The following is a 144179-nucleotide window of genomic DNA, read 5'->3' on the forward strand; positions in this document are numbered from 1 at the left end:
GTCTTTTTGTCGATCAAACAGCCTAAGAAAACCCTTAGGTTTGATCGAGTATTGCTGCTAAACTTGCTGCTGCATCTGTCTTCTGTTTCTGTCAAGTTTAACCTGACCCAAATAGGCCTGATCTGGGTCGACTTTGTTGCTGCAGTCTGCTTCTGCTTCAGTTTCTGGTTTCTGTTGTGATCAAAGAGGACCCAAACAGCCTCTTTTTGGGTCGTGCTTACCTACTGTGCTGCTGCTAATTTCTGTCAAACCTGAAACAGACCTAATTGGGTCGTGATTGTGCTGTTGGATTCTGGTTTCTGTTCAGCCCATAATCGTCATCTTGTTCTTGAACTTAATCTTCTAAGGTATATCTAGAACCCTAGTTGATTAACCTCTTAATTTGTTTTGGTTAATATAGTTATGATGTTAATATAAACTATGATTATGATTATTGTTTATCCAGATTGATTATTAAAAGGATAAGAGATTATCATTACGGGTAATAAGATTAAGTTGATGAATAACGATAATAATGGTTATGATCCAAGTTAAAAGTATCATATTAAGTATTAGTATGATCTTGATAAAGCATTATAATTTTTTTTTTTTTAAAAATTAAGGTTATGAGTAATAATTAAACTTATGATTTTATGTAGGTGAAAAAGTAAAGTAGATTATAACTATGAGTTGTTTATGATAAAAAGAAAGGGTTAGGGATAAAAGATGCATGATCATAATTGAACTAAAATGTTATATTGTTAATGAGATTAAGTAAGTTAAATTGTAAATGGTAGACTTAAGTTATGATCATGATCTTTGTTAGGGGGTTGATTAATTGATAAAGATATGAACAAGTAATATATTTATGTATGGATATAACTATGATCCTGAGTTTTGGATATGAAGTATTAAAAAGAAACTAGATAATAAGGTTAATAAGATTGGGACGTTGAATATAAATTATGGTTATAACCATTGTTATGAAGAAGTTATTTGGTTATGATTTTATGTGTTGATTAGGATAAGATTATGTTAAAAGTTATGATTTTTGTGGAGAGTTATTAACTAGTTAGTGAAGATAGATAAAGATAAAGATTATGGATTGATAAAAAGGTTACAAGTTAGTATGTTAAAAACTTATGATTTTATGTTTAGTAAAGAGTAATAATAATAAAGAATGTATATATATGTATGTATCACATAGATATAATTATATACGTAACATATAATAATAACTTACATAATAGTTGAATAATTGAAGTAATTAATAATACTATTATTAAGTATAACTTATACACTTAATTATATAGTAACACTTATAACACTAAGTATATTATCATTCATATAAATATAACTATTCTTGGAAATGGTCACTGTTAATATAGTTTACTATATTAATCAACAAGCTATATGTCTATTAGACATTACCTAATCGAATATTATATCTCTAGGTTGAGATCTCTGCTTACACACTCCATTAATACTACTTACGTGGATTTGCTTGCTTGCTATTAAGGTGAACTTCATAGCCCCTCTTTTAAAACTGTTTCTATTACTTATTTTGAACTTTGGGGTGAGACACATGCTTGCTTTCAAACTGTTTTACGCTTAGACACAAGTACATGAAAACTTTCTTTTGATTAGTTCAGACTGTGCTGCATGCTTTGATTCATGCTAAATCTCTGCCATGATATCGTTAATTACTGGAATTTGGTAAGCTTAGTTATTGTGAATAGCGCTATTGAGAGTGACGTCTCTAACCATTTGACCACTGGTCTTTGGTTACATAATAATGATTTAACGACACGAACGAATACAGTGATCACGGGGTAACTTTGTTTTGTCTCGATATCATACACCTCAGCACTACTACCGAACTGATTGAACCTTATTATTAAATCTTGTGGTCTAAAAACTTGTTATAACTATTAAACCTATGTTGTTCACTCAACCATTTTAGTTGACACTTTTAAGCATGTTTTGTCTCAGGTACTTAGATATATTGCTTCCGTTGTAGAACTCGGTTGTTACTTAGAAGTCAAGCCGAGCACTGGGACCAGAGTTAACATCCGCGTCAATGGATTTTGGCGGGGTGTTACAATTACATAATGGTTTACAATAATATTACACATCAACATAAGTCTTCGAATGCAGTTTTTAAACAATATTATACAAGCATGGACTCCAAATCTTGTCCTTAATTTAGTATGCAATAGCGGAAGCTCTTAATAATCACCTGAGAATAAACATGCTTAAAACGTCAACGAAATTGTTGGTGAGTTATAGGTTTAACCTACATATTATCAAATCATAATAATAGACCACAAGATTTCATTTTTATAACACATCTCATATCAGGCATTTCGCAAACTGCATAGAGATAAAAAATCATTCATATGTTAAACACCTGGTAACCGACCTTAACAAGATGCATATAGAATATCCCCATCATTCCGGGACTCTCATCAGATATGATAAATCAAAGTACTAAAGCAACCGTAACTCGGATGAGGCTTGTTGGGCCAAATAGATCTATCTTTAGGATTCGCGTCAATTAGGGGTCATTTCCCTAATTCTTAGGCTACCAAGCTAAAAAGAGGCATATTCGGTTCGATAATCCAACATAGAAAGTATTTTCGATTACTTGTGTCTATTTTGTAAAACATTTATAAAATCGCATGTATTCTCATCCCAAAAAAAAATATAATAGATTTTAAAAGTGGGTCTATAACTCACTTTCACAGATTTTTACTTCGTCGGGAAGTAAGACTTGGCCACTGGTCGATTCACGAACCTATAACAAATATGTACATATATATATCAAAGTATGTTCAAAATATATTTACAACATTTTTAATACGTTTTAATATTTTAAGTTTATTAAGTCAGCTGTCCTCGTTAGTAACCTACAACTAGTTGTCCATAGTTAGATGTCTAGAAATAAATCGATATATATTATCTTGGATCAATCCACGACCCAGTATATACACGTCTCAGGCTAGATCACAACTCAAAGTATATATATTTTTGGAATCAACCTCTACTCTGTATAGCTAACTCCAACATTACTGCATATGAGTGTCTATGGTTGTTCCAAATAATATATATACATGGGTCGATATGACATGTCAAAACATTTGCATACGTGTCTATGGTATCTCAAGATTACATAATATATTATAATACATGTAATACAATATAACTTAGCTAGGATATGATTAATATAGATTTGTTACCAATTTTCACGTAGCTACAACAAGAAAAATTATCCAATCTTGTTTTACCCATAACTTCTTTGTTTTAAATCCGTTTTGAGTGATTCAAGTTGATATGGTTTCATATTGAACTTAAGTTTATGAATCTAAACAGAAAAAGTATAAGTTTATAGTTGGAAATACAGGTAACAAGTCGTTTTTGTAAAGATAGTCATTTCAGTCGAAAGAACGACGTCTAGATGACCATTTTGAAAAACATACTTCTACTTTGAGTTTAACCATGATTTTTGGATATAGTTTCATGTTCATAAGAAAAATCATTTTTCCAGAAGAACAACTTTTAAATCAAAGTTTATCATATTTTTTAATTAACTAACCTAAAACAGCCCGCGGTGTTACTACGACGGCGTATATCCGGTTTTACGGTGTTGTTCGTGTTTCCCGGTTTTAGATCATTAAGTTAGCATATCATATATGAAAGGACCCGTTCATATACATTATAAACGATTCACAATAGTTGATTTTATTGTTAGGTACTTGACCTCTGTATGATACATTTTACAAACATTGCATTCGTTTTTAAATGACAAACTTTCTTTAGATCGAAAGTTGACGACATGCATACCATTTCATAATACATCCAACTATAGTTGACTTAATAATAATCTTGATGAACTCAACGACTCGAATGCAACGTCTTTTGAAATATGCCATGAATGACTCCAAGTAATGTCTCTAATATGAGCTAATGCACAGCGAAAGATTTCTTTCATACCTGAGAATAAACATGCTTTCAAGTGTCAACCAAAAGGTTGGTGAGTTCATAGGTTTATCATTAAAACAATAAAATTCATCATTTTGATAGACCATAAGATTCAAATACAGTACACCTATCTCGTGTACAAAACCATTTTCATAAATCTTAGTAATCGTACACATATCTCGTGTACAAAAATATCATACACATAACCTGTGTTTAAAATCATTTTCTCGATACATAACATTCACTTTTTCATTCATTGGTTGACTTGGTAACCGACCTTAACATATAATGCGCATAAATAATATCCCCAAAAACAGAACATCTCATCTGTATAATATATAAACCTCGAAGTACTAAACACCACGCCCACTAGCTCTTCCGTCTAGTGAACATTCTGGGTGGGGGTGTTAAACCCGGTAGCTACCTTTAGGATTCGCGTGAATTAGGGCCATATCCGATTCTAATTCTTAGGTTACAAAGCAATAATAATCAGGGGAAATATTCACAACAATTAGTGGCAATTATAACGTCCAACTAATTCAATAATAATCCACGGAACTTCCGTCTGCATAATAATTCATTCGAGGAATGTTTTGCTTGTGTCTATCGCGTCAAACATTTATTAAAGCATTTCATGTATTCGCAGTTCAAAAATATATTTCAAAAGCATTTAATAAAGCAGTTGTAAAAAAAGCGCATGTATTCTCAGTTCCAAAAATATAAAGAGTAAAAGGGAGCAAATGAACTCAAGCATATAAATATTGTAAAATAGTTAATAAAGCATTTACATGTATTCTCAGCCCAAAAACGTAAAGAGTAAAAGGGAGCAAATGAACTCACGCATATAAATATTGTAAAACAGTTAATAAAGCATTTACATGTATTATCAGCCCAAAAACGTAAAGAGTAAAAGGGAGCAAATGAACTCACAGTACGATATTTGACTGAACTGAACAATGCAGGGTTGGTCTTGGATTCACGAACCTATATCAAGTATATATATTAACATATTGTAATCGAACAAATTTATATACTATTATTAATGATATATTTGTTATTTTAATGAATTATATGTTTCATTAATTAACTAACTATATTTATTTTATAAATACGTAATATATAATATCAATGTAGTTAGGTTATATGTTTTAACTATATTTTTATCAAAATATTATTTCTTTGTTAAAATAATAATTATAGTAATACTACATTAATAATACTAATCATAATAATACTAAAAGTCATGATTTTTCTAATAATTATAATAATGGTAATAATAATAATAATGATATTCTTAATGATAATACTAATATTAATGTTAATAATAGTAATAATAATCTTACAATCATGTTAATAATAATAATAATAATAATAATAATAATAATAATAATAATAATAATAATAATAATAATAATAATAATAATAATAATAATAATAATAATAATATTAATATTAATATTAATAATAATAATAATAATAATAATAATAATAATAATAATAATAATAATAATAATAATAATAATAATAATAATAATAATAATAATAATAATAATAATAATAATAATAGTAATAATGATATCTACCTCTCAAGAAGAAAAAGTTCCAAAATAAACGCCTATGGCCGGGCTCGAACCCGCGACCTCTCGCTCACCAGCAACACCCTCTACCACTCTTCTGATTATGTTTTCTTTAATTTAATCGTAACCCAAACATACTAATTAAACCATTCCTTCGGTTTCTATTTCTCTTTCTTGAATTTAATCGTAACTGAAACATACTTAAACCATTCCTTCTGTTTCTATTTCTCTTTCTTCTTTTCAAAAAAGAATTATGCCCAGACCAGGATTGAACCTGGGACCTCTCGTTTCAACACAAACTCCTTTAACCATTGAGCTATCAGTTTTTTTCTGTAATTATATGTAACCTAAATATACTTAACCCTTATCTCAGACTTCTTTTTCTTCTTCCTAAATTCAAAACCCAGAACTATTCATCATTTTCTTCATATCTTCATGGTTATTATTTTCAATATCACGATTTTCTTTATCACCACTATCATAACATCATCTATATTTTCATCATCAAACATCATTAGGCATCGTTATCATCATCATATATCAACGTTTTTTTTTTCATCATCTTCGCCATCATTAGTGTATCATTATCTTAACTTTAACATCACTTGTAACATACCATAACTTAAAATAGGACAATCATGATGCCATCTTGTAACCTTTACAATTTGCAATTTACCACATAATATGCTACTGTACTACGCATATATGTGTATCACACTAAGTAGATATTTTTTTTATATTATTATAATACTTGATGCTAACCTTGCAAGTTGCAATATAGCATTTTAAAAATCTATATTTTTTTCGTTCGTAATACTATTTTGATCAGATGCAAAGTAGCACAGAACTGTATAGTTATGTCATCAAAACTCACCGTGACCTTTCCATTGTATTATCACGATATCCATTGACTTCATGCTTGCTTATTGTAGTGACCCGAACTTTTCCATGTTTATATATATATATTAAATGAAATTGTTATTTACATGATTAAGTGTTTCCAACATGTTAAGCAATAAAACTTGTTAAGACTTGATTAATTGAAATATGTTTCATATAGACAATTGACCACCCAAGTTGACCGGTGATTCACGAACGTTAAAACTTGTAAAAACTATATGATGACATATATATGGATATATATATAGTTAACATGATACTATGATAAGTAAACATATCATTAAGTATATTAACAATGAACTACATATGTAAAAACAAGACTACTAACTTAATGATTTTTAAACAAGACATATATGTAACGATTATCGTTGTAAAGACATTTAATGTATATATATCATATTAAGAGATATTCATACATGATAATATCATGATAATATAATAATTTAAAATCTCATTTGATATTATAAACATTGGGTTAACAACATTTAACAAGATCGTTAACCTAAAGGTTTCAAAACAACACTTACATGTAACGACTAACGATGACTTAACGACTCAGTTAAAATGTATATACATGTAGTGTTTTAATATGTATTTATACAATTTTGAAAGACTTCAATACACTTATCAAAATACTTCTACTTAATAAAAATGCTTACAATTACATCCTCGTTCAGTTTCATCAACAATTCTACTCCTATGCACCCGTATTTGTACTCGTACAATACACAGCTTTTAGATGTATGTACTATTGGTATATACACTCCAATGATCAGCTCTTAGCAGCCCATGTGAGTCACCTGACACATGTGGGAACCATCATTTGGCAACTAGCATGAAATATCTCATAAAATTACAAAAATATGAGTAATCATTCGTGACTTATTTACATGAAAACAAAATTACATATTCTTTATATCTAATCCATACACCAACGACCAAAAACACCTACAAACACTTTCATTCTTCAATTTTCTTCATCTAATTAATCTCTCTCAAGTTCTATCTTCAAGTTCTAAGTGTTCTTCATATATTCTACAAGTTCTAGTTACATAAAATCAAGAATACTTTCAAGTTTGCTAGCTCACTTCCAATCTTGTAAGGTGATCATCCAACCTCAAGAAATCTTTGTTTCTTACAGTAGGTTATCATTCTAATACAAGGTAATAATCATATTCAAACTTTGGTTCAATTTCTATAACTATAACAATCTTATTTCAAGTGATGATCTTACTTGAACTTGTTTTCGTGTCATGATTCTGCTTCAAGAACTTCGAGCCATCCAAGGATCCGTTGAAGCTAGATCTATTTTTCTATTTTCCAGTAGGTTTATCCAAGGAACTTAAGGTAGTAATGATGTTCATAACATCATTCGATTCATACATATAAAGCTATCTTATTCGAAGGTTTAAACTTGTAATCACTAGAACATAGTTTAGTTAATTCTAAACTTGTTCGCAAACAAAAGTTAATCCTTCTAACTTGACTTTTAAAATCAACTAAACACATGTTCTATATCTATATGATATGCTAACTTAATGATTTAAAACCTGGAAACACGAAAAACACCGTAAAACCGGATTTACGCCGTCGTAGTAACACCGCGGGCTGTTTTGGGTTAGTTAATTAAAAACTATGATAAACTTTGATTTAAAAGTTGTTATTCTGAGAAAATGATTTTTATTATGAACATGAAACTATATCCAAAAATTATAGTTAAACTCAAAGTGGAAGTATGTTTTCTAAAATGGTCATCTAGACGTCGTTCTTTCGACTGAAATGACTACCTTTACAAAAACGACTTGTAACTTATTTTTCCGACTATAAACCTATACTTTTTCTGTTTAGATTCATAAAATAGAGTTCAATATGAAACCATAGCGATTTGATTCACTCAAAACGGATTTAAAATGAAGAAGTTATGGGTAAAACAAGATTGGATAATTTTTCTCATTTTAGCTACGTGAAAATTGGTAACAAATCTATTCCAACCATAACTTAATCAACTTGTATTGTATATTATGTAATCTTGAGATACAATAGACACGTATACAATGTTTCGACCTATCATGTCGACATATCTATATATATTTCGGAACAACCATAGACACTCTATATGTGAATGTTGGAGTTAGCTATACAGGGTTGAGGTTGATTCCAAAATATATATAGTTTGAGTTGTGATCAATACTGAGATACGTATACACTGGGTCGTGGATTGATTCAAGATAATATTTATCGATTTATTTCTGTACATCTAACTGTGGACAACTAGTTGTAGGTTACTAACGAGGACAGCTGACTTAATAAAATTAAAACATCAAAATATATTAAAAGTGTTGTAAATATATTTTGAACATACTTTGATATATATGTATATATTGTTATAGGTTCGTGAATCAACCAGTGGCCAAGTCTTACTTCCCGACGAAGTAAAAATCTGTGAAAGTGAGTTATAGTCCCACTTTTAAAATCTAATATTTTTGGGATGAGAATACATGCAGGTTTTATAAATGATTTACAAAATAGACACAAGTACGTGAAACTACATTCTATGGTTGAATTATCGAAATCAAATATGCCCCTTTTTATTAAGTCTGGTAATCTAAGAATTAGGGAACAGACACCCTAATTGACGCGAATCCTAAAGATAGATCTATTGGGCCTAACAAACCTCATCCAAAGTACCTGATGCTTTAGTACTTTGAAATTTATATCATATCCGAAGGGTGTCCCGGAATGATGGGGATATTCTTATATATGCATCTTGTTAATGTCGGTTACCAGGTGTTCACCATATGAATGATTTTTATCTCTATGTATGGGATGTGTATTGAAATATGAAATCTTGTGGTCTATTATTATGATTTGATATATATAGGTTAAACCTATAACTCACCAACATTTGTGTTGACGTTTTAAGCATGTTTATTCTCAGGTGATTATTAAGAGCTTCTGCTGTTGCATACTTAAATAAGGACGAGATTTGGAGTCCATGCTTGTATGATATTGTGTAAAAACTGCATTCAAGAAACTTATTTTGTTGTAACATATTTGTATTGTAAACCATTATGTAATGGTCGTGTGTAAACATGATATTTTAGATTATCATTATTTGGTAATCTACGTAAAGCTTTTTAAACCTTTATTGATGAAATAAAGGTTATGGTTTGTTTTAAAATGAATGCAGTCTTTGAAAAATGTCTCATATAGAGGTCAAAACCTCGCAACGAAATCAATTAATATGGAACGTTTTTAATCAATAAAAACGGGACATTTAAGTTGGTATCATAGCGTTGGTCTTAGAGAACCAGAATTTTACATTAGTGTGTCTTATCGAGTTTGTTAGGATGCATTAGTGAGTCTGGACTTCGACCGTGTTTACTTGAAAAATGATTGCTTGATAAATTTTGTTGGAAACTATATATTTTTAACATGTGAATATTATGTGATATATTAATCTCTTAACGTGTTTGATATTATATGATAGATGTCTACCTCTAGAACAAGTCCCATTGACTCACCTAATAATAATGAAGAGTCAAATGTAAATTGGAATGATTCGTGGACTGATTCACAAGTTCCCGAAGAGGAACCGGAAGAAGAGTCGGAACCGGAAGAAGAATCAGAACCGGAAGAGGAGGAACCGGAGGAGGAAATAGAACCGGTGGGGGAAATAATAAAACGGTTAAGTAAAAGAAAATCCTCAACCAACCGACCAAGGTTAATTATGGTCAATGGTGTTTCCGCCAAGGAAGCAAAATATTGGGAGGATTACCAATTCTCCGATGAATCGGATTCCGACGAGAAATCCGATGATGTTATAGAAATTAACCAATAAGGCAAAAGAAGATAATAAGGGAAAGGGCATAAAAATAGAGAAATCTAATTCCAACCCCGATGAACTTTATATGTATCGTCAACCCCCGAAGCCCTTAAGTTGTAACAATGACCCGGGAACCTCTAAACCACCAGGTTTTTCTAAACTAATGTGGAAAACGACGGCTCGTATTAGGGGAACATCATATATCCCTAGAAACTTGGCAAAACAAACCAAAACCGAAGAAGAAGAAACGAGCGAGTCGGAATAAGATTGTTGTATTCGTGTGGTGTAATATATGTAATATAGTGTGCTTATGCTTTATGATATATGTAAAAATTGCTTGTATTAATAAGTAAATTTTTTTTATGAATCTAACTCTTGTCTATTTTACAGTTTAAAAACACAAAATGGATAGACAACCCAATATTTTAAGAGACCTACCCGGAGACATGATTGATGAAATCTTGTCTAGAGTCGGTCAGAATTCCTCGGCACAACTATTTAAGGCGAAATCAGTTTGTAAGACATTCGAAGAACGTTCTAAGAATGTCTTGATTTATAAGAGACTTTCGTTTGAAAGATGGGGGATATCACATTGGGAAACCCATAAGTTACGATGTGTTTACTTTGACGCATATATTGCGGGGAACCCAAATGATATTTTACACAACGGGTTAAGAAATTATTTTGACTCAATATATCCGAATATAGGACTTCATGATTTAGAAAAAAGCGGCTAACATGCAACATAAAGAAGCATGCTATGCTTACGGGTTAGTAATGTTCGCTTCTCACCAAAGTGAGAACAAGACCATCGGGCTACAACTATTAAACAAAACATTCCCACAAGTAACGGAGTCGGTAATTGGGGTAAGAAATGAGGTTTTTAGATTGTTACGGGACTGTTGGACATTACGTAACCCTTGTCCCTTTGACGACGTTACAACACGCTGTCTTATCAACGACCATAACGGTTATGTTCCACAAGACCAAGGATGGGAAGTAGTCCTAGTAAAACCATAATGCATGACTTGTTTCTGGACGTATGAATTACGTGTCTTTATTGCCTTTGCTAAACGACTTGTGTACTAGCTAGAATTATCTTCACAACTATCTTGTATCAAAGTTATTGTGTGCTATATTTCATGCTTTATGTAAAATAAGCGGTATTGTAAGTTTGTAAAATATTGTATAAAAGTTTGAACGCGAAATATTATTATAATCAGTTTTTCATATAGAATTGTAGTAGTTGAATTGTATATTAGCTACTAAGTATGAACTTAACGGGTAGGTACTACCCGAATTTAAACTTATAAAACGCTAATATGAAGAAAAAGCTTTTATAAATGAGTTCATATTATGCTACGAAATATTATTAACTACTCTTAATATTCTGTATGATTAACTTGTTCCATTTGACTATTTTGAAGGAAATGGCACTGACTACTCGACACACCGTGAATATGAATGAAGAGGAATTCCGTACTTTTCTAGCTTCAAATATAGCCGCAGTATAGGCTGCGCTACATACCAACAATAACCTTGGATCTAGCAGTATAGGAAATCGTGTAGGATGCACCTACAAAGAATTCACTGCCTGCAAACCTTTGGAATTTGATGGAACCGAAGGACCGATCGGATTGAAACGGTGGACCGAGAAGGTCGAATCAGTGTTTGCCATAAGTAAGTGTACTGAAGAGGAAAAAGTGAAGTACGCTACGTATACCTTCACAGGTTCTGCGTTAACATGGTGGAATACCTATCTAGAGCAAGTGGGACAAGATGATGCGTACGCACTACCGTGGTCAGCATTCAAGCACTTGATGAACGAGAAGTACCGTCCCAGAACCGAGGTCAATAAGCTCAAGACAGAACTTAGAGGGTTACGAACCCAAGGATTTGATATTACCACGTACGAAAGACGATTCACAAAATTGTGGCTATTGTGTCCGGGAGCGTTCGAAGATGAGGAAGAGAAGATCGACGCGTTTGTGAAAGGATTACCGGAAAGAATCCAAGAAGATATAAGTTCACACGAGCCCGCCTCCATACAACAGGCATGTAGAATGGCTCACAAACTAGTGAACCAGATTGAGGAAAGAATTAAAGAACAGACGGCTGAAGAGGCCAATGTGAAGCAAGTCAAAAGAAAGTGGGAGGAAAACGGTGATAAGAATCACCAATACAACAACAACATCAATTACAATAATAATCGCAACAATTATCCCAACAACCATAACATCAATCGCAACTACAACAAACGGCCCAACAACAACAACAACAACAACAACTACAACAATCATCCCAACAACAATAACAACCGCAACAACAACAACAATCAGAAGCAGCTATGCCAAAGGTGTGAAAAGTATCACTCGGGGTTCTGCACCAAATTTTGCAACAAGTGTAAAAGAAATGGTCATACGCGGCGAAGTGTGAGGTCTACGGACCAGGGGTTAACAGAACGAAAGGAACAAATGGTGTCGGAACGAGTAATGGCGGAGCAAGTAGTGTCGGAGCAAGTTATGCCAATGTAGTTTGTTATAAATGTGGAAAACCGGGCCACATTATTAGAAATTGCCCGAACCAGGAGAACACGAATGGACAAGGCCGCGGAAGAGTTTTCAATATTAATGCGGCAGAGGCACAGGAAGACCCGGAGCTTGTTACGGGTACGTTTCTTATTGACAATAAATCTGCTTACATTTTATTTGATTCGGGTGCGGATAGAAGCTATATGAGTAGAGATTTTTGTGCTAAATTAAGTTATCTATTGACGCCTTTGGATAGTAAATTTTTACTCGAATTAGCAAATGGTAAATTAATTTCAGCAGATAATATATGTCGGAATCGAGAAATTAAACTGGTTAACGAAACATTTAAGATTGATTTGATACCAGTAGAGTTAGGGAGTTTTGATGTGATAATCAGTATGGACTGGTTGAAAGAAGTGAAAGCATAGATCGTTTGTTACAAAAATGCAATTCACATTATACGAGAAAAAGGAAAACCCTTAATGGTGTACGGAGAAAAGGGCAACACGAAGCTACATCTTATTAGTAATTTGAAGGCACAAAAACTAATAAGAAAAGGTTGCTATGCTGTTCTAGCACACGTCGAGAAAGTACAAACTGAAGAAAAGAGCATCAATGATGTTCCCATTGCAAAAGAATTTCCCGATGTATTTTCGAAAGAATTACCGGGATTACCCCCACATCGATCCGTTGAATTTCAAATAGATCCTATACCAGGAGCTGCACCAATAGCTCGTGCTCCTTACAGACTCGCACCCAGCGAGATGAAAGAACTGCAAAGCCAATTACAAGAACTTTTAGAGCGTGGTTTCATTCGACCAAGCACATCACCGTGGGGAGCTCCTGTTTTGTTTGTCAAGAAGAAAGATGGTACATTCAGGTTGTGTATCAACTACCGAGAGTTGAACAAACTTACCATCAAGAACCGCTACCCACTACCGAGAATTGACGACTTATTTGATCACCTACAAGGTTCGTCTGTTTATTCAAAGATTGACTTACGTTCCGGGTATCATCAAATGCGGGTGAAAGAAGATGATATTCCAAAGACTGCTTTCAGAACACGTTACGGTCATTACGAGTTTATGGTCATGCCGTTTGGTTTAACTAATGCACCAGCTGTGTTCATGGACCTTATAAACCGAGTGTGTGGACCATACCTTGACAAGTTTGTCATTGTTTTCATTGATGACATACTTATTTACTCAAAGAATGACCAAGAACACGGTGAACATTTGAGAAAGGTGTTAGAAGTATTGAGGAAAGAAGAATTGTACGCTACGTTTTCAAAGTGTGCATTTTGGTTGGAAGAAGTTCAATTCCTCGGTCATATAGTGAACAAATAAGGTATTAAGGTGGATCCGGCAAAGATAGAAACTGTTGAAAAGTGGGAAACCCCGAAAACTCTGAAACACATACGCCAGTTTTTAGGACTAGCTGGTTACTACAGAAGGTTCATCCAAGACTTTTCCAGAATAGCAAAACCCTTGACTGCATTAACGCATAAAGGGAAGAAATTTGAATGGAATGATGAATAAGAGAAAGCGTTTCAGCTATTGAAGAAAAAGCTAACTACGGCACCTATATTGTCATTGCCTGAAGGGAATGATGATTTTGTGATTTATTATGGCGCATCAAAGCAAGGTCTCGGTTGTGTATTAATGCAACGAACGAAGGTGATTGCTTATGCGTCTAGACAATTGAAGATTCACGAACAAAATTATACGATGCATGATTTGGAATTAGGCACGGTTGTTTTTGCATTAAAGACTTGGAGGTACTACTTATATGGGGTCAAAAGTATTATATATACCGACGACAAAAGTCTTCAACACATATTTAATCAGAAACAACTGAATATGAGGCAGCGTAGGTGAATTAAATTATTGAATGATTACGACTTTGAGATTCGTTACCACCCGGGGAAGGCAAATGTGGTAGCCGATGCATTGAGCAGGAAGGACAGAGAACCCATTCGAGTAAAATCTATGAATATAATGATTCATAATAACCTTACTACTCAAATAAAGGAGGCGTAACAAGGAGTTTTAAAAGAGGGAAATTTAAAGGATGAAATACCCAAAGGATCGGAGAAGCATCTTAATATTCGGGAAGACGGAATCCGGTATAGGGCTGAAAGGATTTGGGTACCAAAATTTGGAGATATGAGAGAAATGGTACTTAGAGAAGCTCATAAAACCAGATACTTAATACATCCTGGAACGGGGAAGATGTACAAGGATCTCAAGAAACATTTTTGGTGGCCGGGTATGAAAGCCGATGTTGCTAAATACGTAGGAGAATGTTTGACTTGTTCTAAGGTCAAAGTTGAGCATCAGAAACCATCAGGTCTACTTCAACAACCCGAAATCCCGGAATGGAAATGGGAAAATATTACCATGGATTTCATCACTAAATTGCCAAGGACTGCAAGTGGTTTTGATACTATTTGGGTAATAGTTGATCGTCTCACCAAATCAGCACACTTCCTGCCAATAAGAGAAGATGACAAGATGGAGAAGTTAGCACGACTGTATTTGAAGGAAGTCGTCTCCAGACATGGAATACCAATCTCTATTATCACTGATAGGGATGGCAGATTTATTTCAAGATTCTGGCAGACATTACAGCAAGCATTAGGAACTCGTTTAGACATGAGTACTGCCTATCATCTACAAACTGATGGGCATAGCAAAAGGACGATACAAACGCTTGAAGACATGCTACGAGCATGTGTTATTGATTTCAGAAACAGTTGGGATCGACATCTACCGTTAGCAGAATTTTCCTACAACAACAGCTACCATTTAAGCATTGAGATGGCGCCGTTTGAAGCACTTTATGGTAGAAAGTGCAGGTCTCCGATTTGTAGGAGTGAAGTGGGGGATAGACAGATTACGGGTCCGGAGATAATACAAGAAACTACGGAGAAAATCATCCAAATTCAACAAAGATTGAAAACCTCCCAGAGTCGACAAAAGAGCTACGCGGATAGTAAAAGAAAAGATATAGAGTTTGAAATTGGAGAAATGGTCATACTTAAGGTTTCACCTTGGAAAGGCGTTGTTCGATTTGGTAAACGGGGGAAACTAAATCCAAGGTACATTGGACCATTCAAGATTATAGATCGTGTCAGACCAGTAGCTTACCAACTGGAGCTACCTCAACAACTAGCGGCTGTACATAACACTTTCCACGTCTCAAATTTGAAGAAATGTTTTGCTAAAGAAGATCGCACTATTCTGTTGGACGAAATCCAAATCAATGAAAAACTTCAATTCATTGAAGAACCCGTCGAAATAATGGATCGTGAGGTTAAGAGACTTAAACAAAACAAGATACTGGTTGTTAAGGTTCGATGGAATGCTCGTAGAGGACCTGAGTTCTCCTGGGAGCGAGAAGATCAGATGAAGAAGAAATACCCGCATTTATTTCCAGAAGATACGTCAACACCTCCAACTGCTTAAAATTTCGGGACAAAATTTATTTAACGAGTAGGTACTGTAGTGACCCGAACTTTTCCATGTTTATATATATATTAAATGAAATTGTTATTTACATGATTAAGTGTTTCCAACATGTTAAGCAATCAAACTTGTTAAGACTTGATTAATTGAAATATGTTTCATATAGACAATTGACCACCCAAGTTGACCGGTGATTCACGAACGTTAAAACTTGTAAAAACTATATGATGACATATATATGGATATATATATAGTTAACATGATACTATGATAAGTAAACATATCATTAAATATATTAACAATGAACTACATATGTAAAAACAAGACTACTAACTTAATGATTTTTAAACGAGACATATATGTAACGATTATCGTTGTAAAGACATTTAATGTATATATATCATATTAAGAGATATTCATACATGATAATATCATGATAATATAATAATTTAAAATCTCATTTGATATTATAAATATTGGGTTAACAACATTTAACAAGATCGTTAACCTAAAGGTTTCAAAACAACACTTACATGTAACGACTAACGATGACTTAACGACTCAGTTAAAATGTATATACATGTAGTGTTTTAATATGTATTTATAAACTTTTGAAAGACTTCAATACACTTAACAAAATACTTCTACTTAACAAAAATGCTTACAATTACATCCTCGTTCAGTTTCATTAACAATTCTACTCCTATGCACCCGTATTCGTACTCGTACAATACACAGCTTTTAGATGTATGTACTATTGGTATATACACTTCAATGATCAGCTCTTAGCAGCCCATGTGAGTCACCTAACACATGTGGGAACCATCATTTGGCAACTAGCATGAAATATCTCATAAAATTACAAAAATATGAGTAATCATTCATGACTTATTTACATGAAAACAAAATTACATATCCTTTATATCTAATCCATACACCAACGACCAAAAACACCTACAAACACTTTCATTCTTCAATTTTCTTCATCTAATTGATCTCTCTCAAGTTCTATCTTCAAGTTCTAAGTGTTCTTCATATATTCTACAAGTTCTAGTTACATAAAATCAAGAATACTTTCAAGTTTGCTAGCTCACTTCCAATCTTGTAAGGTGATCATCCAACCTCAAGAAATCTTTGTTTCTTACAGTAGGTTATCATTCTAATACAATGTAATAATCATATTCAAACTTTGGTTCAATTTCTATAACTATAACAATCTTATTTCAAGTGATGATCTTACTTGAACTTGTTTTCGTGTCATGATTCTGCTTCAAGAACTTCGATCCATCCAAGGATCCGTTGAAGCTAGATCTATTTTTCTATTTTCCAGTAGGTTTATCCAAGGAACTTAAGGTAGTAATGATGTTCATAACATCATTCGATTCATACATATAAAGCTATCTTATTCGAAGGTTTAAACTTGTAATCACTAGAACATAGTTTAGTTAATTCTAAACTTGTTCGCAAACAAAAGTTAATCCTTCTAAATTGACTTTTAAAATCAACTAAACACATGTTCTATATCTATATGATATGCTAACTTAATGATTTAAAACCTGGAAACACGAAAAACACCGTAAAACCGGATTTACGCCGTCGTAGTAACACCGCGGGCTGTTTTGGGTTAGTTAATTAAAAACTATGATAAACTTTGATTTAAAAGTTATTATTCTGAGAAAATGATTTTTATTATGAACATGAAACTATATCCAAAAATTATAGTTAAACTCAAAGTGGAAGTATGTTTTCTAAAATGGTCATCTAGACGTCGTTCTTTCGACTGAAATGACTACCTTTACAAAAAACGACTTGTAACTTATTTTTCCGACCATAAACCTATACTTTTTCTGTTTAGATTCATAAAATAGAGTTCAATATGAAACCAGAGCAATTTGATTCACTCAAAACGGATTTAAAATGAAGAAGTTATGGGTAAAACAAGATTGGATAATTTTTCTCATTTTAGCTACGTGAAAATTGGTAACAAATCTATTCCAACCATAACTTAATCAACTTGTATTGTATATTATATAATCTTGAGATACCATAGACACGTATACAATGTTTTGACCTATCATGTCGACACATCTATATATATTTCAGAACAACCATAGACACTCTATATGTGAATGTTGGAGTTAGCTATACAGGGTTGAGGTTGATTCCAAAATATATATAGTTTGAGTTGTGATCAATACTGAGATACGTATACACTGGGTCGTGGATTGATTCAAGATAATATTTATCGATTTATTTCTGTACATCTAGCTGTGGACAACTAGTTGTAGGTTACTAACGAGGACAGCTGACTTAATAAACTTAAAACATCAAAATATATTAAAAGTGTTGTAAATATATTTTGAACATACTTTGATATATATGTATATATTGTTATAGGTTCGTGAATCAACCAGTGGCCAAGTCTTACTTCCCGACTAAGTAAAAATCTGTGAAAGTGAGTTATAGTCCCACTTTTAAAATCTAATATTTTTGGGATGAGAATACATGCAGGTTTTATAAATGATTTACAAAATAGACACAAGTACGTGAAACTACATTCTATGGTTGAATTATCGAAATCAAATATGCCCCTTTTTATTAAGTCTGGTAATCTAAGAATTAGGGAACAGACACCCTAATTGACGCGAATCCTAAAGATAGATCTATTGGGCCTAACAAACCCCATCCAAAGTATCGGATGCTTTAGTACTTCGAAATTTATATCATATCCGAAGGGTGTCCCGGAATGATGGGGATATTCTTATATATGCATCTTGTTAATGTCGGTTACCAGGTGTTCACCATATGAATGATTTTTATCTCTATGTATGGGATGTGTATTAAAATATGAAATCTTGTGGTCTATTATTATGATTTGATATATATAGGTTAAACCTATAACTCACCAACATTTTTGTTGACGTTTTAAGCATGTTTATTCTCAGGTGATTATTAAGAGCTTCCGCTGTCGCATACTTAAATAAGGACGATATTTGGAGTCCATGCTTGTATGATATTGTGTAAAAACTGCATTCAAGAAACTTATTTTGTTGTAACATATTTGTATTGTAAACCATTATGTAATGGTCGTGCGTAAACAGGATATTTTAGATTGTCATTATTTGATAATCTACGTAAAGCTTTTTAAACCTTTATTGATGAAATAAAGGTTATGGTTTGTTTTAAAATGAATGCAGTCTTTGAAAAACGTCTCATATAGAGGTCAAAACCTCGCAACGAAATCAATTAATATGGAACTTTTTTAATCAATAAAAAAGGGACATTTCACTTATTGTTCATCATCTCTAACAAATGGGTTTTAATGTGAACCGTTTGAGAAAGGAGAGAAAAAAATGGTGTAGCAACCACCGTAATAGTAATAAAACAGACGAAAAAATGGCGGTTGAAGGTGGTAACAGGCTGCAAAAATGGTAGCAAAGTTGGAAAAGGGATGGCGGTTATGGGTGGTAGAAGAAGGTTGCAGAGGTGGTGATGTTAAATGGGTTTCCATAAAAAAAAATGGTGCGGGTGGTTTAATAGTGAACATAGTGGGTTGTTATTTGGTTTTGTTGGTCATGACGGTGATGACGGTTTTCTAATATCTCGAAGATAGAGAGAGATATATGAGAAAGAGGGTGTGGCGGTTTTTGACGGTTGTACATGGTGGTTGCTCCGGTGGGATGTGGTGGCCGGTAGATCATGGTTTCAAGTGATGGACGATGAAGAAATTTTATGATGGAGTTTGATAAATATTCAAGTAATTTGTCTGTGTATGAGTGATATATATATATAATTATATACTCATAACTTTGCAAGTTGTAAATGAAAAGAAACAGAATAATAGGTAGCACAGTAATTCCCAAATAGTAAAGCAGCCTCTTATTTATATTTATGTACCGACACTTTTAACGGATTGGTTATATCGTGTCCATTGCTAAACAGTTAACGTATAAAAGTGTTCCTAAAAATCCCAGATTTTTAAATTAAATAGCTTTATTTATTTTGGTCATTATGGTATAAAATTTGGTCCTAAATTGGTTAAATAAAAATTACATCAACTGTCCCTCTCATTTATGGGTGAAATACAAAAAGTGTTAAAACTTAACCAATAGTTCCTAAATACATTTTTAATAAGCCTAAAGTTTATTGAACTCATTTTCGGATCACCATTTATTTTAAAATAATATAAGTTCCTTTTTAATTCGTTTACTATCAATTGAATGACAAATGAGCATTTCCGCCGTTTACTAAATAACTTTGAAATTTCTTATAACATACTTCATATAATAAATTTTAATATATCTTATATTAATTTACATATTTATTTATAACAAATTGTATATTGTATATAGTAGTTTATTAATATTCTTATGCATAATTATTTATATTTACTTATTTATATATATTTATCTATTTACAAATAATGGTTCGTGAATCGTCGGAAATAGTCAAAGGTCAATTGCATACATGAAAACAGTTCAAACTTTTTGAGACTCAACATTACAGACTATGCTTATCGTATCGAAACCATATAAAGATTAAGTTTAAATTTGGTCAAAAATTTCTGGGTCGTTACAGTACCTACCCGTTAAAGAAATTTCGTCCCGAAATTTGAGTGAGGTTGTCATAATTAACAATAAACATATTTTTATGACGAATATGAGTTGATAAATAGAGTTTTTTTCATTATGGATTAATATAGATAAAACGATTCGATTATGTGAAGCGTACGAGTGGAGCTATCGCAAAAAAGTGAAATGGAGAAATAGAGATTCGTCTTACTTTTGACGGAGTCATGTTTGAATTCAGAAAAATAAGGTGCATCTTAATGTTTGACGTTGTATTGGTTGAATTCCGGAATTCAAGGGATTTAAAGAAAATCTTCTAAATCTAAAAGATTTGATTCTTCGGCCAGTAAGGAAATTAAGATCTCTATAATTAAATACGGTGATCTGCCTCGATTACTTTGTCTGATATTTCCATTATAAATTAAACTCTTCCGTTCCATTATTCTCACCATCTCATTACTTTCTTTTTTAGTTTCATACTTCCAAAAGATTTTGAAAATGCATAATCCAGTTCTAATCCTTGATATTTTTCCTAATTATCATTTCTGTCATCCTTCTTTTCAATCTTTCACCAAAAAAAATCTGTTTACTTCTACCATTACCTTGGGGTGATACTATTCTTAATTATACCGTATCTTTATATTGCTATTCATATTAATATCCACGGTCTGTAACCTCCGTGTTGTTATTGGGCTTTATATTTTCTCTTATATTTTGGAGCTCTTTGTCTTTTTATCCTCTTCTCGACCTCTAGTAAAATGAGTAACGGTCCAGAATTCGTAAGTATAAAGTTTCGAATGATCTTAATGTTCTAAATATGAAAGAACATAATAGCATGATTTGATTTGTTAAATTACCAGAATGACTGAGAATAAAACTATCAAGAATATACTTTCTTGATATGATCAGAAATTAGACAGAATGAAAGAGTTATGTAACATGGCACATGATGACGTTATGATCTGTGAATCATCACGTCCCATTAGAAACTCAGCATGACTTACTGTAATATAATCACGTTGATCAAGTGTCATTATATTATACTAACTCATGCTTCAGTTCCCAACACTACTTCAAAAACATTCATATTTTAAATTTGAATTTTTCAGAATTTAGAAACTAAAACAGTTTCCTTTCTGATGTAACACTGATATCGCGAAGAGATAAATGATTTCAGATACGAATAGTTATGAAAATATCTTCATAAATATCGAGGATATTTATAAAGAAAGATACGATGATATCTTAGAATTTCTAATAACAAAGGATGATGATGATGATTTGTCCGTAAAGGTTTAGAGTCAGAAGCAAGGTATTCGCTAAAGATTTCATCAGAAACAGAATCATCTGGATTCTTTGTGTACAAGTTTAGTCCTCGTGATTTGTTCAGAGAGATTTAAACCAAGGAGCAACGAGGTTGCTGGTACGTCTGCTGGTAATATGGTGGAAAAAAATTCTCCGATAACAAATAAAGTGCAAGCACATATATCAAGGTTGTAATAAGGTTAATTCGAAATGAACAATCGAAGTTGATTTGCTGGAGCTGTGACAAAATTGGCTAATTTGAAAAAGAATTGCAATGTTATTTACGGTAATAACAATGCCGAAGGAGCTAGCACAGATACGTGTTAAAAGTTTACTCAGGTTCCGAGTATTTTCAGGTGCATAAGTATATGCATTAATCTTTTCTTCCATAGATGAAGTGCGGTTGGTTCATCCTCTCGATTGAGGTGTTTTCATGAATTATTAAAGGTTTGAACGCAGATTGTAATCGTCAAGATACAAATGAGGTTTAAGATGAAATCAAGTGGCAAACTTGAAGAAATGTTTAGTTTCATATGTTATAATTAATATTTTAATTCATTTTAATTATCCAATATTATTAGTCCACAGTCGATAGTCCACAGTTAACAGTCCAATAATTCATATATAGTTTAATATATAATATTCGAATTAATTAATACGTATCGTGACCCGTGTACGTATCTCAGACTCGATCACAACTCAAAGTATATATATTATTGTAGAATCAACCTCAACCCTGTATAGCTAACTCCAGAATTACTGCATATAGAGTGTCTATGGTTATTCCAAATAATATATATAGATGCGTCGATATGATATGTCAAAACCTTGTATACGTGTCCCGATATTTAAAGTGCACCAAATAAATAACAGAAATTAAATGACGATAAATAAAGTGCGTAAAGTAAATAACAGAAATTAAATGACGATAAATAAAATTACGAGAATATAAATTACGATAAATAAAATGTAATCAGTTAGCTAGGAAGAGTTAGCTAGGATTTTGTTAGCGTGGATTCTTAACAAAAATTTTCTCGTAGTTAATTTGTTTGTTTCTACCAAATTTTATTTTGTGCAGTGTTTTCTTCATTATGCCACTTGTTGGATTCTGATAGGTCAAAATCCAAATATGAAATTGAATGAAAATGGTTATTCTGCAGTGAACGGATACGTATATCGGTGGTTGTAAGTAGGATAGTAAATGACTGTTGAATCAGATTCGAAGAATGTACAGTGTAACTTATTAATGTGAAATCTAAATATTTCTAGGGTATTACCTACCCGTTAAAATATTTTTACCATTAACAGTTTGTACAAAAGAATTTTTAATTACAATCTTTATGAAAATATACTTACATATATATTTTCCTCAGATGTAATCATGGATTTAATGTGTTAATATGATATTAATCTCATTTACTTTTCGGTTTGAGCTAGAATAAATAATCTCTAAGAATTTAGAGATTACATAATCGCCATGAAGAACGAAGGTAATTGATGTAGATCGATACGTAGAACGGTGATTATACTCGAGGTACAAAATGAGATGTTGAGGCGTGTGTTGATGATGGTATGGGTGCTATTACTGGTGGTCATGTTGATGTCGATGATGTTGCTGAAGCTGGTAAGTTTGCACCATATTTTCCAAAACTATTACTCGAGTACAAAGTTCGCTGACTTCTTGTATTACTCCGGGATGATTGTCTGTCAGAACGACGGATGAATAAGGTTTAGAATTGTGGATAGAATATAATTGTGATGAGATACTCTGGAAATGAGAGAGAAAATGGTGTCTCGAACAGGTTCGCCGATAAGTGCTTCAGGTTCATCGTCAAGAGAATTTGGTTGGTGGAAAGGATCTCTTCTACTTGACTCCATTGATTAAGTAGACTACAAACTCATCCCCAATTCATCTAGAATTGAAGATGACTAATTGGTTGATCCATTTCGTTTACACTGCTTTCGAAGCTTAGGTGAATATCCATGTCAGAATAGCTGTCGTAATAACTATCGGAATAGCTATCGGAATCTGAGGGACTCGAACTGGTTGAGGGTTTCATCTCGTACAATCAAATGAAGGATTTTTGATAAGAAATAGATTATAGGATGTAGATTAGTACCCCGCAATACATAATTTACATATGCATATATAATACTAAAATCCCATAAGTTACGGAGGAATCTACGGAATATGTCAGGCAAAGTTTACAGTAATAGATACGCTAAGATATGAATTTTTATCTATACACTATTCATGCAATCAATGCAGTAAGATGTGTCTAGACTAAGAATGATAAGCAAATAATTTTTGACACTAAATGATAAGCAAAACTTTTGACATGCAGACACGGTCGAAGTCCAGACTCACTAATGCATCCTAACGACATATCAGTTAGACACACTAATGCAGACCTGGTTCGCTAAGACCACCGCTCTAATACCAACTGAAAGGACCCATTCATATACATTATAAACGATTCACAATAGTTGATTTTATTGTGAGGTACTTGACCTCTGTATGATACATTTTACAAACATTGCATTCGTTTTTAAATGACAAACTTTCTTTAGATCGAAAGTTGATGACATGCATACCATTTCATAATACATCCAACTATAGTTGACTTAATAATAATCTTGATGAACTCAACGACTCGAATGCAACGTCTTTTGAAATATGCCATGAATGACTCCAAGTAATGTCTCTAATATGAGCTAATGCACAGCGGAAGATTTCTTTCATACCTGAGAATAAACATGCTTTCAAGTGTCAACCAAAAGGTTGGTGAGTTAATAGGTTTATCATTAAAACAATAAAATTCATCATTTTGATATACCACAAGATTCAAATACAGTACACCTATCTCGTGTACAAAACCATTTTCATAAATCTTAGTAACCGTACACATATCTCGTGTACAAAAATATCATACACATAACCTGTGTATAAAATCATTCTCTCGATACATAACATTCACTTTTTCATTCATTGGTTGACTTGGTAACCGATCTTAACATATAATGCGCATAAATAATATCCCAAAAAACAGAACATCTCGTCTGTATAATATATAAACCTCGAAGTACTAAACACCATGCCCACTAGCTCTTCCGTCTAGTGAACATTCTGAGTGGGGGTGTTTGAAATGTCCCGTTCTTATTAATTAAAAACGTTCCATATTAATTGATTTCGTTGCGAGGTTTTGACCTCTATATGAGACGTTTTTCAAAGACTGCATTCATTTTAAAACAAACCATAACCTTTATTTCATAAATAAAGGTTTAAAAAGCTTTACGTAGATTATCAAATAATGATATTCTAAAATATCCTGTTTACACACGACCATTACATAATGGTTTACAATACAAATATGTTACATCGAAATCAGTTTCTTGAATGCAGTTTTTACACAATATCATTCAAACATGGACTCCAAATCTTGTCCTTATTTTAGTATGCAACAGCGGAAGCTCTTAGTATTCACCTGAGAATAAACATGCTTTAAACGTCAACAAAAATGTTGGTGAGTTATAGGTTTAACCTATATATATCAAATCGTAACAATAGACCACAAGATTTCATATTTCAATACACATCCCATACATAGAGATAAAAGTCATTCATATAGTGAACATCTGGTAACCGACATTAACAAGATGCATATATAAGAATATCCCCATCATTCCGGGACACCCTTCGGATATGATATAAATTTCGAAGTACTAAAGCATCCGGTTCTTTGGATGGGGTTTGTTAGGCCCAATAGATCTATCTTTAGGATTCGCGTCAATTAGGGTGTCTGTTCCCTAATTCATAGATTACCAGACTTAATAAAAAGGGGCATATTCGATTTCGATAATTCAACCATAGAATGTAGTTTCACGTACTTGTGTCTATTTTGTAAATCATTTATAAAACCTGCATGTATTCTCATCCCAAAAATATTAGATTTTAAAAGTGGGACTATAACTCACTTTCACAGATTTTTACTTCGTCGGGAAGTAAGACTTGGCCACTGGTTGATTCACGAACCTATAACAATATATACATATATATCAAAGTATGTTCAAAATATTTACAACACTTTTAATATATTTTGATGTTTTAAGTTTATTAAGTCAGCTGTCCTCGTTAGTAACCTACAACTAGTTGTCCACAGTTAGATGTACAGAAATAAATCGATAAATATTATCTTGAATCAATCCACGACCCAGTGTATACATATCTCAGTATTGATCACAACTCAAACTATATATATTTTGGAATCAACCTCAACCCTGTATAGCTAACTCCAACATTCACATATAGAGTGTCTATGGTTGTTCCGAAATATATATAGATGTGTCGACATGATAGGTCGAAACATTGTATACGTGTCTATGGTATCTCAAGATTACATAATATACAATACAAGTTGATTAAGTTATGGTTGGAATAGATTTGTTACCAATTTTCACGTAGCTAAAATGAGAAAAATTATCCAATCTTGTTTTACCCATAACTTCTTCATTTTAAATCCGTTTTGAGTGAATCAAATTGCTATGGTTTCATATTGAACTCTATTTTATGAATCTAAACAGAAAAGTATAGGTTTATAGTCGGAAAAATAAGTTACAAGTCGTTTTTGTAAAGGTAGTCATTTCAGTCGAAAGAACGACGTCTAGATGACCATTTTAGAAAACATACTTCCACTTTGAGTTTAATCATAATTTTTGGATATAGTTTCATGTTCATAATAAAAATCATTTTCTCAGAATAACAACTTTAAAATCAAAGTTTATCATAGTTTTTAATTAACTAACCCAAAACAGCCCGCGGTGTTACTACGACGGCGTAAATCCGGTTTTACGGTGTTTTTCGTGTTTCCAGGTTTTAAATCATTAAGTTAGCATATCATATAGATATAGAACATGTGTGTAGTTAATTTTAAAAGTCAATTTAGAAGGATTAACTTTTGTTTGCGAACAAGTTTAGAATTAACTAAACTATGTTCTAGTGATTACGAGTTTAAACCTTCGAATAAGATAGCTTTATATGTATGAATTGAATGATGTTATGAACATCATTACTACCTTAAGTTCCTTGGAAAAACCTACTGGAAAAGAGAAAAATGGATCTAGCTTCAACGGATCCTTGGATGGCTTGAAGTTCTTGAAGCAGAATCATGACACGAAAACAAGTTCAAGTAAGATCATCACTTGAAATAAGATTGTTATAGTTATAGAAATTGAACCAAAGTTTGAATATGATTATTACCTTGTATTAGAATGATAACCTACTGTAAGAAACAAAGATTTCTTGAGGTTGGATGATCACCTTACAAGATTGGAAGTGAGCTAGCAAACTTGAAAGTATTCTTGATTTTATGTAACTAGAACTTGTAAAATATATGAAGAACACTTAGAACTTGAAGATAGAACATGAGAGAGATCAATTAGATGAAGAAAATTGAAGAATGAAAGTGTTTGTAGGTGTTTTTGGTCGTTGGTGTATGGATTAGATATAAAGGATATGTAATTTTGTTTTCATGTAAATAAGTCATGAATGATTACTCATATTTTTGTAATTTTATGAGATATTTCATGCTAGTTGCCAAATGATGGTTCCCACATGTGTTAGGTGACTCACATGGGCTGATAAGAGCTGATCATTGGAGTGTATATACCAATAGTACATACATCTAAAAGCTGTGTATTGTACGAGTACGAATACGGGTGCATACGAGTAGAATTGTTGATGAAACTGAACGAGGATGTAATTGTAAGCATTTTTGTTAAGTAGAAGTATTTTGATAAGTGTCTTGAAGTCTTTCAAAAGTGTATGAATACATATTAAAACACTACATGTATATACATTTTAACTGAGTCGTTAAGTCATCGTTAGTCGTTACATGTAAGTGTTGTTTTTAAACCTTTAGGTTAACGATCTTGTTAAATGTTGTTAACCCAATGTTTATAATATCAAATGAGATTTTAAATTATTATATTATCATGATATTATCATGTATGAATATCTCTTAATATGATATATATACATTAAATGTCTTTACAACGATAATCGTTACATATATGTCTCGTTTAAAAATCATTAAGTTAGTAGTCTTGTTTTTACATATGTAGTTCATTGTTAATATACTTAATGATATGTTTACTTATCATAGTATCATGTTAACTATATATATATCCATATATATGTCATCATATAGTTTTTACAAGTTTTAACGTTCGTGAATCACCGGTCAACTTGGGTGGTCAATTGTCTATATGAAACATATTTCAATTAATCAAGTCTTAACAAGTTTGATTGCTTAACATGTTGGAAACATTTAATCATGTAAATATCAATCTCAATTAATATATATAAACATGGAAAAGTTCGGGTCACTACAGTACCTACCCGTTAAATAAATTTCGTCCCGAAATTTTAAGCTGTTGAAGGTGTTGACGAATCTTCTGGAAATAGATGCGGGTATTTCTTCTTCATCTGATCTTCACGCTCCCAGGTGAACTCGGGTCCTCTACGAGCATTCCATCGAACCTTAACAATTGGTATCTTGTTTTGCTTTAGTCTTTTAACCTCACGATCCATTATTTCGACGGGTTCTTCGATGAATTGGAGTTTTTCGTTGATTTGGATTTCATCTAACGGAATAGTGAGATCTTCTTTAGCAAAACATTTCTTCAAATTCGAGACGTGGAAAGTGTTATGTACAGCCGCGAGTTGTTGAGGTAACTCAAGTCGGTAAGCTACTGGTCCGACACGATCAATAATCTTGAATGGTCCAATATACCTTGGATTTAATTTCGCTCGTTTACCAAATCGAACAACGCCTTTCCAAGGTGCAACTTTAAGCATGACCATCTCTCCAATTTCAAATTCTATATCTTTTCTTTTAATGTCAGCGTAGCTCTTTTGTCGACTTTGGGCGGTTTTCAACCGTTGTTGAATTTGGATGATCTTCTCGGTAGTTTCTTGTATAATCTCCGGACCCGTAATCTGTCTATCCCCCACTTCACTCCAACAAATCGGAGACCTGCACTTTCTACCATAAAGTGCTTCAAACGGCGCCATCTCAATGCTTGAATGGTAGCTGTTGTTGTAGGAAAATTCTGCTAATGGTAGATGTCAATCCCAACTGTTTCCGAAATCAATAACACATGCTCGTAGCATGTCTTCAAGCGTTTGTATCGTCCTTTCGCTCTGCCCATCAGTTTGTGGATGATAGGCAGTACTTATGTCTAGACGAGTTCCTAATGCTTGCTGTAATGTCTGCCAGAATCTTGAAATAAATCTGCCATCCCTATCAGAGATAATAGAGATTGGTATTCCATGTCTGGAGACGACTTCCTTCAAATACAGTCGTGCTAACTTCTCCATCTTGTCATCTTCTCTTATTGGCAGGAAGTGTGCTGATTTGGTGAGACGATCAACTATTACCCAAATAGTATCAAAACCACTTGCAGTCCTTGGCAATTTAGTGATGAAATCCATGGTAATGTTTTCCCATTTCCATTCCGGGATTTCGGGTTGTTGAAGTAGACCTGATGGTTTTTGATGCTCAGCTTTGACCTTAGAACACGTCAAACATTCTCCTACGTATTTAGCAACATCGGCTTTCATACCCGGCCACCAAAAATGTTTCTTGAGATCCTTGTACATCTTCCCCGTTCCAGGATGTATTGAGTATCTGGTTTTATGAGCTTCTCTAAGTACCATTTCTCTCATATCTCCAAATTTTGGTACCCAAATCCTTTCAGCCCTATACCGGGTTCCGTCTTCCCGAATATTAAGATGCTTCTCCGATCCTTTGGGTATTTCATCCTTTAAATTTCCCTCTTTTAAAACTCCTTGTTGCGCCTCCTTTATTTGAGTAGTAAGGTTATTATGAATCATTATATTCATAGATTTTACTCGAATGGGTTCTCTGTCCTTCCTGCTCAAGGCATCGGCTACCACATTTGCCTTCCCCGGGTGGTAACGAATCTCAAAGTCGTAATCATTCAATAATTCAATCCACCTACGCTGCCTCATATTCAGTTGTTTCTGATTAAATATGTGTTGAAGACTTTTGTGGTCGGTATATATAATACTTTTGACCCCATATAAGTAGTGCCTCCAAGTCTTTAATGCAAAATCAACCACGCCTAATTCCAAATCATGCGTTGTATAATTTTGTTCGTGAATCTTCAATTGTCTAGACGCATAAGCAATCACCTTCGTTCGTTGCATTAATACACAACCGAGACCTTGCTTTGATGCGTCACAATAAATCACAAAATCATCATTCCCTTCAGGCAATGACAATATAGGTGCCGTAGTTAGCTTTTTCTTCAATAACTGAAACGCTTTCTCTTGTTCATCATTCCATTCAAATTTCTTCCCTTTATGCGTTAATGCGGTCAAGGGTTTTGCTATTCTGGAAAAGTCTTGGATGAACCTTCTGTAGTAACCAGCTAGTCCTAAAAACTGGCGTATGTGTTTCGGAGTTTTCGGGGTTTCCCACTTTTCAACAGTTTCTATCTTTGCCGGATCCACCTTAATACCTTCTTTGTTCACTATGTGACCGAGGAATTGAACTTCTTCCAACCAAAATGCACACTTTGAAAACTTAGCGTACAATTCTTCCTTCCTCAATACTTCTAACACCTTTCTCAAATGTTCACCGTGTTCATGGTCATTCTTTGAGTAAATAAGTATGTCATCAATGAAAACAATGACAAACTTGTCAAGGTATGGTCCACACACTCGGTTCATAAGGTCCATGAACACAGCTGGTGCATTAGTTAAACCAAACGGCATGACCATAAACTCGTAATGACCGTAACGTGTTCTGAAAGCAGTCTTTGGAATATCATCTTCTTTCACCCTCATTTGATGATACCCGGAACGTAAGTCAATCTTTGAATAAACAGACGAGCCTTGTAGTTGATCAAATAAGTCGTCGATTCTCGGTAGTGGATAGCGGTTCTTGATGGTAAGTTTGTTCAACTCTCGGTAGTCGATACACAACCTGAAAGTACCATCTTTCTTGTTGACAAACAAAACAGGAGCTCCCCACGGTGATGTGCTTGGTCGAATGAAACCACGCTCTAAAAGTTCTTGTAATTGGCTTTGCAGTTCTTTCATCTTGCTGGGTGCGAGTCTGTAAGGAGCACGAGCTATTGGTGCAGCTCCTGGTACAAGATCTATTTGAAATTCAACGGATCGATGTGGGGGTAATCCCGGTAATTCTTTCGGAAATACATCGGGAAATTCTTTTGCAATGGGAACATCATTGATTCTCTTTTCTTCAGTTTGTACTTTCTCGACGTGTGCTAGAACAGCATAGCAGCCTTTTCTTATTAGTTTTTGTGCCTTCAAATTACTAATAAGATGTAGCTTCGTGTTGCCCTTTTCTCCGTACACCATTAAGGGTTTTCCTTTTTCTCGTATAATACGAATTGCATTTTTGTAACAAACGATCTCTGCTTTCACTTCTTTCAACCAGTCCATACCGATTATCACATCAAAACTCCCTAACTCTACTGGTATCAAATCAATCTTAAATGTTTCACTAACCAGTTTAATTTCTCGATTCCGACATATATTATCTGCTGAAATTAATTTACCATTTGCTAATTCGAGTAAAAATTTACTATCCAAAGGCGTCAATGGACAACTTAATTTAGCACAAAAATCTCTACTCATATAGCTTCTATCCGCACCCGAATCAAATAAAACGTAAGCAGATTTATTGTCAATAAGAAACGTACCCGTAACAAGCTCCGGGTCTTCCTGTGCCTCTGCCGCATTAATATTGAAAACTCTTCCGCGGCCTTGTCCATTCGTGTTCTCCTGGTTCGGGCAATTTCTAATAATGTGGCCCGGTTTTCCACATTTATAACAAACTACATTGGCATAACTTGCTCCGACACTACTTGCTCCGCCATTACTCGTTCCGACACCATTTCTTCCTTTCGTTCTATTAACCCCTGGTCCGTAGACATCACACTTCGCCGCGCTATGACCATTTCTTTTACACTTGTTGCAAAATTTGGTGCAGAACCCCGAGTGATACTTTTCACACCTTTGGCATAGCGGCTTCTGATTGTTGTTGTTGTTGTTGGGCCGTTTGTTGTAGTTGCGATTGATGTTGCGATTGTTAGGATAGTTGTTGCGATTATTGTTATAATTGCTGTTGTTGTTGTATTGGTGATTCTTATCACCGTTTTCCTCCCACTTTCTTTTGACTTGCTTCACATTGGCCTCTTCAGCAGTCTGTTCTTTAATTCTTTCTTCAATCTGGTTCACTAGTTTGTGAGCCATTCTACATGCCTGTTGTATGGAGGCGGGCTCGTGTGAACTTATATCTTCTTGGATTCTTTCCGGTAATCCTTTCACAAACGCGTCGATCTTCTCTTCCTCATCTTCGAATGCTCCCGGACACAATAGGCACAATTCTGTGAATCGTCTTTCGAACGTGGTAATATCAAATCCTTGGGTTCGTAACCCTCTAAGTTCTGTCTTGAGCTTATTGACCTCGGTTCTGGGACGGTACTTCTCGTTCATCAAGTGCTTGAATGCTGACCACGGTAGTGCGTACGCATCGTCTTGTCCCACTTGCTCTAGATAGGTATTCCACCATGTTAACGCAGAACCTGTGAAGGTATGCGTAGCGTACTTCACTTTGTCCTCTTCAGTACATTTACTTATGGCAAACACCGATTCGACCTTCTCGGTCCACCGTTTCAATCCGATCGGTCCTTCGGTTCCATCAAATTCCAAAGGTTTGCAGGCAGTGCATCCTACACGATTTCCTGTACTGCTAGATCCAAGGTTATTGTTGGTATGTAGCGCAGCCTGTACTGCGGCTATGTTTGAAGCTAAAAAAGTACGGAATTCCTCTTCATTCATATTCACGGTATGTCGAGTAGTCGGTGCCATTTCCTTCAAAATAGTCAAATGGAACAAGTTAATCATACAGAATATTAAGAGTAGTTAATAGTATTTCGTAGCATAATATGAACTCATTTATAAAAGCTTTTTCTTCATATTAGCGTTTTATAAGTTTAAATTCGGGTAGTACCTACCCGTTAAGTTCATACTTAGTAGCTAATATACAATTCAACTACTACAATTCTATATGAAAAACTGATTATAATAATATTTCACGTTCAAACTTTTATACAATATTTTACAAACTTACAATACCGCTTATTTTACATAAAGCTTGAAATATAGCACACAATAACTTTGATACAAGATAGTTGTGAAGATAATTCTAGCAAGTACACAAGTCGTTCAGCAAAGGCAATAAAGACACGTAATTCATACGTCCAGAAACAAGTCATGCATTCTGGTTTTACTAGGACTACTTCCCATCCTTGGTCTTGTGCAACATAACCGTTATGGCCGTTGATAAGACAGCGTGTTGTAACGTCGTCAAAGGGACGAGGGTTACGTAATGTCCAACAGTCCCGTAACAATCTAAAAACCTCATTTCTTACCCCAATTACCGACTCCGTCACTTGTGGGAACGTTTTGTTTAATAGCTGTAGCCCAATGTTCTTTTTCTCACTTTGGTGAGAAGCGAACATTACTAACCCATAAGCATAGCATGCTTCTTTATGTTGCATGTTAGCCGCTTTTTCTAAATCATGAAGTCCTATATTCGGATACATTGAGTCAAAATAATTTCTTAACCCGTTGCGTAAAATAGCATTTGAGTTCCCCGCAATATATGCATCAAAGTAAACACATCGTAACTTATGGGTTTCCCAATGTGATATCCCCCATCTTTCAAACGAAAGTCTCTTATAAACCAATGCATTCTTGGAACGTTCTTCGAATGTCTTACAAACTGATCTCGCCTTAACTAGTTGTGCCGAGGAATTCTGATCGACTCTAGACAAGATTTCATCAATCATGTCTCCGGGTAGGTCTCTTAAAATATTGGGTTGTCTATCCATTTTGTGTTTTTATACTGTAAAATAGACAAGAGTTAGATTCATAAAAAAAAAATACTTATTAATACAAGCAATTTTTACATATATCATAAAGCATAAGCACACTATATTACATATATTACACCACATGAATACAACTATCTTATTCCGACTCGCTTGTTTCTTCTTCTTCGGTTTTGGTTCGTTTTGCCAAGTTTCTAGGGATATAAGATTTTCCCCTAATACGAGCCGTCGTTATCCACATTGGTTTAGAAAAACCTGGTGGTTTAGAGGTTCCCGGGTCATTGTTACAACTTAAGGACTTCGGGGGTTGACGATACATATAAAGTTCATCGGGGTTGAAATTAGATTTCTCTATTTTTATGCCCTTTCCCTTATTATTTTGTTTTGCCTTTTTAAATTCAGTTGGGGTAATTTCTATAACATCATCGGAATTCTCGTCGGAATCCGATTCATCGGAGAATTGGTAATCCTCCCAATATTTTGCTTCCTTGGCGGAAACACCATTGACCATAATTAACCTTGGTCGGTTGGTTGAGGATTTTCTTTTACTTAACCATTTTATTATTTCCCCCACCGGTTCTATTTCTTCATCCGGTTCCGATTCTTCTTCCGGTTCCGATTCTTCTTCCGGTTCCGACTCTTCTTCCGGTTCCTCTTCGGGAACTTGTGAATCAGTCCACGAATCATTCCAATTTACATTTGACTCTTCATTATTATTAGGTGAGTCAATGGGACTTGTTCTAGAGGTAGACATCTATCACATAATATCAAACGCGTTAAGAGATTAATATATCACATAATATTCACATGTTAAAAATATATAGTTTCCAACAAAATTTGTTAAGCAATCATTTTTCAAGTAAACACGGTCGAAGTCCAGACTCACTAATGCATCCTAACAAACTCGATAAGACACACTAATGCAAAATTCTGGTTCTCTAAGACCAACGCTCGGATACCAACTGAAATGTTCCGTTCTTATTGATTAAAAACGTTCCATATTAACTGATTTCGTTGCGAGGTTTTGACCTCTATATGAGACGTTTTTCAAAGACTGCATTCATTTTAAAACAAACCATAACCTTTATTTCATAAATAAAGGTTTAAAAAGCTTTACGTAGATTATCAAATAATGATAATCTAAAATATCCTGTTTACACACGACCATTACATAATGGTTTACAATACAAATATGTTACATCGAAATCAGTTTCTTGAATGCAGTTTTTACACAATATCATTCAAACATGGACTCCAAATCTTGTCCTTATTTTAGTATGCAACAGCGGAAGCTCTTAGTATTCACCTGAGAATAAACATGCTTTAAACGTCAACAAAAATGTTGATGAGTTATAGGTTTAACCTATATATATCAAATCGTAACAATAGACCACAAGATTTCATATTTCAATACACATCCCATACATAGAGATAAAAGTCATTCATATAGTGAACATCTGGTAACCGACATTAACAAGATGCATATATAAGAATATCCCCATCATTCCGGGACACCCTTCGGATATGATATAAATTTCGAAGTACTAAAGCATCCGGTTCTTTGGATGGGGTTTGTTAGGCCCAATAGATCTATCTTTAGGATTCGCGTCAATTAGGGAGTCTGTTCCCTAATTCATAGATTACCAGACTTAATAAAAAGGGGCATATTCGATTTCGATAATTCAACCATAGAATGTAGTTTCACGTACTTGTGTCTATTTTGTAAATCATTTATAAAACCTGCATGTATTCTCATCCCAAAAATATTAGATTTTAAAAGTGGGACTATAACTCACTTTCACAGATTTTTACTTCGTCGGGAAGTAAGACTTGGCCACTGGTTGATTCACGAACCTATAACAATATATACATATATATCAAAGTATGTTCAAAATATATTTACAACACTTTTAATATATTTTGATGTTTTAAGTTTATTAAGTCAGCTGTCCTCGTTAGTAACCTACAACTAGTTGTCCACAGTTAGATGTACAGAAATAAATCGATAAATATTATATTGAATCAATCCACGACCCAGTGTATACATATCTCAGTATTGATCACAACTCAAACTATATATATTTTGGAATCAACCTCAACCCTGTATAGCTAACTCCAACATTCACATATAGAGTGTCTATGGTTGTTCCGAAATATATATAGATGTGTCGACATGATAGGTCGAAACATTGTATACGTGTCTATGGTATCTCAAGATTACATAATATACAATACAAGTTGATTAAGTTATGGTTGGAATAGATTTGTTACCAATTTTCACGTAGCTAAAATGAGAAAAATTATCCAATCTTGTTTTACCCATAACTTCTTCATTTTAAATCCGTTTTAAGTGAATCAAATTGCTATGGTTTCATATTGAACTCTATTTTATGAATCTAAACAGAAAAGTATAGGTTTATAGTCGGAAAAATAAGTTACAAGTCGTTTTTGTAAAGGTAGTCATTTCAGTCGAAAGAACGACGTCTAGATGACCATTTTAGAAAACATACTTCCACTTTGAGTTTAATCATAATTTTTGGATATAGTTTCATGTTCATAATAAAAATCATTTTCTCAGAATAACAACTTTAAAATCAAAGTTTATCATAGTTTTTAATTAACTAACCCAAAACAGCCCGCGGTGTTACTACGACGGCGTAAATCCGGTTTTACGGTGTTTTTCGTGTTTCCAGGTTTTAAATCATTAAGTTAGCATATCATATAGATATAGAACATGTGTGTAGTTAATTTTAAAAGTCAAGTTAGAAGGATTAACTTTTGTTTGCGAACAAGTTTAGAATTAACTAAACTATGTTCTAGTGATTACGAGTTTAAACCTTCGAATAAGATAGCTTTATATGTATGAATCGAATGATGTTATGAACATCATTACTACCTTAAGTTCCTTGGATAAACCTACTGGAAAAGAGAAAAATGGATCTAGCTTCAACGGATCCTTGGATGGCTCGAAGTTCTTGAAGCAGAATCATGACACGAAAACAAGTTCAAGTAAGATCATCACTTGAAATAAGATTGTTATAGTTATAGAAATTGAACCAAAGTTTGAATATGATTATTACCTTGTATTAGAATGATAACCTACTGTAAGAAACAAAGATTTCTTGAGGTTGGATGATCACCTTACAAGATTGGAAGTGAGCTAGCAAACTTGAAAGTATTCTTGATTTTATGTAACTAGAACTTGTAAAATATATGAAGAACACTTAGAACTTGAAGATAGAACATGAGAGAGATCAATTAGATGAAGAAAATTGAAGAATGAAAGTGTTTGTAGGTGTTTTTGGTCGTTGGTGTATGGATTAGATATAAAGGATATGTAATTTTGTTTTCATGTAAATAAGTCATGAATGATTACTCATATTTTTGTAATTTTATGAGATATTTCATGCTAGTTGCCAAATGATGGTTCCCACATGTGTTAGGTGACTCACATGGGCTGCTAAGAGCTGATCATTGGAGTGTATATACCAATAGTACATACATCTAAAAGCTGTGTATTGTATGAGTACGAATACGGGTGCATACGAGTAGAATTGTTGATGAAACTGAACGAGGATGTAATTGTAAGCATTTTTGTTAAGTAGAAGTATTTTGATAAGTGTCTTGAAGTCTTTCAAAAGTGTATGAATACATATTAAAACACTACATGTATATACATTTTAACTGAGTCGTTAAGTCATCGTTAGTCGTTACATGTAAGTGTTGTTTTTAAACCTTTAGGTTAACGATCTTGTTAAATGTTGTTAACCCAATGTTTATAATATCAAATGAGATTTTAAATTATTATATTATCATGATATTATCATGTATGAATATCTCTTAATATGATATATATACATTAAATGTCTTTACAACGATAATCGTTACATATATGTCTCGTTTAAAAATCATTAAGTTAGTAGTCTTGTTTTTACATATGTAGTTCATTGTTAATATACTTAATGATATGTTTACTTATCATAGTATCATGTTAACTATATATATATCCATATATATGTCATCATATAGTTTTTACAAGTTTTAACGTTCGTGAATCACCGGTCAACTTGGGTGGTCAATTGTCTATATGAAACATATTTCAATTAATCAAGTCTTAACAAGTTTGATTGCTTAACATGTTGGAAACATTTAATCATGTAAATATCAATCTCAATTAATATATATAAACATGGAAAAGTTCGGGTCACTACAGTGTTAAACCCGGTAGCTACCTTTAGGATTCGCGTGAATTAGGGCCATATCCGATTCTAATTCTTAGGTTACCAAGCAATAATAATCAGGGGAAATATTCACAACAATTAGTGGCAATTATAACGTCCAACTAAATCAATAATAATCCACGGAACTTCCGTCTGCATAATAATTCATTCGAAGAATGTTTTGCTTGTGTCTATCTCGTCAAACATTTATTAAAGCATTTCATGTATTCGCAGTTCAAAAATATATTTCAAAAGCATTTAATAAAGCAGCGCATGTATTCTCAGTTCCAAAAATATAAAGAGTAAAAGGAAGCAAACGAACTCACGCATATAAATATTGTAAAACAGTTAATAAAGCATTTACATGTATTCTCAGCCCAAAAACGTAAAGAGTAAAAGGGAGCAAATGAACTCACGCATATAAATATTGTAAAACAGTTAATAAAGCATTTACATGTATTCTCAGCCCAAAAACGTAAAGAGTAAAAGGGAGCAAATAAACTCACAGTACGATATTTTGTATTAAAATATGCATATGACTGAACTGAACAATGCAGGGTTGGTCTCGGATTCACGAACCTATATCAGTTATATATATTAACATATTGTAATCGAACAAATTTATATACTATTATTATTAATGATATATTTGTTATTTTAATGAATTATATGTTTCATTAATTAATTAACTATATTTATTTTATAAATACGTAATATATAATATCAATGTAGTTAGGTTATATGTTTTAACTATATTTTTATCAAAATATTATTTCTTTGTTAAAATAATAATTATAGTAATATTACATTAATGATACTAATCATAATAATACTAAAAGTCATGATTTTTCTAATAATTATAATAATGGTAATAATAATAATAATGATATTCTTAATGATAATACTAATATTAATGTTAATAATAGTAATAATAATCTTACAATCATGTTAATAATAATAATAATAATAATAATAATAATAATAATAATAATAATAATAATAATAATAATAATAATAATAATAAAAATAATAATAATAATAATAATAATAATAATAATAATAATAATAATAATAATAATAATAATAATAATAATAATAATAATAATAATAATAATAGTAATAATGATATCTACCTCTCAAGAAGAAAAAGTTCCAAAATAAACGCCTATGGCCGGGCTCGAACCCGCGACCTCTCGCTCACCAGCAACACCCTCTACCACTCGTCTCATTATGTTTTCTTTAATTTAATCGTAACCCAAACATACTAATTAAACCATTCCTTCTGTTTCTATTTCTCTTTCTTGAATTTAATCGTAACTCAAACATACTTAAACCATTCGTTCTGTTTCTATTTCTCTTTCTTCTTTTCAAAAATAATTATGCCCAGACCAGGATTGAACCTGGGACCTCTCGTTTCAACACAAACTCCTTTAACCATTGAGCTATCAGTTTTTTTCTGTAATTATATGTAACCTAAATATACTTAACCCTTATCTCAGACTTCTTTTTCTTCTTCCTAAATTCAAAACCCAGAACTATTCATCATTTTCTTCATATCTTCATGGTTATTATTTTCAATATCACGATTTTCTTTATCACCACTATCATAACATCATCTATATTTTCATCATCAAACATCATTAGGCATCGTTATCATCATCATATATCAACGTTTTTTTTTTATCATCTTCGCCATCATTAGTGTATCATTATCTTAACTGTAACATCACTTGTAACATACCATAACTTAAAATAGGACAATCATGATGCCATCTTGTAACCTTTACAATTTGCAATTTACCACATAATATGCTACTGTACTACGCATATATGTGTATCACACTAAGTAGATATTTTTTTTTTATATTATTATAATACTTGATGCTAACCTTGCAAGTTGCAATATAGTATTTTAAAAATCTATATTTTTTTCGTTCGTAATACTATTTGGATCAGATGCAAAGTAGCACAGAACTGTATAGTTATGTCATCAAAACTCACCGTGACCTTTCCATTGTATTATCACGATATCCATCGACTTCATGCTTGCTTATTGTTCATCATCTCTAACAAATGGGTTTTAATGTGAACCGTTTGAGAAAGGAGAGAAAAAAATGGTGTAGCAGCCACCGTAATAGTAATAAAACAGACGAAAAATTGGCGGTTGAAGGTGGTAACAGGCTGCAAAAATGGTAGCAAAGGTGGAAAAGGGATGGCGGTTATGGGTGGTAGAAGAAGGTTGCAGAGGTGGTGATGTTAAATAGGTTTCCATAAAAAAAAATGGTGCGGGTGGTTTAATAGTGAACATAGTGGGTTGTTATTTGGTTTTGTTGGTCATGACAGTGATGACGGTTTTCTAATATCTCGAAGATAGAGAGAGATATATGAGAAAGAGGTTGTGGCGGTTTTTGATGGTTGTACATGGTGGTTGCTCCGGTGGGATGTGGTGGCCGGTAGATCATGGTTTCAAGTGATGGACGATGAAGAAATTTTATGATGGAGTTTGATAAATATTCAAGTAATTTGTCTGTGTATGAGTGATATATATATAATTATATACTCATAACTTTGCAAGTTGTAAATGAAAAGAAACAGAATAATAGGTAGCACAGTAATTCCCAAATAGTAAAGCAGCCTCTTATTTAGATTTATGTACCGACACTTTTAACGGATTGGTTATATCGTGTCCATTGCTAAACAGTTAACGTATAAAAGTGTTCCTAAAAATCCCAGATTTTTAAATTAAATAGCTTTATTTATTTTGGTCATTATGGTATAAAATTTGGTCCTAAATTGGTTAAATGAAAATTACATCAACTGTCCCTCTCATTTATGGGTGAAATATAAAAAGTGTTAAAACTTAACCAATAGTTCCTAAATACATTTTTAATAAGCCTAAAGTTTATTGAACTCATTTTCGGATCACCGTTTATTTTAAAATAATATAAGTTCCTTTTTAATTCGTTTACTATCAATTGAATGACAAATGAGCGTTTCCGCCGTTTACTAAATAACTTTGAAATTTCTTATAACATACTTCATATATTCACTATTATAAAAATTTTTAATATATCTTATATTAATTTACATATTTATTTATAACAAAATGTATATTGTATATAGTAGTTTATTAATATTCTTATGCATAATTATTTATATTTACTTATTTATATATATTTATCTATTTACAAAAAATGGTTCGTGAATCGTCGGAAATAGTCAAAGGTCAATTGCATACATGAAAACAGTTCAAACTTTTTGAGACTCAACATTACAGACTATGCTTATCGTATCGAAACCATATAAAGATTAAGTTTAAATTTGGTCGAAAATTTCTGGGTCGTCACAATATAGATATAGAACATGTGTTTAGTTTATTTTAAAAGTCAAGTTAGAAGGATTAACTTTTGTTTGCGAACAAGTTTAGAATTAACTAAACTATGTTCTAGTGATTTCAAGTTTAAACCTTCGAATAAGGTAGTTTTATATATATGAATCGAATGATGTTATGAACATCATTACTACCTCAAGTTTAGTAGGTAAACCTACTAGAAGTGACAAGAAATGATCTAGCTTCAAAGGATCTTGGATGGTTTTAAAGTTCTTGAAGCAGAATCATGACACGAAAACAAGTTCAAGTAAGATTATCACTCGAATTAAGATAGTTATAGTTATAGGAATTGAATCAAAGTTTGTATATGAGTATTACCTTGATTTAGAATGATATCTTACTGTAAACAACAAGGATTTCTTGAGGTTGGATGATCACTTTACAAGATTGGAAGTGAGCTAGTAAACTTGGAAGTATTCTTGATTTTATGAAACTAGAACTTGTAGAATTTATGTAGAACACTTAGAACTTGAAGATAGAACTTGAGAGAGATAACTTAGATGAATAAAATTGAAGAATGAAAGTGTTTGTAGGTGTTTTTGGTCATTGGTATATTGATTAGATATAAAGGATGTGTAATTTTGTTTACATGTAAATAAGTCATGACTGATTACTAATATTTTTGTAATTTTATGAGATATTTCATGCTAGTTGCCAAATGATGGTTTCCACATGTGTTAGGTGACTCACATGGGCTGCTAAGAGCTGATCATTAGAGTGTATATACCAATAGTACATACATCTAAAAACTGTGTATTGTATGAGTACGAATACGGGTGCATACGAGTAGAATTGTTGATGAAACTAAACGAAGATGTAATTGTAAGCATTTTTGTTAAGTAGAAGTATTTTGATAAGTGTCTTGAAGTCTTCAAAAAGTGTATGAATACATATTAAAACACTACATGTATATACATTTTAACTGAGTCGTTAAGTCATCGTTAGTCGTTACATGTAAATGTTGTTTTGAAACCTTTAGGTTAACGATCTTGTTTAATGTTGTTAACCCATTGTTTATTATATCTAAAGAGATGTTAAATTATTACATTATCATGATATTATGATATATTAATATATATAAGTATGATATATATACAGTTAAATGTTGTTACAACGATAATCGTTACATATGTAGTCTTGTTTTACATATGTAGTTCATTGTTAACACACTTAATGATATACTTAATTATCATTTTATCATGTTAAACATAGTGTATCAATATCTTAATATGATTCATATGTATTTAGTAAGACGTTGTTATAACGATAATCGTTATATATATCGTTTCGAGTTTCTTAATTCAATAAACTCATTTTTATGTATATCACTCATTGTTAATATACTTAGTGAGATACTTACTTATCATAATCTCATGTTAACCATATATATATCCATATATATATCATCATGTAGTTTTTACAAATTTTCAACGTTCGTGAATCGCCGGTCAACTTGGGTGGTCAATTGTCTATATGAAGCACATTTCAAATAATCAAGTCTTAACAAGTTTGATTGCTTAACATTGTGAAAACATTTAATCATGTAAATATACCAATTTCATTTAATATATATAAACATGGAAAAGTTCGAGCCACTACAAGATCCCTTTGAAAGTTGGTGCGAGGAGCTCAACATTGTGCAAAAGTTTACTTCTGTGGCGCATCCGCAAGCCAATGGGTTATGCGAGGTAACTAATCGCGATATAGTTAGCGGCATTTAAAAGTGCTTAAATGAAAAGCGAACAGGATGGGTTGACGAACTATCCAATGTACTGTGGGCACATCGCACAACATTTAAGAAAAGCACTGGCGAAACACCTTTTAGTCTAATGTATGGCTCAGAAGCAATGATTCCCGCAGAAATTTTTGTGCCAACACATAGGGTTGTCAGTTTTGATGAAACGGCAAATAATGATGCTTTGTGCGAAAATTTGAATTTTGTGGAAGAACGCAGATTAATAAACAACAAATTGCCAAGTATTACAACAAGAAGGTGCGTGCTCTAGCCTTCAATGTTGGCAAGTGGGTTTTGTGCAATAATGAGGCAAGCCGCATAGAAATATTGGTAAATTGAGTCCCAATTGGGAAGGTCCCTACCAAATAATAGCTATCAATGCGGTTGGCTCTTACAAACTTGCAGACATCGATGTAAGAGTTATCCTTAATGCATGGCACGCTACACTGTTGAAACGATACTATGCATAAGTTGATTAGTTGCGCAATGATTAAAGCGCCAAAAAATTCAAAAGTGTTATCGAAATTCTGTAATCAGGAACTTATATGCAATTTTTGCAGATTTAATAATAAATGTTTGCTTTTAAAATGATACTTTGTTCTCGGTTTAGTCTTGTTTACAAAAATGGTTAGAGTCCATGTAAATACTCAAACGCATAAAAAATTTAAATATCGAAGGAAAAGCTCGCTAAAATGGAACATATTTTTAAGTGTTAGCAAAATGATGAGAACTTGTGTATATTAAATTCCTATGTTGTGAATCTGCCCAACTTAGATGCTTCGATATAACACATTTGGCATAATTTTAAATGCAACATTTTACCCAAGGATCGTTTCGGCAGACTTGGAAGATTCGTAAGGTATATTGATTATACAATTAAAAGATTATTTCGCAGAAGTAGATGTTTATTATGTGCACAATAATAAATGTTGAAAATGCAAAGGACAAGTCTAACGATTACGAATATAACTTGAAACAAAGCGCTATAAAAATAAACAATTGAAATTGATTATAATAAAAGGAATTTTATTAACATTACTAAAACGCAGAGACAGCTGCGTTACCCAGTTACAAAAATATATAGCATGGCAAATTATTGCGCCTGTTCGCTATCTTTTTTGCTAAGATCAAGTTTCATTATATCCTCAGCGGTTGCATCCCTGTTCTTGCTAATTGCAACAACCTTGGAGATAGGAATCTCAGTAATGTTCGCCTTGGCAAGCTCATAAATTTCATCAGCTTCTTTGCGGCTATAGAGCATGTTTGCTATATCTTCAGGCAATGGCTCTGGAAGCTCGCAAACCTCACCAAGGTCAGAGCAAAACTTAATGCCCTCACATTGCTGAAGTGCTGCAACATAAACGTCAAATCTCTCTGAGATAGGATGAGAATCCATCACTTTCTGTGCAAAAATTGGCAGATGTTGGCAGCCTTGTACATTCTAATTGAGTAGCAACCTTAGAAAATATTTCTTCATCGCGTTCTGAAGTGCGCTCTTCAATTGTTTTGTCCGCAGCTTTAAGCGCCGCCTTCAATTTGTCTTCTTCAGTTACCTTTTCAGACAACTGTTTCTTAAGATCTTCCACAGCCTCGTTTGCAATCTTGAGGTCTGTGGAAAGAGTGGAGCATTGTTGTTGCGCAAGGGTGACCTTCTTACGTTCTTCTTCAAGCTTAAGCATCTCGCTGTTTAAGAAGCTATAAAATTGCTCTTGACGATATCATGTCGGCTGCTGAATTGAAAGCCATATAAAAAATTCTGCATAAATGAATTATGTGCATTCACAGAAGTTAGTTTAGCAAATTCCTGACGCAGATCATCAGGAATTGCAAGCTTCATTTTTTCATATTACTCCTCTGCAGCCGCAGGAGAAGCGCAGAAGTAGCCCGACAACCCATCAATTTGCACAGAGCTAATTGGGTTGGGAGGAGTGCGAAAAGCTTCCTCATATTGAGCAAGGGAAAGTAACCCCGATACCGGAGGTGTGCTGGATTGCTCAGCTGCAAAAAATAATACATGATTAAATTAAATACAGAAAATACATGTAACAAGAGCTTGAGGAATAAATTGTGAGAATGCAAAAACAAATGCACTTACGAGGTGTTGTTTCCAACGAGTAATTGGAGACAATTGACGTCTCGGTCAAACCCTTGGTGTTTGACCTCGTTTGCATTGGTTCAGGAACGGTAGGAGTAGCATATTTAAGCTTTTTCTGGTATCAGCAGCAGAAGATGTCTTCGCGGGCTTTTTTGAAGAAGATTGAGCTTTCGCTTCAGGGCCTTTAAGCCTTGATGCAAAGAAGGATTTTGGATTATCCTTTTGACTCAGTTCTTGAATCTTCATATTGAAATACTTGAATGCGTTGCAAAGATGGTTTAAGAAAATTAAGGGAATTGGTGATTGAAGTGATGAGATTATAAGAATACGAGAGTTGGCAGTGTGAATTTTATGAAGTACAATTGGATTGATATTTATAGGTGAAATAAGGTTGCAACGGTTCACTTTAACGGATATAAAACGTATACAAAGTATTGGGAAGATATATATAGCCGTTGGCAGGTTGAAAAGTTTAACGGTAATATTGTTGCTACAAAAACACTCATTTCAGCATAAAAGATTGCGGACTATTTGAAGAACACATTTTCAACTACATTTTTTTAGAGTTTATTAGGTTATATTTTATGCAAAAATATAACACAATAAACTGGGGGGACTTGATCATACATATAGGTATATATATGTATATTATAACTGCAATAGGCAATTTAAATGCAAGAATAAACAGCACCGCGGACGTAAGTTAGCATTTCTGCACTACGCCTAGAAACATTGCGGAAGCCTGCAGAAAAAAAGTGTGCGAAGATGTCCCGCACAAACATTGCGGTATGCCGGTGCTGCGCAGTCATTAGATCCGCGGATATTCCAAACCTATAAATAGGGAGCTTGGCCTCTCATTTTAGGTTGTTGATTCTGTGCAATTGCTAAGATTTTTATGGTTCACTTGTGAGTACGCCCAAGCCTTAAAGATAATCAAGTCAAGGTAATGCAATCAAGACCGGGACATGGTGATTGATCACTGTAATCTAAGTGAAAGACGATCATAAGGTCTCAAAAATATTATCAAAACCATCATCCACCCATCATTGCACTCAATTCCTAAATTAGATCTCAACATCTAATTTAGGATTGATCATTACCTTGTCCGTAGATTCTTTAACTGACTTTCTAACTGGTTGATAAATTCATGTTGATGGTAATCAAGAACATATCCCTCTTCAGAAGCTCTGAGGTTCCGGGGGTCGGAGGGGCGTTGACATTTCTGTTGTCGTCCGCCATACCTCTTCTGTCACATCATCTCACAAAAACTTAGTGGATAATCAGTTAGTACTTATCTCTTAACATGAATTAATCTCTATATTCACTTAACCTTATCCCCACTCGTATGTTTGACATGAATATAATCAAGGTTTGGGAACATGACATCTAAGTGTACATGCAGCAAAATCTAAGCTCTGATACAAACTTGTAACACTGTGGGGTTTTTTAACACAGCGGAAAGCTATCCAACAAGTATTAATAATATACAATCGAAGTTTATTCCATTGTCACTATACATCAAGATTATAATTACAAAACATCAGAGTTTAAGCGTGTCAAACATAAAAAGACCAAAAGTTAACTTCTCCCATCTCGAGTGTAACACTCCTGACCTGGAGGGGAGGAGATGTGGGGGAATTAGCACGAAGCTAAGTGAATGAAACAATTCTAACATATATCAGTATATAGCATCAAGCTATAATACAACTGCATAAACACAGCAATTCACATAATCTCAAGGAGACCGACAGCCTGGCCTGACCATTAACTACTAGCTGATCGGGCTAGATTTTACCGATAGTTCTTTGTTACTGAATACTTAGTATAGAAATCAAGAGGTAATGAACGCATACATATGATAAAGGTATGTTATGATAAGTGTAAAGGGCCAAAAAAGGGTAAGGATTATGATATGACCATGGGAAACTTGAGATGGTTTCTTATATGGATCAAGGTTATGGTAGAGGACGCTGATTCTTTAATCACAATTTCAACAATTGATGGAATCATCAAGGTAACAATGGTGGTTGTACTCAACAAAGATCAGGTTATTACATGAAACCAGAGGAGAATACGGTTGAGTCTGTGGATATTTCACATTTCATTGCAGCTCAAGCAAAGGTTAATGAGACCAATGCTCAAATGCTTCGACATCAACAAGCATCAATTCAGAATATGGAGAATGAAATGCAAAATATTGGTCATCTGCTTGCTAATAAGAATGGGTCGTCATCAAGTAATACGTGCAAGATATCCATCAATGAAATGTGAAAGCGGCATCAACTTTCTTGAGGAAAAATGGTTTTGTAACCAATTGGAATGATGGGGAATATGGCCCGTGAATGTTTCAAAACCTAGTACCCTATACTGACCACCAGCATTAAAAAATGTTAATGGACAGGTATCAAAAGTTAATAAAATTAAACTTGTCCGTTTTTCTGATTTTTTTGCAGGTGTATACGAGTATGATGCTCAGTTATATGAGGAAGAGGTGGATGAATTCAAATAAGAGAGAGTCAAGGAATCTAGTGTAGGAGTGATTAAGAAGCAAGGAGGTTTGGAATCGAAAGTTGTTTTTTCATATCACCTAGCTAGGGGATCCGGGTGAGTTTTTGATTGTGCGTACTATGAATGATGGTGGTGTAAGGACCCAACCCGTCGATTACCCTTTTAATATACATTAAATAACACTTTAGGTCCCATTACACAATTTCCAAAACGTATTTGTTATCATATTACGTCTAACGACTTTAATAAAACGTACATTACATAATTAAATCATAAACTGGGTTATACTCATGACCCATTTGACTAAACCAATATACGTCACATGACTCGACTAATTACTTTTACACAAAACCGAGCATGGTGATTGGGACTACGCTACCCAATCCTAAATTGAGTCCAAAAGCAAGATCTTCTAAAGTAACCTAGCCAAGATCTCTAATCCCCATGCTTACCCGAGCCGCCATCACGTGAACCTATAAAAATATCAACAACGAGAGGGTAAGCTAATGCTTAGTGAATGTAAATGTACTATACACATAAATATGCATAAAATGGCTACGCATCACCAAGCACAAAAGTATACACATACCACTTCCGCATGGTAAGCAAGCTACAAAAGAGCACATACACAAAGTAGCTACACGCTACGTAATCACCAAGCTAACGCCACAAGATTAGTTACAACACCACAATAAGTATATACGCATATACGATAAATATAATTAACAACATCAATAAGATTAACCCCTTAACCTAAACCACATGAAGGTTGGCCGAACTACCCAGACCTTAGTGAATTTGCACTACCCGAGATTCACTCCCTTCTCCGCTTCAACAACTGAGGTTGGCCGAACTACCCGAGCCTTAGTGAATTCGCAGAACCCAAAATTCACCACCTCATCACCAAGATGACTGAACTACCCGAGTCATCATGAATCCGTACTACCCGAGATTCATCTCCTCAATATCAAATGCTAGCAAAACCCATCCCCAAACGGTTTATCCAATATGCTATCCCATCACAACACCAAGGGTAGTAACCCAAAACGCATAAGCGTATTACATAGACCCGAAGCACAAGAGGAGTCCATTCTCCCACACAAACATAGAGTAAACCTAAGCAAGGGTCACCCTACAAACACGCACCCATCCTATGCATACATACACATATAGTAAATTTACACTCACCTTAAATGCCTCGATGAAGTGCAATCCAATCTCGCAACTCGCCATTAGAATGTATCTATTCCAATTATCACATAATCATCAACACAAACTCATTTGGACTCTCGACCCGCCCGAATGAACAACAAGTGCAAATCACACCCTTTTGCACTTTTAAAGCTATTCGAAGGTGAAATGTCCCGTTCTTATTGATTAAAAACGTTCCATATTAATTGATTTCGTTGCGAGGTTTTGACCTCTATATGAGACGTTTTTCAAAGACTGCATTCATTTTAAAACAAACCATAACCTTTATTTCATCAATAAAGGTTTAAAAAGATTTACGTAGATTATCAAATAATGATAATCTAAAATACCCTGTTTACACACGCCCATTACATAATGGTTTACAATACAAATATGTTACAACAAAATAAGTTTCTTGAATGCAGTTTTTACACAATATCATACAAGCATGGACTCCAAATCTCGTCCTTATTTAAGTGTGCGACAGCGGAAGCTCTTAATAATCACCTGAGAATAAACATGCTTAAAACATCAACAAAAATGTTGGTGAGTTATAGGTTTAACCTATATACATCAAATCATAATAATAGACCACAAGATTTCATATTTCAATACACATCCCATACATAGAGATAAAAATCATTCATATGGTGAACACCTGGTAATCGACATTAACAAGATGCATATATAAGAATATCCCCATCATTCCGGGACACCCTTCGGATATGATTTAAATTTCGAAGTACTAAAGCATCCAGTACTTTGGATGGGGTTTGTTAGGCCCAATAGATCTATCTTTAGGATTCGCGTCAATTAGGGTGTCTATTCCCTAATTCTTAGATTACCAGACTTAATAAAAAGGGGCATATTCGATTTTGATAATTCAACCATAGAATGTAGTTTCACGTACTTGTGTCTATTTTGTAAATCATTTATAAAACTTGCATGTATTCTCATCCCAAAAATATTAGATTTTAAAAGTGGGACTATAACTCACTTTCACGGATTTTTACTTCGTCGGGAAGTAAGACTTGGCCACTGGTTGATTCACGAACCTATAACAATATATACATATATATCAAAGTATGTCAAAATATATTTACAACACTTTTAATATATTTTGATGTTTTAAGTTTATTAAGTCAGCTGTCCTCGTTAGTAACCTACAACTAGTTGTCCACAGTTAGATGTATAGAAATAAATCGATAAATATTATCTTGAAACAATCCACGACCCAGTGTATACGTATCTCAGTATTGATCACAACTCAAACTATATATATTTTGGAATCAACCTCAACCCTGTATAGCTAACTCCAACATTCACATATAGGGTGTCTATGGTTGTTCCGAAATATATATAGATGTGTCGACATGATAGGTTGAAACATTGTATACATGTCTATGGTATCTCAAGATTACATAATATACAATACAAGTTGATTAAGTTATGGTTGGAATAGATTTGTTACCAATTTTCACGTAGCTAAAATGAGAAAAATTATCCAATCTTGTTTTACCCATAACTTCTTCATTTTAAATCCGTTTTGAGTGAATCAAATTGCTATGGTTTCATATTGAACTCTATTTTATGAATCTAAACAGAAAAAGTATAGGTTTATAGTCGGAAAAATAAGTTACAAGTCGTTTTTGTAAAGGTAGTCATTTCAGTCGAAAGAACGACGTCTAGATGACCATTTTAGAAAACATACTTCCACTTTGAGTTTAACCATAATTTTTGGATATAGTTTCATGTTCATAATAAAAATCATTTTCTCAGAATAACAACTTTTAAATCAAAGTTTATCATAGTTTTTAATTAACTAACCAAAAACAGCCCGCGGTGTTACTACGACGGCGTAAATCCGGTTTTACGGTGTTTTTCGTGACTCCAGGTTTTAAATCATTAAGTTAGCATATCATATAGATATAGAACATGTGTTTAGTTGATTTTAAAAGTCAAGTTAGAAGGATTAACTTTTGTTTGCGAACAAGTTTAGAATTAACTAAACTATGTTCTAGTGATTACAATTTTAAACCTTCGAATAAGATAGCATTATATGTATGAATCGAATGATGTTATGAACATCATTACTACCTTAAGTTCCTTGGATAAATCTACTGGAAAAGTGAAAAATGGATCTAGCTTCAACGGATCCTTGGATGGCTCGAAGTTCTTGAAGCAGAATCATGACACGAAAACAAGTTCAAGTAAGATCATCACTTGAAATAAGATTGTTATAGTTATAGAAATTGAACCAAAGTTTGAATATGATTATTACCTTGTATTAGAATGATAACCTACTGTAAGAAACAAAGATTTCTTGAGGTTGGATGATCACCTTACAAGATTGGAAGTGAGCTAGCAAACTTGAAAGTATTCTTGATTTTATGTAACTAGAACTTGTAGAATATATGAAGAACACTTAGAACTTGAAGATAGAACTTGAGAGAGATCAATTAGATGAAGAAAATTGAAGAATTAAAGTGTTTGTAGGTGTTTTTGGTCGTTGGTGTATGGATTAGATATAAAGGATATGTAATTTTGTTTTCATGTAAATAAGTCATGAATGATTACTCATATTTTTGTAATTTTATGAGATATTTCATGCTAGTTGCCAAATGATGGTTCCAACATGTGTTAGGTGACTCACATGGGCTGCTAAGAGCTGATCATTGGAGTGTATATACCAATAGTACATACATCTAAAAGCTGTGTATTGTACGAGTACGAATACGGGTGCATACGGGTAGAATTGTTGATAAAACTGAACGAGAATGTAATTGTAAGCATTTTTGTTAAGTAGAAGTATTTTGATAATTGTATTGAAGTCTTTCAAAAGTGTATAAATAAATATTAAAACACTACATGTATATACATTTTAACTGAGTCGTTAAGTCATCGTTAGTCGTTACATGTAAGTGTTGTTTTGAAACCTTTAGGTTAACGATCTTGTTAAATGTTGTTAACCCAATGTTTATAATATCAAATGAGATTTTAAATTATTATATTATCATGATATTATCATGTATGTATATCTCTTAATATGATATATATACATTAAATGTCTTTACAACGATAATCGTTACATATATGTCTCGTTAAAAAATCATTAAGTTAGTAGTCTTGTTTTTACATATGTAGTTCATTGTTAATATACTTAATGATATGTTTACTTATCATAGTATCATGTTAACTATATATATATATCCATATATATGTCGTCATATAGTTTTTACAAGTTTTAACGTTCGTGAATCACCGGTCAACTTGGGTGGTCAATTGTCTATATGAAACATATTTCAATTAATCAAGTCTTAACAAGTTTGATTGCTTAACATGTTGGAAACATTTAATCATGTAAATATCAATCTCAATTAATATATATAAACATGGAAAAGTTCGGGTCACTACAGTACCTACCCGTTAAATAAATTTCGTCCCGAAATTTTAAGCTGTTGAAGGTGTTGACGAATCTTCTGGAAATAGATGCGGGTATTTCTTCTTCATCTGATCTTCACGCTCCCAGGTGAACTCGGGTCCTCTACGAGCATTCCATCGAACCTTAACAATTGGTATCTTGTTTTGCTTAAGTCTTTTAACCTCACGATCCATTATTTCGAAGGGTTCTTCGATGAATTGAAGTTTTTCGTTGATTTGGATTTCATCTAACGGAATAGTGAGATCTTCTTTAGCAAAACATTTCTTCAAATTCGAGACGTGGAAAGTGTTATGTACAGCCGCGAGTTGTTGAGGTAACTCAAGTCGGTAAGCTACTGGTCCGACACGATCAATAATCTTGAATGGTCCAATATACCTTGGATTTAATTTCCCTCGTTTACCAAATCGAACAACGCCTTTCCAAGGTGCAACTTTAAGCATGACAATCTCTCCAATTTCAAATTCTATATCTTTTCTTTTAATGTCTGCGTAGCTCTTTTGTCGACTTTGGGCGGTTTTCAACCGTTGTTGAATTTGGATGATCTTCTTGGTAGTTTCTTGTATAATCTCCGGACCCGTAATCTGTCTATCCCCCACTTCACTCCAACAAATCGGAGACCTGCACTTTCTACCATAAAGTGCTTCAAACGGCGCCATCTCAATGCTTGAATGGTAGCTGTTGTTGTAGGAAAATTATGCTAACGGTAGATGTCGATCCCAACTGTTTCCGAAATCAATAACACATGCTCGTAGCATGTCTTCAAGCGTTTGTATCGTCCTTTCACTCTGCCCATCAGTTTGTGGATGATAGGCAGTACTCATGTCTAGACGAGTTCCTAATGCTTGCTGTAATGTCTGCCAGAATCTTGAAATAAATCTACCATCCCTATTAGAGATAATAGAGATTGGTATTCCATGTCTGGAGATGACTTCCTTCAAATACAGTTGTGCTAACTTCTCCATCTTATCATCTTCTCTTATTGGCAAGAAGTGTGCTGATTTGGTGAGACGATCAACTATTACCCAAATAGTATCAAAACCACTTGCAGTCCTTGGCAATTTAGTGATGAAATCCATGGTAATGTTTTCCCATTTCCATTCCGGGATTTCGGGTTGTTGAAGTAGACCTGATGGTTTCTGATGCTCAGCTTTGACCTTAGAACACGTCAAACATTCTCCTACGTATTTAGCAACATTGGCTTTCATACCCGGCCACCAAAAATGTTTCTTGAGATCCTTGTACATCTTCCCTGTTCCAGGATGTATTGAGTATCTGGTTTTATGAGCTTCTCTAAGTACCATTTCTCTCATATCTCCAAATTTTGGTACCCAAATCCTTTCAGCCCTATACCGGGTTCTGTCTTCCCGAATATTAAGATGCTTCTCCGATCCTTTGGGTATTTCATCCTTTAAATTTCCCTCTTTTAAAACTCCTTGTTGCGCCTCCTTTATTTGAGTAGTAAGGTTATTATGAATCATTATATTCATAGATTTTACTCGAATGGGTTCTCTGTCCTTCCTGCTCAAGGCATCGGCTACCACATTTGCCTTCCCCAGGTGGTAACGAATCTCAAAGTCGTAATCATTCAATAATTCAATCCACCTACGCTGCCTCATATTCAGTTGTTTCTGATTAAATATGTGTTGAAGACTTTTGTGGTCGGTATATATAATACTTTTGACCCCATATAAGTAGTGCCTCCAAGTCTTTAATGCAAAAACAACCGCGCCTAATTCCAAATCATGCGTCATATAATTTTGTTCGTGAATCTTCAATTATCGAGACCTTGCTTTGATGCGTCACAATAAATCACAAAATCATCATTCCCTTCAGGCAATGACAATATAGGTGCCGTAGTTAGCTTTTTCTTCAATAACTGAAACGCTTTCTCTTGTTCATCATTCCATTCAAATTTCTTCCCTTTATGCGTTAATGCAGTCAAGGGTTTTGCTATTCTTGAAAAGTCTTGGATGAACCTTCTGTAGTAACCAGCTAGTCCTAAAAACTGGCGTATGTGTTTCGGAGTTTTTGGGTTTCCCACTTTTCAACAGTTTCTATCTTTGCCGGATCCACCTTAATACCTTCTTTGTTCACTATGTGACTGAAGAATTGAACTTCTTCCAACCAAAATGCACACTTTGAAAACTTAGCGTACAATTCTTCCTTCCTCAATACTTCTAACACCTTTCTCAAATGTTCACCGTGTTCTTGGTCATTCTTTGAGTAAATAAGTATGTCATCAATGAAAACAATGACAAACTTGTCAAGGTATGGTCCACACACTCGGTTCATAAGGTCCATGAACACAGCTGGTGTATTAGTTAAACCAAACGGCATGACCATAAACTCGTAATGACCGTAACGTGTTCTGAAAGCAATCTTTGGAATATCATCTTCTTTCACCCGCATTTGATGATACCCGGAACGTAAGTCAATCATTGAATAAAAAGACGAGCCTTGTAGTTGATCAAATAAGTCGTCGATTCTCGGTAGTGGGTAGCGGTTCTTGATGGTAAGTTTGTTCAACTCTCGGTAGTCGATACACAACCTGAATGTACCATCTTTCTTCTTGACAAACAAAACAGGAGCTCCCCACGGTGATGTGCTTGGTCGAATGAAACCACGCTCTAAAAGTTCTTGTAATTGGCTTTGCAGTTCTTTCATCTCGCTGGGTGCGAGTCTGTAAGGAGCACGAGCTATTGGTGCAGCTCCTGGTACAAGATCTATTTGAAATTCAACGGATCGATGTGGGGGTAATCCCGGTAATTCTTTCAGAAATACATCGGGAAATTCTTTTGCAATGGGAATATCATTGATGCTCTTTTCTTCAGTTTATAATTTATCGATGTGTGCTAGAACAGCATAGCAACCTTTTCTTATTAGTTTTTGTGCCTTCAAATTACTAATAAGATGTAGCTTCGTGTTGCCCTTTTCTCCGTACACCATTAAGGGTTTTCCTTTTTCTCGTATAATGCGAATTGCATTTTTGTAACAAACGATCTCTGCTTTCACTTCTTTCAACTAGTCCATACCGATTATCACATCAAAACTCCCTAACTCTACTGGTATCAAATCAATCTTAAATGTTTCGCTGACCAGTTTAATTTCTCGATTCCAACATATATTATCTGCTGAAATTAATTTACCATTTGCTAATTCGAGTAAAAATTTACTATCCAAAGGCGTCAATGGACAACTTAATTTAGCACAAAAATCTCTACTCATATAGCTTCTATCCGCACCCGAATCAAATAAAACGTAAGCAGATTTATTTTCAATAAGAAACGTACCCGTAACAAGCTCCGGGTCTTCCTGTGCCTCTGCCGCATTAATATTGAAAACTATTCCGCGGCCTTGTCCATTCGTGTTCTCCTGGTTCAGGCAATTTCTAATAATGTGGCCCAGTTTTCCACATTTATAACAAACTACATTGGCATAACTTGCTCCGACACTACTTGCTCCTGCATTACTCATTCCGACACCATTTGTTCCTTTCGTTCTATTAACCCCTGGTCCGTAGACCTCACACTTCGCCGCGCTATGACCATTTCTTTTACACTTGTTGCAAAATTTGGTGCAGAACCCCGAGTGATACTTTTCACACCTTTGGCATAGCTGCTTCTGATTGTTGTTGTTGTTGCGGTTATTATTGTTGTTGGGATGATTGTTGTAGTTGCTGTTGTTGTTGTTGTTGTTGTTGTTGTTGTTGTTGTTGTTGTTGTTGTTGTTGTTGGGCCGTTTGTTGTAGTTGCGATTGATGTTGCGATTGTTGGGATAATTGTTGCGATTATTGTTGTAATTGCTGTTGTTGTTGTATTGGTGATTCTTATCACCGTTTTCATCTCACTTTCTTTTGACTTGCTTCACATTGGCCTCTTCAGCAGTCTGTTCTTTAATTCTTTCTTCAATCTGGTTCACTAGTTTGTGAGCCATTCTACATGCCTGTTGTATGGAGGCGGGCTCGTGTGAACTTATATCTTCTTGGATTCTTTCCGGTAATCCTTTCACAAACGCGTCGATCTTCTCTTCCTCATCTTCGAATGCTCCCGGACACAATAGGCACAATTCTGTGAATCGTCTTTCGTACGTGGTAATATCAAATCCTTGGGTTCGCAACCCTCTAAGTTCTGTCTTGAGCTTATTGACCTCGGTTCTGGGACGGTACTTCTCGTTCATCAAGTGCTTGAATGCTGACCACGGTAGTGCGTACGCATCGTCTTGTCCCACTTGCTCTAGATAGGTATTCCACCATGTTAACGCAGAACCTGTGAAGGTATGCGTAGCGTACTTCACTTTGTCCTCTTCAGTACACTTACTTATGGCAAACACCGATTCGACCTTCTCGGTCCACCGTTTCAATCCGATCGGTCCTTCGGTTCCATCAAATTCCAAAGGTTTGCAGGCAGTGAATTCTTTGTAGGTGCATCCTACACGATTTCTTGTACTGCTAGATCCAAGGTTATTGTTGGTATGTAGCGCAGCCTGTACTGCGGCTATGTTTGAAGCTAGAAAAGTACGGAATTCCTCTTCATTCATATTCACGGTGTGTCGAGTAGTCGGTGCCATTTCGTTCAAAATAGTCAAATGGAACAAGTTAATCATACAGAATATTAAGAGTAGTTAATAGTATTTCGTAGCATAATATGAACTCATTTATAAAAGCTTTTTCTTCATATTAGCGTTTTATAAGTTTAAATTCGGGTAGTACCTACCCGTTAAGTTCATACTTAGTACTACTACAATTCTATATGAAAAACTGATTATAATAATATTTCGCGTTCAAACTTTTACACAATATTTTACAAACTTACAATACCGCTTATTTTAAATATAGCATGAAATATAGCACACAATAAATTTGATACAAGATGGTTGTGAAGATAATTCTAGCTAGTACACAAGTCGTTCAGCAAAGGCAATAAAGACACGTAATTCATACGTCCAGAAACAAGTTATGCATTCTGGTTTTACTAGGATTACTTCCCATCCTTGGTCTTGTGGAACATAACCGTTATGGCCGTTGATAAGACAGCGTGTTGTAACGTCGTCAAAGGGACGAGGGTTACGTAATGTCCAACAGTCCCGTAACAATCTAAAAACCTCATTTCTTACCCCAATTACCGACTCCGTTACTTGTGGGAACGTTTTGTTTAAAAGTTGTAGCCCGATGTTCTTGTTCTCACTTTGGTGAGAAGCGAACATTACTAATCCGTAAGCATAACATGCTTCTTTATGTTGCATGTTAGCCGCTTTTTCTAAATCACGAAGTCCAATATTCGGATATATTGAGTCAAAATAATTTCTAAACCCATTGCGTAAAATTGCATTTGGGTTCCCCGCAATATATGCGTCAAAGTAAACACATCGTAACTTATGGATTTCCCAATGTGATATCTCCCATCTTTCGAACGAAAGCCTTTTATAAACCAAGGCATTCTTGGAACGTTCTTCGAATGTCTTACAAACTGATCTCGCCTTAAATAGTTGTGCCGAAGAATTCTGACCGACTCTAGACAAGATTTCATCAATCATGTCTCCGGGTAGGTCTCTTAAAATATTGGGTTGTCTATCCATTTTGTGTTTTTATACTGTAAAATAGACAAGAGTTAGATTCATAAAAAAAATACTTATTAATACAAGCAATTTTTACATATATCATAAAGCATAAGCACACTATATTACATATATTACACCACACGAATACAACTATCTTATTCCGACTCGCTTGTTTCTTCTTCTTCGGTTTTGGTTCGTTTTGCCAAGTTTCTAGGGATATATGATGTTTCCCTAATACGAGCCGTCGTTTTCTACATTGGTTTAGAAAAACCTGGTGGTTTAGAGGTTCCCGGGTCATTGTTACAACTTAAGGACTTCGGGGGTTGACGATACATATAAAGTTCATCGGGGTTGGAATTAGATTTCTCTATTTTTATGCCCTTTCCCTTATTATTTTCTTTTACCTTTTTAAATTCAGTTGGGGTAATTTCTATAACATCATCGGAATTCTCGTCGGAATCCGATTCATCGGAGAATTGGTAATCCTCCCAATATTTTGCTTCCTTGGTGGAAATACCATTGACCATAATTAACCTTGGTCAGTTGGTTAAGGATTTTCTTTTACTTAACCGTTTTATTATTTCCCCCACCGGTTCTATTTCTTCATCCGGTTCCGATTCTTCTTCCAGTTTCGATTCTTCTTCCGATTCCGACTCTTCTTCCGGTTCCTCTTCGGGAACTTGTGAATCAGTCCACGAATCATTCCAATTTACATTTGACTCTTCATTATTATTAGGTGAGTCAATGGGACTTGTTCTAGAGGTAGACATCTATCACATAATATCAAACGCGTTAAGAGATTAATACATCACATAATATTCACATGTTAAAAATATATAGTTTCCAACAAAATTTGTTAAGCAATCATTTTTCAAGTAAACACGGTCGAAGTCCAGACTTACTAATGCATCCTAACAAACTCGATAAGACACACTAATGGAAAATTCTAGTTCTCTAAGACCAACGCTCGGATACCAACTGAAATGTCCCATTCTTATTGATTAAAAACGTTCCATATTAATTGATTTCGTTGCGAGGTTTTGACCTCTATATGAGACGTTTTTCAAAGACTGCATTCATTTTAAAACAAACCATAACCTTTATTTCATCAATAAAGGTTTAAAAAGCTTTATGTAGATTATAAAATATTGATAATCTAAAATATCCTGTTTACACACGACCATTACATAATGGTTTACAATACAAATATGTTACAACAAAATAAGTTTCTTGAATGCAGTTTTTACACAATATCATACAAGCATGGACTCCAAATCTCGTCCTTATTTAAGTATGCGACAGCGGAAGCTCTTAATAATCACCTGAGAATAAACATGCTTAAAACGTCAACAAAAATGTTGATGAGTTATATGTTTAACCTATATATATCAAATCATAATAATAAACCACAAGATTTCATATTTCAATACACATCCCATACATAGAGATAAAAATCATTCATATGGTGAACACCTGGTAACCGACATTAACAAGATGCATATATAAGAATATCCCCATCATTCCGGGACACCCTTCGAATATGATATAAATTTCGAAGTACTAAAGCTTCCGGTACTTTGGATGGGGTTTGTTAGGCCCAATAGATCTATCTTTAGGATTCGCGTCAATTAGGGTGTCTGTTCCCTAATTCTTAGATTACCAGACTTAATAAAAAGGGGCATATTCGATTTCGATAATTCAACCATAGAATGTAGTTTCACGTACTTGTGTCTATTTTGTAAATCATTTATAAAACCTGCATGTATTCTCATCCCAAAAATATTAGATTTTAAAAGTGGGACTATAACTCACTTTCACAGATTTTTACTTCGTCGGGAAGTAAGACTTGGCCACTGGTTGATTCACGAACCTATAACAATATATACATATATATCAAAGTATGTTCAAAATATATTTACAACACTTTTAATATATTTTGATGTTTTAAGTTTATTAAGTCAGCTGTCCTCGTTAGTAACCTACAACTAGTTGTCCACAGTTAGATGTACAGAAATAAATCGATAAATATTATCTTGAATCAATCCACGACCCAGTGTATACGTATCTCAGTATTGATCACAACTCAAACTATATATATTTTGGAATCAACCTCAACCCTGTATAGCTAACTCCAACATTCACATATAGAGTGTCTATGGTTGTTCCGAAATATATATAGATGTGTCGACATGATAGGTCGAAACATTGTATACGTGTCTATGGTATCTCAAGATTACATAATATACAATATAAGTTAATTAAGTTATGGTTGGAATAGATTTGTTACCAATTTTCACGTAGCTAAAATGAGAAAAATTATCCAATCTTGTTTTACCCATAACTTCTTCATTTTAAATCCGTTTTGAGTGAATCAAATTGCTATGGTTTCATATTGAACTCTATTTTATGAATCTAAATAGAAAAAGTATAGGTTTATAGTCGGAAAAATAAGTTACAAGTCGTTTTTGTAAAGGTAGTCATTTCAGTCGAAAGAAAGACGTCTAGATGACCATTTTAGAAAACATACTTTCACTTTGAGTTTAACCATAATTTTTGGATATAGTTTCATGTTCATAATAAAAATCATTTTCTCAGAATAACAACTTTTAAATCAAAGTTTATCATAGTTTTTAATTAACTAACCCAAAACAGCCCGCGGTGTTACTACGACGGAGTAAATCCGGTTTTACGGTGTTTTTCGTGTCTCCAGGTTTTAAATCATTAAGTTAGCATATCATATAGATATAGAACATGTGTTTAGTTGATTTTAAAAGTCAAGTTAGAAGGATTAACTTTTGTTTGCGAACAAGTTTAGAATTAACTAAACTATGTTCTAGTGATTACAAGTTAAACCTTCGAATAAGATAGCATTATATGTAGGAATCGAATGAAGTTTTGAACATCATTACTACCTTAAGTTCCTTGGAAAAACCTACTGGAAAAGAGAAAAATGGATCTAGCTTCAACGGATCCTTGGATGGCTCGAAGTTCTTGAAGCAGAATCATGACACGAAAACAAGTTCAAGTAAGATCATCACTTGAAATAAGATTGTTATAGTTATAGAAATTGAACCAAAGTTTGAATATGATTATTACCTTGTATTAGAATGATAACCTACTGTAAGAAACAAAGATTTCTTGAGGTTGGATGATCACCTTACAAGATTGGAAGTGAGCTAGCAAACTTGAAAGTATTCTTGATTTTATGTAACTAGAACTTGTAGAATATATGAAGAACACTTAGAACTTGAAGATAGAACTTGAGAGAGATCAATTAGATGAAGAAAATTGAAGAATGAAAGTGTTTTTAGGTGTTTTTGGTCGTTGGTGTATGGATTAGATATAAAGGATATGTAATTTTGTTTTCATGTAAATAAGTCATGAATGATTACTCATATTTTTGTAATTTTATGAGATATTTCATGCTAGTTGCCAAATGATGGTTCCTACATGTGTTAGGTGACTCAAATGGGCTGCTAAGAGATGATCATTAGAGTGTATATACCAATAGTACATACATCTAAAAGCTGTGTATTGTACGAGTATGAATACGGGTGCATACAAGTAGAATTGTTGATGAAACTGAACAAGGATGTAATTGTAAGCATTTTTGTTAAGTAGAAGTATTTTGATAAGTGTATTGAAGTCTTTCAAAAGTGTATAAATACATATTAAAACACTACATGTATATACATTTTAACTGAGTCGTTAAGTCATCGTTAGTCGTTACATGTAAGTGTTGTTTTGAAACCTTTAGGTTAACGATCTTGTTAAATGTTGTTAACCCAATGTTTATAATATCAAATGAGATTTTAAATTATTATATTATCATGATATTATCATATATGTATATCTCTTAATATGATATATATATACATTAAATGTCTTTACAACAATAATCGTTACATATATGTCTCGTTTAAAAATCATTAAGTTAGTAGTCTTGTTTTTACATATGTAGTTCATTGTTAATATACTTAATGATATGTTTACTTATCATAGTATCATGTTAACTATATATATATATCCATATATATGTCATCATATAGTTTTTACAAGTTTTAACGTTCGTGAATCACCGGTCAACTTGGGTGGTCAATTGTCTATATGAAACATATTTCAATTAATCAAGTCTTAACAAGTTTGATTGCTTAACATGTTGGAAACATTTAATCATGTAAATATCAATCTCAATTAATATATATAAACATGGAAAAGTTCGGGTCACTACAGAAGGTCCGAAACCAACAAGACCAATTCCCTCGTAACCGAAATACCTAAATGTACCAACTTTAGCACTCAAACGCATTTTAACTCGTGTTTCGCTTGAAAACCCATTTTGACCCTTTACATTGTCAAATTCTCACATTTACAAGTTTGGACTCCAAAACGCCACCAACACAAGTTTATACTCTAATTAACTCATTTTAAGTTTATAAACCTCACACAATCGACAATCGGTCCATTATCCCCAACAAACCCTAATTTTGACTCTATTCAAAATTAGTCAATTAAATGAGCACAAAAGGCTTCCATCACTTCAATAATCACTAAATACTAGTGATTACACTCATTTGCAAGTCTCACATGAGTTAAACTTGCTCACCAAACCTGAAACCCGCCTACAACACCAATACACCCGAATCCTAGTTATCATCTTCCATTAACAACTAGTGGGGTTCCATTTATGAACATACAATCAAAAACCCCTAAATATGAAAATGAAACACAAGAACGAATTTCGGATAGAAGACTTACCACTAGTATCAATTTGTAGCTAAGAATGAAGAGAACAAGATTGTCTCTTGCACCAAAGATCAAATCACGAATCTTCACACCCGATTTGCACTTTGAATCTAGGAAGGTTTTATGTTTTGGGAGAGAAATTAGAAAGAAAAGAGAAAATAAAATGATAAATGGAGTGAGTGGACCAGAAATGAGCACATAAACTGATCCACACATTAAATGACCATAATACCCTAGTCAAACCCTTAAAATTACAAAAATTCGGAACCAACACCCAGAAGCGCCGCGCCGCGGCCTTCTTTCTCTCGCGCCGCGACCACAAGCGTGGTCTGAAGTCATTTTTTCGGGCTCCTGATCCTGGATTGCTTGATTATCCGCGCTGCGAACCCACTGGGCCGCGCCACGACCTAGTGTGGGTTTTGACCAATACATGAACCCCAACACACTAACACGTCTCGTACCCTTCATACACTAGACGTACATACTCTCTAGAACATGTATAACAACCCTTCGATCACTTTCGTACTCTTCTTACATACATGCCACATATATACTTACTCGAAATACCTATATATATATATATATATATATATATATATATATATATATATATATATATATATTCTTGAACGCTTCCATAAACTCGCCATGCATACACACATTCATAACTTCACGTCACAACTCGAATAATATCTCGTTAAGTCCATCCTACGCCCTATATATATATATATATATATATATATATATATATATATATATATATATATATATATATATATATATATATATATATATATATATATTCGTTATACGTCATACGTGCTCTTCATATATACATCGTACGAATAAACGGGTCTTACAACTCTCCTCCACTTATTTCGATCACGTCCTCATGATCCTAGTCACTTAACCAATCCGAACCTACACGCTATGGTTCTCAAACAATCATTCTAATCCGACTTCCACCACATTTCTCATTAACCCGAAGATTAATCCATTAACTAAATACACCACACATTCTGAGATGTGCAATACACACAACATCCGAAGTCTATAACGATCACTTAGAATACACGGAATCGCCACGTATTCTTCCAACTCCTCTAGGCAATTCTTCTCAAAGAGTCACCTTTAACAACTAAATTGTCACACGTGATTTATTAAAATCCACAAACCCGAGCATAAGAACTTGCTCAATCCCTCACATGGGGAAAACTCAACCAATCTCGTATCGAGATATCAACTCCTAGCGTACCCATACCAAGTACATTGCTAGTAACAACCATATACCAAAATAAAGTCAACCGTCTAACCGATGAAGACCGAATAAAAGCGAATCCTTACGGCTAATGCGCAACTACTGCAAATACGTGAATAAAACACGACTATTGCATCATAATTCTACACCAAAATGGCCGAAACAACCCGAGCCTACATATGGATTACTTTTGTTTATATATTAAAACATTTCATTAAGTATGTAGGTTACTTAACTTGATCCCCGAATGCTTTTACGACCGTTGGTGTCACTTGACGTTTGAAACGAGCTATGTACTTGGTACACGTTTAACTTTGGTCATAATCGGAATATTATGACTATGTAATACTAATTGTTATTTTATAATAACAATTACTTGGGTTTTTAGATGCTTAATTATGCTTGGTAATTTACTAGAACACACTAGTTAGTCTTGTTGGACTTTCTACCTTGTTGGAATTTAGCCCACCCTACTCTAGCTAATGGACTATTTAATTTTAACAATTTTAATAAGTTTATGACCCATATAAATGCAAGACAAAAACCCATTTATTAGAGGGAACATACTAGCATTTTTGTTAACCATAATCACAATTTTTGCATGGGATCCCAACATAAGCACCAACTTTAGACAACCATTAACCAAAAAGCAAAAGTTATCTCCCTCCTTGTTTCCCTAAACCCACGGCTAAGCACCCCTTTTTCCCTAATACCACTCAAACCTCACCCATTTTACACTTGATCTCATTCACAAATTACACACACTTACTCTCTAATTCTCTCTCTAGTCTTTCTCACTCTAAAAAGTGTAAGTTTTAAATTTTCTTCTTCTTCTTCTCTTCTAAATGTCGACATCATCATCATCATCATGCAAGGATCTAGCTTTTTAGCTTTTTGATCTTGTTATGTCTTGTAGATTCAAACTTGAGTTTGAATCCTTCAAGAACATGAAAGATTCAAGCTTTCTAGCTTTGAATCTTCATTTACTTTTTAGATCTAGGTTTTCTAGCTTATGATTCTTTTATTTTATTATAAAGATAAAAAATTTGATGGAATTTAACAAGTTTCCTTAACAACATGTTCTTATAGTTAACTTGATCATTAAACCAATTTAATGTAGTTAAAACAAACGGAAGCATAATGTAAAGTTCATGTTAACATGTTAAGCAATAAGGTTAAATTCCATATTAATATCAAGTCATGGATAAATACTTACATATATAACAAGTAAAAGAAGAAGATTTTACCTCCTTTCTATGTTGAGTAGTGGGCTGAATTTGGACAGCTGAATGCTCCAAGGAATGATGGTGAATGAAAGCTCCAAAACTATGAAACCTCAAGAGATAATACCCCAAACTTTACCCAACACCTAATACTATGGTTAAGATTTATTGACACTTGAAGATAAGCATTCAAACAAACCCAAGAACTCCCTCTTCTCACCAAAACTTTCGGCCAGAATGCAGTAAGTAAGGAAAGAGAGTGTTTTTGCATGTATATTACTTGAACTTTGAATGCATGTCCTCTTTATTTGGTCAAGCATTAAAACCAAAGGACTTATGGCATATATTGGAAGTAACATCAAGCATGGGGTGGTCATCTTGGGCCTCCCAAAACCGTCCCCCATGAGGGATTAATAAAAAAAATGTAACTTCCAATTTTTTTATAAAACTTGTTACAAATAATGCCATGCATTTGTTACTTACATTTTATAAATCCTTTTATAAAATGTATCACAACATAACTATTTAATCTTATAAATAATTAAATCCTTATCATATAAATTATCCAAATAATTTATCTCAAGTAATAATATTTTAGAAAATCGATTTTCTAAAGTCCAAGTGTCACGTATTTATTTAACGACCCAATCGTTAAGATTAAATACATATAAGGTGTTGGTAAGATTGTTATTGGGTATGACCCGACTTGGATCATAACATAGTGGCCACGTTAATTTAATATGTCTCTCGGGCATACAAAATACCTTCAATCTCCCACTTGTACGAGAAACATAAGAAATTAATGCAAGTGATGGATACCACCTAACGACCGTCCATCACCCCCAATATGTTATGACTTTGTGCCATTCATTTACATCATCCTTTTCGAGTTCCCATCTCGAATATGAATAGGTGAATCTTTTCATTATATCCTTTCGTCCTAGATGTCATGTTAAATCCAAGAGATACAGAGTGATCACTCTCTTTTAGATTTAACTTTATTAGGCCTTAGACATCTGACTCTCAACGAATAAGAGGGACAAATTCCATCTTGACTACATGCGACCTAAATATATACTTTGTATTATACCCGAGCTCTTCCTTATGAACTACCATATTTCAGAATAGCGAAGGAAAGAATCAAGGTACAATACTTGGTAAATATCCGAATCCAATATGTATATCAGTTTAGAGGATACAATGATATTCGCCTTTACTCAAGATTACATGTGATCAACCACAAAGGCTCCATTTAGTAAGTCTTGAGGGCGGGTCTTCCAATATTTGTATCCCACAACTATCTACGAACCTTGGTAGCAACCTTGCCCCACATTTATCCCGTGAATGTATACCAATCTAAGTTCGTAATAGTCTAAACCTCACACTTGTTCCTACAAATGTGATCGACTACGGAATTTAGAATAATTACTTATTCATGGATAAAATATGCAAAATAGGAACATAACTCAAAATAAATTAATGCCATAATTATATTAATGAGTTTGAACAATTTCGTTCCGTTACAATACTTAAAATAGATCATAACCAATCACTAGAATATCGAAGCCCTAATGCACTAACAGGCCCTTGATGTTTTGTACCATGTAAGAGCTTCGTGAGTGGATCCGCTATATTAAGATCTGTGTGAACTTTGCGAATACATATCTTTCCCTTTTCAACTTCATCCCTTATGTAGTTGAATCTTCGCTCAATGTGACGGGTCTTTTGGTGAGTACGAGGTTCCTTGATTTGAGCAATCGCACCCTCGTTGTCACAAAAGATCTCAAGAGGGTCCTGAATGGAAGGGACTACTCCTAAGTCGTCGATGAATTTCTTCCTCCATGCAGCTTCCTGAACTGCCAATGAGGCAGTAATATACTCCGACTCTGTAGTGGATGATTCAGCAACATCCTATTTTGAACTCTTCCAAGAGACCGCACCTCCATTTAATACGAAGACATAACCGGATTGTGATCGAGAATCATCTCGATCAGTTTGGAAACTCGCATTCACGTAACCTTTTACAGCGAGTTCCTCCTCACCAGACCCATATATTAGAAACATATCCTTAGTCCTGATAAGGTATTTCAATATACTTTTGACAGCAATCCAATGACTGTTTCCTGGGTTATTCTAGTATCTACTTGTTAGGCTAAGAGCGCATGACACATCCGGTCTAGTGCATATCATTGCATACATGATTGACCCAATAGCAGATGCGTACGGGACTTTCTTCATTCTCTCTTGTTCATCTTTTGTGGTAGGGCACTGAGATGAACTAAGAAGCGTTCCCTTTTGAATAGGTACCAAACCTTTCTTAGAGTTCACCATCTTGAACCTTTTCAAGATCTTTTCAATGTATGCACTTTGATTCAAACCTATCAGTTTCTTGGATCTATCCCAGTAGATCCCAATCCCCAAAACGTATTGTGCTTCTCCAAGATCCTTAATGAAGAAGCATTTATTTAGCCAAGTTTTAACACCTTGCATTACCGGGATATCATTTCCAAATAACAATATATCATCCACATATAGTACAAGGAACATGATAGTGCTCCCACTAGATTTCTTATATACACAAGCTTCATCACCATTTTTAATGAAGCCAAATTTCTTGGCCTCCTTATTAAAACAATGATTCCACATTCTAGATGCTTGTTTCAATCCGTAGATTAACTTCTTTAACTTGCATACCTTTTTAGGATATTTCGGATCAACAAAACCTTCAGGCTGAACCATATAGACATCTTCCTCAAGATGTCCATTTAGGAAAGCGGTCTTGACATCCATTTGCCATATTTCATAATCATAATGAGTAGCAATGGCAAGTAATATCCTAATATACTTTAGCATTGCCACTGGCGAAAAAGTTTCATCATAGTCAACCCCTTGAGTTTGAGTCAAACCTTTTGCTACAAGTCTAGCTTTATATGTATCCAAGTTTCCATGTATGTGGGTTTTTATTTTGAAAAGCCATTTGCAATCAACTAGCCTTGAGATAGTTGGTTGTTCAACAAGTTCCCAAACTTGATTGTCATACATGGATTGCATCTCAGCGTTCATGGCTTCCTGCCATTTATCTTTATCAATACTTGATAAAGCATCTTGGTTTTGTTGGTTCATCCAAATCAACCACATAGCAACCATCCATGAGAAACCCATATCTCTCAGGTGGATTACTAATCCTACCAGATCTGTAAACGTCTTGTGTATTTTGATCATCCATTTGATCACTCTCAACATTTTCATGTTGAGTGCTAGTGTCAACCAATTGTATATCATCTACTTGATCTTGAACCTCTTCAAGATCTATCTTCCTTTCACTATTTCCTTCCATTAGGAACTTAGTTTCATGGAATTCAGCCTTTCGAGCAACAAATACATTTTGCTCGGTTGGATCATAGAAATAGTATCCCATATCATCCTTGGGATATCCTACGAAGATACACTTCATGGATCGAGCATTCAACTTATTAGGGACGTAACGCTTAGGTTAAGCTTCACATCCCCATACCTTTAAGTATGATAGAGATGGAGGTTTTCCAAACCACATCTCATGAGGAGTTCGTTCCACTTTCTTGGTTGGGGCCATATTTAGAATATGAGCCGCGGAGCATAGATAATAACCGCAAAATGATAGAGGCAATGAGCTTCTAGCCATCATAGATTGAACCATATCCATTAGGGTTCGGTTCCTCCTTTCGAAAACTCCATTAAGTTGGGGTGTTCCAGGAGGAGTGAGTTGCGATGTAGTGACCCGAACTTTTCCATGTTTATATATATATTAAATGAAATTGTTATTTTACATGATTAAGTGTTTCCAACATGTTAAGCAATCAAACTTGTTAAGACTTGATTAATTGAAATAGGTTTCATATAGACAATTGACCACCCAAGTTGATAGGTGATTCACGAACGTTAAAACTTGTAAAAACTATATGATGACATATATATGGTTATATATATAGTTAACATGATATTATGATAAGTAAACATATCATTAAGTATATTAACAATGAACTACATGAAATGTCCCGTTCTTATTGATTAAAAACGTTCCATATTAATTGATTTCGTTGCGAGGTTTTGACCTCTATATGAGACGTTTTTCAAAGACTGCATTCATTTTTAAACAAACCATAACCTTTATTTCATCAATAAAGGTTTAAAAAGCTTTACGTAGATTATCAAATAATGATAATCTAAAATATCCGGTTTACACACGACCATTACATAATGGTTTACAATACAAATATGTTACAACAAAATAAGTTTCTTGAATGCAGTTTTTACACAATATCATACAAGCATGGACTCCAAATCTTGTCCTTATTTAAGTATGCGATAGCGGAAGCTCTTAATAATCACCTGAGAATAAACATGCTTAAAACGTCAACAAAAATGTTGGTGAGTTATAGGTTTAACCTATATATATCAAATCGTAACAATAGACCACAAGATTTCATATTTCAATACACATCCCATACATAGAGATAAAAAATCATTCATATGGTGAACACCTGGTAACCGACAATAACAAGATGCATATATAAGAATATCCCCATCATTCCGGGACACCCTTCGGATATGATATAAATTTCGAAGTACTAAAGCATCCGGTACTTTGGATGGGGTTTGTTAGGCCCAATAGATCTATCTTTAGGATTCGCGTCAATTAGGGTGTCTGTTCCCTAATTCTTAGATTACCAGACTTAATAAAAAGGGGCATATTCGATTTCGATAATTCAACCATAGAATGTAGTTTCACGTACTTGTGTCTATTTTGTAAATCATTTATAAAGCCTGCATGTATTCTCATCCCAAAAATATTAGATTTTAAAAGTGGGACTATAACTCACTTTCACAGATTTTTACTTCGTCGGGAAGTAAGACTTGGCCACTGGTTGATTCACGAACCTATAACAATATATACATATATATCAAAGTATGTTCAAAATATATTTACAACACTTTTAATATATTTTGATGTTTTAAGTTTATTAAGTCAGCTGTCCTCATTAGTAACCTACAACTAGTTGTCCACAGTTAGATGTACAGAAATAAATCGATAAATATTATCTTGAATCAATCCACGTCCCAGTGTATACGTATCTCAGTATTGATCACAACTCAAACTATATATATTTTGGAATCAACCTCAACCCTGTATAGCTAACTCCAACATTCACATATAGAGTGTCTATGGTTGTTCCGAAATATATATAGATGTGTCGACATGATAGGTCGAAACATTGTATACGTGTCTATGGTATCTCAAGATTACATAATATACCATACAAGTTGATTAAGTTATGGTTGGAATAGATTTGTTACCAATTTTTACGTAGCTAAAATGAGAAAAATTATCCAATCTTGTTTTACCCATAACTTCTTCATTTTAAATCCGTTTTGAGTGAATCAAATTGCTATGGTTTCATATTGAACTCTATTTTATGAATCTAAACAAAAAAAGTATAGGTTTCTAGTCGGAAAAATAAGTTACAAGTCGTTTTTGTAAAGGTAGTCATTTCAGTCGAAAGAACGACGTCTAGATGACCATTTTAGAAAACATACTTCCACTTTGAGTTTAACCATAATTTTTGGATATAGTTTCATGTTCATAATAAAAATCATTTTCTCAGAATAACAACTTTTAAATCAAAGTTTATCATAGTTTTTAATTAACTAACCCAAAACAGCCCGCGGTGTTACTACGACGGCGTAAATCCGGTTTTACGGTGTTTTTCGTGTTTCCAGGTTTTAAATCATTAAGTTAGCATATCATATAGATATAGAACATGTGTTTAGTTGATTTTAAAAGTCAAGTTAGAAGGATTAACTTTTGTTTGCGAACAAGTTTAGAATTAACTAAACTATGTTCTAGTGATTACAAGTTTAAACCTCCGAATAAGATAGCTTTATATGTATGAATCGAATGATGTTATGAACATCATTACTACCTTAAGTTCCTTGGATGAACCTACTGGAAAAGAGAAAAATGGATCTAGCTTCAATGGATCCTTGGATGGCTCAAAGTTCTTGAAGCAAAATCATGACACGAAAACAAGTTCAAGTAAGATCATCACTTGAAATAAGATTGTTATAGTTATAGAAATTGAACCAAAGTTTGAATATGATTATTACCTTGTATTAGAATGATAACCTACTGTAAGAAACAAAGATTTCTTGAGGTTGGATGATCACCTTACAAGATTGGAAGTGAGCTAGCAAACTTGAAAGTATTCTTGATTTTATGAAACTAGAACTTTTGGAATTTATGAAGAACACTTAGAACTTGAAGATAGAACTTGAGAGAGTTCAATTAGATGAAGAAAATTGAAGAATGAAAGTGTTTGTAGGTGTTTTTGGTCGTTGGTGTATGGATTAGATATAAAGGATATGTAATTTTGTTTTCATGTAAATAAGTCATGAATGATTACTCATATTTTTGTAATCTTATGAGATATTTCATGCTAGTTGCCAAATGATGGTTCCCACATGTGTTAGGTGACTCACATGGGCTGCTAAGAGCTGATCATTGGAGTGTATATACCAATAGTACATACATCTAAAAGCTGTGTATTGTACGAGTACGAATACGGGTGCATACTAGTAGAATTGTTGATGAAACTGAACGAGGATGTAATTGTAAGCATTTTTGTTAAGTAGAAGTATTTTGATAAGTGTATTGAAGTCTTTCAAAAGTGTATAAATACATATTAAAACACTACATGTATATACATTTTAACTGAGTCGTTAAGTCATCGTTAGTCGTTACATGTAAGTGTTGTTTTGAAACCTTTAGGTTAACGATCTTGTTAAATGTTGTTAACCCAATGTTTATAATATCAAATGAGATTTTAAATTATTATATTATCATGATATTATCATGTATGAATATCTCTTAATATGATATATATATACATTAAATGTCTTTACAACGATAATCGTTACATATATGTCTCGTTTAAAAATCATTAAGTTAGTAGTCATGTTTTTACATATGTAGTTCATTGTTAATATACTTTATGATATGTTTACTTATCATAATATCATGTTAACTATATATATAACCATATATATGTCATCATATAGTTTTTTTTTTTACAAGTTTTAACGTTCGTGAATCACCGGTCAACTTGGGTGGTCAATTGTCTATATGAAACCTATTTCAATTAATCAAGTCTTAACAAGTTTGATTGCTTAACATGTTGGAAACATTTAATCATGTAAATATCAATCTCAATTAATATATATAAACATGGAAAAGTTCGGGTCACTACAGTACCTACCCGTTAAATAAATTTCGTCCCGAAATTTTAAGCTGTTGAAGGTCTTGACGAATCTTCTGGAAATAGATGCGGGTATTTCTTCTTCATCTGATCTTCATGCTCCCAGGTGAACTCGGGTCCTCTACGAGCATTCCATCGAACCTTAACAATTGGTATCTTGTTTTGCTTAAGTCTTTTAACCTCACGATCCATTATTTCGACGGGTTCTTCGATGAATTGAAGTTTTTCGTTGATTTGGATTTCATCTAACGGAATAGTGAGATCTTCTTTAGCAAAACATTTCTTCAAATTCGAGACGTGGAAAGTGTTATGTACAGCCGCGAGTTGTTGAGGTAACTCAAGTCGGTAAGCTACTGGTCCGACACGATCAATAATCTTGAATGGTCCAATATACCTTGGATTTAATTTCCCTCGTTTACCAAATCGAACAACGCCTTTCCAAGGTGAAACTTTAAGCATGACCATCTCTCCAATTTCAAATTCTATATCTTTTCTTTTAATGTCAGCGTAGCTCTTTTGTCGACTTTGGGCGGTTTTCAACCGTTGTTGAATTTGGATGATCTTCTCGGTAGTTTCTTGTATAATCTCCGGACCCGTAATCTGTCTATCCCCCACTTCACTCCAACAAATCGGAGACCTGCACTTTCTACCATAAAGTGCTTCAAACGGCGCCATCTCAATGCTTGAATGGTAGCTGTTGTTGTAGGAAAATTCTGCTAACGGTAGATGTCGATCCCAACTGTTTCCGAAATCAATAACACATGCTCGTAGCATGTCTTCAAGCGTTTGTATCGTCCTTTAGCTCTGCCCATCAGTTTGTGGATGATAGGCAGTACTCATGTCTAGACGAGTTCCTAATGCTTGCTGTAATGTCTGCCAGAATCTTGAAATAAATCTGCCATCCCTATCAGAGATAATAGAGATTGGTATTCCATGTCTGGAGACGACTTCCTTCAAATACAGTCGTGCTAACTTCTCCATCTTGTCATCTTCTCTTATTGGTAGGAAGTGTGCTGATTTGGTGAGACGATCAACTATTACCCAAATAGTATCAAAACCACTTGCAGTCCTTGGCAATTTAGTGATGAAATCCATGGTAATGTTTTCCCATTTCCATTCCGGGATTTCGGGTTGTTGAAGTAGACCTGATGGTTTCTGATGCTCAGCTTTGACCTTAGAACACGTCAAACATTCTCCTACGTATTTAGCAACATCGGCTTTCATACCCGGCCACCAAAAATGTTTCTTGAGATCCTTGTACATCTTCCCCGTTCCAGGATGTATTGAGTATCTGGTTTTATGAGCTTCTCTAAGTACCATTTCTCTCATATCTCCAAATTTTGGTACCCAAATCCTTTCAGCCCTATACCGGGTTCCGTCTTCCCGAATATTAAGATGCTTCTCCGATCCTTTGGGTATTTCATCCTTTAAATTTCCCTCTTTTAAAAATCCTTGTTGCGCCTCCTTTATTTGAGTAGTAATGTTATTATGAATCATTATATTCATAGATTTTACTCGAATGGGTTCTCTATCCTTCCTGCTCAAGGCATCGGCTACCACATTTGCCTTCCCCGGGTGGTAACGAATCTCAAAATCGTAATCATTCAATAATTCAATCCACCTACGCTGCCTCATATTCAGTTGTTTCTGATTAAATATGTGTTGAAGACTTTTGTGGTCGGTATATATAATACTTTTGACCCCATATAAGTAGTGCCTCCAAGTCTTTAATGCAAAAACAACCGCGCCTAATTCCAAATCATGCGTCGTATAATTTTGTTCATGAATCTTCAATTGTCTAGACGCATAAGCAATCACCTTCGTTCGTTGCATTAATACACAACCGAGACCTTGCTTTGATGCATCACAATAAATCACAAAATCATCATTCCCTTCAGGCAATGACAATATAGGTGCCGTAGTTAGCTTTTTCTTCAATAACTGAAACGCTTTCTCTTGTTCATCATTCCATTCAAATTTCTTCCCTTTATGCGTTAATGCAGTCAAGGGTTTTGCTATTCTGGAAAAGTCTTGGATGAACCTTCTGTAGTAACCAGCTAGTCCTAAAAACTGGCGTATGTGTTTCGGAGTTTTCGGGGTTTCCCACTTTTCAACAGTTTCTATCTTTGCCGGATCCACCTTAATACCTTCTTTGTTCACTATGTGACCGAGGAATTGAACTTCTTCCAACCAAAATGCACACTTTGAAAACTTAGCGTACAATTCTTCCTTCCTCAATACTTCTAACACCTTTCTCAAATGTTCACCGTGTTCTTGGTCATTCTTTGAGTAAATAAGTATGTCATCAATGAAAACAATGACAAACTTGTCAAGGTATGGTCCACACACTCGGTTCATAAGGTCCATGAACACAGCTGGTGCATTAGTTAAACCAAACGGCATGACCATAAACTCGTAATGACCGTAACGTGTTCTGAAAGCAGTCTTTGGAATATCATCTTCTTTCACCCGCATTTGATGATACCCGGAACGTAAGTCAATCTTTGAATAAACAGACGAGCCTTGTAGTTGATCAAATAAGTCATCGATTCTCGGTAGTGGGTAGCGGTTCTTGATGGTAAGTTTGTTCAACTCTCGGTAGTCGATACACAACCTGAATGTACCATCTTTCTTCTTGACAAACAAAACAGGAGCTCCCCACGGTGATGTGCTTGGTCGAATGAAACCACGCTCTAAAAGTTCTTGTAATTGGCTTTGCAGTTCTTTCATCTCGCTGGGTGCGAGTCTGTAAGGAGCACGAGCTATTGGTGCAGCTCCTGGTACAAGATCTATTTGAAATTCAACGGATCGATGTGGGGGTAATCCCGGTAATTCTTTCGGAAATACATCGGGAAATTCTTTTGCAATGGGAACATCATTGATGCTCTTTTCTTCAGTTTGTACTTTCTCGACGTGTGCTAGAACAGCATAGCAACCTTTTCTTATTAGTTTTTGTGCCTTCAAATTACTAATAAGATGTAGCTTCGTGTTGCCCTTTTCTCCGTACACCATTAAGGGTTTTCCTTTTTCTCGTATAATGCGAATTGCATTTTTGTAACAAACGATCTCCGCTTTCACTTCTTTCAACCAGTCCATACCGATTATCACATCAAAACTCCCTAACTCTACTGGTATCAAATCAATCTTAAATGTTTCGCTAACCAGTTTAATTTCTCGATTCCGACATATATTATCTGCTGAAATTAATTTACCATTTGCTAATTCGAGTAAAAATTTACTATCCAAAGGCGTCAATGGACAACTTAATTTAGCACAAAAATCTCTACTCATATAGCTTCTATCCGCACCCGAATCAAATAAAACGTAAGCAGATTTATTGTCAATAAGAAACGTACCCGTAACAAGCTCCGGGTCTTCCTGTGCCTCTACCGCATTAATATTGAAAACTCTTCCACGGCCTTGTCCATTCGTGTTCTCCTGGTTCGGGCAATTTCTAATAATGTGGCCTGGTTTTCCACATTTATAACAAACTACATTGGCATAACTTGCTCCGACACTACTTGCTCCGCCATTACTCGTTCCGACACCATTTGTTCCTTTCGTTCTATTAACCCCTGGTCCGTAGACCTCACACTTCGCCGCGCTATGACCATTTCTTTTACACTTGTTGCAAAATTTGGTGCAGAACCCCGAGTGATTCTTTTCACACCTTTGGCATAGTTGCTTCTGATTGTTGTTGTTGTTGCGGTTATTATTGTTGTTGGGATGATTGTTGTAGTTGCTGTTGTTGTTGTTGTTGTTGTTGTTGTTGTTGGGCCGTTTGTTGTAGTTGCGATTGATGTTGCGATTGTTGGGATAATTGTTGCGATTATTGTTGTAATTGCTGTTGTTGTTGTATTGGTGATTCTTATCACCGTTTTCCTCCCACTTTCTTTTGACTTGCTTCACATTGGCCTCTTCAGCAGTCTGTTCTTTAATTCTTTCTTCAATCTGGTTCACTAGTTTGTGAGCCATTCTACATGCCTGTTGTATGGAGGCGGGCTCGTGTGAACTTATATCTTCTTGGATTCTTTCCGGTAATCCTTTCACAAACGCGTCGATCTTCTCTTCCTCATCTTCGAATGCTCCCGGACACAATAGGCACAATTCTGTGAATCGTCTTTCGTACGTGGTAATATCAAATCCTTGGGTTCGTAACCCTCTAAGTTCTGTCTTGAGCTTATTGACCTCGGTTCTGGGACGGTACTTCTCGTTCATCAAATGCTTGAATGCTGACCACGGTAGTGCGTACGCATCATCTTGTCCCACTTGCTCTAGATAGGTATTCCACCATGTTAACGCAGAACCTGTGAAGGTATGCGTAGCGTACTTCACTTTGTCCTCTTCAGTACACTTACTTATGGCAAACACCGATTCAACCTTCTCGGTCCACCGTTTCAATCCGATCGGTCCTTCGGTTCCATCAAATTCCAAAGGTTTGCAGGCAGTGAATTCTTTGTAGGTGCATCCTACACGATTTCCTGTACTGCTAGATCCAAGGTTATTGTTGGTATGTAGCGCAGCCTGTACTGCGGCTATGTTTGAAGCTAGAAAAGTACGGAATTCCTCTTCATTCATATTCACGGTGTGTCGAGTAGTCGGTGCCATTTCCTTCAAAATAGTTAAATGGAACAAGTTAATCATACAAAATATTAAGAGTAGTTAATAGTATTTCGTAGCATAATATGAACTCATTTATAAAAGCTTTTTCTTCATATTAGCGTTTTATAAGTTTAAATTCGGGTAGTACCTACCCGTTAAGTTCATACTTAGTAGCTAATATACAATTCAACTACTACAATTCTATATGAAAAACTGATTGTAATAATATTTCGCGTTCAAACTTTTATACAATATTTTACAAACTTACAATACCGCTTATTTTACATAAAGCATGAAATATAGCACACAATAACTTTGATACAAGATAGTTGTGAAGACAATTCTAGCTAGTACACAAGTCGTTCAGCAAAGGCAATAAAGACACGTAATTCATACGTCCAGAAACAAGTCATGCATTCTGGTTTTACTAGGACTACTTCCCATCCTTGGTCTTGTGCAACATAACCGTTATGGCCGTTGATAAGACAGCGTGTTGTAACGTCATCAAAGGGACGAGGGTTACGTAATGTCCAACAGTCCAGTAATAATCTAAAAACCTCATTTCTTACCCCAATTACCGACTCCGTCACTTGTGGAAACGTTTTGTTTAATAGTTGTAGCCCGATGTTCTTGTTCTCACTTCGGTGAGAAGCGAACATTACTAATCCGTAAGCATAACATGCTTCTTTATGTTGCATGTTAGCCACTTTTTCTAAATCACGAAGTCCAATATTCGGATATATTGAGTCAAAATAATTTCTTAACCCGTTGCGTAAAATAGCATTTGGGTTCCCCGCAATATATGCGTCAAAGTAAACACATCGTAACTTATGGGTTTCCCAATGTGATATCCCCCATCTTTCAAACGAAAGTCTCTTATAAACCAAGACATTCTTGGAACGTTCTTCGAATTTCTTACAAACTGATCTCGCCTTAAATAGTTGTGTCGAAGAATTCTGGCCGACTCTAGACAAGATTTCATCAATCATGTCTCCGGGTAGGTCTCTTAAAATATTGGGTTGTCTATCCATTTTGTGTTTTTAAACTGTAAAATAGACAAGAGTTAGATTCATAAAAAAATACTTATTAATACAAGCAATTTTTACATATATCATAAAGCATAAGAACACTATATTCCATATATTACACCACACGAATACAACTATCTTATTCCGACTCGCTCGTTTCTTCTTCTTCGGTTTTGGTTCGTTTTGCCAAGTTTCTAGGGATATATGATGTTCCCCTAATACGAGCCGTCGTTGTCCACATTGGTTTAGAAAAACCTGGTGGTTTAGAGGTTCCCGGGTCATTGTTACAACTTAAGGACTTCGGGGGTTGACGATACATATAAAGTTCATCGGGGTTGGAATTAGATTTCTCTATTTTTATGCCCTTTCCCTTATTATTTTCTTTTGCCTTTTTAAATTCAGTTGGGGTAATTTCTATAACATCATCGGAATTCTCGTCGGAATCCAATTCATCGGAGAATTGGTAATCCTCCCAATATTTTGCTTCCTTGGCGGAAACACCATTGACCATAATTAACTTTGGTCGGTTGGTTGAGGATTTTCTTTTACTTAACCGTTTTATTATTTCCCCCACCGGTTCTATTTCTTCATCCGGTTCCGATTCTTCTTCCGGTTCCGATTCTTCTTCCGGTTCCGACTCTTCTTCCGGTTCCTCTTCGGGAACTTGTGAATCAGTCCACAAATCATTCCAATTTACATTTGACTCTTCATTATTATTAGGTGAGTCAATGGGACTTGTTCTAGAGGTAGACATCTATCACATAATATCAAACACGTTAAGAGATTAATATATCACATAATATTCATATGTTAAAAATATATAGTTTCCAACAAAAATGTTAAGCAATCATTTTTAAAGAAAACACGGTCGAAGTCCAGACTCACTAATGCATCCTAACAAACTCGATAAGACACACTAATGCAAATTTTCTGGTTCTCTAAGACCAACGCTCTGATACCAACTGAAATGTCCCGTTCTTATTGATTAAAAACGTTCCATATTAATTGATTTCGTTGCGAGGTTTTGACCTCTATATGAGACGTTTTTCAAAGACTGCATTCATTTTTAAACAAACCATAACCTTTATTTCATCAATAAAGGTTTAAAAAGCTTTACGTAGATTATCAAATAATGATAATCTAAAATATCCTGTTTACACACGACCATTACATAATGGTTTACAATACAAATATGCTACAACAAAATAAGTTTCTTGAATGCAGTTTTTACACAATATCATACAAGCATGGACTCCAAATCTTGTCCTTATTTAAGTATGCGATAGCGGAAGCTCTTAATAATCACCTGAGAATAAACATGCTTAAAACGTCAACAAAAATGTTGGTGAGTTATAGGTTTAACCTATATATATCAAATCGTAACAATAGACCACAAGATTTCATATTTCAATACACATCCCATACATAGAGATAAAAAATCATTCATATGGTGAACACCTGGTAACCGACAATAACAAGATGCATACATAAGAATATCCCCATCATTCCGGGACACCCTTCGGATATGATATAAATTTCGAAGTACTAAAGCATCTGGTACTTTGGATGGGGTTTGTTAGGCCCAATAGATCTATCTTTAGGATTCGCGTCAATTAGGGTGTCTGTTCCCTAATTCTTAGATTACCAGACTTAATAAAAAGGGGCATATTCGATTTCGATAATTCAACCATAGAATGTAGTTTCACGTACTTGTGTCTATTTTGTAAATCATTTATAAAGCCTGCATGTATTCTCATCCCAAAAATATTAGATTTTAAAAGTGGGACTATAACTCACTTTCACAGATTTTTACTTCGTCGGGAAGTAAGACTTGGCCACTGGTTGATTCACGAACCTATAACAATATATACATATATATCAAAGTATGTTCAAAATATATTTACAACACTTTTAATATATTTTGATGTTTTAAGTTTATTAAGTCAGCTGTCCTCATTAGTAACCTACAACTAGTTGTCCACAGTTAGATGTACAGAAATAAATCGATAAATATTATCTTGAATCAATCCACGACCCAGTGTATACGTATCTCAGTATTGATCACAACTCAAACTATATATATTTTGGAATCAACCTCAACCCTGTATAGCTAACTCCAACATTCACATATAGAGTGTCTATGGTTGTTCCGAAATATATATAGATGTGTCGACATGATAGGTCGAAACATTGTATACGTGTCTATGGTATCTCAAGATTACATAATATACCATACAAGTTGATTAAGTTATGGTTGAAATAGATTTGTTACCAATTTTTACGTAGCTAAAATGAGAAAAATTATCCAATCTTGTTTTACCCATAACTTCTTCATTTTAAATCCGTTTTGAGTGAATCAAATTGCTATGGTTTCATATTGAACTCTATTTTATGAATCTAAACAAAAAAAGTATAGGTTTCTAGTCGGAAAAATAAGTTACAAGTCGTTTTTGTAAAGGTAGTCATTTCAGTCGAAAGAACGACGTCTAGATGACCATTTTAGAAAACATACTTCCACTTTGAGTTTAACCATAATTTTTGGATATAGTTTCATGTTCATAATAAAAATCATTTTCTCAGAATAACAACTTTTAAATCAAAGTTTATCATAGTTTTTAATTAACTAACCCAAAACAGCCCGCGGTGTTACTACGACGGCGTAAATCCGGTTTTACGGTGTTTTTCGTGTTTCCAGGTTTTAAATCATTAAGTTAGCATATCATATAGATATAGAACATGTGTTTAGTTGATTTTAAAAGTCAAGTTAGAAGGATTAACTTTTTTTTGCGAACAAGTTTAGAATTAACTAAACTATGTTCTAGTGATTACAAGTTTAAACCTTCGAATAAGATAGCTTTATATGTATGAATCGAATGATGTTATGAACATCATTACTACCTTAAGTTCCTTGGATGAACCTACTGGAAAAGAGAAAAATGGATCTAGCTTCAATGGATCCTTGGATGGCTCAAAGTTCTTGAAGCAAAATCATGACACGAAAACAAGTTCAAGTAAGATCATCACTTGAAATAAGATTGTTATAGTTATAGAAATTGAACCAAAGTTTGAATATGATTATTACCTTGTATTAGAATGATAACCTACTGTAAGAAACAAAGATTTCTTGAGGTTGGATGATCACCTTACAAGATTGGAAGTGAGCTAGCAAACTTGAAAGTATTCTTGATTTTATGAAACTAGAACTTTTGGAATTTATGAAGAACACTTAGAACTTGAAGATAGAACTTGAGAGAGTTCAATTAGATGAAGAAAATTGAAGAATGAAAGTGTTTGTAGGTGTTTTTGGTCGTTGGTGTATGGATTAGATATAAAGGATATGTAATTTTGTTTTCATGTAAATAAGTCATGAATGATTACTCATATTTTTGTAATCTTATGAGATATTTCATGCTAGTTGCCAAATGATGGTTCCCACATGTGTTAGGTGACTCACATGGGCTGCTAAGAGCTGATCATTGGAGTGTATATACCAATAGTACATACATCTAAAAGCTGTGTATTGTACGAGTACGAATACGGGTGCATACTAGTAGAATTGTTGATGAAACTGAACGAGGATGTAATTGTAAGCATTTTTGTTAAGTAGAAGTATTTTGATAAGTGTATTGAAGTCTTTCAAAAGTGTATAAATACATATTAAAACACTACATGTATATACATTTTAACTGAGTCGTTAAGTCATCGTTAGTCGTTACATGTAAGTGTTGTTTTGAAACCTTTAGGTTAACGATCTTGTTAAATGTTGTTAACCCAATGTTTATAATATCAAATGAGATTTTAAATTATTATATTATCATGATATTATCATGTATGAATATCTCTTAATATGATATATATACATTAAATGTCTTTACAACGATAATCGTTACATATATGTCTCGTTTAAAAATCATTAAGTTAGTAGTCTTGTTTTTACATATGTAGTTCATTGTTAATATACTTTATGATATGTTTACTTATCATAATATCATGTTAACTATATATATAACCATATATATGTCATCATATAGTTTTTTTTTTTTTACAAGTTTTAACGTTCGTGAATCACCGGTCAACTTGGGTGGTCAATTGTCTATATGAAACCTATTTCAATTAATCAAGTCTTAACAAGTTTGATTGCTTAACATGTTGGAAACATTTAATCATGTAAATATCAATCTCAATTAATATATATAAACATGGAAAAGTTCGGGTCACTACACTACATATGTAAAAACAAGACTACTAACTTAATGATTTTGAAACGAGACATATATGTAACGATTATCGTTGTAACGACATTTAATGTATATATATCATATTAAGAGATATTCGTACATAATAATATCATGATAATATAATAATTTAAAATCTCTTTTGATATTATAAACATTGGGTTAACAACATTTAACAAGATCGTTAACCTAAAGGTTTCAAAACAACACTTACATGTAACGACTAACGATGACTTAACGACTCAGTTAAAATGTATATACATGTAGTGTTTTAATATGTATTCATACACTTTTGAAAGACTTCAAGACACTTATCAAAATACTTCTACTTAACAAAAATGCTTACAATTACATCCTCGTTCAGTTTCATCAATAATTCTACTCGTATGCACCCGTATTTGTACTCGTACAATACACAGCTTTTAGATGTATGTACTATTGGTATATACACTCCAATGATCAGCTCTTAGCAGCCCATGTGAGTCACCTAACACATGTGGGAACCATCATTTGGCAACTAGCATGAAATATCTCATAAAATTACAAAAATATGAGTAATCATTCATGACTTATTTACATGAAAACAAAATTACATATCCTTTATATCTAATCCATACACCAATGACCAAAAACACCTACAAACACTTTCATTCTTCAATTTTATTCATCTAATTGATCTCTCTCAAGTTCTATCTTTAAGTTCTAAGTGTTCTTCATAAATTCCAAAAGTTCTAGTTTCATAAAATCAAGAATACTTCCAAGATTGCAAGTTTACTTCCAAGTTTTCTAAATCCATTCCAAGTAATCATCCAAGATCAATAAACCTTTGTTACTTATAGTAGGTTATCTTTCTAATACAAGGTAATAATCATATTCAAACTTTAATTCAATTTCTATAACTATAACAATCTTATTTCGAGTGGAAATCTTACTTGAAATTGTTTTCGTGTCATGATTCTGCTTCAAGAACTTTCAAGCCATCCAAGGATCCTTTGAAGCTAGATCTATTTTTTTCATTTCCAGTAGGTTTATCCAAGGAACTTGAGGTAGTTATGATGTTCATAACATCATTCGATTCATACATATAAAGCTATCTTATTCGAAGGTTTAAACTTGTAATCACTAGAACATAGTTTAGTTAATTCTAAACTTGTTCGCAAATAAAATTTAATCCTTCTAACTTGACTTTTAAAATCAACTAAACACATGTTCTATATCTAGATGATATGCTAACTTAATGATTTAAAACCTGGAAACACGAAAAACACCGTAAAATCGGATTTATGCCGTCGTAGTAACACCGCGGGCTGTTTTGGGTTAGTTAATTAAAAAATATGATAAACTTTAATTTAAAAGTTTTTATTCTGGGAAAATGATTTTTATTATGAACATGAAACTATATCCAAAAATTATGGTTAAACTCAAAGTGGAAGTATGTTTTCTAAAATGGTCATCTAGACGTCGTTCTTTCGACTGAAATGACTACCTTTACAAAAATGACTTGTAACTTATTTTTCTGACTATAAACCTATACTTTTTCTGTTTAGATTCATAAAATAGAGTTCAATATGAAACCATATCAATTTGATTCACTCAAAATGGATTTAAAATGAAGAAGTTATGGGTAAAACAAGATTGGATAATTTTTCTCATTTTAGCTACGTGAAAATTGGTAACAAATCTATTCCAACCATAACTTAATCAACTTGTATTGTATATTATGTAATCTTGAGATACCATAGATACGTATACAATGTTTCGACCTATCATGTCGACACATCTATATATATTTCGGAACAACCATAGACACTTTATATGTGAATGTTGGAGTTAGCTATACGGGGTTGAGGTTGATTCCAAAATATATATAGTTTGAGTTGTGATCAATACTGAGATACGTATACACTGGGTCGTGGATTGATTCAAGATAATATTTATCGATTTATTTCTGTACATCTAACTGTGGACAACTAGTTGTAGGTTACTAACGAGGACAGCTGACTTAATAAACTTAAAATATCAAAATATATTAAAAGTGTTGTAAATATATTTTGAACATACTTTGATATATATGTATATATTGTTATAGGTTCGTAAATCAACCAGTGGCCAAGTCTTACTTCCCGACGAAGTAAAAATCTGTGAAAGTGAGTTATAGTCCCACTTTTAAAATCTAATATTTTTGGGATGAGAATACATGCAGGTTTTATAAATGATTTACAAAATAGACACAAGTACGTGAAACTACATTCTTTGGTTGAATTATCGAAATCGAATATGCCCCTTTTTATTAAGTCTGGTAATCTAAGAATTAGGGAACAGACACCCTAATTGACGTGAATCCTAAAGATAGATCTATTGGGCCCAACAAGCCCCATCCAAAGTACCGGATGCTTTAGTACTTCGAAATTTATATCATATCCGAAGGGTGACCTGGAATGATGGGGATATTCTTATATATGCATCTTGTTAATGTCGGTTACCAGGTGTTCACCATATGAATGATTTTTATCTCTATGTATGGGATGTGTATTGAAATATGAAATCTTGTGGTCTATTGTTACGATTTGATATATATAGGTTAAACCTATAACTCACCAACATTTTTGTTGACGTTTAAAGCATGTTTATTCTCAGGTGAATACTAAGAGCTTCCGCTGTTGCATACTAAAATAAGGACAAGATTTGGAGTCCATGTTTGTATGATATTGTGTAAAAACTGCATTCAAGAAACTGAGTTCGATGTAACATATTTGTATTGTAAACCATTATGTAATGGTCGTGTGTAAACAAGATATTTTAGATTACCATTATTTGATAATCTACGTAAAGCTTTGTAAACCTTTATTTATGAAATAAAGGTTATGGTTTGTTTTAAAAATGAATGCAGTCTTTGAAAAACGTCTCATATAGAGGTCAAAATCTCGCAACGAAATCAATTAATATGGAACGTTTTTAATCAATAAGAATTGGACATTTCAGTTGGTATCCGAGCGTTGGTCTTAGAGAACCAAAAAAATTTGCATTAGTGTGTCTTATCGAGTTTGTTAGGATGCATTAGTGAGTCTGGACTTCGACCGTGTTTTCTTTAAAAATGATTGCTTAACATTTTTGTTGGAAACTATATATTATTAACATGTAAATATTATGTGAATTATTAATCTCTTAACGTGTTTGATATTATGTGATAGATGTCTACCTCTAGAACAAGTCCCATTGACTCACCTAATAATAACGAAGAGTCAAATGTAAATTGGAATAATTCGTGGACTGATTCACAAGTTCCCGAAGAGGAACCGGAAGAAGAGTCGGAACCAGAAGAAGAATCGGAACCGGAAGAAGAATCGGAACCGGAAGAAGAAATAGAACCAGTGGGGGAAATAATAAAACGGTTAAGTAGAAGAAAATCCTCAACCAACCGACCAAATTTAATTATGGTCAATGGTGTTTCCACCAAGGAAGCAAAGTATTGGGAGGATTATCAATTCTCCGATGAATCGGATCCCGACAAGGAATCCGATGATGTTATAGAAATTACCCCAACACAATTTAATAAGGCAAAAGAGAACAATAAGAGAAAGGGCATAAAAATAGAGAAATCTGATTCCAACCCCGATGAACTTTATATGTATCGTCAACACCCGTATTTCTTAAGTTGTAACAATAACCCGGGAACCCCTAAACCACCAGGTTTTTCTAAACCAATGTGGAAAATGACGGCTCGTATTAGGGGAACAACATATATCTCTAGAAACTTGTCAAAACGAACCAAAACCGAAGAAGAAGAAACGAGCGAGTCGGAATAAGATAGTTGTATTCGTGTGGTGTAATATATGTAATATAGTGTGCTTATGCTTTATGATATATGTAAAAATTTCCTGTATTAATAAGTACTTTTTTTTATGAATCTAACTCTTGTCTATTTTATAGTATAAAAACACAAAATGGATAGACAACCCAATATTTTAAGAGACCTACCCGGAGACATGATTGATGAAATCTTGTCTAGAGTCGGTCAGAATTCCTCGGCACAACTATTTCAGGCGAGATCAGTTTGTAAGACATTCGAAGAACGTTCCAAGAATTCCTTGGTTTATAAAAGGCTTTCGTTCGAAAGATGGGGGATATCACATTGGGAAATCCATAAGTTACGATGTGTTTACTTTGACGCATATATTGCGGGGAACCCAAATGCTATTTTACGCAACGGGTTAAGAAATTATTTTGACTCAATATATCCGAATATAGGACTTCGTGATTTAGAAAAAGTGGCTAACATGCAACATAAAGAAGCATGTTATGCTTACGGCTTAGTAATGTTCGCTTCTCTCCAAAGTGAGAACAAGAATATCGGGCTAAAACTATTAAACAAAATGTTCCCACAAGTGACGGAGTCGGTAATTGGGGTAAGAAATGAGGTTTTTAGATTGTTAAGGGACTGTTGGATATTACGTAACCCTCGTCCCTTTGACGACATTACAACAAGCAGTCTTATCAACTGCCATAACGGTTATGTTCCACAAGACCAAGGATGGGAAGTAGTCCTAGTAAAACCAGAATGCATGACTTGTTTCTGGACGTATGAATTACGTGTCTTTATTGCCTTTACTGAACAACTTGTGTACTAGCTAGAATTATCTTCACAACTATATTGTATCAAAGTTATTGTGTGCTATATTTCATGCTATATGTAAAATAAGCGGCATTGTAAGTTTGTAAAATATTGTGTAAAAGTTTGAACGCGAAATATTATTATAATCAGTTTTTCATATAGAATTGTAGTAGTTGAATTGTATATTAGCTACTAAGTATGAACTTAACGGGTAGGTACTACCCGAATTTAAACTTATAAAACGCTAATATGAAGAAAAAGCTTTTATAAATGAGTTCATATTATGCTACGAGATACTATTGACTACTCTTAATATTCTGTATGATTAACTTGTTTCATTTGACTATTTGAAGGAAATGGCACCGACTACTCGACAAACCTTGAATATGAGCGAAGAGGAATTTCGTGCCTTTCTTGCTTCAAACATAGCCGCAGTACAGGCTGCGCTACATACCAACAACAACCTTGGATCTAGCAGTACAGGAAATCGTGTAGGATGCACCTACAAAGAATTCACTGCCTGCAAACCTTTGGAATTTGATGGAACCGAAGGACCGAACGGATTGAAACGGTGGACCGAGAAGGTCGAATCGGTGTTTGCCATAAGTTAGTGTACTGAAGAGGACAAAGTGAAGTACGCTACGCATACCTTCACAGGTTCTGCGTTAACATAGTGGAATACCTATCTAGAGCAAGTGGGACAAGATGATGCTTATGCACTACCGTGGTCAGCATTCAAGCACTTGATGAACGAGAAGTACCGTCCCCGAACCGAGGTCAATAAGCTCAAGACAAAACTTAGAGGGTTACGAACCCAAGGATTTGATATTACCACGTACGAAAGACGATTCACAAAATTGTGCCTATTGTGTCCGGGAGCGTTAGAAGATGAGGAAGAGAAGATCGACACGTTTGTGAAAGGATTACCGGAAAGAATCCAAGAAGATATAAGTTCACACGAGCCCACCTCCATACAACAGGCATGTAGAATGGCTCACAAACTAGTGAACCAGATTGAAGAAAGAATTAAAGAATAGACTACTGAAGAGGCCAATGTGAAGCAAGTCAAAAGAAAGTGGGAGGAAAACGGTGATAAGAATCACCAATATAACAACAACAGCAATTACAACAATAACCGCAACAACTATCCCAACAATCGCAACATCAATCGCAACTACAACAAACGGCCCAACAACAACAACGACAACAACAACAACAACAACAACTACAACAATCATCCCAACAACAATAATAACCGCAACAACAACAACAACAACAATCAGAAGCAGCTATGCCAAAGGTGTGAAAAGTATCACTCGGGGTTCTGCACCAAATTTTGCAACAAGTGTAAAAGAAATGGTCATAGCGCGGTGAAGTGTGAGGTCTATGGACCAGGGGTTAACAGAACGAAAGGAACAAATGGTGTCGGAACGAGTAATGGCAGAGCAAGTAGTGTCAGAGCAAGTTATGCCAATGTAGTTTGTTATAAATGTGGAAAACCGGGCCACATTATTAGAAATTGCCCTAACCAGGAGAACACAAATGGACAAGGTCGTGGAAGAGTTTTCAATATTAATGCGGCAGAGGCACAGGAAGACCCGGAGCTTGTTACGGGTACGTTTCTTATTGACAATAAATCTTCTTACGTTTTATTTGATTCGGGTGCGGATAGAAGCTATATGAGTAGATATTTTTGTGCTAAATTAAGTTGTCCATTGATGCCTTTGGATAGCAAATTTTTACTCGAATTAGCAAATGGTAAATTAATTTCAGCAGATAATATATGTCGGAATCGAGAAATTAAACTGGTTAGCGAAACATTTAAGATTGACTTGATACCAGTAGAGTTAGGGAGTTTTGATGTGATAATCGGTATGGACTGGTTGAAAGAAGTGAAAGCAAAGATCGTTTGTTACAAAAATGCAATTCGCATTGTACGAGAAGTAGGAGAACCCTTAATGGTGTACGGAGAAAAGGGCAACGTGAAGCTACATCTTATTAGTAATTTGAAGGCACAAAAACTAATAAGAAAAGGTTGCTATGCTGTTCTAGCACACGTTGAGAAAGTACAAACTGAAGAAAAGAGCATCAATGATGTTCCCGTCGCAAAAGAATTTTCCGATGTATTTTCGAAAGAATTACCGGGACTACCTCCACATCGATCTGTTGAATTTCAAATAGATCTTGTACCAGGAGCTGCACCAATAGCTCGTGCTCCTTATAGACTCGCACCCAGCGAGATGAAAGAACCGCAAAGCTAACTGCAAGAACTATTAGAACGTGGTTTCATTCGACCAAGCACATCATCATGGGGAGCTCTTGTTTTGTTTGTCAAGAAGAAGGATGGTACATTTAGTTTGTGTATTGACTACAGAGAGTTGAACAAACTTACCATCAAAAACCGTTATCCACTACCGAGAATTGACGACTTATTTGATCAACTACAAGGCTCGTCGGTTTATTCGAAGATCGATTTACGTTCTACATATCATCAAATGCGAGTAAAGGAGGATGATATTCCAAAAACTGCTTTTAGGACGCGTTATGTGTAGTGACCCGAACTTTTCCATGTTTATATATATTAATTGAGATTGATATTTACATGATTAAATGTTTCCAACATGTTAAGCAATCAAACTTGTTAAGACTTGATTAATTGAAATATGTTTCATATAGACAATTGACCACCCAAGTTGACCGGTGATTCACGAACGTTAAAACTTGTAAAAACTATATGATGACATATATATGGATATATATATAGTTAACATGATACTATGATAAGTAAACATATCATTAAGTATATTAACAATGAACTACATATGTAAAAACAAGACTACTAATTTAATGATTTTTAAACGAGACATATATGTAACGATTATCGTTGTAAAGACATTTAATGTATATATATCATATTAAGAGATATTAATACATGATAATATCATGATAATATAATAATTTAAAATCTCATTTGATATTATAAACATTGGGTTAACAACATTTAACAAGATCGTTAACCTAAAGGTTTCAAAACAACACTTACATGTAACGACTAACGATGACTTAACGACTCAGTTAAAATGTATATACATGTAGTGTTTTAATATGTATTTATACACGTTTGAAAGACTTCAATACACTTATCAAAATACTTCTACTTAACAAAAATGCTTACAATTACATCCTCGTTCAGTTTCATCAACAATTCTACTCGTATGCACCCGTATTCGTACTCGTACAATACACAGCTTTTAGATGTATGTACTATTGGTATATACACTTCAATGATCAGCTCTTAGCAGCCCATGTGAGTCACCTAACACATGTGGGAACCATCATTTGGCAACTAGCATGAAATATCTCATAAAATTACAAAAATATGAGTAATCATTCATGACTTATTTACATGAAAACAAAATTACATATCCTTTATATCTAATCCATACACCAACGACCAAAAACACCTACAAACACTTTCATTCTTCAATTTTCGTCATCTAATTGATCTCTCTAAAGTTCTATCTTCAAGTTCTAAGTGTTCTTCATATATTCTACAAGTTCTAGTTACATAAAATCAAGAATACTTTCAAGTTTGCTAGCTCACTTCCAATCTTGTAAGGTGATCATCCAACCTCAAGAAATCTTTGTTTCTTACAGTAGGTTATCATTCTAATACAAGGTAATAATCATATTCAAACTTTGGTTCAATTTCTATAACTATAACAATCTTATTTCAAGTGATGATCTTACTTGAACTTGTTTTCGTGTCATGATTCTGCTTCAAGAACTTCGAGCCATCCAAGGATCCGTTGAAGCTAGATCCATTTTTCTCTTTTCCAGTAGGTTTATCCAAGGAACTTAAGGTAGTAATGATGTTCATAACATCATTCGATTCATACATATAAAGCTATCTTATTCGAAGGTTTAAACTTGTAATCACTAGAAAATAGTTTAGTTAATTCTAAACTTGTTCGCAAACAAAAGTTAATCCTTCTAACTTGACTTTTAAAATCAACTAAACACATGTTCTATATCTATATGATATGATAACATAATGATTTAAAACCTGGAAACACGAAAAACACCGTAAAACTGGATTTACGCCGTCGTAGTAACACCGCGGGCTGTTTTGGATTACTTAATTAAAAACTATGATAAACTTTGATTTAAAAGTTGTTATTCTGAGAAAATGATTTTTATTATGAACATGAAACTATATCCAAAAATTATGGTTAAACTCAAAGTGGAAGTATGTTTTCTAAAATGGTCATCTAGACGTCGTTCTTTCGACTGAAATGACTACCTTTACAAAAACGACTTGTAACTTATTTTTCTGACGATAAACCTATACTTTTTCTGTTTAGATTCATAAAATAGAGTTCAATATGAAACCATAGCAATTTGATTCACTCAAAACGGATTTAAAATGAAGAAGTTATGGGTAAAACAAGATTGGATAATTTTTCTCATTTTAGCTACGTGAAAATTGGTAACAAATCTATTTCAACCATAACTTAATCAACTTATATTGTATATTATGTAATCTTGAGATACCATAGACACGTATACAATGTTTCGACCTATCATGTCGACACATCTATATATATCGGAACAACCATAGACACTCTATATGTGAATGTTGGAGTTAGCTATACAGAGTTGAGGTTGATTCCAAAATATATATAGTTTGAGTTGTGATCAATACTGAGATACGTATACACTGGGTCGTGGATTGATTCAAGATAATATTTATCGATTTATTTCTGTACATCGAACTGTGGACAACTAGTTGTAGGTTACTAACGAGGACAGTTGACTTAATAAACTTAAAACATCAAAATATATTAAAAGTGTTGTAAATATATTTTGAACATACTTTGATATATATGTATATATTGTTATAGGTTCATGAATCAACCAGTGGCCAAGTCTTACTTCCCGACGAAGTAAAAAATCTGTGAAAGTGAGTTATAGTCCCATCTAATATTTTTGGGATGAGAATACATGCAGGTTATATAAATGATTTACAAAATAGACACAAGTACATGAAACTACATTCTATGGTTGAATTATCGAAATCGAATATGCCCCTTTTTATTAAGTCTGGTAATCTAAGAATTAGGGAACAGACACCCTAATTGACGCGAATCCTAAAGATAGATCTATTGGGCCTAACAAACCCCATCCAAAGTACCGGATGCTTTAGTACTTCGAAATTTATATCATATCCGAAGGGTGTCCCGGAATGATGGGGATATTCTTATATATGCATCTTGTTAATGTCGGTTACCAGGTGTTCACCATATGAATGATTTTTATCTCTATGTATGGGATGTGTATTGAAATATGAAATCTTGTGGTCTATTATTATGATTTGATATATATAGGTTAAACCTATAACTCACCAACATTTTTGTTGACGTTTTAAGCATGTTTATTCTCAGGTGATTATTAAGAGCTTCCGCTGTCGCATACTTAAATAAGGACGAGATTTGGAGTCCATGCTTGTATGATATTGTGTTAAAACTGCATTCAAGAAACTTATTTTGTTGTAACATATTTGTATTGTAAACCATTATGTAATGGTCGTGTGTAAACAGGATATTTTAGATTATCATTATTTGATAATCTACGTAAAGCTTTTTAAAACCTTTATCTATGAAATAAAGGTTATGGTTTGTTTTAAAAATGAATGCAGTCTTTGAAAAACGTCTCATATAGAGGTCAAAACCTCGCAACAAAATCAATTAATATGGAACGTTTTTAATCAATAAGAACGGGACATTTCAGTTGGTATCCAAGCGTTGGTCTTAGAGAACCAGAATTTTGCATTAGTGTGTCTTATCCAGTTTGTTAGGATGCATTAGTGAGTCTGGACTTCGACCGTGTTTACTTGAAAAATGATTGCTTAACAAATTTTGTTGGAAACTATATATTTTTAACATGTGAATATTATGTGATATATTAATCTCTTAACACGTTTGATATTATGTGATAGATGTCTACCTCTAGAACAAGTCCCATTGACTCACCTAATAATAATGAAGAGTCAAATGTAAATTGGAATGATTCGTGGACTGATTCACAAGTTCCCGAAGAGGAACCGGAAGAAGAGTCGGAACCGGAAGAAGAATCGGAACCGGAAGAAGAATCGGAACCGGATGAAGAAATAGAACCGGTGGGGGAAATAATAAAACGGTTAAGTAAAAGAAAATCCTCAACCAACCGACCAAGGTTAATTATGGTCAATGGTGTTTCCGCCAAGGAAGCAAAATATTGGGAGGATTACCAATTCTCCGATGAATCGGATTCCGACGAGAATTCCGATGATGTTATAGAAATTACCCCAACTGAATTTAAAAAGGCAAAAGAAAATAATAAGGGAAAGGGCATAAAAATAGAGAAATCTAATTCCAACCCCGATGAACTTTATATGTATCGTCAACCCCCGAAGTCCTTAAGTTGCAACAATTACCCGGGAACCTCTAAACCACCAGGTTTTTCTAAACCAATGTGGAAAACGATGGCTCGTATTAGGGGAACATCATATATCCCTAGAAACTTGGCAAAACGAACCAAAACCGAAGAAGAAGAAACAAGCGAGTCGGAATAAGATAGTTGTATTCGTGTGGTGTAATATATGTAATATAGTGTGCTTATGCTTTATGATATATGTAAAAATTGCTTGTATTAATAAGTATTTTTTTTATAAATCTAACTCTTGTCTATTTTACAGTATAAAAACACAAAATGGATAGACAACCCAATATTTTAAAAGACCTACCCGGAGACATGATTGATGAAATCTTGTCTAGAGTCGGTCAGAATTCTTCAGCACAACTATTTAAGGCGAGATCAGTTTGTAAGACATTCGAAGAATGTTCCAAGAATGCCTTGGTTTATAAAAGGCTTTCGTTCGAAAGATGGGGGATATCACATTGGGAAATCCATAAGTTACGATGTGTTTACTTTGACGCATATATTGCGGGGAACCCAAATGCTATTTTACGCAATGGGTTAAGAAATTATTTTGATTCAATATATCCGAATATTGGACTTCGTGATTTAGAAAAAGCGGCTAACATGCAACATAAAGAAGCATGTTATGGTTACGGATTAGTAATGTTCGCTTCTCACCAAAGTGAGAACAAGAACATCGGGCTACAACTATTAAACAAAACGTTTCCACAAGTGACGGAGTCGGTAATTGGGGTAAGAAATGAGGTTTTTAGATTGTTACGGGACTGTTGGACATTACGTAACCCTCGTCCCTTTGATGACGTTACAATACGCTGTCTTATCAACGGCCATAACGGTTATGTTCCACAAGACCAAGGATGGGAAGTAATCCTAGTAAAACCAGAATGCATGACTTGTTTCTGGACGTATGAATTACGTGTCTTTATTGGCTTTGCTGAACGACTTGTGTACTAGCTAGAATTATCTTCACAACCATCTTGTATCAAATTTATTGTGTGCTATATTTCATGCTATATGTAAAATAAGCGGTATTGTAAGTTTGTAAAATACTGTGTAAAATTTTGAACGCGAAATATTATTATAATCAGTTTTTCATATAGAATTGTAGTAGTTGAATTGTATATTAGCTACTAAGTATGAACTTAACGGGTAGGTACTACCCGAATTTAAACTTATAAAATGCTAATATGAAGAAAAAGCTTTTATAAATGAGTTCATATTATGCTACGAAATAATATTAACTACTCTTAATATTCCGTATGATTAACTTGTTCCATTTGACTATTTTGAAGGAAATGGCACCGACTACTCGACACACCGTGAATATGAATGAAGAGGAATTCCGTACTTTTCTAGCTTCAAACATAGCCGCTGTACAGGCTGCGCTACATACCAACAATAACCTTGGATCTAGCAGTACAGGAAATCGTGTAGGATGCACCTACAAAGAATTCACTGCCTGCAAACCTTTGGAATTTGATGAAACCGAAGGACCGATCGGATTGAAACGGTGGACCGAGAAGGTCGAATCGGTGTTTGCCATAAGTAAGTGTACTGAAGAGGACAAAGTGAAGTACGCTATGCATACCTTCACAGGTTCTGCGTTAACATGGTGGAATACCTATCTAGAGCAAGTGGGACAAGACGATGCGTACGCACTACCGTGGTCAGCATTCAAGCACTTGATGAACGAGAAGTACCGTCCCAGAACCGAGGTCAATAAGCTTAAGACAGAACTTAGAGGGTTACAAACCCAAGGATTTGATATTACCACGTACGAAAGACGATTCACAGAATTGTGCCTATTGTGTCCGGGAGCATTCGAAGATGAGGAAGAGAAGATTGACGCGTTTGTGAAAGGATTACCGGAAAGAATCCAAGAAGATATAAGTTCACACGAGCCCGCCTTCATACAACAGGCATGTAGAATGGCTCACAAACTAGTGAACCAGATTGAAGAAAGAATTAAAGAACAGACTGCTGAAGAGGCCAATGTGAAGCAAGTCAAAAGAAAGTGGGAGGAAAACGGTGATAAGAATCACCAATACAACAACAACAGCAATTACAACAATAATCGCAACAATTATCCCAACAATCGCAACATCAATCGCAATTACAACAAACGGCCCAACAACAAAAACAACAACAACAACAGCAACTACAACAATCATCCCAACAACAATAATAACTGCAACAACAACAACAATCAGAAGAAGCTATGCCAAAGGTGTGAAAAGTATCACTCGGGGTTCGGCACCAAATTTTGCAACAAGTGTAAAAGAAATGGTCATAGCGCGACTAAGTGTGAGGTCTACAGACCAGGGGTTAATAGAACGAAAGGAACAAATGGTGTCAGAACGAGTAATGGCAGAGCAAGTAGTGTCGGAGCAAGTTATGCCAATGTAGTTTGTTATAAATGTGGAAAACCGGGCCACATTATTAGAAATTGCCTGAACCAGGAAAACACGAATGGACAAGGCCGCGGAAGAGTTTTCAATATTAATGCGGCAGAGGCACAGGAAGACCCGAAGCTTGTTACGGGTATGTTTCTTATTAACAATAAATCTGCTTACGTTTTATTTGATTCGGGTGCGGATAGAAGCTATATGAGTAGAGATTTTTGTGCTAAATTAAGTTGTCCATTGACGCCTTTGGATAGTAAATTTTTACTCGAATTAGCAAATGGTAAATTAATTTCAGCAGATAATATATGTCGGAATCGAGAAATTAAACTGGTTAGCAAAACATTTAAGATTGATTTGATACCAGTAGAGTTAGGGAGTTTTGATGTGATAATCGGTATGGACTGGTTGAAAGAAGTGAAAGCAGAGATCGTTTGTTACAAAAATGCAATTCGCATTATACGAGAAAAAGGAAAACCCTTAATGGTGTATGGAGAAAAGGGCAACACGAAGCTACATCTTATTAGTAATTTGAAGGCACAAAAACTAATAAGAAAAGGTTGCTATGCTGTTCTAGCACACATCGAGAAAGTACAAACTGAAGAAAAGAGCATCAATGATGTTCCCATTGCAAAAGAATTTCCCGATGTATTTCCGAAAGAATTACTGGGATTACCCTCACATCGATCCATTGAATTTCAAATAGATCTTGTACCAGGAGCTGCACCAATAGCTCGTGCTCCTTACAGACTCGCACCCAGCGAGATGAAAGAACTGCAAAGCCAATTACAAGAACTTTTAGAGCATGGTTTCATTCGACCAAGCACATCACCGTGGGGAGCTCCTGTTTTGTTTGTCAAGAAGAAAGATGGTACATTCAGGTTGTGTATCGACTACCGAGAGTTGAACAAACTTTTAATCAAGAACCGCTACCCACTACCGAGAATCGACGACTTATTTGATCAACTACAAGGCTCGTCTGTTTATTCAAAGATTGACTTACGTTCCGGGTATCATCAAATGCGGGTGAAAGAAGATGATATTCCAAAGACTGCTTTCAGAACACGTTACGGTCATTACGAGTTTATGGTCATGCCGTTTGGTTTAACTAATGCACCAGCTGTGTTCATGGACCTTATGAACCGAGTGTGTGGACCATACCTTGACAAGTTTGTCATTGTTTTCATTGATGACATACTTATTTACTCAAAGAATGACCAAGAACACGGTGAACATTTGAGAAAGGTGTTAGAAGTATTGAGGAAGGAAGAATTGTATGCTAAGTTTTCAAAGTGTGCATTTTGGTTGGAAGAAGTTCAATTCCTCGGTCACATAGTGAACAAAGAAGGTATTAAGGTGGATCCGGCAAAGATAGAAATTGTTGAAAAGTGGGAAACCCCAAAAACTCCGAAACACATATGCCAGTTTTTAGGACTAGCTGGTTACTACAGAAGGTTCATCCAAGACTTTTCCAGAATAGCAAAACCCTTGACTGCATTAACGCATAAAGGGAAGAAATTTGAATGGAATGATGAACAAGAGAAAGCGTTTCAGTTATTGAAGAAAAAGCTAACTACGGCACCTATATTGTCATTGCCTTAAGGGAATGATGATTTTGTGATTTATTGTGATGCATCAAAGCAAGGTCTCGGTTGTGTATTAATGCAACGAACGAAGGTGATTGCTTATGCATCTAGACAATTGAAGATTCACGAACAAAATTATACGACGCATGATTTGGAATTAGGCGCGGTTATTTTTGCATTAAAGACTTGGAGGCACTATTATATGGGGTCAAAAGTATTATATATACCGACCACAAAAGTCTTCAACACATATTTAATCAAAAACAACTGAATATGAGGCAGCGTAGGTGGATTGAATTATTGAATGATTACGACTTTGAGATTCGTTACCATCCGGGGAAGGCAAATGTGGTAGCCGATGCCTTGAGCAGGAAGGACAGAGAACCCATTCGAGTAAAATCTATGTATATAATGATTCATAATAACCTTACTACTCAAATAAAGGAGGCGCAACAAGGAGTTTTAAAAAAGGGAAATTTAAAGGATGAAATACCCAAAGGATCGGAGAAGCATATTAATATTCGGGAAGACGGAACCCGGTATAGGGCTGAAAGGATTTGGGTACCAAAATTTGGAGATATGAGAGAAATGGTACTTAGAGAAGCTCATAAAACCAGATACTCAATACATCCTGGAACGGGGAAGATGTACAAGGATCTCAAGAAACATTTTTGGTGGCCGGGTATGAAAGCCGATGTTGCTAAATACGTAGGAGAATGTTTGACGTGTTCTAAGGTCAAAGCTGAGCATCAGAAACCATCAGGTCTACTGCAACAACCCGAAATCCCGGAATGGAAATGGGAAAACATTACCATGGATTTCATCACTAAATTGCCAAGGACTGCAAGTGATTTTGATACTATTTAGGTAATAGTTGATCGTCTCACCAAATCAGCACACTTCCTGCCAATAAGAGAAGATGACAAGATGGAGAAGTTAGCACGACTGTATTTGAAGGAAGTCGTCTCCAGACATGGAATATCAATCTATTATCTCTGATAGGGATGACAGATTTATTTCAAGATTCTGGCAGACATTACAGCAAGCATTAGGAACTCGTCTAGACATGAGTACTGCCTATCATCCACAAACTGATGGGCAGAGCGAAAGGACGATACAAACGCTTGAAGACATGCTACGAGCATGTGTTATTGATTTCGGAAACAGTTGGGATCGACATCTACCGTTAGCAGAATTTTCCTACAACAACAGCTACCATTTAAGCATTGAGATGGTGCCGTTTGAAGCACTTTATGGTAGAAAGTGCAGGTCTCCGATTTGTTGGAGTGAAGTGGGGGATAGACAGATTACGGGTCCGAAGATTATACAAGAAACTACCGAGAAGATCATCCAAATTCAACAACGGTTGAAAACCGCCCAAAGTCGACAAAAGAGCTACGCTGACATTAAAAGAAAAGATATAGAATTTGAAATTGGAGAGATGGTCATGCTTAAAGTTACACCTTGGAAAGGCATTGTTCGATTTGGTAAACGAGGGAAATTAAATCCAAGGTATATTGGACCATTCAAGATTATTGATCGTGTCGGACCAGTAGCTTACCGACTTGAGTTACCTCAATAACTCGCAGCTATACATAACACTTTCCACGTCTCGAATTTGAAGAAATGTTTTGCTAAAGAAGATCTCACTATTCCGTTAGATGAAATCCAAATCAACAAAAAACTTCAATTCATCGAAGAACCCGTCGAAATAATGGATCGTGAGGTTAAAAGACTTAAGCAAAACAAGATACCAATTGTTAAGGTTCGATGGAATGCTTGTAGAGGACCCGAGTTCACCTGGGAGCATGAAGATCAGATGAAGAAGAAATACCCACATCTATTTCCAGAAGATTCGTCAACACCTTCAACAGCTTAAAATTTCGGGACGAAATTTATTTAACGGGTAGGTACTGTAGTGACCCGAACTTTTCCATGTTTATATATATTAATTGAGATTGATATTTACATGATTAAATGTTTTCGACATGTTAAGCAATCAAACTTGTTAAGACTTGATTAATTGAAATATGTTTCATATAGACAATTGACCACCCAAGTTGACCGGTGATTCACGAACGTTAAAACTTGTACAAACTATATGATGACATATATATGGATATATATATAGTTAACATGATACTATGATAAGTAAACATATCATTAAGTATATTAACAATGAACTACATATGTAAAAACAAGACTACTAACTTAATGATTTTTAAACGAGACATATATGTAACGATTATCGTTGTAAAGACATTTAATGTATTTATATCATATTAAGAGATATTCATACATGATAATATCATGATAATATAATAATTTAAAATCTCATTTGATATTATAAACATTGTGTTAACAACATTTAACAAGATCGTTAACCTAAAGGTTTCAAAACAACACTTACATGTAACGACTAACGATGACTTAACGACTCAGTTAAAATGTATATACATGTAGTGTTTTAATATGTATTTATACACTTTTGAAAGACTTTAATACACTTATCAAAATACTTCTACTTAACAAAAATTCTTACAATTACATCCTCGTTCAGTTTCATCAACAATTCTACTTGTATGCACCCGTATTCGTACTCGTACAATACACAGCTTTTAGATGTATGTACTATTGGTATATACACTCCAATGATTAGCTCTTAGCAGCCCATGTGAGTCACCTAACACATGTGGGAACCATCATTTGGCAACTAGCATGAAATATCTCATAAAATTACAAAAATATGAGTAATCATTCATGACTTATTTACATGAAAACAAAATTACATATCCTTTATGTCTAATCCATACACCAACGACCAAAAACACCTACAAACACTTTCATTCTTCAATTTTATTCATCTAATTGATCTCTCTCAAGTTCTATCTTCAAGTTCTAAGTGTTCTTCATATATTCTACAAGTTCTAGTTACATAAAATCAAGAATACTTTCAAGTTTGCTAGCTCACTTCCAATCTTGTAAGGTAATCATCCAACCTCAAGAAATCTTTGTTTCTTACAGTAGGTTATCATTCTAATACAAGTTAATAATCATATTCAAACTTTGGTTCAATTTCTATAACTATAACAATCTTATTTCAAGTGATGATCTTACTTGAACTTGTTTTCGTGTCATGATTCTGCTTCAAGAACTTCGAGCCATCCAAGGATCCGTTGAAGCTAGATCCATTTTTCTCTTTTCCAGTAGGTTTATCCAAGGAACTTAAGGTAGTAATGATGTTCATAACATCATTCGATTCATACATATAAAGCTATCTTATTCGAAGGTTTAAACTTGTAATCACTAGAACATAGTTTAGTTAATTCTAAACTTGTTCGCAAACAAAAGTTAATCCTTCTAACTTGACTTTTAAAATCAACTAAACACATGTTCTATATCTATATGATATGCTAACTTAATGATTTAAAACCTGGAAACACCGAAAAACACCGTAAAACTGGATTTACGCCGTCGTAGTAACACCGCGGGCTGTTTTGGGTTAGTTAATTAAAAACTATGATAAACTTTGATTTAAAAGTTGTTATTCTGAGAAAATGATTTTTATTATGAACATGAAACTATATCCAAAAATTATGGTTAAACTCAAAGTGGAAGTATGTTTTCTAAAATGGTCATCTAGACGTCGTTCTTTCGACTGAAATGACTACCTTTACAAAAACGAATTGTAACTTATTTTTTTGACCATAAACCTATACTTTTTCTGTTCAGATTCATAAAATAGAGTTCAATATGAAACCATAACAATTTGATTCACTCAAAACGGATTTAAAATGAAGAAGTTATGGGTAAAACAAGATTGGATAATTTTTCTCATTTTAGCTACGTGAAAATTGGTAACAAATCTATTCCAACAATAACTTAATCAACTTGTATTGTATATTATGTAATCTTGAGATACCATAGACACGTATACAATGTTTCGACCTATCATGTCAACACATCTATATATATTTCGGAACAACCATAGACAATCTATATGTGAATGTTGGAGTTTGCTATACAGGGTTGAGGTTGATTCCAAAATATATATAGTTTGAGTTGTGATCAATACTGAGATACGTATACACTGGGTCGTGGATTGATTCAAGATAATATTTATCGATTTATTTCTGTACATCTAACTGTGGACAACTAGTTGTAGGTTACTAACGAGGACAGCTGACTTAATAAACTTAAAACATCAAAATATATTAAAAGTGTTGTAAATATATTTTGAACATACTTTGATATATATGTATATATTGTTATAGGTTCGTGAATCAACCAGTGGCCAAGTCTTACTTCCCGACGAAGTAAAAATCTGTGAAAGTGAGTTATAGTCCCACTTTTAAAATCTAATATTTTTGGGATGAGAATACATGCAGGTTTTATAAATGATTTACAAAATAGACACAAGTACGTGAAACTATATTCTATGGTTGAATTATCGATATCGAATATGCCCCTTTTTATTAAGTCTGGTAATCTAAGAATTAGGGAACAGACACCCTAATTGACGCGAATCCTAAAGATAGATCTATTGGGCCTAACAAACCCCATCCAAAGTACCGGATGCGTTAGTACTTCGAAATTTATATCATATCTGAAGGGTGTCCCAGAATGATGGGGATATTCTTATATATGCATCTTGTTAATGTCGGTTACCAGGTGTTCACCATATGAATGATTTTTATCTCTATGTATGGGATGTGTATTGAAATATGAAATCTTGTGGTCTATTATTATGATTTGATATATATAGGTTAAACCTATAACTCACCAACATTTTTATTGACGTTTTAAGCATGTTTATTCTCAGGTGATTATTAAGAGCTTCCGCTGTCGCATACTTAAATAAGGACGAGATTTCGAGTCCATGCTTGTATGATATTGTGTAAAAACTGCATTCAAGAAACTTATTTTGTTGTAACATATTTGTATTGTAAACCATTATGTAATGGTCGTGTGTAAACAGGATATTTTAGATTATCATTATTTGATAATCTACGTAAAGCTTTTTAAAACCTTTATCTATGAAATAAAGGTTATGGTTTGTTTTAAAAATGAATGCAGTCTTTGAAAAATGTCTCATATAGAGGTCAAAACCTCGCAACGAAATCAATTAATATGGAACGTTTTTAGTCAATAAGAACGGGAACGGGACATTTCATTATGGTCATTACGAGTTTATGGTTATGCCGTTTGGATTGACTAATGCACCAGCTGTTTTCATGGACCTTATGAACCGAGTGTGTGGGCCATATCTTGACAAGTTTGTCATTGTTTTCATCGATGACATACTTATTTACTCAAAGAATGATCAAGAGCACGAAGAACATTTGAGAAAAGTGCTAGAAGTATTGAGGAAAGAAAAACTGTACGCTAAGTTTTCAAAGTGTGCATTTTGGTTGGAAGAAGTTCAATTCCTCGGTCACATAGTGAACAAAGAAGGTATCCAGGTGGATCCGGCAAAAATAGAAACTGTTGAAAAGTGGGAAACCCCGAAAACTCCGAAACACATACGTCAGTTTTTAGGACTAGCTGGTTACTACAGAAGGTTCATCCAAGACTTTTCCAGAATAGCAAAACCCTTGACTGCATTAACGCATAAAGGGAAGAAATTTGAATGGAAGGATGAACAAGAGAAAGCGTTTCAGTTATTGAAGAAAAAGCTAACTACGACACCTATATTGTCATTGCCTGAAGGGAATGATGATTTTGTGATTTATTGTGATGCATCAAAGCAAGGTCTCGGTTGTGTATTAATGCAACGAACGAAGGTGATTGCTTATGCGTCTAGACAATTGAAGATTCACGAACAAAATTATACGACGCATGATTTGGAATTAGGCGCGGTTGTTTTTGCATTAAAGACTTGGAGGCACTACTTATATGGGGTCAAAAGTATTATATATACCGACCACAAAAGTCTTCAGCACATATTTAATCAGAAACAACTGAATATGAGGCAGCGTAGGTGGATTGAATTGTTGAATGATTACGACTTTGAGATTCGTTACCACCCGGGGAAGGCAAATGTGGTAGCCGACGCCTTGAGCAGAAAGGACAGAGAACCCATTCGAGTAAAATCTATGAATATAATGATTCACACTAACCTTACTACTCAAATAAAGGAGGCGCAACAAGGAGTTTTAAAAGAGGGAAATTTAAAGGATGAAATACCCAAAGGATCGGAGAAGCATCTTAATATTCGGGAAGACGGAACCCGGTATAGGGCTGAAAGAATTTGGGTACCAAAATTTGGAGATATGAGAGAAATGGTACTTAGAGACGCTCATAAAACCAGATACTCAATACATCCTCGAACGGGGAAGATGTACAAGGATCTTAAGAAACATTTTTGGTGGCCAGGTATGAAAGCCGATGTTGCTAAATACGTAGGAGAATGTTTGACGTGTTCTAAGGTCAAAGCAGAGCATCAGAAACCATCAGGTCTACTTCAACAACCCGAAATCCCGAAATGGAAATGGGAAAACATTACCATGGATTTCATCATTAAATTGCCAAGGACTGCAAGTGGTTTTGATACTATTTGGGTAATAGTTGATCGTCTCACCAAATCAGCACACTTCCTGCCAATAAGAGAAGATGACAAGATGGAGAAGTTGGCACGACTGTATTTGAAGGAAGTCGTCTCCAGACATGGAATACCAATCTCTATTATCTCTGATAGGGATGGCAGATTTATTTCAAGATTCTGGCAGATATTACAGCAAGCATTGGGAACTCGTCTAGACATGAGTACTGCCTATCATCCACAAACTGATGGGCAGAGCGAAAGGACGATACAAACGCTTGAAGACATGCTACGAGCATGTGTTATTGATTTCGGAAACAGTTGGGATCGACATCTACCGTTAGCAGAATTTTCCTACAACAACAGCTATCATTCAAGTATTGAGATGGCACCATTTGAAGCACTTTATGGTAGAAAGTGCAGGTCTCCAATTTGTTGGAGTGAAGTGGGGGATAGACAGATTACGGGTCCAGAGATAATACAAGAAACTACCGAGAAGATCATCCAAATTTAACAACGGTTGAAAACCACCCAAAGTCGACAAAAGAGGTACGCCGACATTAAAAGAAAAGATATAGAATTTGAAATTGGAGAGATGGTCATGCTTAAGGTTGCACCTTGGAAAGGCGTTGTTCGATTTGGTAAACGAGGCAAATTAAATCCAAGGTATATTGGACCATTCAAGATTATTGATCGTGTCGGACCAGTAGCTTACCGACTTGAGTTACCTCAACAACTCGCGGCTATACATAACACTTTCCACGTCTCAAATTTGAAGAAATGTTTTGCTAAAGAAAATCTCACTATTCCGTTAGACGAAATTCAAATCAACGAAAAACTTCAATTCATCGAAAAACCCGTTGAAATAATGGATCGTGAGGTTAAAAGACTTAAACAAAACAAGATACCAATTGTTAAGGTTCGATGGAATGCTCATAGAGGACCCGAGTTCACCTGGGAACGAGAAGATCAGATGAAGAAGAAATACCCGCACTTATTTCCAGAAGATACGTCAACACCTCCAACTGCTTAAAATTTCGGGACGAAATTTATTTAACGGGTAGGTACTGTAGTGACCCGAACTTTTCCATGTTTATATATATATTAAATGAAATTGTTATTTTACATGATTAAGTGTTTCCAACATGTTAAGCAATCAAACTTGTTAAGACTTGATTAATTGAAATAGGTTTCATATAGAAAATTGACCACCCAAGTTGACCGGTGATTCACGAACGTTAAAACTTGTAAAAACTATATGATGACATATATATGGATATATATATATATATATATATATATATATATATATATATATAGTTAACATGATATTATGATAAGTAAACATATCATTAAGTATATTAACAATGAACTACATATGTAAAAACAAGACTACTAACTTAATGATTTTGAAACGAGACATATATGTAACGATTATCGTTGTAACGACATTTAATGTATATATATCATATTAAGATATATTAATACATCATGATATCATGATAATGTAACAATTTAACATCTCACTTGATTTAATAAACAATGGGTTAACAACATTTAACAAGATCGTTAACCTAAAGGTTTCAAAACAACACTTACATGTAACGACTAACGATGACTTAACGACTCAGTTAAAATGTATATACATGTAGTGTTTTAATATGTATTCATACACTTTTGAAAGACTTCAAGACACTTATCAAAATACTTATACTTAACAAAAATGCTTACAATTACATCCTCGTTCAGTTTCATCAACAATTCTACTCGTATGCACCCGTATTTGTACTCGTACAATACACAGCTTTTAGATGTATGTACTATTGGTATATACACTCCAATGATCAGCTCTTAGCAGCCCATGTGAGTCACCTAACACATGTGGGAACCATCATTTGGTAACTAGCATGAAATATCTCATAAAATTACAAAAATATGAGTAATCATTCATGACTTATTTACATGAAAACAAAATTACATATCCTTTATATCTAATCCATGCACCAACGACCAAAAACACCTAAAAACACTTTCATTCGTCAATTTTCTTCATCTAATTGATCTCTCTCAAGTTCTAACTTCAAGTTCTAAGTGTTCTTCATAAATTCCAAAAGTTCTAGTTTCATAAAATCAAGAATACTTCCAAGATTGCAAGTTTACTTCCAAGTTTTCTAAATCCATTCCAAATAATCATCCAAGATCAAGAAACCTTTGTTACTTACAGTAGGTTATCTTTCTAATACAAGGTAATAATCATATTCAAACTTTAATTCAATTTCTATAACTATAACAATCTTATTTCGAGTGGAAATCTTACTTGAAATTGTTTTCGTGTCATGATTCTGCTTCAAGAACTTTCAAGCCATCCAAGGATCCTTTGAAGCTAGATCTATTTTTCTCATTTCCAGTAGGTTTATCCAAGGAACTTTAGGTAGTAATGATGTTCATAACATCATTCGATTCATACATATAAAGCTATCTTATTCGAAGGTTTAAACTTGTAATCACTAGAACATAGTTTAGTTAATTCTAAGCTTGTTCGCAAATAAGAGTTAATCTTTTTAACTTGACTTTTAAAATCAACTAAACACATGTTCTATATCTATATGATATGCTAACTTAATGATTTAAAACCCGGAAACACGAAAAACACCGTAATACCGGATTTACGCCGTCGTAGTAACACCGCGGGCTGTTTTGGGTTAGTTAATTAAAAACTATGATAAACTTTGATTTAAAAGTTGTTATTCTGGGAAAATGATTTTTATTATGAACATGAAACTATATCCAAAAATTATGGTTAAACTCAAAGTGGAAGTATGTTTTCTAAAATGGTCATCTAGACGTCGTTCTTTCGACTAAAATGACTACCTTTACAAAAAAGACTTGTAACTTATTTTTCTGACTATAAACCTATACTTTTTCTGTTTAGATTCATAAAATAGAGTTCAATATGAAACCATAGCAACTTTTATTGTATATTATGTAATCTTGAGATACCATAGACACGTATACAATGTTTCGACCTATCATGTCGACACATCTATATATATTTCAGAACAACCATAGACACTCTATATGTGAATGTTGGAGTTAGCTATACAGGGTTGAGGTTGATTCCAAAATATATATAGTTTAAGTTGTGATCAATACTGAGATACGTATACACTGGGTCGTGGATTGATTCAAGATAATATTTATCGATTTATTTCTGTACATCTAACTGTGGACAACTAGTTGTAGGTTATTAACGATGACAGCTGACTTAATAAACTTAAAACATCAAAATATATTAAAAGTGTTGTAAATATATTTTGAACATACTTTGATATATATGTATATATTATTATAGGTTCGTGAATCAACCAGTGGCCAAGTCTTACTTCCCGACGAAGTAAAAATCTGTGAAAGTGAGTTATAGTCCCACTTTTGAAATCTAATATTTTTGGGATGAGAATACATGCAGGTTTTATAAATGATTTACAAAATAGACACAAGTACGTGAAACTACATTCTATGGTTGAATTATCGAAATCGAATATGCCCCTTTTTATTAAGTCTGGTAATCTAAGAATTAGGGAACAGACACCCTAATTGACGCGAATCCTAAAGATAGATCTATTGGGCCCAACAAGCCCCATCCAAAGTACTGGATGCTTTAGTACTTTGAAATTTATATCATATCCGAAGGGTGTCCCGGAATGATGGGGATATTCTTATATATGCATCTTGTTAATGTTGATTACCAGGTGTTCACCATATGAATGATTTTTATCTCTATGTATGGGATGTGTATTGAAATATGAAATCTTGTGGTCTATTGTTACGATTTGATATATATAGGTTAAACCTATAACTCACCAACATTTTTGTTGACGTTTAAAGCATGTTTATTCTCAGGTGAATACTAAGAGCTTCCGCTGTTGCATACTAAAAGAAGGACAAGATTTGGAGTCCATGTTTGTATGATATTTTGTAAAAACTGCATTCAAGAAACTGATTTCGATGTAACATATTTGTATTGTAAACCATTATGTAATGGTCGTGTGTAAACAGGATATTTTAGATTATCATTTTTTGATAATCTACGTAAAGCTTTTTAAACCTTTATTTATGAAATAAAGGTTATGGTTTGTTTTAAAAATGAATGCAGTCTTTGAAAAACGTCTCATATAGAGTTCAAAACCTCGCAACGAAATCAATTAATATGGAACGTTTTTAATCAATAAGAACGGGACATTTCATGCGAGATAATCCCACAACTTTTTGATGGAATACCACATGTAAACAAGTCACAAAACCAATTTGTATGTATACATATTTCGGCCATATATATATGGAACAAGGGGAAGCATTTTACAATTGTTTAATGTGTATTTTAACCTTTCAAAATGTATTCCATGTATGGATCTAGTCTTGTACAATATACTAAAATGTAAATAGAGCCAGTAAGAGGTTATTATACCTTCTCCAAGTTAGGAGGTTAATTTTGTTCCAAGAAAGATGAATATGAAGATGAAAACACCAAGCTTTGTTCTTCAACACTACCCTTAAGTATGGCTAGACTTTAGAACCTTAATAACCTTTCTAGTCAAGTTTAAAACCAACCCTTTTAGACCCAATAAAATCGGCCAGCAGCAAGGTGAAAAGATGATTATGAATGCTAGCTTCTAATGGTGAAATCTCAAGGGATTATACCGCAAGCTATGCACCAACACCCTTTGCTATAGTTAGGATTTATTTGACACTTGTAATAGATATGCAAATGAACAAAATGACCTTCTTATTCCAGCTGAAACTCACGACATTCACAGCAACATTGGGATAGAATTTCCAGCAGATTATTCTATGTATATATTCAAATGCATGTCCTTAATAATATATTACTTGAGAGAAGAGAATGAGTCTTTCTTGGTATATGAATAACCCATGCTCATAAGGACTTGTGTAGACATTGAAAGCAACAAAACATGGCATGGAATGTCTCTCTTGGACTCCAAAAAAACCGTCCACCATGAGGACTATAAACAAGTTTCACTTTGATTTAATTTTATAAAACTTGTTTACAAAAGATTCTATATATTTGTTACTTTCATCTATTTTATAAACCCTTATATAAAATATAACACACATTAATTATTTAAACCCTTAAACAATTAATTCCTTAATACATATAAATTATCCAAATAATTTATCTCAAGTGATTATATTTTAGAAAACCCATTTTCTAAAATTTAAGTGTCGCGTATTCATTTAACGATCCATTCGTTAAGAATAAATACTCATAAGGTGTCGGTAAGCTTGTTATTGGGTATGACCCGACTTGGATCATAACACATTAGCCACATTAATTTAATATGTCTCTCGGGCATACGAAAAACCTACAATCTCCCACTTGCACGAGAAACATAAGAAATTAATGCAAGTGATGGACTCTACGTAACTATCGTCCATCACCCCCAATATGTTATAACTTTGTGCCATTCAATAACATCATCCCTTTCGAGTACCCAACTCGAATTGATATACAGGTGAATCTTTTCATTATATCCTTTCATCCTAGATGTCATGTCAAATCCAAGAGATACAGAGTGACCACTCTCTTATAAATTTAACTTTATCAGGCCTTAGACATCTGACTCTCAACGAATAAGAGGGACAAATTCCATCTTGACTACATATGTCCTAGATACACACTTGTATTATACCTGAGCTCTTCCCTGTGAACTACCATATTTCAGAATAGCGAAGGAAAGAATCAAGGCATAATACTCGGTGAATATCCGAACCCAATATGTATCTCAGGTCAGAGGATACAATGATATTCGCCTTTACTCAAGATTACATGTGATCAACCACAAAGGCTCCATACAGTAAGTCTTGAGAGCGGGTCTTCCAATATTTGTATCCCACAAATATCTATGAACCTTGGTAGCAACCTTGCCCTACATTCGGTCCACGAATGTAAACCAATCCAAGTTTATAATAGTCTAAACCTCACACTTGTTCCCACAAATGTGATCGACTATGGAATTTAGAATAAAATTTATTCATGGATAAAATATGCAAAATAGGAACTTAACTCAAAATAAATTAAACCATAATTATATTAATGAGTTTGAACAAATTAGTTCCGTTACAATACTTAAAACAGATCATAACCAATCACTAGAATATCGAAGCCCCATTGCACTAACATGTCTTTCATGCTTTGGATTATGTAGGAGCTTCGTGAGTGGATCCGAAATATTTAGATCTGTGTGAACTTTGCGAATACATATCATTCCATTCTCAACTTAATCCCTTATGTAGTTGAATCGCCGTTTAATGTGACGTGTCTTTTGGTGATCATGAGGTTCTTTGATTTGAGCTATTGCTCCCTCGTTGTCACAAAAAATCTCAAGAGGGTCTTGAATGGTAGGGACCACTCCTAAGTCGTCAATGAATTTCTTTATCCATGCAGCTTCTTGAGCTGCCAATGAGGCGGCAATGTATTCCGACTCTGTAGTGGATAATGCAACAACTCCCTGTTTCGAACTCTTCCAAGAGACCGCACCTCCATTTAACATGAAGACATAACCGGATTGTGATCGAGAATCATCTCGATCAGTTTGGAAACTCGCATCTACGTAACCTTTTACAACGAGTTCATCCTCACCAGATCCGTATATTAGAAACATGTCCTTAGTCCTCCTAAGGTATTTCAATATACTTTTAACCGCAATCCAATGACTGTTCCCTGTGTTATTCTGGTATCTACTTGTCAAGCTTAGAGCGCATGACACATCCGGTCTAGTACATATCATTGCATACATGATTGACCCAATAGCAGACGCGTATGGGACTTTCTTCATTCTCTCTTGTTCATCTTTCGTGGTAGGACACTGAGATGTACAGAGAATGGTTCCTCTTTGAATAGGTACCAAACCTTTCTTAGAGTACTCCATCTTGAACCTTTTCAAGACTTTGTCAATGTATGTACTTTGACTTAAACCTATCAATTTCTTAGATCTATCTCTATATATCCCAATCCCCAATATGTGTTGCGCTTCTCCAAGATCCTTAATGGAGAAGCAGCTTCTTAGCCATGTCTTGACTCCTTCCATTATGGGAATATCATTTCCAAATAATAATATATCATCCATATATAGTACAAGGAACATGACTATGCTCCCACTAGCCCTTTTGTATACACAAGCTTCATCACCATTTTTAATGAAGCCAAATTTCTTGGCCTCCTCATTAAAACGATGATTCCACATTCTAGATGCTTGTTTTAGTCCGTAGATAGACCTTTTTAATTTACATACTTTGTCAGGATGTTTTGGATCGAAAAAACCTTCAGGCTGAACCATATAGATATCTTCCTCAAGATATCCATTTAGGAAAGCGGTTTTGACATCCATTTGCCATATTTCATAATCATAATGAGCAGCAATGGCAAATAATATCCTGATAGACTTTAGCATTGCTACAGGTGAAAAAGTTTCATCATAATCAACCCCTTGAGTTTGAGTGAAACCTCTTGCTACAAGTCTAGCTTTGTATGTATCCAAGTTTCCATATTTGTCTGTTTTCTTCTTGAAAATCCATTTACAATCAACTAACTTGGAGCCAGTAGGTTGTATAACCAATTCCCAAACTTGGTTGCCATACATGGATTGCATTTCTGCTTTCATGGCTTCCTGCCATTTATCTTTATCTGTCCTTGATAAAGCATCCAGGTAGTTTGTTGGTTCATCCAAATCAACCGTATAGCAACCATCTATGAGATACCCATATCTCTCAGGAGGGTTACTAATTCTACCAGATCTACGAACGTTTTGTATACTTTGATCACCCATGTGATCAATCTCGACATTTTCATGTTGAGTGGTAGTGTCAACCAATTGTGTATCATCTACTTGATCTTGAACCTCTTCAAGATCTATCTTCCTTTCACTATTTCCTTCCAGAAGGAACTTAGTTTCAAGGAATTCAGCCTTCCGAGCAACAAATACATTTTGTTCGGATGGATCATAGAAATAGTATCCCATATCATCCTTGGGATATCCTATGAAGATACACTTCGTGGATTGAGCATTCAACTTATTGGGGACGTAACGCTTAGGGTAAGCTTCACATCCCCATACCTTTAAGTATGATAGAGATGGAGGTTTTCCAAACCACATCTCATGAGGTGTTCGTTCCACTTTCTTGGTTGGGGCCATATTTAAAATACGAGCCGCAGAGCATAGACAATAACCCCAAAATGATAGAGGTAACGAGCTTCTTGCCATCATAGATCAAACCATATCTATTAAGGTTCGGTTCCTCCTTTCAGAAACTCCATTAAGTTGGGGTGTTCCTGGTGGAGTAAGTTGTGAGATAATCCCACAACTCCTAAGATGATCTTGGAAAGCATCGCTTAGGTATTCACCTCCTCTATCAGTACGAAGTACCTTGATTGTCTTGTTGAGTTGATTTTGTACTTCGTTTTGATATTCTTTGAATGCTTCAAAAGTTTTACCCTTATGTCTTAACAAGTAGACATATCTGAAACGACTGAAGTCATCAATGAATGTAACAAAGTATCTTTCACCATTCCTAGTCATGGGCTTAAAGGGTCCACATACATCCGAATGTATTAATCCCAATAAGTCCTTAGCCCTTTCATAGGTCCCTTTGAAAGGTGCTTTGGTCATTTTGCCTTGTAAACAAGACTCACATACATCAAATGGTTCTAATTCATTTGATTTCAACATACCATTCTTTTGAAGTATATGCATTCGATTCTTGTTTATGTGACCAAGGCGACAATGCCATAAGTAGGAATCACTCAAATCCTTTTTGAGTTTCTTGGTGCTAGTATGGTATATAGAGCTAGATGATGCGTCATCATGAACCAATTCATCAATTCCATTTGAAGGCGCGGCCTTGAAATAGAATACATTATCTAAATAAACTTGGACATCATCATTAATAAAATTAATACAAAAACCATATTGTTTTAAACGGGAAACAGAAATAATGTTTCTACATAAATCGGGTGCGTACAAAACATCATTCAAAATAAGTTCCAAACCACTTGGAAGCTTTAACACAAAGTCTCCTTGAGCCTTCACTTGTACCTTGGCTCCATTACCCATAAAGAGACTTGATTTTCCCGTTTGCTTGTTACTTCTTTTGAACCCCTGCAAAGAATTGCAAATGTGAGTTCCACATCCAGTGTCTAATACCCATGTATTAGAAGAAGTAATACTAAGCTCTATATATACCATATATATATATATTACCTGAGGATTGCCCCGCATCCCTCTTTTCCTTCAACTCCTTGAGGTAGACCGGGCAGTTTCGTTTCTAGTGACCCATTTCACCGCAACCGAAACATGGGTCTTCCTTGGGGTTTGCCTTTTCCGCAACCTTTTGCTTCTTATTCTTGTTCTTGGTTGGGGTAACCATCTTCCCCTTTCCCTTGCCTTGATAGGCGGGTCCTTTCCTTTTAGCCACCTTAGGCTTAGAGGTGTTACTACCTTTAGACCCACCATCATTGATCATTAGCACGGGTGAAGCCCTTTTACCCATGCTAGTTTCGGCCGTCCTCAACATGCCATGAAGCTCGCCAATGGTCTTATCCATCCCATTCATATTGTAATTAATTACAAATTGGTCAAACCTCTTTGACAAGGAGTTAAGGATAAGATCGGTGGCAAGCTCATTTGAAATGTTGAGATTAAGACGGTTAGCTCGATCAATGAGGCTTTTCATCTTAAGGACATAAGAAGAAACAGATTGGGTGTCATCCATACGACATGCATGTAGCGCTCGAACCGTTTCGAAGCGCTCGGCACGTGCTTGTTGAAGGAACATCTCCTTCAATTGCGTAATCATGTCATATGCACTATGATGTTCGAAATCCTTTTGGAGTTCGGGTATCATAGTCCCAAGCATTAGGCATGAGACTTGCACCGAATCGGTGACATACTTGTCCCATATAGCCATGTTCTCCGTATCATTCTCGTCCGGTTGATCGGGAATGGGGTCCTCTAACACATACGCTTTATCCTCAAGTTTGAGGACAATTCTAAGATTACGGAACCAATCCATAAAGTTCGTATGGTTAAGTTTGTCTTTCTCGAGGAGAGACCTTAATGATAGGTTATGTAGGTTAATTGGTGCATTAGGCATGTTGCTGTTGTTGTTGGCGGCCATCTACAAAATTTAACAAAGTTCATTTTAAGTATTGATTTTAAATTTAATAAACAACACCCTTTTATATTTTAATTGTCTTATTAAATATTAGAATCCAACGGTAAATCAAATTTCGGTTAGGTGACCTTTATCCCGTTATTTGATTTAGCTAGGTAGTCATAATGACAATTGCAATCCTTTTGCAACTTCTAAATTATGGGATCATGCAATCCTTTTACATGGCATATTTATCCCATCAACGCCTATTTGTTCATCATGCTTCGGTGACCCTAAGTTCATGATTCCCAAATCAAGTCGTCCTACTTGTGTAAACATGTAGACTTAACATACAAGTGGTTAGGTGACCTTTATCCCACATGTATGCGAAGTGTACCTTATTCATATTAGTTCGCTCATGACGGTTAGGTGACCTTTATCCCATCAAGAGTTTCCTAATATGTCTAAGTGTTCATACAAAAGGATGGCGTTTAACTTGTTTTAGTTAAAGGGATTTTAAGTTTTCTACATTCTAGTTTTAGAAAACAAATAGCTATACACCAAAATGCATTTGGTGTGTAGCACTTTATGAAAAGCCTATTTTCATGTTCTTTTAGTAAACCAATTATTAGATATAAACCAATTTATTATCATTTTAAAATAAACCATTTTATTTAGTCCTAATAACCAATAATTAGTGTCATTTTGTTATGTTTTATTATAACCATTTATAATTGTATTATGCAAGTTGTTAACATGTGATAATCTTGTAGCAACCAATCATACAAACACACACAAACATGCATAACAAAATATGTTCACAATCGGGAGCCATTTTGGTGGACATTTGTTTAGCTAAAAAACAAATGTCACCGGTAAGGGTTAACAAAGTAAGAGATTTTAAACAAAATCTCCCACTTAATCTTGTAATCTTCAAAAGCTCCATCTTGTAATCTTCATCATGAATCTTCATTTTCTCTTTACAAAATTATATCCTAATACAATCTTTCTAGAAAATGAAATAAAACCTATTCTATTTTTACAAACCAAATAGAATAAATTACATCAAAATTACAAGAATAATTACAACTTATTACAAACCAAAATGAATAGATTACAACATGAAAGATAACCAAATCAATCAACCAAACAAACACACGGTCTAGGCTCGATTGTGAACAATAACATAACAATAAAACTTGGCCAAACTTGAAGTCCCAAACCCATTTTTTTATTTTTTTTATTTTTTGGGGTCCAATATTTCGGCCAAAACCAAAACCCCACCAAAACTCATGATTTTTACATTCTACTTTCATGCATGTTAGTAGATTGTAAAATAAATGAGTTTTCTAGCCAAAAACAAGAAGTATATTAACAAGACTTTGGCTCAAGATACCATTGATGGAATACCACATGTAAACAAGTCACAAAACCAATTTGTATGTATACATATTTCGGCCATATATATATGGAACAAGCGGAAGCATTTTACAATTGTTTAATGTGTATTTTAACCTTTCAAAATGTATTCCATGTATGGATCTAGTCTTGTATAATATACTAAAATGTAAATAGAGCTAGTAAGAGGTTATTATACCTTCTCCAAATTAGGAGGTTAATTTTGTTCCAAGAAAGATGAATATGAAGATGAAAACACCAAGCTTTGTTCTTCAACACTACCCTTAAGTATGGCTAGACTTTAGAACCTTAATAACCTTGCTAGTCAAGTTTAAAACCAACCCTTTTAGACCCAATAAAATCGGCCAGCAGCAAGGTGAAAAGATGATTATGAATGCTAGCTTCTAATGGTGAAATCTCAAGGGATTATACCCCAAGCTATGCACCAACACCCTTTGCTATAGGTAGGATTTATTTGACACTTGTAATAGACATGAAAATGAACAAAATGACCTTCTTATTCCAGCTGAAACTCACGACATTCACAGCAACATTGGGCTGGAATTTCCAGCAGATTATTCTATGTATATATTCAAATGCATGTCCTTAATAATATATTACTTGAGAGAAGAGAATGAGTCTTTCTTTGTATATGAATAACCCATGCTCATAAGTACTTGTGTAGACATTGAAAGCAACAAAACATGGCATGGAATGTCTCTCTTGGACTCCAAAAAAACCGTCCACCATGAGGACTATAAACAAGTTTCACTTTGATTTAATTTTATAAAACTTGTTTACAAAAGATTCTATATATTTGTTACTTTCATCTATTTTATAAACCCTTATATAAAATATAACACACATTAATTATTTAAACCCTTAAACAATTAATTCCTTAATACATATAAATTATCCAAATAATTTATCTCAAGTGATTATATTTTAGAAAACCCATTTTCTAAAATTTAAGTGTCGCGTATTCATTTAACGATCCATTCGTTAAGAATAAATACTCATAAGGTGTCGGTAAGCTTGTTATTGGGTATGACCCGACTTGGATCATAACACATTAGCCACATTAATTTAATACGTCTCTCGGGCATACGAAAAACCTACACTTTTAAGATGAACTTGGAAAGCATCGCTTAGGTATTCACCTCCTCTATCGGTACGAATTACCTTGATTGTCTTATTGAGTTGATTTTGTACTTCGTTTTGATATTCCTTGAATGCTTCAAAAGTTTAGTCCTTGTGTCTTAATAAGTAGACATATCCGAAATGACGGAAGACATCAATGAAAGTAACGAAGAATCTTTCACCATTCCTAGCCATGGGCTTAAAGGGTCCACATACATCCGAATGTATTAATCCCAATAAGTCCTTAGCCCTTTCATAGGTCCCTTTGAAAGGTGCTTTAGTCATTTTGCCTTGTAAACAAGATTCACATACATCAAACGAGTCTAGTTCATTTGATTTCAAAAGTCCATTCTTTTGAAGTGTATGCATTCGATTCTTTTTTATGTGACCAAGGCGACAATGCCATAAGTAGGAATCACTCAAATCCCTTTTGAGTTTCTTGGTGTTTGCATGGAATATTGAGCTATTGAATGATGTGTCATCATGAACCAATTCATAAATACCATTCAAAGGCGAAGCCTTAAAATAGAACACATTATCTAAATAAACATGGATATCATCATTAATGAAATTAAGATTAAAACCATATTGTTTCAAATGGGATACAGAAATAATGTTTCGTGATAAATCGGGTGCATACAAAACATTTTTCAAAGTAAGCTCCAAACCACTTGGAAGCTTTAAAACAAAGTCTCCTTGAGCTTTCACTTGCACCCTTGCTCTATTTCCCATGAATAGAATTGTTGTTCCCGCATCTTGATTACTTCTTTTGAACCCCTGCAAAGAATTGCAAATATGAGTTCCACATCCTGTGTCTAATACCCATGTATTAGAAGAAGTAATACTAAGCTCAACGTATACCATATATACATTACCTGAGGTTTGCCCTGCATCCCTCTTTTCTTTCAACTCCTTTAGGTAGACCGAGCAGTTGCGTTTCCAGTGACCCATTTCACCGCAACCAAAGCACGGATCTTCCTTGGGGTTAGCTTTACCGGCAACCTTTTGCTTCTTGTTATTGTTGTTGGTTGGGGTAACCATCTTCCCTTTTCCCTTGCCATTGCCTTGGTAGGCGAGTCCTTTCCTCTTAGCCGCCTTCGGCTTAGAAGTGTCATTGCTTTTGGACCCGCCTTCATTGATCATAAACATCGGTGAAGCCCTTTTACCCATGCTCGCTTCGGCCGTCTTTAGCATGGCATGTAATTCACCAATGCTCTTATCCCATCCATTCATGTTGTAATTCATTACAAATGTGTCAAACCTCTTTGACAAGGAATTAAGGATAAGGTCCGTGGCTAATTCATTAGACAGGTTGCAGTTTAGACTGTTCGCTCTATCAATTACTCTTTTCATCTTAAGGACATAAGATGAAACAGATTGGGAGTCGTCCATCCGACATGCATGAAGCGCTCGGACTGTTTCAAAGCGCTCGATATGAGCTTTTTGAAGGAACATCTCCTTCAACTGTGTGATCATGTCATATGCACTATGATGCTCGAAATCCTTTTGGAGTTCTGGTATCATAGTCCCAAGCATGAGCCATGCCTTCCGTATCATCCTCGTCCGGTTGAACGGGAATGGGGTCTTCCAACACATACGCCCTATCCTCTAGTTTGAGGATAATTCTTAGATCGCGGAACCAATCCATGAAGTTCGTATGGTTGAGTTTTTTCCTTTTCGAGGATTGATCTCTGATCAATCCTTAATTAATGATGTTGCTTAATTACGGATTGAGTGCAATAAGATTATAATGGAGGATGGGATGTTCGATGATTATTTTGGGCCCCGATGATCGTTTTTCACTTTAACTATCAAGTGATCAACCACCCCGACCCGGTCTTCGTTATCGATTAGCATGATTCACCTTAACTCAATGTAAGAAGTCCTTGGGCAAAGTCACAAGTGAAATCTACAAAGGCTTGGGCAAATGGCAGAGAATCAACAACCTATAAATGACAGGCCAAGCTCCCTATTTATAGTATCCGTGATATCCGAGGTCTGCGAGATGCTCGGCTCTCCCCGGAAAGTCAGCGGATCAAACCGCAGTTTGGCATTTCAGCGAATACATAACCACAGTATTTATTTTCAGCGAATATTGCATAACTGTGCCTTATAATCCGCGTAGTTCTATCCTTAGCTTTTTAGAAAATAAAATATACATATACAATGCTATGTATATGATCAAGTCCCCCCAGTTTATTATGATGCATTTTCGTGAAGCAAATGCATCATGATAAACTCTAAAAATAAAGAAGTGCATCTTAAAATATCTCGCGAACTTTATTATATATTTTTTACTGTCCATTTATTACCGTTGTTTTAATTAGGCGAAACGCGTAATTACAACGGTAACTTTCGCTATTCTGTCAAATCAGCTTATTTTAACGGCTAGATTTTTACCGTTTTACGCGTCACAGTAATTACAGCCGTTAAAATTCAAATGATTACCTTTTCAACTTGCTCGCCCTAATCCCAATTATAAATAGCAGACAACGCCGCACAAAAACTTTACGCTTTCCTTTCCCAATTTCGCATTCAATTTGCAATCTTACAACCGCAATCGTAATTGACAATTAGCCAATTCAGCCTTTGATTTTCTCAATTCGACCTTCAATTTCATCACTTCCATACTCAATTTTTCCTTGCATATTATTAATGGCTGCTTCTGCATCGATGCATACTCCCGGCGGTTTTGTATCATATATGACAGAGGCCAAACTACAAACCCTTAAAGAGTGGTATCCGCCACTTGGGCATTTTGTTCCAACCGTGCCCCTTCACGAGGACCGAGCCGATACTCCCCCTAAGGGGATGATTACGGTATATGAGGCTGCCATTTCGCAGGGTAACCTCCGTTTTCCTTTAACCGAATTTGTTCGCAGTGTATGCGAACACTACAGGGTTGCGTTAGCACAGCTTCACCCAAATGCGATGAACAAAATTGTGCTTTTTGAAATGTATTACCACACCAACAACAAGCAGCCGTTGTTAACCGTGTTCCGCACTCTTAACAGCTTAATTTTATATGATGTGGGATGGTTCTCATTCCGCAGCAAGTTGGGCAATATGGTTTCTCCTAAAGATTCCATCGGCAATTGGCGCGGTTCATTTTTCTATATTAACGATACCGCGTATGTCAATAGCAACATTCTGAGGAAGTGGAGCGAGGAGATTAATTCGGAAGTCAATGAGAAGCCGGTGTTGGATGATCTTGAGAACGATGATCTCAATATTTTTAGGAAGGCGGGCATCATTGTGAGGCCATATTCCAATGTACCGCTGTACATTGGACACGTATCAATCCAGTGGCTATGGAGCGACCATGACGCACTTTTAGTTGATCAAGCCAAGAATGGTATTTCACTTGTCTTTTTTCGCATAACATATTGCACAGTATACATTTTGCCTTGTATAACATTTCGCATTGTTTTTTCGCAGAGATTCCTCTTGACCTTGTTATGAGGACCACTGATGTTAGCAGAATCAGCCCTGCTCGCCGCCCGAAGGAGGGCGAGGGCGATATTATTCTGATTGATGAACCAATCATCAACGAGCTTTTCATCGCCGGCGGCGAGGACCGGGGCAAAAGGAAAATGGTGGAGAGTTCACCGGCTTCACGCAAGAAACGACTGCATACTCTTGCAGAACAAGAGACAACTGCGTAATTTTAATTTTACGACTTCTAATCATATATGTGCATATTATGCATAAATTAGCGATATTTATTAATCTTGTTTCAGTTGTGATTTCAGAGTCTCCCGCTGAAACCAATCCGCGCTACAACATCAGGAGTCGCACTCCCGCAGATGTGGTAGGAGAGCCTGAGCAAGACCCATCCCTTCCTTCTGACGCAGAGGCGTCCAATCAGGAAGAAGGAGAGGGTGCTGATGAAGAAGAGGCTGTAGCTGATGAGGAAGCCAACAGACTGTATCAGAAACTGCATAAATTTCTTCCTGAGCAAACAAAGGCAAAGTACCGCAGTCTAACTTTGGCTGAATCTGCAAGACAGCAGTTAAATAATTGCTATAACTCGCTCTATCTTACTATGGATAGCATAGAACGGTTCACTGATTTATCAGATGAACGTGAACATGCTGTCAAGGTGGCCAACGCTCAGTACTTGAGAGCGGAAAAATTAAAAACGCAGCTGAGGAAAGCGAAGGAAGCAATCGCCCAGCTTAATAGGAGAGCGAACACTGCAGAACATGATTTCGCTCAATTTGTTAAGTATCTTCCCGAGTTCGCAGATAAAGTGATGGACTCAAAACCCGTCACTGAAAAATTTCAAGCTTATTCTCAAGCTGCCAAACTTGCCACTCGCTGCGAGTGGTATGACTTACTATGCAAGCTCGGCGATCTCTCTAAACCCCTTCCATCAGACTTAGCCGACGAAATATGTTCAAGGGATGATGCTCACGAAGCATTAAAAGTGGCTAAGAAAGAGGTGGAGAAGGTGAGCATTCCAGCTTTGGAAGAGTTATGTCAGCGTGAAGGCGTGACATTCGCTGACATTAAAGCGCTGAAGGTTTATTTTATAGTTGGTTTATTTTAATGTATGCGTGCAATTTATGAATTGCTTTTTTGTAACTATCTGCGACTTGTTTGCTTTGTTAATATAACATTATTCGCACTTTATTTATCATTCGCAGTTGCAACTTCTTTTATTTATATAGAGCTTTTACTTTAATTATTCATAATTCAGACTTGTCCATTGCAATTTCTGCATTCGTTATTGTGCACATAACAAAGCGTACTTTGTGCGAAACAATCTTTTAACATTATGAATCTTCTAAGTCCAACAAAACGATCCTTAGGTAAAATCTAGCATTGCGAAGCATCTAAGTGTTGGCAAGATCAAACACTTAGGAAAATTTATCCTTTCGCAATTTTTATTAACATAAGTGGGCAATTTCATCACTTGGCTTTTCTGCAAAGTATTTCGCAATACAGTTATGTATTGATATATTATTTTAAGCAGGTCATGTTTAGCGAAAACAATGCCACCTTACTTAAAGCATCCGCAGAGCAAACATTAACTTAGTGTTTCAAAAAGATAAGTATTTGTATTCTGCGAAATAAACACTACGCGTGGCCACACGCAGTGTTTTCGCAGTTTAAAGAAACAAGTACTAACACTGAAATTAACTTCGCTTTATTCTTTATTAATTCGCATTACACTATTCAAATCATGAACATAACATGTCTCGCATTAATGGAATTTCAATACAATATTTTGTTAATCATTTTCGCACTAAGCAGGGTTAACTGAATGCCCTTCAACACACATACCCGCACTTGTCATAACCATAGCACATGAAGGCTCCATTTCCGCAGAAATCAGCGTGCCAATACCCTTATTAGCAGAAAACTTTAGTATACCATGTATTGTAGATGGTATAGCGCCAAACATGCGCAAAGCTGTGCGGCCAAGTATCATATTGAACCACGATTGATTCCGCATAATGTACAAATTCAATAAGGCTTGACGCCTTAGTGACTCATCGCTATCATCAACCAATTCCATTTGTAATTCCAATTGGCCAACAGGCCATGATGATTCTCCAGAAAAACCAGCCAATGAAACCGCAGTAGGTTTCATCAAAGCCTGAATTTGTGCGGCCAGCTTGAGAAAACATTGCTCGTACATGATATCTACACTGCTACCAGTGTCAACATGTACCTTCATGATTATAATGCTGGTATTAGCAACACGACATGAAATAACCACGGGCTTATCAACATCCGCATTCAAACGCGCTGAGGGAAATGTAATAGAGGGACATTTCCAGCTAACAATTTGCGCCGAAATTTGCAGCACTGACATTTCACCGTGCACTTCCACCACATTAATCACTTGTACCCCGCGCTGATTTTCTTTCTTATTTACCATCCGTACTCCCAAATTTTTCACCGCAGGAGCTTTCCGCTCAACCGCGTTTGGGGCACTCGAACCATTAGCTTCAGCTGGAATAATGATCGCATTCGCAGTGCTGGATGAGTTCTGCGCCAACAAATGGTCCAACTTACCCTGTCCATACGCTTCCACAATAAATTCCGCTAAATCTCTGCAGCGATTGGTGTCATGACCGTAATCGTCGTGAAAGACACTAAACTTTGATCTATCATGCCTGCTGTTTTCTCCCAATGGCTGCGGATCAGGGAAAGACTTAGCAACTCACTCTTGCAATAAGATTTCTTTGGGCATTTTTGTTAGCATCTGAATGATATTGAATGACTCACTATTCCACTTGCGCGTAGAATAGCGGTTATTACGGCCATATGAATGGTTATCGTTCTGACCTTGAAACCTGTCATTATGCTGATATCCGCCGCCACCATTTCTTCGCGAAAAGCCTGGACCACGATAGCTATCGCTGTTACTATCTCTGAAAGAGTCATTGTCATCTCGCCAGCTTTTATCTCTACCCCAGCCACATGCAGGGGTAATACTGCTATCTTCTCCTCCGCGGATATAATCATAAGTTTCCTGTTGCACTTTTGCGAATGTCTGCAGGACATCTCTTCTTAATCGCCGCACAAGCGTAGGGTGTCGCTGTGGGTTGATAGTATGCAAGAAACCAGAAATTTTCTGATCTTCATTCAACCGCGGAATTTTCTGGCACTCATAAATATACCGCGTAAGTAGCGCACTTAGAGTCTCTTTGTTGCCTTGTTTAATATCGTGACACTCTATATGTGTCTTTTTCTGCGGTAATAAATTTTGAAACTGCAGCAAAAACTTTTCTCGCAGATCCACAAAGCCAACGATACTGCGAGATGGCAAGCTGTGAAACCATTCCCTTGCTGACCCCTGCAAGGCCATAGGAAACACTCTACATGCGACTGATTCATCCCAGTTGTAAGTGCTTACGATGCCCTCAAAGCATTGTAGAAAATCCAAGGGATCAGTGAGGCCTGAGTAAACTCCCAACGTCTCCGGCATAATCGGCAGAGAAACAATTGGATAGTCAGAAATGTGCTGGACAAATTTATCTGCGGCAGTGGTAATTTCTGTTGCCTTTTTTGCGCGAATGTCTGTGTTATCCGCACAGAATTTGGTAAGCATTTCTTGCAGAAAATTTGGCTGATCGAACTTATGCTGCATTGATTTCGGCGCAATGCTTCTGAAAGCATCCGCTAAAAAATTTTGGGCGTTTTCTCTGCGCGCAGCTTAAGACGCTTCACCTTCCTCCCCATAGCGAGGAAAAGGTGTTGGTGGTCGCTTTCGCTTGACGTATGGATTTTTAACAAACTCTTCTGCGCTGTCTGAGTCATCAGAAAATTCATCTTCCTGCCTTGGCGCTTTCGCCAATCTGGACTTGTGTGCGGAGCGCGCGTGGATTTGATCATCCGCGTTATCACTATCGCTGTCATTGTGCTCAAGAACCAACCGATCACTTTGTGATCCTGAACCACTTAATGGCCATAAGTGTGTGCGCGGTATGCGAGATTCACAATTATGCTTAGCGTCTCTTTTGGCTTGCTCAATAGCAGTATTAACAATTTTCTCAGTGCGTAAACTGGATTTTCCAGATAAGATTTTCGCTCGCTTTCCTTCAGCTATTGATTCTTCGCGATTTTGCAATAACGTTCTGCGTGCGATCATTTTTTCAGCGGCAGCTTCAGGCTGCGAATCGTTAGCATTGTTTGCATTAGATTTTTTAGCATTCGTTTCCTGAACCGATTTTCCCGCAGTAACACTTGCATCTGTTTGCATTGGAAATACGATAACGTTCTGCGAATCGCTAGGCAATGCATCAGCATTCGCAGAGACGCCAGTTTGTTTTGCATTCGACGTCATGATTGTTAAGCAGATTAACAATTTGCGTATTGGAAAAAACACCTGCAAATCATCACAACAAAAACACGATTTGAAATTAAACCGTTGAATTAATTGTTTAATCGGCGTAAAACAAAAAATTTTCAGTTTAATTTGTGAAACGTGTCCCACGGATGGTTCCAATTGATCAATCGTTAATTAATGATGTTGCTTGATTTCGGATTGAGTGCAATAGGATTATAATGGAGGATGGGATGTTCGATGATTATTTTGGGCCCCGATGATCGTTTTTCACTTTAACTATCAAGTGATCAACCACCCCGACCCGGTCTTCGTTATCGATTAGCATGATTCACCTTAACTCAATGTAAGAATTCCTAGGGCAAAGTCACAAGTGAAATCTACAAAGGCTTGGGCAAATGGCAGAGAATCAACAACCTATAAATGAGAGGCCAAGCTCCCTATTTATTGTATCAGTGATATCCGCGGTCTGCGAGTGCTCGGCTCTCCACGGAAAGTCAGCGGATCAAACCGCAGTTTGGCATTTCAGCGAATACATAACCGCAGTATTTATTTTCAGCGAATATTGCATAACTGTGCCTTATAATCCGCGTAGTTCTGTCCTTAGCTTTTTAGAAAATAAAATATACATATACAATGCTATGTATATGATCAATCTCAAAGATAGGTTGTTAAAGTTGATTGGTGCGTTTGGAATGTTGTTGTTATTGGCGGCCATCTACAAAATTTAACAAAGTTGTTTAAGATTTAATTTTAATTTAACAATCAATACTCTTTAAATCCAATTGATATTTATTAAATTTTAGAATCCAACGGTAAACCAAATTTAGGTTAGGTGACCTTTATCCCGTCATTTGATTTAGCTAGGTAGTCATTATATGACAATTGCAATCCTTTTGCAACTTCTAAGTTATAGGATCATGCAATCCTTTTGCATGACATATTTATCCCATCAATGCTTATTTGTTCCTCATGCTTCGGTGACCCTAAGTTCATGATTCCCAAATCAAGTCGTCCTACTTGTGTAAACGTGTAAATTTAACATACAAGTGGTTAGGTGACCTTTATCCCACAAGTGTGCGAAAGTTACCTCAATCATATTAGTTTGCTTATAACGGTTAGGTGACCTTTATCCCATTACGAGTTCCCTAATGTTTTTAAGTGTTGCACAAAAGGATGGCGTTTAACTTGTTTACCTTGTTAATTGAAGGGATTTTAAGTTTCCATTATTTCTAGTTTAAGAAAACTTTTATGCCATACACCAACATGCATTTAGTGTATGGTACTTATGAAAAACCATTCACATGTCTTGTAATTTAGTCAATTACTTGATATAAACCATTTTATATATGTGATTCAATAACCCTTTATTATAAGCCTTTTAGTGTTCTTAATAACCATTTATTAATGTCCTTTTGCCATTTTTAATTTAACCAATTAAATCGCCGTTTTGCATGTCATTAATAATGTCTAATTTAACCAATTATATTGTCATTTTGCTTGTTTTTAACTTGTGATTAACTTGTAGTAACCAAACATATAAACACAATATACAACCATGCATGCAAAACTAATGTGTTCACAATCAAGCCATTTTGGTAGACATTTGTTTAGCCGAAAACAAATGTCACCGGTTAAGGGGTTATAACATAAAGTAGGAGATTTTAAATCTCCCACTTATTCTTGCATCCAAATGCTCCTTCTTGTGTTCTTCAAGTCATCATCTTGCATCTTCATTTTTACAAAATATATCCTAATACATTTTTCTAAAAAATGAAAATACAACCTAATCTATTTTACATAGCAAATATAAAATAAATTACATAACCAAAATTAATATTACATACCAAATGAATAATTAATTTTACAAACCAAATTGAATAAATATAAATCATTCAAACATCGAATAAATATAAATCATTCAAACATCCAACCAAACACAAGGTCAAGGGTATGATTGTGAACATGAACATGCCACCAAATATGACCAAAATGGAAGAACCAAAACCCATTTTGGAACGCCTAATATTTCGGCCAAATCTCCATACCCACCCAAACCCGACAATTTTTGTATTCCATTTTCATGCATGTACTTGGAATGCAAACATAGTGGGTTTAAAGACAATATAAGAAGCATAATCCATAGACCACGGCTCTAGATACCATTGATGGAATTTAACAAGTTTCTTTAACAACATATTCTTATAGTGAACTTGATCATTAAACCAATTTAATGTAGTTAAAACAAGCGGAAGCATAATGTAAAATTCATGTTAACATGTTAAGCAATAAGGTTAAATTCCATATTAATATCAAGTCATGGATAAATACTTACATATAGAACAAGTAAAAGAAGAAGATTTTACCTCCTTTCTATGTTGAGTAGTGGGCTGAATTTGGACAGCTGAATGCTCCAAGGAATGATGGTGAATGAAAGCTCCAAAACTATGAAACCTCAAAAGATAATACCCCAAACTTTACCCATCACCTAATACTATGGTTAGGATTTATTGACACTTGAAGATAAGCATTCAAACAAACCCAAGAACTCCCTCTTCTCACCAAAACTTTCAGCCAGAATGCAGTAAGTAGGGAAAGAGAGTGTTTTTGCATGTATATTACTTGACCTTTGAATGCATGTCCTCTTTATTTGGTCAAGCATCAAAACCTAAGGACTTATGGCATATATTGGAAGTAACATCAAGCATGGGGTGGTCATCTTGGGCCTCCCAAAACCATCCCCCATGAGGGATTAATAAAAAAAAAATGTAACTTCCAATTTTTTTATAAAACTTGTTACAAATAATGCCATGCATTTGTTACTTACATTTTATAAATCCTTTTATAAAATGTATCACAACATAACTATTTAATCTTATAAATAATTAAATCCTTATCATATAAATTATCCAAATAATTTATCTCAAGTAATAATATTTTAGAAAACCGATTTTCTAAAGTCCAAGTGTCACGTATTTATTCAACGACCCAATCGTTAAGATTAAATACATATAAGGTGTTGGTAAGATTGTTATTGGGTATGACCCGACTTGGATCATAACATAGTCGCCACGTTAATTTAATATGTTTCTCGGGCATACGAAATACCTTAAAAATTGTGTTTATGATCTTCATGTAACTTGAAGATCTAGCCTTTTGCTTTAAGGATCTTCAAAAACATAAAGATCTAAGCTTTCTAGCTTAGGTTTTCATTATTTTGTTAAAGATCTTAGCTTTCTAGCTTATGGTCTCATTAATCTTGTAAAGATCCAAGCTTTCTAGCTTAGGATTTTCTTAATACTTGAGATCTAAGTTATTATTGTAGATCTCACTTACTTGGAACCTTTTTGTGATTGTTGTGATGATAAATATTAAGGCTTCATCATCTCATATGATGAAGATGCATAAACTTGTGTAAAAAGGACAAAGGTTGAAACTTTATTGGGTTTATGCAATAAAGAGGCAACCTTGATGTTCAAAACTTGTAGAATGATAGCTTTTACTCTTAGTTGTGTGTTGATGGTTGAATCTTGGTCAAAGTAATGCTAACACATCAATGAGTTGTACACTTGAAACTACAAGCATCAAGGATGAGAACCGTGATGAGCATCAAGCACCAAGAAACCCACCGGAGCACTTGTTTGCTGTTTTTCGGGGTCTGATCAGACTCTCTAGGCTTCTGTAAAGTTGATTTTCAGATAGTTCGTTTCGAGTATATGGCTTTTCATTTAGGCCTCGCCTAAATCCGATATACGGTTTAGGATTTATAGCCTTCCGAAAGTCACTACGCCTTTGTAACGTTGTGCTGAAATTTCTAACATACTCGCACTTAAACTGTCACCACGGTCAAATGAAGACGAGTTAGGTTATGAATATTGGTCACCCGTTAGAGGACTTACATACGGAGTCTTGGCCACTGACTACGCTTCTTTTCAATTTGTATAGAGGTCGTAGCAGCTGATCGAAATCATCCTTTTGTTTCGATCTCTATTCTTGTTAAACTTACTTAGCTTTTATGAATAATGAATGATGATGATGATGATGATGATGACACTTAAAATTAATTTATGCACTTTTAAACTTATGGGGACAACATACTGACCTAGTGACCTTTGACTTAGGTTGACGACCTTTCGGACCGACTTACTACTTGCATACGTTTCATATCAACTTTTTTTTTACTACTTATTCACTGTGAGTTATAGCATCCCTTTACTATTTTTACTATTTTTGGGACTGAGAATGCATGCACTTTTTACGTTTTACATACTAGACACGAGTACTTAAACTTTATATATGTGTGGGTTACAAAACGGCACAAAGATTCCCCTTAGCTCGGTAACGTTTAATCATTGGTTTCTGAACCGTGAACGCGAATCTTAGATATGGATCCATAGGGTTTGACAACCCCACTCGGGCTAGTCGCGCTAGCAGACAATGGGTGTTTAATACTTTGAGGACAAACGCACTTGCCAAGTGCACTTTTAGGGGGTGATATACATACGTTAAGTCTAGTTACCGGGTGCCCACGGATAAGCATATACTTTATCATACTGATTTGAAATACTGATTTAAACTGCTGGTTGAAGCACTGAAATCTCGTGGTCTACATTACTTTACTGATTACAAATAAACTATAGCTCACCAACATTCGTGTTGAATTTTTAAGCGTGTATTTCTCAGGTGCTTAGACGTTATTGCTTCCGCTGTTAGACTTACTGTCTTGGTGTTATAGACTTGGTATATTGGTGTTATAGACTTGCTGTTATGGACTTGTTGTGTTAGATTTCCGCTGCATTACTTAGAGATGTCTCAATCATGAAACTTTTATTTTTCATTCGTAACTTATGTTATTTTCAACCAATGACTTTGTAACGACCTTTGGGTCACATACTTATGTTAACACTTCTATTCATAGGAAGCACATTATCTTTTGTAAAATGCTATCTTTTTATGAATGCAAAACTGGTTTTCAAACAAGCATATAGTGTTTGACCTTGTAATGATCCTGTTGTTGATGAACCGTACAGGATAGTTTTGTACGGGGTGTCACATTTGGTATCAGAGCATTGGTTGTAGGGAATTTGGTTGCATTAGTGAGTCTTGACCGAGTTGAGTAGGATTCGCTAATAGGACTAATCTACAACTTGCTCGTTTACTTGTTTCTACAGAACTGCTGCATGCTACTGCTTACTTTTACTGCTATATGATCTTGCTGTATGCTACTGCTTATTCTTGCTACTGCATGCTACTATTATATATTACTGCATTTTACTGCTTATATCTGCTGCATTCTACTGGTTACCCGATGCTACTGCATGCCACTACGACCTACTACAGTTTTGTGTACTACAATAGATTACCTAAGTTATTGTTGATGTTGTTTCTTGCTACTATCTGCTTTTGCATGTTACTTCTGCTTGATACTGTTATTACTGCCATGTTATGTACTGTTGTAGACAATATAGGCTGATGTAGTTACTATGCCTGATTTCGTGCTTGCTACCTGTCTGTTTTTCGCTGTACCGACTTGGAGAATTTATCCTACCTAGTTCATATGTTCTTCTGAACCCTTTTCCCACTCGTCTAACCCTAAGGACTATTATCTTGACCCACATGTTACTACCGTTCTACCGTTCTAGAGATCGAGACATTACTTCACGCAATCTAGGAGGAGTACCCCTCGGATTACACGCCCACTAAAGTTGATCCCCATAGGAGGAGATATGTGAGGACTTGTCGGAGTAACCGCACCCCAAGCTCAATCTAATTAGCCACGTATAATGAATGAACATCAGAAGGTTGTTCAGTTTCCGCGAGTTGACCCGTATCCCGTATGCTTTCATGACCGTCACTTATCTCTTTCATTCTTCACCACTACTCGACGATCTAACGACACTGCTGAACTTAGGTCCCTAACACTCTTAGGCATTGGAGAAGGCGGGAAGGCACCTCCTTTCACAAGGATAGAGTGTTTTCCACTTATGCTCAGCCATACCCAAAGACTTGGGAGTCGCCTCAAAACATATCGTATTACTACTTACTATACGTACAACTCGACGCGAGACCCAGATTCAATTTCCAGAAAGGAAGCTAACGACGTTACCTGAACCTGGTCATTTTGAAGAAATTTAGGAACATTTAGGCATTGATGCACGGAACCTACGCACCCACACTGAGAAACTGTGAGATTAACTATGTAGATTTTGTTTTGAGATAGCATAGATAAAGCACCGTTAGATGAAATTGAGTAAAACTTGAGGTGATCGCGTTACATTGACCATATGGAGTGATATTGAAATGAATATACGATTTAGTATAATATAATGACACCAGGCTAGCATGATTATATTGAAGTAAATCATGCAGAAGTTCCAATGTTATTACATGAGGAATATGGAGTGATTCAAAGAAAATTTTGGTAGGAACCACTTGAGTATACGCATTATTGTCAGTTGGAGGTAGGGTAAGAATAACCATATAGCCCAGATACCGTACAAGAAGGGCCTTGATTGCAGAAGTGATAAATCGAAAATTTGTTATAGATATAAACACCCTGGACAGGTAAGGAAAAAGTTTTCGAATAGGAAAAACTTTGGACTTACTTGCGGTAGAGGAATCGTTATCTCAGCTATGGAGACTCACATGGATCTTGATTTTAGTTAGGGAACATTTCGTCACAACGTTTTATTATCTCGGAGTTGTTTAATACTAGAGCGATAGAAAACATATATCTAAGAACCTTAGTGTTATGACTAATAAGCCATTAACAACCATGAGAGTTAAGTATTCTATAGGACAAACTATTGGTAAGATGGCGGAGATAGAGGAATAATTTAAGGTATTACCTTAAAATTAACAGGTGGGTCATTTGGAGATGACCTCATGTCAACAAAACTTGGATGTTTTAATGTAGTAGTTGAAAAGGATTAGTTACCAACGCACAAGTAGATGTTATTTGAGAAGATTGATAGAATTTTTCACGGCAGGATAATAAGATGTGGTTGGAATGAACCTTAAGGTTAACCTAACACTCATCAAGTTAGGAAGCTTGATGTAATAGTTGGAATGGACTTTAGGATTAACCGAATACTCATCAAGTTAGGAAGCTTTGATGAAATAGTTGGAACGGACTGGCTTTCAAGGATGAAAGCGAATGTTATTTATAGTGAGAATATTATTCGTATACCTCGCGATAATGGTGAGCCAAAAGCCATCTGGGTTACTTCAACAACCCGAAATCCCACAATGGAAATGGGAAGGAATAACAATAGATTTCATCACGAAGCTACCGAAAATGGTAGGCGGTTCGGACACTATCTGGATTATTGTTGACCGTCTCACCAAATCCGCCCACTTTCTAGCCATAAAAGGAACGGATACAATGGACAAACCTGCACAACGATACATAAAAGAAAATTGTATCCTGTCACTTCACCGATTCAAATTCTATATTAAGGACTACCCAAGAATCTTATCTGATACTCATTCTCACGTGACTCTAAATCCTAACTTATTCCGAGGAGATTTCTTATTTGATGATAATCACACCATCATCCTTTTTACTTCGATATTAGTCATACCAGTTCGAAATTTTCCAAAATCAATGAGTGGTTAATTCTCATCCTCATATTCTTCCATTCGTATCTCACTTATAAGCAACAGTTTCACACTTAAGCATTTTTGGTCGAAGGACTTATGCCCTACTAATAGTCATCAACCACATTTAAATTCAATAGTTTTTGTTACCTTAAATATCACCTGAAATCTTCAAAATCTTTTACTCAATCCTCATCAATATTTTTCCAACTTGTAACCTCCGAAATATGAAAATTTCGTTTGCCAAAATTTTACACACACTATTTTACTGTGCGATTCTCTCAAAGTTTTATAAAAATAAATTTATTTTATTGTCATTCGTACAAATTTTAGAAAACGTATATGTTATATATAATAAAGTAAATAATTACTTATTTTTGACTAGTACATGTGAAATGTTACTTTTTCACTTTTACAAATCAAATCTTTTATCCAAACGATATTTTACTTAGAACAGTACATGTTGTACATAACTCTAATTACTAAGAACTTCATTTCTTTTATTACATTGTCACCTTAAAAGATTTCTATAAAATTCTTGTTGCTTGGTATATAAAAATTCTTCGTTGCTTATTCGTATCCAAATCATCATGAAGACTTTACAACCGTCGAAATCGAGAGATTCATGTGTGTGTGTGTATGTGATGAAGGCATTTACTGCCACACCATGCAGAGCCTTTGGGCATCCACTAACACTTAAACCATTCAAAATTACTGCGTTACCCCAAGGATCTTATTTGCCACGCCTGTTGGAACGATGCCCTTTCTTACATAACTCTAAGTCCTGACTTATTCTAGGGGATTCTCATTTAGTGATATTAACACCATCAGTATTCTGACTTTAGTATTAGTCATAACCTGTTTGGCATTTTGCAAAGTCAAGAAGCGATTAACTTCTCATCCTCATGCTCTATCCTTCATACCTCATTTTTTAGCAACGGCTTAACACGTGAACATTTTTGGCCCAAAAACTTATGTCCTGATAATTATCAAAACTACATTTAATTCATTAGTTTTCATTACCTATTAACATGTCACCCGAAGATTCAAAGATTTTCCACTCAATCTTTTTCAAATCGTAACTTCTGAAATACGAAAAACTATGTATATCAAAATTTTTACACGTTGCTTATTTGTACGGTCCTCACTAGATTTATGGACAAATGAAAGTACTAAAAACTTTTCTGTCACTTATGCGATTTATAAAATCATATATGTATAAATTTATCCTTAGTTATTTTGGTTAGTACATACTAAGTTATACCTTCAAATTATTTAAAAATCCCTCCTTTATTGAGCTGTTTAACTTAAGTCAAATAGTTTTGTGCAAAATGGTACACGTTGTACATACTTCTAAATCTACTAGGAACTTCATTCCGTTTATGTTGTCACATCAAACGTTTAAAGGTTTTTCAAAACTTCCCTGGTTGATTTCATTAAAGGTTTTTGTATTAGCCTACACCATGTATGGATCACACTTCTTCTCGTCCTCCGTTTAGGGATGAAGCTTACGATTAAGATCTTTGTTAAAACCTCTTGAGCCACTTTGGATGGCAGCTTTATAAAATTTGTTAGAAAGTCCTTGCGCTCATAAAAATGTTCCTTTAAGGTTAGACATGGCAAAAACGCAGGCCGATAAATTAGTTTTCTGAGGTACACTTATTGGTCACCCTATCATAGGAAAGGCACTAGGCGGGTTTCTACTCTCAATGTTTCACGAGTAATCGCAACACCCTCGTAAACATCATCTCTATGAATCAGTATATTGAGGTACAAGAAATCGTTTTTAAGATTCTTTTACTTGGAGTAAACCATTCTTTATGACCAAGGGTTCACGTATCTTCTCATCCGCGCATTCCCTTAAGTATAAGGATAAATTCAGAATGAACTGCTCGAAGAGTTCACTCTCGTTCAAATATCACACCTTTCATGCGATTTTCTTTCAGAAATATAATGTAAAATACTTTAAGAATCTATGAATCTTGTTATCCTTTTGGAAGGGACTACTTAAAACATCTATGACACTGAAGTAGTTACTCTACATATTCCTTCCTTCGTTGGTTGCAACTATATGTCGTTCTAGTCAATATTAACCCTAACTTCAGCACGCAACTAAAAGCATACATTATGGAATTGTGCTTTCATTCCATCCAAGGATAAGCTCACATGTAGTATGGTAAACTGGGTGATATCCTTCATTATTCGTTCAGACCGTCCTGAAGACACTATAAATAATTATGGCTTGCATTGCATGTAAGTATGATTAGTCACTCTCAGCTAAAATTTCAATTCATTTATTCAAATGAAACGTTTCTTAAATATCGGGTTTTTTATGCCTATGGTCTCCTTCCGAAATCAAGGGGTTAGTAAAATTCGTGGCTAACACTATCCAGACATCAAATCGCATGGTTGTGATCACCATGTTTTCCTGTCTACCTGTCAGCTAATATTGCGACATAAGAGCTCAATGTTTTAGAGCAGTTTGGTAACATTCATAATGCGTTTCATGCATCTGAAGATGCCTGTAAGGTTAAAAACATCATCTTTCCTTTTGCGGATATATATTCAGACGACATATTCATGTTAACAAGAAACGAAATCAATTTGTTGATCTTTTAGGACAAGAGACTTAATTAATGGCATATACCTATTCTTACTTTTATGCGCCCAAGTACCTTTCAAGGCAACTAACTCACTTCTGAGCCCTCGAGTCTCTCGAAACTTAGATACTCTCCTTCTTATTCAAATATGGTACCATTGTAGGTCACTCCTTAAAATTTTGGGACGAAATTTTCTTTAACGGGTGGGTAATGTAACGACCCGGCTTTTTCGACTTGCTTTTGTGCTTTATGCTTTCACGAAACTGCGTATTTTTGCGTACTGAGCTATATCATACTCTGAGATCTTACTACATATGGATTACTTTCGTTTATATATTAAAACGTGTCATTAAGTACGTAGGTTACTTAACTTGATCCCCGAATGCTTTTACGACCATTGGTGTCACTTGACGTTTGAAACGAGCTATGTACTTGGTACACGTTTAACTTTGGTCATAATAGAAATATTATGACTACGTAATACTAATTGTTATTTTATAATAACAATTACTTGGGTTTTTGGATGCTTAATTACGCTTGGTAATTTACTAGAACACAATAGTTAGTCTTGTTGGACTTTCTACCTTGTTGGACTTTAGCCCACCCTACTCTAGCTAATGGACTATTTAATTTGCCCAATTTTAATAAGTTTATAACCCATATAAATGCAAGACAAAAACCCATTTATTAGAGGGAAAATACTAGCATTTTTGTTAACCATAATCACAATTGTTGCATGGGATCCCAACATAAGCACCAACTTTAGACAACCATTAACCAAAAAGCAAAAGTTGTCTCCCCCCTGTCCCCCCTAAACTCACTGCCAAGCACCCCTTTTTCCCTATAAATACCACTCAAACCTCACCCATTTTACACTTGATCTCATTCACAAATTATACACACTTACTCTCTAATTCTCTCTCTAGTCTTTCTCACTCTAAAAAGTGTAAGTTTTAAATTTTCTTCTTCTTCTTCTCTTCTAAATGTCGACATCATCATCATCATCATGCAAGGATCTAGATTTTTAGCTTTTTGATCTTGTTATGTCTTGTAGATTCAAACTTGGGTTTGAATCCTTCAAGAACATGAAAGATTCAAGCTTTCTAGCTTTGAATCTTCATTTACTTGTTAGATCTAGGTTTTCTAGCTTATGATTCTTTTATTTTGTTATAAAGATCAAAACTTGTGTTTATGATCTTCATGTAACTTGAAGATCTAGCCTTTTGCTTTAAGGATCTTCAAGAGCATTAAAGATCCAATCTTTCTAGCTCAGGGTTTCATTATTTTGTTAAAGATCTTAGCTTTCTAGCTTATGGTCTCATTAATCTTGTAAAGATCTAAGCTTTCTAGCTTAGGGTTTTCTTAATACTTGAGATCTAAGTTATTATTGTAGATCTCACTTACATGGAACCTTTTTGTGATTGTTGTGATGATAAAGATTAAGTCTTCATCATCTCATGTGATGAAGATGCATAAACTTGTGTAAAAAGGACAAAGGTTGAAGCTTTATTGTGTTTATGCAATAAAGAGGCAACCTTGATGTTCAAAACTTGTAGAATGATAGGTTTTACTCTTAGTTGTGTGTTGATGGTTGAATCTTGGTTAAAGTGATGCTAACACATCAATGAGTTGTACACTTGAAGCTACAAGCATCAAGGATGAGAACCGTGATGAGCATCAAGCACCAAGAAACCCACCGGAGCATTTGTTTACTGTTTTCGGGGTCTGATCAGAATCTCTGGGCTTCTAGAAAGTTTATTTTCAGATAGTTCGTTTCGAGTAGATGACTTTTCATTAGGCCTCGCCTAAATCCGATATACGATTTAAGATTTATAGCCTTCCGGAAGTCACTACGCCTTTGTAACGTTGTGTTGAAAATTTCTGACCTACTCGCACTTAAACCGTCGCCACGGTCAAACGAAGACAAGTTAGGTTCTGAAAATTGGTGAGCGATTAGAGGACTCACATACGGACCCTTGGCCACTGACTACGCGTCTTTTCAATTTGTATAGAGGTCTTAGCATCTGATTGAAGTCAGCCTTTTGTTTTGATCTCTATTCTTGTTAAACTTACTTAGCTTTTATGAATAATGAATGATGATGATGATGATTATGACACTTAAACTTAATTTATGCACTATTAAACTTATGGGCACAACATACTGAACTAGTGACCTTTGACTTAGGTTGACGACCTTTTGGACCGACTTACTACTTGCATACGTTTCATATCAACTTTTACTGCTTATTCACTGTGGGTTATAGCATCCATTTACTATTTTTACTATTTTTAGGGCTGAGAATACATGCGCTTTTTATATTTTACATACTAGACTCGAGTACTTAAACTTTATATATGTGTGGGTTACGAAACGGCACAAAGATTTCCCTTAGCTCGGTAACATTTAATCATTGGTTTCTGAACCGTTAACGCGAATCTTAGATATGGATCCATAGGGTTTGACAACCCCACTCGGGCAAGTCGCGCTAGCAGACAATGGGTGTTTAATACTTCGAGGACAAACGCACTCGCTAAGTGCACTTTTAGGGGCTGATATACATACGTTAAGTCTAGTTACTGGGTGCCCACGGATAAGCATATACTTTATCATACTGATTTGAAATACTGATTTAAACTGCTGGTTGAAGCACTGAAATCTCGTGGTCTACATTACTTCACTGATTACAAACAAACTATAGCTCACCAACATTCGTGTTGACTTTTTAAGCGTGTATTTCTCAGGTGCTTAGACGTTGTGGCTTCCGCTGTTAGACTTGCTGTCTTGGTGTTATTGACTTGCTTTCTTGGTGTTATAAACTTGCTGTTATGGACCTGCTGTGTTAGATTTCCGCTGCATTACTTAGAGATGTCTCAATCATGAAACTGTTATTTTGCATTCGTAACATATGTTATTTTTAACCAATGGCTTTGTAACGACCTTTGGGTCACATACTTATGTTAACACTTTGATAAGGCTAAAAAGGAACATATATTTCATAGCAATATCCCTCCTAAATAATAGGTTTTCATATGTAATTGTATTATATTTTCATTGTAATTGTTTAAATAAATAAGTGCGAAGACAAAAGGCGAAAACGAAGATTTGAAGACACAAACGTCCAAAAAGCTCAAATTACAAGATACAATTCAAAAGGTTCAATTTATTGATGAAAAACGTCTAAAAATGACAAGAGTACATGTTACAAAACACAAAGTACAAGATATTAAATTGTACGCAAGGACGTTCGAAAATCCGGAACCGGGACATGAGTTAACTATCAACGCCCGACGCAACGGACCAAAAATTACAAGTCAACTATGCACAAGAATATAATATAATATATAAATAATTATATTAATTATTTATATTTTATATTTATATATTTATTATGTCGACAAGCTAGGAGCCAAAAGTTTGTGAGCTGGATTTTCAAACTCCACGACTCGCGGAGTTTGAAGGCCAAAAACTCCACGACTCGCGGAGCTGCCAAATTCCAAAATGCCTATAAAAGGTCACGAATTCTGCGAGTAAAAATATAAAAAATGAAGGTATTTCGTATGCCCGAGAGACATATTTAATTAATGTGGATAATATATTATGATCCAAGTCGGGTCATACCCAATAACAAACTTACCGACACCTTATTCGTCTTTGATTTTAACGATTGGTTCATTGATCAAATACGCGACACTTGAACTTCAAGAAAAATGGTTTTCTGAAATATTACTTGATGTGTATATATATATATAAATTATGGATTAATTTATATATATAACAAGAGTTTAAATTATTTATAGGTTAAATAATTGATTTTGTTATGCTACATTTTTACAAAGTTTGGTTTTATAAAAAATATAAATGTACATAACAAATATATATATGGAAGTATTATAAAAGTTTTATAAAATTTAATCCTCCCATTTTATAAAACTTATTTAATAATACTTGAAAGAGAAGTGGCATGGGGAATGAGATAGACATGCTTTAGACTTGGAATCTTTCACCCATACTTTCTCAATTCCATATGTAAGCATCTTGACTCTTGTAGGAAACAACACATGCAATTAACACTTCAAAATTCTGCAAAAAAACTCTCCCAACAGCTGCTGAAAGCCGTGGGGTTTAAGGGCCATAGGTGGTTCACAAATTTAATTTTTGCAAGCCATATTCAAGTGTTATCAAATCCTAACCAAAGTACAAGGTGTTGGTGCAAAGTTTGGGGTATAATCACTTGAGGTTTCATTGTTTTGGAGCTCCATTCATCATCATCATCTTCATCATCAACTACATAGCTTGGAGAAGGTATAAACACTTTACTTGCTTATAGTTTGTAAGTATATATCACAACTTGATCCTAATTGGGATTTAACTTTAAATGGTTAAAGATTAACATGTTCTAAAATGGTAATTACATGCTTCCGCTTTTAATTGGTTCTTAAATGGTTTTAAGTATCATGAAACTTGTTAAATCCCAACAATGGTATCTATAGCCGAAGTTGTTGAAATATGCTTCGAGATGGTTTTTGAACTCACCATAACTTTGCATTTTATGTACATGCATGATAATAAAATGCAAAAATTATTGGTTTTGGGTGGTTTGATGTCTTGGCCGAATTTGGAAGCTCCAAAAATTGGGTTTGGTTCTTCCATTTTGGTCATTTTGTTGTATGTTGAAGTTCACAATCAAGCCTTGGCCTTTTGTTTGAATGGTTGCATGTTTGGTTGAATTAATTCATTCATTTGGTATGTAATATTAATTCATTCATGTGGTTGTAATATTCATGCAATTTGGTTTGTAATATTATTCATTTGGTTATGTAATTTATTTTATATTTGGTATGTAAAATAGATTAGGTTGTATTTTCATTTTCTAGACAAAATGTACTAGGATATATTTTGTAAAATGATGAAGATGATGAAGACTTGAAGAACACATGAAGAAGCATTTGGATGCAAGATTAAGTGGGAGGTTAAAACCTCCTACTTTGTGTTATAACCCCTTAACCGGTGGCATTTGTTTTCGGCTAAACAAATGTCTACCAAAAATGGCTTGATTGTGAACATATGATTTTGCATGCGTGGTTGTTTTGTATGATTATGTGGATTGTATGTTTGTATGCTACAAGTTAATCACACAAGTTAACAACAAACTAAAATGGCAATTTAAATTGGTTAAAATTGACATTATTAACGACATGCAAAACGTTAATTTAAATGGTTAAATTAAAAACGGCTAAAAGGACATTAATAATCGGTTATTAAGAACATGATAAGGATCATACATATAAAATGGTTTATATCAAAGTAATAAAATTGGCTTTATTACATAACATGAAAATGGATTTTCAAATAAACCATACACTAAATGCATGTTGGTGTATGGTGCAAAGTTTTCTCAAACTAGAATTAACGAAAACTCAAAATCCCTTACTTACAAGGCAAACAAGTTAAACGCCATCCTTTTTGTGGAAACACTTAGACGTATTAGGAAACTCTTGATGGGATAAAGGTCACCTAACCGTCATGAGCGAACTAATATGAATAAGGTACACTTCGCATACATGTGGGATAAAGGTCACCTAACCACTTGTATGTTAAGTCTACATGTTTACACAAGTAGGACGACTTGATTTGGGAATCATGAACTTAGGGTCACCGAAGCATGATGAACAAATAGGCGTTGATGGGATAAATATGCCATGCAAAAGGATTGCATGATCCCATAACTTAGAAGTTGCAAAAGGATTGCAATTGTCATATAATGACTACCTAGCTAAATCAAATAACGGGATAAAGGTCACCTAACCGAAATTTGATTTACCGTTGGATTCTAATATTTAATAAGTCAATTAAAATTTAAAAGGGTATTGAATGTTAAATTAAAATCGATACTTAAACGAACTTTGTTAATTTTGTAGATGGCCGCCAATAACAACAACAACATTCCAAACGCACCACTTAACCTAAACCACCTATCATTAAGGTCTCTCTTAGAGAAAGACAAACTCAACCATACCAACTTTATGGATTGGTTCCGCAATCTTCGGATTGTCCTCAAACAAGAGGATAAAATGTATGTGCTTGAAGACCCCATTCCCGTTCAACCGAATGAGAATGATGTGGAGGCAATGGCCTCTTACGATAAGTATTGCCACGACTCCCTTCAAGTCTCATGCTTAATGCTTGGGACTATGATACCCGAACTCCAAAAGGATTTCGAACATCATAGTGCATACGACATGATAACGCAATTGAAGGAGATGTTCCTCCAACAAGCGCGTGTCGAGCGCTTCGAAATGGTTCGGGCGCTACATGCTTGTCGTATGGACGATACCCAATCGGTTTCATCTTATGTACTTAAGATGAAAAGCCTTATCGATCGTGCTAACCGTCTTAACCTAAACATTTCCAATGAGTTAGCCACCGATCTTATCCTTAACTCCCTATCAAAAAGGTTTGATCAATTTGTAATTAATTACAATATGAATGGGATGGATAAGAGCATAGGTGAGCTTCACGGTATGCTTAGAACGGCCGAAACTAGCATGGGTAAAAGGGCTTTACCCGTGTTAACAATCGATCAAGGTGGGTCCAAAGGTAAGACCTCTAAGCCAAAAGTGGCTAAGAGAAAAGGACCCGCCCATCAAGGCAAAGGGAAAGGGAAGATGGTTACCCCAACCATCAACAAGGCTAAGAAGCAAAAGGTAGCCGAGAAGGCAAACCCCAAGGAAGACCCATGTTTCGGTTGCGGTGAGATGGGTCATTGGAAACGAAACTGTCCGGTATATCTTAAGGAGTTGAAGGACAAGAGGGATGCAGGGCAAACCTCAGGTAATATATATATGGTATATATAGAGCTTAGTATTACTTCTTCTAATACATGGGTATTAGACACGGGATGTGGAACTCACATTTGCAATTCATTGCAGGGGTTCAAAAGAAGTAGCAAGCAAACGGGAACATCAAGTCTCTACATGGGTAATGGAGCCAAAGTGCAAGTGAAGGCTCAAGGAGACTTTGTGTTAAAACTTCCAAGTGGCTTGGAACTTATTTTGAAAGATGTTTTGTATGCACCCGATTTATGTCGAAACATTATTTCCATTTCCCGTTTGAAACAATGTGGTTTTAATCTTAATTTTGTTAATGACGATATCCATATTTATTTAGATAATGTATTCTATTTCAAGGCTTCACCTTCAAATGGAATTTATGAATTGGTTCATGATGACACATCATCTAGTAGCTCAATGTACCATACAAGCACCAAGAAACTCAAAAGGGATTTGAGTGATTCCTACTTATGGCATTGTCGCCTTGGTCACATAAACAAGAACCGAATACATACACTTCAAAAGAATGGACTTTTGAAATCAAATGAAATGGATTCGTTTGAAGTATGTGAATCTTGTTTACAAGGCAAGATGACTAAAGCACCTTTCAAAGGGACCTATGAAAGAGCTAAAGATTTATTGGGATTAATACATTCGGATGTATGTGGACCCTTTAAACCCATGACTAGGAATGGTGAAAGATACTTTGTTACTTTCATTGATGACTTTAGTCATTTCGGATATGTCTACTTATTAAGACATAAGGACGAAACGTTTGAAGCATTCAAAGAATATCAAAACGAAGTACAAAATCAACTCAATAGGACAATTAAGGTACTTCGTACCGATAGAGGAGGTGAATACCTAAGCGATGCCTTCCAAGATCATCTTAGGAGTTGTGGGATTATCTCACAACTTACTCCACCCGGAACACCCCAACTTAATGGAGTTTCCGAAAGGAGGAACCGAACCCTAATGGATATGGTTCGATCTATGATGGCAAGAAGCTCGTTACCTCTATCATTTTGGGGTTATTGTCTAAGCTCCGCGGCTCGTATTTTAAATATGGCCCCAACCAAGAAAGTGGAACGAACTCCTCATGAGATGTGGTTTGGGAAACCTCCTTCTCTTTCATACCTGAAAGTATGGGGATGTGAAGCTTATCCTAAGCGTTATGTAGCAAATAAGCTACATGCTCGATCCACGAAGTGTATCTTCATAGGATATCCCAAGGATAATATGGGATACTATTTCTATGATCCATCCGAGCAGAATGTATTTGTTGCTCGGAAAGCGGAATTCCTAGAAACCAAGTTCCTTATGGAAGGTGATGGTGAAAGGAAGGTAGATCTTGTAGAGGTACAAGATCAAGCCGATGATACACAATTGGTTGGCACTAGTACTCAACATGAGGATGTTGAAAGTGATCAAGTGGATGATCAAGGTACACAAGACGTTCGAAGATCTAGTAGGATTAGTAATCCTCCCGAGAGATATGGGTTTCTCGTGGATGGTTGCTACACGGTTAATTTGGATGAACCGACAAACTACGAAGATGCTTTATCAAGGATTGATAAAGATGAATGGCAGGAAGCCATGAACGCCGAGATGCAATCCATGTATGAAAACCAAGTGTGGGAACTTGTTGAGCAACCTCCTAGCTCTAAGCTAGTTGATTGCAAATGGCTTTTGAAGAAGAAAACCGACATACATGGAAACTTGGATACATATAAAGCTAGACTTGTTGCAAAAGGTTTCACTCAAACTCAAGGGGTTGATTATGATGAAACTTTCTCGCCTGTGGCAATGCTAAAGTCTATTAGGATATTATTTACCATTGCTGCTCACTACGACTATGAAATATGGCAAATGGATGTCAAAACCGCTTTCCTAAATGGATATCTTATGGAAGATGTCTATATGGTCCAGCCTGAAGGTTTTGTTGATCCAAAATATCCTAAAAGTGTATGCAAGTTAAAGAAGTCAATCTACGGATTGAAACAAGCATCGAGAATGTGGAATCATCGTTTTAATGAGGAAGCCGAGAAATTTAGCTTCATTAAAAATGGTGATGAAGCTTGTGTATATAAGAAAGCTAGTGGGAGCACTATCATATTCCTTGTACTATATGTGGATGATATATTATTATTTGGGAATGATATTACCACAATGCAAGGAGTCAAAACTTGGCTAAAGAGTTGCTTCTCCATTAAGGATCTTGGAGATGCACAATACATATTGGGGATAGGGATCTATAGGAATAGATCCAAGAGATTGATAGGTTTAAGTCAAAGTACATACATTGATAAAATCTTGAAAAGGTTCAAGATGGAAAACTCTAAGAGAGGTTTGGTACCTATTCAAAAGGGAACCGTTCTCAGTTCATCTCAGTGTCCTGCCACGAAAGATGAACAAGA

This window comes from Rutidosis leptorrhynchoides, chromosome 2 (assembly GCF_046630445.1).
Source record: "Rutidosis leptorrhynchoides isolate AG116_Rl617_1_P2 chromosome 2, CSIRO_AGI_Rlap_v1, whole genome shotgun sequence".
NCBI lineage: Eukaryota > Viridiplantae > Streptophyta > Magnoliopsida > Asterales > Asteraceae > Rutidosis > Rutidosis leptorrhynchoides.